Source organism: Pteronotus mesoamericanus, unplaced genomic scaffold, assembly GCF_021234165.1.
Source record: "Pteronotus mesoamericanus isolate MK-2021 breed Mesoamerican mustached bat unplaced genomic scaffold, CSHL_Meso_final scaffold_31, whole genome shotgun sequence".
Classification (NCBI taxonomy): domain Eukaryota; kingdom Metazoa; phylum Chordata; class Mammalia; order Chiroptera; family Mormoopidae; genus Pteronotus; species Pteronotus mesoamericanus.
Genome location: NW_026555312.1, coordinates 3,711,967 through 3,839,325, shown reverse-complemented (window position 1 = coordinate 3,839,325; position 127,359 = coordinate 3,711,967). Strand labels below are relative to the sequence as shown.

Genomic DNA, 127,359 nt, shown 5'->3' with positions numbered 1-127,359 from the left:
GTGGACATAAAGGGAGAGATCAACAGACATACAGTCGTAGTTTGGGATTTGAACACACAATTGCTAGATTGTTAATGGATAGATCTTCCAGGCAGAAAGTCAACAAGGAGACAGCAACCTTTTTTTTTTTTTTTAAGATTTTATTTATTTATTTATTTTTAGAGAGAGGGAAAGGGAGGGAGAAAGAGAGGGAGAGAAACATTAATGTGTGGTTGCCTCTTGTGTGTCTCCTACTGGGAACCTGGCCTGTAACCCAGGAATGTGCCCTGACTGAGAATCAAACCAGCAACCCTTTGGTCTGCAGGCTAGTACTCAATCCACTGAGCCACACCAGCCAGGGCTGGAGACAGCAACCTTAAATGACACACTAGATCACACTAGAGATAGTCCTCAGCAGCCCTGCTTTATACTTTGCAAGCCTGGTCTCTCCAGCACTTGGGTGCAGCTGACATTGATGGGAATCTGATCCAAAGAAAACCAAATTCACAGGCTGGTAAGTGGTCTGTGACATAACTGGCATGGGAAATAGTAACCAAGACATGTGACATTATGATAGACAAATAGATCAGTGGAAGAGAATAGAGGGTCCAGATATAGATCCACAAATACATGGTCCATTACTTTTCAGCAAAGGTGAAAAGAAGAAAAGTGGAGAAGGAATAGGTTTTTAGATAAGTGATACTGGGAAAATTAACATCTATATGGAAAAAATTAAACTTTAATCCATATATTGGAGTTAACTTAAAATGAATCATAGACCTAATTTAAAGACTAAACTGAAAAGCTTCTGGAAGAATATCTTTGTGAGATCATGTTAGGCAAAGATTTCCAAAATATGACACCAAAAGCATGATTCATAAAAGAATTGATGAAATGAACTTCATCAGAATTAAGAATTTTTGTTCTTTGTCTTCGAGGAGAACATTGGCAGGAAACTCTCAGATATCCCACGCAGCAATTTTTTCACTGATATGTCTCCTAAAGCAAGGGACATAAAGGAAAAAATAAACAAGTGGGACCTCATCAAAATAAGAAGCTTCTGCACAGCTAAAGAAAACATCAGCAAAATGAAAAGGGAGCCAGCCCTATGGGAAAATATATTTGCTAATGATACATCAGATAGAGGTTTGATCTCCAAGATATACAAAGAACTCACTCGACTCTACTCCAAGAAGACAAACGATCCAATCAAAAAATGGGCAAAGGACCTGGGCAGATGCTTTTCTAAGGAGGAGATACAGAGGGCCCAGAGGCATTTGAAAGGATGCTCAGCATCACTAGCCATCAGAGAAATGCAGATCAAAACCACCATGAGGTACCACCTCACACCGGTCAGAATGGCCATCATAAACAGATCAGCAAACAACAGGTGCTGGCGAGGCTGTGGAGAAAAGGGAACCCTAGTCCACTGTTGGTGGGAATGCAGACTGGTGCAGCCACTATGGAAAGCAGTGTGGAATTTCCTCAAAAAGCTGAAAATGGAACTGCCTTTTGATCCAGCGATTCCCCTGCTGGGACTATACCCTGAGAACACCAAAACGCCAATACAAAAGAACCTATGCACCCCAATGTTCAAAGCAGCACAATTTACAATAGCCAAGTGTTGGAAGCAACCTAAATGCCCATCAGTAGATGACTGGATCAAAAAATTATGGTACATATACACAATGGAATACTATGCAGCAGAAAGAAAAAAAGAAGTACTAAACTTTGCGACAGCATGGATGGAACTGGAGAGCATCATGCTAAGCGAAATAAGCCAGGGGGCGAAAGACAAATACCATATGATCTCACCTATAAGTGGAACCTAACCAACAATGCAAAGAAGCAAGGAAAATATGACCAGCAACACTGAAAGGAAAAGAAATCAACAGAGACAAGAGGGAAGCGGCGGGGCAGGGAAAGGGAAGGGAAGGGGAAAGTCAAGGAACATATAGCAAGGACTCATGGACAAAACCAAAGGGGAAGAGCTGAGGGAGGGAAGGTGGGAGGGGGCAAGGGAAAGAGGTGGGGGGAAGGCAGAGACAAATGTATTTAAAAAGTAAATAAATTAATAAAAAAAAATAACCTTCAAAAAAAAAAAAGAATTTTTGTTCTTTGAAAGATTCTGTTAAGGGAATGAAAAGACAGTCTACAGACAGGCAGAAGTTTTTTGCAGTCACATAATTGATAAAGGACTTACCATATTTTGCTGTGTATAGTGCATACCTTTTAGCCCAAATTTTTGAGGGAAAAATAAGGATGTGCATTATACATGGGTAGTACTAATTCTGTATCTATATAAATGCTTTTAATTCTTTTATTTATGCTTATGCGTTAAAAGTTAACTCTAGAAAGCAGTAACAATTCTGTATGCAAAATAATACCCTGGAATATGATAATCGGATTAGTTTCTAAATATAAATAAATAAAAAATCGAATTAAAAAATTAAAACAAAAGATTTTTTTTCCTGGAAGTTTGGGCCAAAAACATGAGCGTGCATTATACATGGCAAAATATGTCAAAATATCCATAATATATAAAGATTTCCCAAAACTCAATAAGTAAATGAATAACCTGATTTTAAAAAATAAATGAATATACAAGACTTTCATTAAAGAAGATATACTGGTGTCAAATAAACACAGGAAGAAATGTTTATGAGTCATTAGGCAATTCAAATTAAAACCACAAGACATCATGTGAGAATGGCTAAATTTAACCAGACTGCCCATGCCAAGTGTTGGCCAGGATGTATAGCAACAGGAATCCTACATTGATTGTGAAAATCTAAAAGGGTACAGTAACCTTGAAGAAAGCTTGGCAGTTTCTTTTAAAGGTTAAACATATCCTTCACTCCTTGGTATTTACCCCAAATAAAAGATCTATCCAAACAAAGACTTTTACAAGAATGTTTACAGCACCTTTATTTGTAATAGCTCAAATTGGGAACAACCTAAAAGGAATAGTTATTATAAGACTCTTTTTATATAAAGTTCTAGAAAATGCAGACTCATCTATGGTAACAGAAAGCATATCAGTGGTAGTCTATTGTGGAGGAGGAAGAATGGATAGGATGGGGGGTAAGGGATTGGAGAGGGACATGATGATATGTTTGGTGGTGATGGTCATGTGTTTAATATCTTGATTGTAATGATGACTTCAGAGTTGTAGATATATGTCAAAACTAATCAAGTTGTACACTGTAAATACGTTCAGTTTATTGTTTCAATAAGAGTTTCAACCCTGGCTGGTGTGGCTCAGTGGATTGAGCGCTGGCCTGTGAAACAAAGAGTCGCTAGTTTGATTCCCAGTCAGGGCACATTCCTCGGTTATGGGCCAGGTCCCCAAGAGAAGGAACACAAGAGGCAACCACACATTGATGTTTCTTTCCCTCTCTCTCTCTCCCTCCCTTCCCCCTCTCTAAAAATAATAAGTAAATAAAATCTTTTTTTAAAAAAAAGTTTCAATAAAGAACTTCTATAAAACTCTTCAAAAAATGTTTAAAAAGATAATGGAAGAAGTATAAAACTTCCATTTGACAGATTTCTGCTTGCCTTGTCTAGCAGATGAGATTATTTCTTTTGCTAGATGCTGTCCATTTTCTCTGTATAATTGGCAGCAAGCCTTTCAGCACAAAGTGACCTGAAAGAGGTAGGCAGAAAAATTGAGGATAGTGAAACAAGTTTGAAATAGCTGCTTTTGAGAGTGGGTGAGCCTGACCTCAGCATTTGGGCAGCAGTGGAGTTCCTGTTGATTCTAGAGACCAAGAATCTGTAGTGATACCACTTATGAATCATTACGTAATCTTCTCCAGCACAAGTCAGCAGTGCAAGTGAAGGAACAATGTTTTCGTTTCTCTGAACATATTTTATTTTTTAGAAGCTTCTTTAATCTTTGAGTGTTCAGATTTACTATTGCATCTGCTCCACCATTTTATCAGACAAGTCAAGACAATTTTTCATTCTTTCATTCATCCAATACCTATCTATTGAACCCCTTTGGTTCAGGTATGAGGTATCTAATGGCACTGAACATTCAGTAGTCTAAGTATAGTGGTCCCTGCTTTCAGGTTTCCAAGCCTAAATAAACAACTCCATTCCCCAGGCTCTGTCCTGGTCCCTTGTGGACCTCAGGAGAAGAGACACTTCCCAAATACAGGTCACCCTTGGGACTCATATGAGCTAGAGAACACTTGGCCACCCATAATCAAGGTGTCTCCATTGTGTGTTCCCATTTTCAAAATAGACCTATGTCACTCATGTTCCTTCTTTTTAGTGTGAGTATTGTGAGCTGAGAAGTGCGTGGCCAACAACTGAATTCCTTGGCTCTGTAACTAGAAACCCAATGGCAAAAGGAAATGTGCACAGATGCCTCGTACACTGTCAGTTAGAGCTCTAAGTATTTTCTTCCGTTGAAATTCAATAAATGACCTTCAAAATGACCTTCTCTTAAAGATAAATACTAAACTGCTGTCTCACCCAATTTGGATAACAAATTTTTAAGAAGTCTTTACATATTAAATAAATTGGCACTACTGCATCAAGTGGAATTGACACATTAATTATTTCTTTGTCTTCTTAAAAGGGATATCAGATGCCTAATAGTCAAATACATGTGAGTGTGCATTTAAATATATGGAATGTTGAATTAAAAATCACATAACATTTGTTCTGAGGGAAGATAGAAGAGTAAGAGTTTCTTTCTACCTTTATAAGTCTTTCTTTTAAAGTACTAAGAAATCCCATATGAGATTCAGTTCTAGGCCAGAATCCAGAGTACAGTGGTCATACAGCTGACTGTCAATACTCTGTTTGTGAGGGCACCATCAGAAGAGAGATCTAAACATTAATAAAAAGAAAGAAAAGGTATAAAAAGATACAGGCATGTTCTTTCCTCTACTGTTGTGATCCAAAAACTTAAAATTAAAAATATGCACAGATGCATAAGTGATGTTTCTTTTAGTGAAAAAGGGAAAAACGAGTCCCTAAGGGTTGGAATAGAAATTGATGAGTTTGGCAGTAGGCGTTGGAAAAGAGCAGTGATAGCCAACCTGACTAATAAGAAAAAAATGTTGCAAAGAAGCACTAGGACATAAAAGCAATGATTTTTTGAATTGTACAGGAAAACAAAGTGGTCCTATAATAGTCCCTGAGGGAAGCTTTCTTGTCTCAATGAAATTTTCCTAAGGAACAAAATGGGAAAAATGGACTCAGCCTGAAATATCCATAAAGAGATAAAGTATTAACTCTCTCTATCCCTATGAGTAATAGTGATTTTTTTATAGGAAAAATAATTATGTGCCAGTTATTTCCCAAAATCAGGTCAATGTACAGATTCACCAGGTAGCCATCCATGATAAGGAATCTAGCTAGAGATTCCAGAATGGTCATAATTCATAATTAAGTATAAAGTTTTCATCTAGCCAACTATTAATATTTTGCCTGCAAGTATCATTGACTGAAGAAATTAACTGACATAGTAACAGAAATTAAGAGAAGATCCATGAATTTACTATAATTTGATCGGCACCGCCCTCCCAAATGAAGAAGATTAGTGCTGGAATTCATAATTTCCTCCAGCTTTTTGGAACCTAAACTATTGAGATAAAGAGTTTTTAGAGCTTAATATTACAATGTGTTCTCAATATTTTTATTTAGATAAATAATCAGAGAATATTCATATAAATAACTCCAAACATGTTTCAGACAAATTACTTTGTGAATTATCTATGGTGATTTGTTAAGGACTCCTCCTCCTCCCAAGATAACTTACTCTGTCTCCCCTCACTCCTTGCTTTCTGTCTAGACACACAGGCCTGCAGAGTGATCAGGCAAACTCCATGATTACAGTTTTTCTCAGCTGAGCTTTCTTTTTTTGAGTCAGTTGTCATTTTTGTTTTTATTTTTTTTACCTTGCAATTACACTCTTTTATTCTTTTAAAGTAATTTTTATTGTATTTTTTTACATTACCTTTTAGTCCCTTTATACCACCTAATCCCCAGCAGTCACCACCCTGTTGTCCATGTCCATGAGTCCTTTTTCCTTTTTGCTCAATTCCTCCACCCTCTAACCACCACCAAAACTAGCTGTCACTCTGCTCTCCATCTATGAGTCTGTCCCTATTTCCCTTGTTAGTTCGGTTTGTTCATTAGATTCCACATATGAATGAAATCATATGGTATTTGTCTTTCTCTGACTGACTTATTTGCCTTAGCATAATGTTCTCCAGGTTAATCCATACTGTCACAAAGGGTAAAATGTTCTTTTTTTTAAGGGCGAGTAGTATTATGTTGGGTAATTGTCCCGTAGTTATTTTATCGACTCATCTACTGATGGGCACTTGGGCTGCTTCCATATCTTGGCGATTCTAAGTAATGCTGCAGTGAACATAGGGGTGCTTATGTTCTTTAGAATTAGTGTTTTGGCTTCCTTTGGGTACACTCCCAGAAGTGAGATCACTGGGTCAAAAGGCATATCCATTTTTAATTTTTTGAGCTATTTCCATACTGCTTTCCACAGTGCTGCACCAGTCTGCATTCCCACCAACAGTGCACAAGAGTTCCCCTTTTTCCACATCCTCACCAGAATTTGTTTGTTGATTTATTGATGATAGTAATTCTGACAGGTGTGAGATGGTATCTTATTGTGGTTTTAGTTTGCGTTTCCCTAATAATTAGTGACATTGAACGTCTTTTCATATGTCTATTGGCCATCTATATGTCCTCTTTGGAGAAGTGTCTATTCAGGTCCTTTGCCCATTTTTTAGTTGGACTGTTTATTTTCCTGGTGTTGAGTTTTGTAAGTACTTTGTAAATTTTGGCTATTAACCGCTTGTCAGATGTATTGGTGAATATGTTCTCCCATTCTGTGGTTGACTTTTTATTTTGTTGATGTTTTCCTTTGCTGTGCAAAAACCTTTTAGTCTGATGAAGTCCCATTTGTTTATTTTTTCCTTGGTTTCCTTTGCCTAGGGAGATATAGCCAATAAAAAATTGCTACAAGCTATGTCTGAGATTTTGCTGCCTGTTTTCTTTTACAATTTTTATGCTTTCAGGTCAACATTTAAGTCTTTGATCCATTTTGAATTTATTCTTGTGTGTGGTGTAAGAAGATGATCTAGTTCTACTTTTCTGCACTTACCTGTCCAATTTTTGAAACACCATTTATTGAATAAACTATCTTTACCCTGTTGTACATTTTTGCTTCCTCTGTTGAATATTAACTGACTATAAAGGTGTAGGTTTATTTTTGGGCTTTCTATTCTGTTCCATTGATCTATGTGTCTGTTTTTATGCCAGTACCGTGCTGTTTTGAATACTGTAGGTTTATTGTATAATTTGATATTAGGTAGTATGATTCCTCCAACTTTGTTTTTCTTTCTCAGGATCCTTATTGCTATGCATGGCTTTTTGTGATTCCATATAAATTTTTGAAATATTTGTTCTAGTTCTGTAAAATATGTCATTGGAATCTTGATAGGAATTGCATTGAATCTATAGATTGCTTCAGATAGTATGGACATCTTAATGATGTTAATTATTCCTATCCATGAACACAGTATGTGCTTCCACTTATTTGTATCTTCCATTTCTTTCTTCAGTGTCTTATAATTTTCCAAGTACAAGATTTTTACATCCTTGGTAGGGTTTATTCCTAGGTACTTCTTCTTGCCTGATTTCTGTGGCCAGGACTTTCAGTGTTATGTTGAATAAGAGAGGTGAAAGTAGGCATCCCTGTCTTTTTCCCGATCTTAAGGGGAAGGCTTGTAGTTTTTGCCCATTGAGTATGATGCTGGCAGTGTTTGTCATATATGGCCTTTATGATGTTTAGGTATGTTCCCTTTATTCCCACTTTGCTGAGAGTTTTTTTATCATAACTTGGTGCTGGATTTTATCAAATTCTTTTTCTGCATCTATTGATATCATCATGTAGTTTTTATGCTTCATTTTGTTTATGTGTTGAATCACATTAATTGATTTGAGAATGTTATAGCAGCCTTGCATTCTTGGAATAAATCCCACTTGATCATGATGTATGATTTTCTTGATACATTGCTATATTCAGTTTGGTAATATTTTGTTGAGGATTTTAGCATCTATGTTCATCAGCGATACTGGCCTGTAATTTTCTTTTTTGGTAGTGTTTTGATCAGTTTTGGAATTAGGATAATGCTGGCCTTGTAAAATGAACTTGGGAGCCTTCCCTCCTCTTGAATTTTATGAAATAATTTGAGTAGGAAAGGTATTAGTTCTTTTCAGAAGTTTTGGTACAATTGCCCTGTGAAGCCAATCCAGTCCAGGGCTTTTGTTTGCTGGGAGTTTTTTGATTACTGCTTCAGTTTCACTAGGTGTAATCTATCTATTCAGATTCTCTGATTCTTCCTGATTTAGTTTTGGAAGATTGTATGTTTCTAGGAATTTATCCATTTTGTCTAGGTTGTTCAGTTTCAATTCTTATCACTCCCTACTCTCAGTACCTGTGCTATACTCTAGCCATGTGAATTACTTGCTGTTCTCCAACATGCTGCACTTTCTTGCTCTTCCCAGTCCCTTTTCATGTTGTTCCCTCTGTATAGAATGCTCTCTCCAACCCCGCCAGCATTTCTCCCAGCTAGCTTTTAGCAGTCTTTTAGATCTCAGCTTAGGTAAAACATCAATTCACTTCAGCAAATATTTATTAAGCAATTATTAGTAATATGAGTCGAGAACTGATTATGAGTAAGGGATGTGATATGAACATCTAACATTTCCTCATGCAGTATATAGTCTTAAGGAGGTGGACAGTTGCAAAGAAAGAACTTGGTTATGAACTATCCTTCAATGTTTTGTATCCCTTGGGAACTTAATTATAACAGCCTGATCTGAGTATAAATTGAGGAGATTAAAGCTTGACATAGTTTTGAACTTAGTAAGTAATGATTTACTGGGGCAGCTACTAAGTTTATGGAAGTCAATTTACCAAAACAGAAATTAGAGTAGTTTCTAAAAATTTCAGGCAGTTATTCTAAGATATCACTGATTGAAGGATATGCTATTATTTTGTGAACTGCCTAAGAAAGAAAAAAAATGCCAATTATAAACTATTTAGTAAAACATCTTGATTTTGGAGATGTTATAATATTAAAAATAGTGTTCTAGAATTGATGAAATATGGATTATAAAATACTTCCTTCTTTGGTTTTAATATATTGTTTTAGATCTTTAAGGAAAATAAAAGTTATTTTCCTGGTGAGAGCAGACTAACAATTTAAGCGCTCTTGACAGGTACACATTTGTGGCAGAGTGTAGACTGCTATCAAAGTTTTATGACACCATCTGTTAAAATCATTTTTATATAATTCCTTGCTCATTGAGCAAGTAATTTGGTGTTCCGGGCAATGCTTCTTCATAAGGGAGAGAGAGCATTGACCAATCTGCCTGAGTAGTCCATTATGTTTGAGAGTCAAAATTTTTACTCTAAGTTAATATATTAACGTGTGATTTATACCTTAATCTCTTACACATTTCATGCATTTGAGCTTGATCAATTCTGGTGTAACCGATGCTTAACCTGCGAGCTAAGAGCCAAACCCTAGAGGAAAATGACTCCATGGCATTTTTATCACCCCATGAGACACTAGTTGAACAATAAGCTGACCTCTTTCTTTGTCAACTTTAAAAAGCAAATAGCACTTAGAGCATGTGACTTTAATCTGTTCGACCTTAAGATATTTGAGAACTGAATGTGTTCTATTTACTTTCACATTGTCCAAATGCCCAGTACAATGCCTGAAACATTGTATGCACCACATGAATATTAGAAGAGAGGATGGCTCTATATTTTCAGTGTACCTTTCAGGTCTGGGTAGAAAAAGAATAAATTTATCAGCCTTCTGGAGACCACAGCCATTCTGTGTTGAGAGTAAAATATGGCAATCAAAAAGGAATCTGACAGAGAGTTTGTAAGAGACATTTTAGTGTCATGGAATAAAAGGAGAGATGGATGAGAAAAATAAATATGACATTATCATGTAATATTTTTAGACCTGTATTTCTATTTCAGGTTAAATGTTTCCTAAATCTATTTTTAAAGGTTGCAACCACCATTCTTTTCCTTCTTACAACATATTTAGAAAATTGAAGTAAATAATATATAATAGAGATTTTGAGATTCAATTCAAAGGCATTTAATTTCATTTACAGTTAAACTAGAGCTATCGCCCTGATTGGTGTGGCTCAGTTGATTGGGCATTGTCCCACAAAGTGAGGGGTCACTGGTTTGATTCCTGGTCGGGGCCCATGCCTGGGTTGCAGGTTTATTTCCTGGTCAGGAAGTGTGTGAGAAGCCACTGATTGATATTTCTCTCTCTTTCTCCCTCCCTTCCTCCCTCTTTAAAAATGAATTAGTAAAATCTTAAAAAGAATGAGAGATATCAAAGTCCAATTTCTAATTATTGCCATGTAGTTAAAGGAACACATTTGTAGAATTATATCTCCCAATTATTGATTACAGAGGAAATTAATACATATAATGAATGCAATGTTTTGGCTTACTATTTTATGTTCACTTTCTTTAGTAAACCACATGGGATGGTTGAAATTACAGATGCCCTTTTTTCCATGGATGGATCTCAACCAAATATTTTGGACATCTGGAATCTTTCATTCCAGAAAAATAAACAATAAAGGCATTTCTCAAGTTTAATGTGTGTGCAAGATTGAATAAGGCCTAGTGATGGCCTTCTTCTTGCTAGGAGAAGACTGGCTGGTTGGTTGCCAAGAATCCTTGAGATGCAGCATTCACCTAAAGCCTCAGCTTGTCTCTCACCTTGCAAGTCCAGTTGTATGACTCCCTGTTAGGTTTCCATAGTTGATCAGACCCAATTAGTATTTCTCTTTCTTTTCATTTACCCTTGACCCCACTGCAGTGGGCTGAGCTTTGTTCTTACTAGGGTCACCAATGATCTTGTACACCCAGTAGATCCCATTTATCTTCATAAACTTTTTGCTACATTTACATAAGGTGTGCAGAGACCCTGCTTTGTGCTCACCAGTCCCATTTCCTTTTCCTCTAGGACATATAGCCAAATTACATTTCCCAGCCTCCACCTGCAGTTAAGTGGGCCTGGGTAGTGGAAAGTGAGGAGTGATGAGTGCCACTTCTGGGCTTGTTCACTTCAATGTATCACACTTATCATTCTCCATGTGTGCACTCTGTCTTTTCAGAGCATCCAGTAGAAGAATCTAAGACCATAGGGAATGGCAAAGCCATATAATGGAAGGACTTTACATGCCTGAAAATGGCTCACAGGCATATCCTGTCCTTCTTACTGCCTACAGTGGAGTGTAACATGAATAAGAAATAGTGCTTAATAGTGTTAAACTATTGAGATTTGGGGTTATTTGTTACAGTAGTAAACTGTTACTAATACTCCCAGTCTTCTGTGGTGTTACACTCTTGCCTCAATTTCCTCTTACCCCTCTGTCCCTTCATGTCTTATTTTCTTGAAATTTTCCTTACTTACTTCTTAAATATTTTTTATCCAAGTTTCCATAGCTCACTGTTTTCTTTCCCTACATGTTTTCTGTGAAAAAGCTCATATACTTTCATAGTCTACTTCTGAAATGCTAATGAGTTAGAGTAATAAATGTGTTCCTAAATATTAAATATACTTTTTACTAACTGTATTTATAGTAAATCTATTTTGTACCATATTGTATGAGGTTTTGTTTTAACTATAATTTTGAAGTCTTTATTACTTGTTTCCTCATCTTGCCCATTCTCTGGTAAATTGAGAGTTGGTATCTTTTTGTCCAGTTCTTTTATTTAACTATAAAACTTCTTTTATTCAACTACTACTTATTGAATATGTGTAAGGAACTGTCTTATTGTTGATTTTGCTGACAGTGCCAAGCATAGTGCCTTGCATAGAGTATATAATTGGTGAATATTGTTGAATTGAACAGAATCATTTGTTTCATACCCACTATGTGTAAGGTTCTGTACTGGGGATAGTGTGAGACAAAAATACATATATGAGGTTTGATTTCTGTTTACTTCTTCATCTCTCTCTATGCAAAATATCCCCTTATCCCCAGCCCAATTAACAAACATATTGTAATATTTCCAGTTTTACAAATGAGACTGACTTACCATTTTGGTACTCAGAGGTAAGAGCAAAACCGGTGAAACCCTAAGATAAATTCAACATCTGAATTTACTACTAGGATAGTAGATTAATCAATGCTTTATTTTTTTCTTTGCCTGGAATTCAGAAGTATTGGAATGTGGAAGATTACCTGTTTTTATCCAACATAAAAATTGTGTTTTCTTTTATATTAGGTCACAAGACTAAATTTTACTTGTACATTTTATTGGGTAATTCCATTCACTGGAATAACTAAAGGATTCATATATTGTGCTAGTACTGCCAGATTTTAATATATTAATAATAACCAGGTCTTGCTTTTCCTTTTTTTCCTGTGTGTGTGTGTGTGTGCACGTGTGTGTGTTTAAAGATTCTTCATTAGGTAAATTCATAAGAGAGTAGATGTGCTTTGTGAATTTTCTTCCAGGGTCAAACTGTTTTTCACATCTTGATTTCCATTCTCAACTAGAATTTCATTTTAATGTCTTTAAATATTTTCACATTGAGCCACATATATGGGTATTCAATTTTTCCAGTTTACCTGCTTTTTCCCCCTCTTTGCATTACCTTATTCAAACATTCTGCCCTTATCAAGTTTTCTCCCACTCGTTGAAATTTTTTTTGACATCTATTTTATTTATAAGAGCTTCATCAACTATTACTACTTTTACTGTAATAATTACTACTATTACACTACTATTACTATTTCTATGATATTACAATTTAGTTGCTGACTTCTAGTACTATATAAACAAACAGCTTCATTAGTGAGACAAATGCTTAGTCATGACTGAGTTCTAAGTGGTTCTATTTGCTTGTGTTGTGATCTATCTGCATATCAGTCAGCCAGTGGTATAAATTTATAAGAGGTTTTTTTTGTTGATAACTGTTTTTGTAGTAATATGATGTAGTCAGAATTTCTGTAGTACACAATACTTTCATTTATTTACAATTTAAAAATTGTAAAATGAGAATGTCCAATTTTAATGGATTCCATAGATGAAATGACCAAAAAGATACCCCCATTGACTGAAAAATATGTATATATTTTTCATATATATTTTTCATATATATATATACACATTTATTTTCAATTATTTACCCACTTATGTACATGAAGAAAGGAACTTTGCATTGGGAAAGATCCCAAACAGCTATGTGACTTTGAGAAAATTATCTAACATCTACAATATGAGAGTGTACACAGCCCACACAGGGGACACACTTCAAGTTCTCAGCTAAGGTGACAGAGGAGGTTATGCCACTGGACCCTACAGGACACCTACTACATAAGGCTACTCTACCAAGACCAGGAAACAGAGTAGCTCTGCCTAATACATAGAAACAAACACAAGGAGGCTGCCAAAATGAGAAGTCAAAGAAACATGTCTCCAATGAAAGATCAGGGCAAAACTCCAGAAAAAGAACTAAGCAAAATGGAGACAAGCAATCTACTAGATGCATATTTCAAAACACTGGTTATAAGGGGAACCAAAATAGCAGAGGAGTAAGTGGAAGCCACACGAACCTCCTCGCAGGACCAAGCTGAAATCACAACTAAATTGTAGAGAAATCATCTGGAATAACCAGCTGAACAATAACTGGATAGAAGCCTTATAACCACAGATAGACAGAAGAAATCACTTCACCATAATGTGACTGGTAAGGAGTGTGGAGGATAAGAGATAAGGAGTGTGCTGTTGGCTGGGTTCCCACAGTAGCAGCTGAAGTGCTAATGGGAAATTTCAGTGGCTGAGGGTTCCCCCTAAGAAGTATGGGGTCTAAATCCCAAACTGGGCTCCCCAGCCAACAGTACCAGAGCTGGAAAGGAACCCAGATAACATCCAGCTGTGAAAAGCAACAGGGTTTCTGTCTGCCATGGAGGGACAGCTGGAGACACAGAGAGCCTCTTAAAGACACAACACACACAATTTCATTTGCAGCCACTTATACTGAGCTCTGGCAGAGGGAGGGCAGAGTAGACTAGAGGCACTTGAGGAGACCTTGTGCTAGTGGCTTTGGGCAGAGAACCAAGGGCGCACCCTCTAGGATCCCTATTCTGAGTCATTCCCCATACTGCAGGAAACAGCTTGCTTGGGTAGAGCAGTCCCCTCCAAGTGGCATCTGCCTGAGGGGAAGCAATAGTCCTGCCCACAGGAATTACTCTACCCCACCCTGAGGTGCTTACACCTGACTGCTGATTATAGATTGACTAGATTTACAACTGAAGGAGACAGCCACAGACTGTGGATTGCTAGTAGTCTCAAACAGGCTGCCTAGTGCCAGACTGGGACACCATCTGACATCACCAGGAGCAGATCCAGAAAGAGAAGACAGTGCACCTGCACAACACCATATAAGATGTGGTGGGCAGAGTGATTCTCAGTCTGTCACCAAGAGGGAAGGACCCAGCATAGAATGACCCAAAAACAACCAAAACGCAATTACAACCAGACAGACCACATAAATGGCCTAAAGGGCATCCCAAGAGCATCAAGTTCAGGAGATCAAGGAAACCTTGCCACTGAAACCCACAGGCCTCCAATCACAGAAGGCCACACCATAAAGACAGGGATTCAAAGCAGATCAATCTAAGAAGCAGAAACAAACGAGAAGAGTCACCTAAAATGGGGAGACAAAGAAACCACCCCCATCAAAAGGAAAGAAAGAATCCTCAGAAAGATTGCTAGATGAAATAGAGGCAAGCACATTATCAGACATTGAGTTCAAAGTAATGGTTATAAGCATGCTCAATGAGCTCAGTGATAACTGCAAAGAACTTCAGGGAAGCTACAGGAACTTACTGTGAACTACACTAGCATGAAAATGGACATAGAAAGAAATTATCAATAAGAGCCAGGAGGAAATAAAGAATACAATATCTGAAATGAATAACACAGTAGAAGGAATTAAAAGCAGATTACATGAAACAGAGGATCAAAACAGTAAGATGGAAGACAAGGTAGAAAAAAATTCCCATATAGAGCAACAAAATGAAAAAAGACTCAAAAAGAATGAAGAGGTTTTAAGGGAGCTGCTGGACAACATGAAACATAATAATATCTGTATCATAGATATACCAGAAGGAGAAAAAAGAGGAACAAGGGACTGGAAATCCATTTGAAAAAGTGATGACAGAAAACTTCCCTAGCTGGATGAGAGAAAAAGTCATGCAAGTTCAGAGAGCACTGAGGGTCCCAACCAAGACGAACCCAAAGAGGCCCACTCCAAGGCCCATCACAATTAAAATGGCAAAATTTAAAGACAAAGAGAATTTTAAAGGCAGTAATGGAGAAACAGCTGGTAACATACATGGGAACTCTAATAAAGCTACCAGCTGATTACTCTACAGAAACACTACAAGCCAGAAGGGAATGGCAAGAAATATTGCAAGTAATGAAAAGCAAAGGCCTGTAACCAAGACTACTCTACCCAGCAAGGCAAGGCTCTCATTTAAAATGGAAGGTGAAATAAGGAGTTTCCCAGACAAAAAAGGCTAAAAGAATAAATCTCCACCAAACCAGCATTGCAAGTAATATTAAAGGGACTGCTTTAAGAAGATGAAGAAAAAAGAGAGAGAGGAACACAGGTACAAGGGGGGAAAAATGGCAGTGAATAAGTACCTGTCAATAATAACCTTAAATGTGAATGGATTAAATGCTCCAATCAAAAGACATAGGGCAGCTGAATGGGTAAGGAAGCATGACTCACATATATGTTGTCTAAGGAGACCCACCTGAAAACAAAAGATCAACACGGACTGAAAGTGAAAGAGATGGAAGAAAAATTTCAGAGCAAGCAGACATTTTAAAAGAAAAGTTGGGGTAGCAATACTTATATCAAACAAAATAAATTTCAAAATAAAGGCCATAAAAAGAGACAAAGAAGGACACTACATAATACTTAAGGTAATAATCCATCAAGAAGCTATAACCCTTGTAAACATATATGCACCCAACATAGGAACACCCAAATATTTAGGGAAAATCTTGGAGGACTTCAAGAAAGATATAGACACACTCCTAGTAGGGGATTTTAATATCCCATTGTCAACAATGGACAGATCTTCCAAGCAAAGAGTCAACAAGGATATCGTGGCATTGAACACCACTCTAGATCAAATGGACTTAATTGATATATACAGAATCTTTCACCCCAAAGAAACAAAATATACATTGTTTTCAAATGCACATGGAACATTTCCAAAGATAGACCACATTGTGGGACATGAAACAAGCCTCAAAAAATTCAAGGAAATTGAAATCATATCAAGACTCTTCCTGGATCACAATGGCTTAAAACTAGAAACGAACCTCAGGGGAAAAACTCAAAACACTCAAATTCATGGAGAATGAATAACATCCTATTAAATAATGAATGGGTTAACAATGAGATCAAAGAAGAAATCAAAAAGTTTCTGGAAACAAATGAAAATGAACACAAAACAGCCAAAAACCTATGGGATACAGTGAAGGCAGTCCTAAGAGGGGTGGTTATAACAATATAGGCCTACCAAAAAGGATAAAAAATTCTCAGATAAACAACCTAACCCTACATCTACTAGAACTAGAGGAACAACAATAAACAAAGCCCAGAGTAAGTAGAAGGAAGGAAATAATCAAGGTCAGAGGAGAATTAAATGACATAGAGAGTAAAAGAACAATTCAAAGCATCAATAAATCCAGGATCTGATTCTCTGAAAAGATAAACAAAATTGACAAGCCTTTAACCAGACTCATCAAGAGAAAAGAGAGAGGACCCAAATCAATAAAATCAGAAACACAAAAGATTGTGTTTTTGAACAAAACAAAAAAGAAATACAAAAGATTGTAAGAAATAACTATGAACAATTATATGCCAAGAAATTTGATAATCTGGGTGAAATAGATAAGTTTCTAGAAATATATAATCTTCCAAAATTGAATCAAGAGGAAGCCAAAAGCCTGAATAGGCTGATAACAACTAGTGAAATTGAAGCAGTAACCAAAAACCTGGCACACAAAAGCCCTGGACCAGATGGCTTCACAGGAAAATTTTACCAAACATTTAGGGAAGAGCTAACTCCTATTCTTATCAAACTGTTCCAAAAAATTCAAGAAGAGGGAAGACTCCCAAACTCTTTTTATGAAGCCAGTGTTATTCTAAATTAAACACCAGGTATGACACATCAAAGAGGAAAACTACAAACCAGTATCTCTGATGAACATAGATGCTAAAATCCTCAACAAAATATTGGCAAACTGCATCCAGCAATACGTTAAAAAGATTACATACCATGATCCAGTGGGATTCATTCCAGGAAGGCAAGGATAGTATTATATTCAGAAATCAATAAATGTAATGCATCACATAAACAAAAGGAAAGACAAAAATCACATGATCATATGAATAGATGCTGAAAAAACTTTGATAAAGTATAGCACCCATTTATGATAAAAACACTCAGCAAAATGGGAATAGAGGGAGCATATCTCAGCATAATAAAGGTGATATACGAGAAACCTACAGCCAACATCATACCTAACAGACAAAAACTAAAAGCTTTCCTGCTATGATCAGGAACAAGAAAAGGGTGTCTGCTTTCACCACTTTTAGGCAACATAAATTTGGAAGTTCTAGTCACAGTGATCAGATAAGAAAAAGAAATAAAAGTCATCTAAATTGGAATGGAGGAAGTAAAACTTTCATTATTTGCAGATGACATGTGCTAGAAAATCCTATAGACACCACCCAAAAACTACTTGACCTAATAGGTGAATCTGGCAAAAGCAGGATACAAAGTCAATATTCAGAAATTGAAGGCATTTTTGTATACCAAAAATGAAATATCAGAAACTAGGAAAAAAAATCACATTTATTTAAACAATAAGAAAAATAAAGTACCTAGGAATAAACTTAACCAAGGAAGTAAAATATCTATATACTCAGAAAACTATAGAACACTGAAGAAATAAATTAAGGAAGATACAAATAAATGGAAACATATATCATGTTCATAGATTGGAAGAATTAACATCATTAAAATGTCCATAGTACCCAAAGCAATTTATATATTCAATGCAATCCCTATTAAAATACCAATGACATATTTCACAGATCTAGAACAAATATTTCAAAAATTTATATGGAACCAAAATGACCTCAAACAGCCTCAGCAATCTTCAGGAAGGAGAACAAAGTAGGAGGGATCACAATACCTGGTATCAAACTATATTACAAGGGCACTGTAATCAAAACAGCCTGGTACTGGCATAAGAACAGGAGAATACATCAATGGAACAGACTAGAGAGCCCAGAAATAAACCCATGTCTCTATGGTCAATTAATATTTGACATAAAGAGGGCACGACCATTCAATGGAGTAAAAATAGCCTTTTCAACAAATGGTGTTGGGAGAACTGGAATGGTACCTGCAAAAAAGTGAAACTAGATCACCAACTTACACCATACACCAGAACAAACTCAAAAGGGATAAGAGACTTAAACGTAAGCCTTGGCACCATAGAAGTCCTAGAGGAAAACATAGGCAGTGAAATTTCAGATATCCCATGCGGCAACATTTTCACTGATTATCCTCTAGGGCGAGGGAAATCAAGGAAAGAATAAAGTAATAGGACTACGTCAAATTAAAAAGCCTAGGCACAGCTAGAAAACATCAGCGAAATGAAAAGGGAACCGACCATATGGAAAAACATATTTGCCAATTATACCTTGGACAAGGGTTTGATCTCCAAAAAATATAAAGAACTCATACGATTCAACACCAGAAAGACAAACAATCCAATTATAAAATGGGCAAAGGACTTAAACAGACACTTCTCCAAGGAGGACATACAAAGGGCCCGTAGGCAATACGAAAGGATGCTCAGCATCACTAGCCATCAGAGAGATGCCAATTAAAACCACAATGAGATATCACCTGTCAGAATGTCTATCATTAATAAATCAACAAACAACAAGTGCTGGCAAGGAGGTGGAGAAAAAGGGAACCCTAGTGCACTGCTGGTGGGGATGCAGACTGGTGCAGCCACTGTGGAAAACAGTATGGAATTTCCTCCAAAAACTAAAAATGGAACTGCCTCTTGATCCAGTGATTCCACTGCTGGGATTATACCCTAAGAATCCTGAAACATCAGTTCAAAAGAAGCTATGCATCCCTATGTTCATAGCAGCGTTACTTACAATAGCGAAGTACTGGAAACAGCCTAAGTGCCCACCAGTAAATGAGTGGATTAAAAAACTGTGGTACATTTACACAGTGGAATACCATGCAGCAGAAAGAAAGAAGGAACTCCGGCCTTTCATGACATTGGGCAAGGAACTGGAGAGTATCATGCTAAGTGAAATAAGCCAGGTGGCAAAAGACAAATACCATATGATCTCACCTACAAGAGGAACCTAATACACAAAAGACACAAATGAGCAAAACAGAACCTGAGGCGCGGAAACAAGCGACAGACTGACAGTGGTCAGAAGAGAGGAGAGAGGGGCATAAGGGGGAAAAGAAGAGGTAGGATCTAGTCAAGGAATAGGTATAAATGACCCATGGACATGGAAAACAGGGTGACAATTGACTGTGGGAATGAGGGGTGTCAGGGCAGTGGAGAGCAACAGGGGAATATTGGGACAACTGCAATAGAACAACAATAAAAAAATGAAAACAGCTTAAAGAAAACAAAAGTAGACAAACAAAAACCCCCCATTGGTTATAAAGATGGTCAATGAACTTAGTGAGAATATCTACAGCATAAAAAAGGACCAGTTAGAAATGAAGGAGACATTAACTGTGATGAAGAATAATTTACAGGGAATCCACAGTAGATAAAATCAAGATAAAACCAGCAATTTGGAATACAAGGAAGCATAAAGCAAGAACATCAAGAAGAAAAAAAAGAGTTAAAAAAAAAAATGAGGATAGTGTAAGGAGCCTCTGGAACAACTTCAAGCATACCAACATTCGTATCATGGGGGTGCCAGAAGAACAAGAGAGAGAGCAAGAAATTGAAACCTACTCAAAAAATAATGAGAGAAAGCTTCCCTAACTTGGTAAAGGAAACTTACATACAAGTCCAGGAAGCACAGAGTTCTAAACAAGATGAACCCAAAGAGGCCCACACCAAGAGACATCATAATTAAAATGTAAAAGTTAAAAACAAAGAGAGAATCTTAAAAGCAGCAAGAGAAAAGCAGTTCGTTGCCTACAAGGGGACTTCCATAAGACTTACAGCTGATTCATGAACAGAAACTTTGCAGGCCAGAAGGGTTTGGCAAGAAACATTCAAAGTAACAAAATGTAAGGACCTACAACTAAGATTGTCCTTCAAAGCTATCATTTAGAATCAAAGGACAGATAAAGAGCTTCCCAGACAAAAAAACAGCTAAAAGAATTCATCACCACTAAACCAGTATTATATGAACTATTACAGGGTTTTCTTAAAAAGAAGAAAGAGAAGATAAAAAATATGAACAATAAAATGGCAATAAGTACACACCTATTAACAAATCTAAAAAAAAAAAATAAATGAACAAGCAGAACAGATCAGACTCGTAGGTACAGAGAACACTTTGAAGGTTGCCACATGGGAGGATAGGTAAGGTTATGGGCAGAAAAGGTGAAGGGATTAAACAGTACTACCTGGTTGTTACAGAACAGTCTTTGGGATGTAAGTACAATACAGGGAATGTAGTCAATAATATTCTAATAATCAGGTATGATGTCAGATCGGTGTGAGATTTATCAGGATGATCAGTTCTGTGGTGTCTAATCACTGGGGTGGACACCTGCAACTAATACAATAATGTATGTCAACTGTAATTGAAAATAAAAAATGATTTAAAATAAAACAAAATTACCTAACTTCTCTTTGCCTCATTAGTTGTGAAATTAAATGAGCTAAACATTGCTTGGTACAAAGTAAGTGCTCAAAAGTGCTAGCTATTATTAACTAATGTAACAAGTATAAACATCTGTTGTTTGGAGTCTATTTTTGCTGATAATGATGGTGAAGTCGCCATCCTATGGGAAGGAGAATGTTTCTCATTCTTCCAAATAAGTGCAATTATAGTGTATTCCTCTGACTGCCAATGACATCTTGAGGATTCAGAGGAAGACAGTTTAAGATAGTTGCTAAACTAATAGAAACTTTTTTTTTTTAAATGAGATAACAGATTCAGAAAAGCCAAAGAATTTATTAAGGCAGGACTAGTAGATTCCTCAGGAACTTTTGGTGCATGTCAAACACGTTAGCAACTTTTCTTCAGTTCAAAGGCAAACACAGTAAGTAGCCCCTATTTCATGTTTCTCAAAGTGTGAAATTTTGCCCTCAAACTTCTGTAGTGGATCATTCTTAAAAAGGAAGATTTCCAGAACTCTCCTGGGAACTATTGATTCTTTGAAGGGTTAACTATTATCTCAGGTGCTTCTTATATAACTTTAATTTGGAGACTCATGGGACATACAGTAATTCAGGGAGAAACTATCATCACAGAACCAATTGGACCAAACCCAAGGGCACCTTTTAGGGTGGCTGTTCCGCTAATTGAGATGCCACATTTGATGCTTTCCACGGCCATCATCTCTCAAATTTGGTCTCCTTCAGATTCAAAAACTTTCCTCTGCCATTACTCTACACTTTTAACTGGCAATCTTGAGTTCTTCAGTTGTTTTCCTCACCAGTAGGAAAGGAAAAGGAATCTTGGCACAGTAGTAATTGTGGAAATCAAATATTGGTCTGTTCCACCTTAAAGGGCCTAGGCTTGCCTAAGTGTTTGGGTCTTGCAGAGTTTGGGCACCACCATATTTGGAGCGTGCCTACTTTGGGGCGGGAACCTCCTTGAGAGTGATTAGGTCAGCGCTGGGGGAGGTGACCTTGTTTGCCTTCTGGCACCCGACAACAGAGGTGCACTGTTTCTGCCGCCCCGTTTCTCTAATTGGCCCAGACGCTACTCCAGCTTGAAGCTGCCCACGAGCTTTTCGCTGGCCACCCCCGCGGCCCGCAGCTCGGTAGAGGCGGGAAAGCCGCGCGCCTGCGCTGTGGGAACCGGGGCCGGAGGCGAAAAGCGGGGAGCGGAGGGGGGCCGCTGGAGCCGAGTAGCGTACAGAGCGGCGTGTGACGCGGGGACGCCGCGCGCTCCCAACGTCGCCCCGGTTTGACGCACACGGCACCAAACTGTGAGTTTCAGGGGTTATTTGGTCGGATTCGCCGGGACCCGAGTGGGTTTTGGATCTCTGGGCTGTGGCGGCGGAGGGACTGAGGGTGGCGGAAGAAGTTGGGGGACCCGGCCTTTGGCGCTTGGGCCAGGGGAGCTACGCCCTAGGCTGGGTCCCAACCATCCAAAAGGACGCATTTTGCCGCACAGGCTAAGATGGCGGCGGCGGCGGCGGAGGAGGCGGAGTTGGTGCTACACAAGGAGCCCGGGACCCGGGTTCGGGGAGGCGGCGGCCGCGGCGGCCGCGGGGGGCGGCGGAGCCTGAGGTGAGCGGCGGCCGCCGCCTCGGGGCGGGACTCGGCGGAGGCAGTGGGGGGAGGACCTTTCCACGGCGGCGTCGGAGGATCCGGTAGCGGACACAAAGGGGCTGAGCTGGGCACTAGACTTGGGGGTTTTGTTTAGTCACATGAAGCCGAGCAGCCAGTGAGCAGTAGGGGGAAGGGGCCGAGATCTGGCCCGGGCCCTGGCGGCTTGGGAAGCCAGGCGGTCGCCATTGCAATGCACTGAGTAACGGGGCAGTCCGAGAGCAGTGCTAGCCCCTCTCTTCGGGCTGCTAAGGCTTGATCAGAAGCGCCAGCTCTGGCGTTAACTGTACACATCCTTCCCCTAACGTGGGACCAGGACCGCATAGTTCTCCCCTCCCCCCATTCTGCAAGATCTTATGCCGCTAGGTGCTCGGGAAGTAACAGCAAGAGGTAAATCGCTCAAAGTGTTTGGGTTACCAGGGGCTCGGTGGGTTTCCAGCTAAAGCTTTTTGCTTCTCCAGGTCTGATTCCCTGGCCTTTGTGTCCCTGGGAGCTTAATCTCTGCCAGAGGAAAGCAGGTGTGCTCCACTTCTCCCGTGAACCTGAAGATGAGTTGTCCCAGACCCTTCTCAGTGATTGGAAACTTAGGTGGTGGAGCTAAAGGTTTCTTGTTACGAGACTTCCGCAGACGACTCTCGTGTTGGGATCCATCCATGGTTTAGCAACATTAGTGGAAAACTTTTCTTGAACTGTTTTAAGTAATATTGCCATAAATTTAGTTGTTATAAAACTTTTTATGTTTAGACTTAAGATTTTATGTGATCATTGAGAAGTACTCAAGAAGGAATAAACACAGTTGGGGGCCTGAATTATGACCCTCTTTTGTATACAAATTAACAATTTCAACAGAAATACCAAAACACCATCTATTCTGGCCAGTCCTGACTAATGCCAGGCTTGTTGCATCCGGATGATATATTAGATTTGCTTTAATAGAATATTACCTCGCTGCAGTAGTTTAGTTACTTTTTTTTTTTTTTTTGGTCTTACAAGAAGGAAAACTTTTCAAAAAAATAGACAACTCAGACTGCTCAAAGAAAGGAATCTGGCTGTTTGCCTTCAGTGCCATGTGTAAGTATCCAGGGAACTTGATGGCTGCAATATTTTTTGGTAGGTTTGGTAAGAAAATAATTAGTTTTTATAAAGAAGTTATAATTTAGATATTTTAATAGGTGAAACACGAAGGCTTGACTAATATTAATAAAACGATACGTATATTGCTGTTAAAAGTCAGGGCAGTGTAAGTTTTAGAATTTGTAACATTTAAAGTTATACTGCGCTTATGGCTACACTGTACTTTGTATATTGGTATTAACTAATAATTCGTGAAGTACAGAATTTGGAAACAACTAATCTTTTGTTTTGGCCAGGTCACATTAACAAATTAAAATAATTAAAGTGATTGAAAGGATACTCAAACACATTGCAGTCACCAATTTGAGATCTCTGTTTAAAATGTGAACTTTTCAACTTTACCTAAAACTTTCATTTTCCTTTTTTTCCTCCCAGATTTTCCCCGTTAGCTTTTCTCCTAACAAAACAATCTTGTATGAATGAATAAGAGATATATTAACATTGGCAAAATGTATTACTGAATCATACAGTTTTAGAGTAGAAGGAATCTCAGAGAACAACTAATCTTCTCTTTTATGCTATATTAAGGACCAGAGATGACTGTTAGTGGCATAATGGAAAATTGCCTCTCAGCTTCTTACCCATTTCTCTTTTCTTTGGATAAGTTGCTGGGATGAGAAGGTGACTGTGTGGAACTAATAATAATTAAAAAATAAAACAAGGGAGTATGTTTGAGAATACTTGTTAATTAGATACTATTGTATTAATGAGAACTTAAGTGAGAGTAAGTTAAAAATTTATTTAACATGAGATAACTTAATTTTTAAAGTGATTGTCAGTGAAACAAATTCAGATACAAAATAACAGACATTTTAGGTGGTTTGCAGGAGTGTCCAACCTTTTGGTATCTCTGGGCCACACTGGAAGAAGAGTTGTCTTGAGTCATACATTAAATACATTGTGACATGTAATCACGAAAAAGAAGTTATAATATTTTAAGTAAATTTACGATTTTGTGTTAGGCTGCATTCGTAACCATCCTGGGACGCATGCGGCCTTGGGACGGCAGGTTGGATGCCCCTAGAACAATGTTGTTTTTGAATTTTGGGGTTTTCAAAAAGCAGTTTTGACTCCAAAATTAAAGAGCAAACGTAGTTTGATAAACTTCTTGAAAAGTTTGAAATAACTATCATTACTACCAGTTATTACTTAAGAAATTAGATGCTGAAAACAATGGTGCTAGTGCCTTTCATTTTGTGATAGCGGTTTAGTTGTGTAAATGGACATGCCACGTTGGCCCTAGTTAAAAAAAACTTAAGACTAATTACTACTACTGAGTAGTGTATCTGTAAGATCTGTTAGGAAATTCAACAAGTAATGAAATCATTTATGGTGGGACACTGCAGGTTTAACAGTTTAAAAACTGTTTTGAGGCTTTAAAGCTTTTATGAATCATTCAAGGCACACTTAAATTATTTCTAAGAAAAGTGGATAAGCTATTTTTTAAAAATTTTCAACCCTATGTGAGTGGATTTAATTACATGCTAGTCTTATGATAATTAGGAATACTCCCAGATTATTTGTAATTATAAAGTGCGTTCATCATCTGCAAACCTTACATATTTTGCAGGTTTAATTTGTCTTTCAGGTCAGAAGAGGGAGAGTTTTGTCTCGGTTGAATTGAGACTCTTGGGTAGCAGGAGGAGAAAAGAACAACTCAAGGACAGCTACTAGAAGTGATTGGGGGATACCTGTAATTTAGAGAAATTAGTTGTCAGAAAAAAATCAGGTTCACCTTTCTCTCATCCCAAATACATTTTTAGTGTTTTGGGCTACTATTTAGACTCTCAGGTTGTGATTCCAAAGAAGAGTGGATCTTAGTCTTGTAGGAATGCTTTTCTCAGGACTGCTTTGCAGGCAGATCTTAAGGCAGCTGTATATAGTTCACCAAATGTAGAAATTGGTATGTTGAATTATCCAGCCCTAATTTTTTTATAGAACACTAATTTTAGGAGTCCTTTAAAAAAAGGGTTCTTAATTTTTAAAAAAATTGATAGCCCTATAAAATAAAATGGGAATAAAAGATGTTACTATAATATTTTGGATATTAAAATGAACTCTAATGTTTTTACATTTATTTATTAACTTGGTGTAGTGTTTTGTGTGTAGAGAGTCTGTGAATAGTGCACAAAGTTAATGAGATGTATTACTGACTGAAGCAATTTTAGAAGTAGTGTCTTTTAGTTCAGGTTTATTAGGGGGAAATAGTGGCTTTTAATGGTGCAAACCATTTTTATACAATTGAATTTTGAGAGAATTGAGAATAATCAAACTGATTCTAGCACTGGCTCACCCTGCTGGTTGGCTAAAGTATTTCTCTTCTTTCCTATCTTAAAAAATAAATAAATAAATAAAGATCACTTGAGATCCAGAGGATAGAACACCAAATTCAGTAAATAGTCTTTCTTCAGGCAGATGGAGTCTCCATGAAAAAGTTTTTTTTCATTTCAAGGGCCTCAGTTGCTCTCATGTTTAATTTTTTCTTAGATCTGTCAAAGTTGAACTGTGGAGTTGTTGTTCTCTTTGAATTCACCTGGAACTCATATGATTATGGAGAGTTAGTATGTTTTTCTTTTAAATTCAGGACATCCTTTGATAATTGAGCCATGATAGCAAGAAAAACAAAAGTCCTGTGAGATAACTTTCCAGGAGGAGAAAAACAGAGGATTTCAAGGAGAAGGAGCGTGTCAGGGCAGAAGCAGCAGCAGTGCACACATCTCTTGAATGGGGGAAAGTGAGATTGGATTAAGATTATTGTTTTTTTAAGAGATTTCCTTTACACTCTTCCCTCTACTAATTTTTGTTCTACTCCACTGTCTACAAGCTGTAGCTTTCCCATTTAATTTGAGATATCTTGTAACTTGAGAAAAGTATAGATGTGATTGTTTCTTGAGATTTAAGTCTGTTAGTCGAGATTGTGGCGCAGTTGAAGTTGGTTAGAGAGATAAATACAGATTTTTAGGTATTGCCTTTTGCTATGTATCGAGGTTGAAAATACAGCATCTAAGTTTCTTGTACAGATCTAGAAACATAAATGTTAAGAGCCAAACATAACAATTAACATTTAACTAAATTAAATTAGATTTTATTTAATTTAAAATAAAAAAGTAATGAAGTGTTAGGATTGTAGTAATTTATAGTACAAAACATTTACCTGTATTTTATCAATTTATCAAATTTTTTAAAGATTAACATTTTTAACTTCATGGTGTTTATCCTTTTACTCAAAAGCTCAGTGTGTATCTTTTTTGTAAGTTTTTGAGGAAGATGTTAAATATAACTTTTACTTTCAAAACACCATTTATTGGGAAGGGGTGATTCCCAGTTGCTGAATGATTTGTGTAGGTGGATAAAACCTTACCAAAGTAGGAGTAAACTGCGTGTTGTTTACTTTCTATTTACTAAATATTATACACATACACTCACAAACATACATATGTGTGTATATAAATGCACAGAAAATCATAGTTACATTTATAATTATATATAAATAAGGAGGCTGGATGAAATAAAGTTGAAAAGTATAAGCCTTGAGGTAAAATTGGTGGGGTTAAAATCTAGCTGTGTGAGCACTAAGCAAGTGGATTTAATGATAATATGTACATAATTCGTGTAAAGTACTTAGCTTTCTGGTACAAAATGAATGCTGAGTAAATGTCATCTTTTAGAATAATAATAGTTATTGCCATTGTTTAATTATTTTTTCTACAGTAACTTAAAATTTTCACCTGCGAGTGATTTGGATTTGTATACTTTTGCCAGTGTTTCATTTTTAGACTCTGTCTACAAAGGCAAGGAAGTCAGAGGTAGGTATCACACTGCCTTCTCCATTTTTAGAAGTTCAGTATTTTAGGAACACATTCCTTTTTATGACTTAGCTGATGAATAAATGTGCTGGGGAATGAGTATGTTTTAGTGAAGTTACTTCCCAACCATTGTGTTGGTTTACTTTGTTACAACTTCCTGAATATCTTCATCCTTTCAAATTTTTGACCACGAGGATGGTGGTGACCATCAGAGAGAAAAGGGTGTGTGGCCATGTGTATCTGTATGCAATGTACACATGGATGAGAGTGAGAAGTAGCTTCAACAGTAGCTAGATTGGAGGGATACATGCTGTCTTTCTGAATTGGGAATTTTCTCAAAGAGCATTTATTTTTGCTGTTTTCCTCTCTATGCTTTTCTTTATTTTGAATGTGTCTGTGCTGGTATGGTCTTAAATTTATTTCTCCCTTTAATTTTCTTCTGTCTACCTCTGCCACCACGAACACAAATTTTAAGTTGTTTTTAAAAAATTGTGAAAGGCAGTAGTAAAAGTAATTTTAAGTTCACATGATGGATGTGAATATGAAACACTAGAAATTTCATGTAAGCTTAAAAAGTATTCAGCAGTTGGGAAAATGGGAAAATTTCATCCATAATCTCAATATTATCACTGTTGTGTAATTATTAGTATTAAAGGAAAAGGAGGTAAAACTGATGTTAATTAAGCATCTATGCATGTTCCTTTCAATAATACTGTGATTTATATATTCCCATTTTACATGCAAGGAAGCAAACTTAGACTTGGGTCACAAAAGATAGTAAACAGGGCAGCCAAGTTTAAATCTAGGTATATCTTGATTCTACAGATGAGATCTTTACTCTGCTTTCCTATGCTTTCTATATATCCTTTAATCTAGAGATTTTCAACCTTTTTCATCTCATGGCACACAAACTAATTACTAAAATTATGTGGCACACCAAAATACATTTTTTTGCTGATCTAACAAAAAAACCAGGTTTAACTTTGATTCATTCACACCATACAGCTATGGTTGGGTTGGCTATTGTCATATTTTTTTATTTTAACAGTCTAAGGGAAAAGAGGTCAGTGCCCCTTACTAAATAGTCAGGTTTTGTATATTTTAAAAATTCTTGTGACATAGCAGTGTCCCTCTTGCAGAATAGCAGTGTACCTTCCGTGGCACACCTTTTGGAAATTGCTGTTTTAACCTAATTCTATAATTTATAAGTTTTATTTCCTACTTAAAAACTTAATATTATACATTTTTTTTGCCTATCCTCATTTCAAGTAGTGTCTTATTGCCCACATTGTTTATTCATACCACCATATAAAGGCTCTTTGTCTTGGCTGCAGGACGTTGGTACAGTGATACTGGTTAAAATGGAAGCTGCCTTTTTTTTTTTTTTTTTTTAAACCGGGTGACTAAGATGAAAAATTACCTAGCTTTATCAGAACTAATACTCTGGGATTAGAACTACTGGTTTAATAATACTATCTATCCTTTCTGGTGGAACATTGAACTCAAAATTTGGGGTATGTAAATGTACAGATGGCATTTTCAATTTATAGTCTATATGAAAACAGAACTTTTCTTGTATTTTCACACTTTGAAATGCTTTATGCTTTCTTGTCAAAAGTTTTTCAAAAGTGACATTAAAATTAAATAGGCACTTAGATTCTGTTTAGTTATTATTAGTGATTTCTAATTTAATAAACTCAATGTAAGGAAAAAAGTTTAATACTGAATTTTTACACTCTTGGGTGGATGACATATAATTTGTGGGGCATTTATAAATAGATTGTATAGGTCAGTACTGCACAAAGAAATATGTCACAAATGTGGTTTAAAATTTCTCATATCTACATTAAAAAATAAAAAGAAATAGGTAAAAGTAATTCTATTAATGTATTTTATTTAACCCAGTATATTTAAAACATTTCAATATGTTAACATGATTGAGATATTTTACTTTCTTTTTTTTCCTACACCATGTCTGCAGAAATCAGTGTGTGTGTGTGTGTGTGTCTTTTTAAAGATTTTATTTATTTCTTTTTAGAGAGTGGGGAAGGGAGGGAGAAAGAGGGGGAGAGAAACATCTATTGACTGCCTATTGCACGCACCCTGTCCGGGGACTGAACCCACAACCCAGGCACATGCCCTGACCGGGAATCGAATGGGCAACCCTTCGCTTTGCAGGACGACACCCAGCCAACTGAGCCACACCTGCCAGGGTCCAGTATGTGTTTCTTAAGACACATCAATTCAAGTGCTAGACTTCAAGTGCTTAATAGTCATATATACTGTATTGGACATTGCAGATATAGGAAGTTGTATACAAGAATGTAGAAAGGATTAAAAAATTGGTAAAGTATAGCTGAGAAAAGAATACACTGGAGAAGAACATTCCAATAAAGAGGTGGGAATTTAAGTGGGAGATACAATTTGAAACCAGATAGTAGAGTTACTTTCATCCAGTTTAGGGAATTTGGTTTGTATGGGGTGTGTATGTGTGTGTGTAAGAGAGACACATTGGAGAGTGCCTAATCCATGTCTTGTACATGAACACTTGAATGAATATTGAATTCATATTTGTGAATTAACGTCAACAAAATAAAAATTCTGGAATAATATTAAAAAGCCTTGTGGATTTTCTAAAAAGAGAGTTGCTTTTAAGGGAATATTTGTGTTCTATGATTAGCAGTATGATGGAGATGAGAATTGAGATAAGGTTTTTAGATTTGCCCACTATTGGTGACTTGTTATTTGAATTTTTACTTAGATATAACAGAAGTGCACAGATTTTATAAGTACAACTCAATGAAATTTTATGTACAAAAATATCCAGGTGATTTCTAGCCCCATCAAGATACATAATGTATGCTGCACAGAAAAAGATACCCTCTGCGCCTTCCTATTCCCCTTAAAAAAAGAACCTCTATCCTGAACTCTATTACCATAAATAAGTTTGGCTTATTTTTGAACTTGCTTAGGGCATATTTTGCCCTCCGTTCCAAGGGTAGTGAGAATTGATTCTAATTTGTCTCTTTTCTGTCCTTGTTTGGCATTGTGTGAATTTGGATGTAAATCAAATGATAGGTAGCTGGTATTGTGGCCCTTCTGTTTTTGTTTTTTTTTTCCATTGTGGTTAATGTCAAGATCAGAGAGATGCTTCTTAGTTTTCATGAATAGTAACACTTTAGAGTTTAGCTTTATGACTAGAAAATTTGTTTAGAATGTAGAGATTAAAATTGCTTAAACAGATAATATAGTTGTCTGGCTTGCTTTTATTACAGCATTCTCTAGGCATATAGCCAAGAAGTAGGTAGAGGAGGTCTTGGATTGCCTCCTTATATAGATGTCTTTTGGAGCCTTTTTAATAGTAGCTTCTAGGCATTATATAAGTTAACTTTCAGGCATTTCAGGTTACTTAAGGCATTTGAATATTTCTGATTATTGTTTTAGGAGTAGAAATAAATTGATACATGTTATGTTTACAGGTAAGTATCCACTCAACTCGAAAGACTTTCACATTTTTTATGAGTAAAGAACTAGAATGTTACCTTAAGGATAGTTGCACAAATGGCTAATATCCATGAAGCACACTTTATAAAATGATTTGGAATTATTGATCATGATTTTTATTTCTAGTGCTTGAATCTGTTTTATTCTTCAAATGGAAGTAATGGTTACAGCATTGTTTTTCATAATAATCAGCAGCAGAAGCTTTATTGTAGTGTAAAAATTAGTACTTTTGGGAGAAGGATTTTTTCCTGAAATATAGTAAGTTGTAAAAAGTACATAGCAATGAAAATACATATGTTTAGTATGCCTTGTTTTGAAAAATAGGTTTATTAATTATGCAGAAATGGACATGAAAATACTTTCTCATTAACATTTGGAATATGAAAATATATAAAGAAGTTTAGTTTTTGAATTTGTAATAAGTTTGCTTAATATACTCTTGCTTCAAGAACTTTAATAATTGAAGAAATAAAAACATCTCAGCTTTTCTTACATAAGTTTTATATTTGACAAGTATAGAAAGCTAAAGCAAAATTGGCTATATTAGCCATTGAAAAGTATGTTTATTTACAATATATTAAAGCTTTAAATGATACCTTTTTGGGGGCTGGATTTCAAAAATTAAAAACAATTAGAATGCTATTAACATCTTTAAGAGCTGACTTCTGTGTATTGAAAAAATACACAAGGGTATGTTCTACATTTTTGTGTTGTTTAGACAGAAATGAATGTTATATTTGAATTCAGTTTTGGGAGATTTGATTTTTTTGTGTTCAGAAGAACCTTAACTGGTTGTATTTTCTCTAACCTTTGCTTGTTTTGAATGAATTAGTTAGACAAAATTCATTTACTAGGGGTAAAAATGCAGATACACACAGCAAAGGATATGGTTCCTGCTCCAAAGATCTCATGATGTAAGAAGAGCACTTAACATAAAACATTCAAATTACTGAACTGAGGTAAAATAATATGAATGGTATATAGTAAGACTGAATTAATAAAGCTTCTTGGCAAAAATAATTTCTTATCTATATTTTGAAGGAGTGGTCTGTGTAGATTGGTGAGAGGGAAGGGGATATCAGCTAGGGGGAAGGCATGTCAAGAACTAGGAAATGCAAGCATTTGCTTTGCTTGAAGTATAGTCTATTTTAAATAAATTTAATGAAAATAAAGTTGATAAGATTGCGGCCTGAGCTGGAGGAATCTAAAGTTTGGATTAGAAATTAGAAATAAGGAGTTCCATTGAAGATCATTGAACAGAAATTCAAGAAAAATGAGAAAATTAGCAGCCAGATATAACATGAGTGGAGAAAAGACTGAAGTGAGAAAGGCCAGTTAGAGGTTATTGTTTTGGGAGTTATACTAAGAGTAGGATGGTAGTTTTAAAGTAGAGAAGGTGAAATGCATGCCTCTTAAGTGTGTAGTGTGAAGTTAAAGTAAGAATGGAACAACTTTATCTTCAGGTATTGAAAATAAACACAGTTTGCAAGTAAATTATTTTTTAAGGCTTTAAGAAAATTGATTTGAGAGAGAGGAAGGGAGAGAGAGAGAAACATCGATTCGCTCCCTCCTGTATACACCCCAACTGGGAATTGAACCTGCAACCTAGTTATGTGCCCTGACCAGGGATCAGACGCACAACCTTCTGGGATATATAGGACAGTGCTCCAACCACCTGAGCCACCTGGCCGGGGCTGCTAGTAAATTATTATTTAACATTAATTGAGGTACATACGCCTTGTTCTATAAAAAACTGATGAGTTTTTTTTTTTTTTTAGTGTTTGATTTGAAAACTAAAACCAAGAAAGTTATGACATAGTGGTATTTTCTGAATTGCTAGTACTTGAGATGAGTAGTAAGAAGAGCTTGTAACTATAATGCTATATTTCGAGGTGTATTTTAGCCATGGTTTCAGGGATATTCTAATTGGTATAAAAATTGGGAAAATGGGAGACAATAAAAATCAATCTGGACTACCAATATTTAAATTTGTTTTAAAATACTTGTTTTAAAATTTAGGAATAGTTGAAAACACAGTTTTTATAGGAGGAAAACATCCCTATCACAGTTTCCTGTGGCAGTAGTTTTTTTCTTTTTAACATTTATTATGTAAGATATTTTTTTTTTAACTAGAGTTTTAAAAATTTCTTGAATGTATACTATTCCTTATGGGTAAGGTCATAAAAAATAGAAAGATTAGGAAAATACAAAAAAATTACAGAAATAATATAAAGAATCTTCTACCACCTTTACTGCCTAAAAAATTAGATAAGTACCGCTTTGGGAGTTTATAATAGAGTCTTCGAATTGTAACATAGTATGTCAGATGTCAGTCTTATTTTATGGTAAATTTACATTTTAACTCTTCTCACAGTTAATAGGATTCAGTTTGTGAGGAAGTTAGTGGAGTTCCTGGCAACATGGTAGAACATGTGACTCCATCCAAGTTACCTGTTGGGAAGCATATTAGCTAAAGCAGAAGAGAATATTGTCCCATACTATCACTTGGAAAATAGATTTCATCCACTGTGAAATTTGGGGTTTCTTTATAGGTAGTATGGGTGAGAAGGGGTGGCAGCAGAACTGTTCTCTGATAATCCTGATGAAGTAGTGGCATGGTAATAGGAAACTTGCCTGAAAGCCCTGCCCTGGTGTTTCTTAAATAGTTTCCTATGTGTATATATTTGTGCTGCAGACTTCTTGGAAATAGATGATACCCACCTGTGTATACTGCCTTCTGTCACTGTTCTGCAAGCTGGAAAGTTATAAAAAATCACTGCATGCATGATGAGAGGGAGCAATTGAAAGGGATGGGGACAACGAAACCAAATTGACTTCCATGTATATTGATCCTGCTGAAATAGCTCACACAGGAAAGAGGTGACAATAGAGATAACTTTCAGTAGCTGTGGTGTAACCAATATTCTTGTGCAGTGTGAGTGTCTTAATGGTGTAAGTGCCTTTAACAGTAATACAAATGGTAGTCTAAGTAGATGTCCTTTAAGGTGGTGTGGCTTGCCTAACTTCCTGGTTCATCTTTTTTTCCAAGTCTTATTCACCAGCTTTCCTATTGTTTGAGTATGTGGTAGTTTTCCAATAGGTTTCACTTAATTTAACTGGAATTGATTTTCTCCCTACCCTTTTCAAATTGGAATAAAAATGCTTACTGTGTGGTTTTATGAATTTTATCTAAGTCAAAACGACACAAACATTGAAAATAAAGGAATGGCAAAAATAATACGAAAACTTGTAAATTTCATTGACACCAAGCAAAGGATAAAACCTTTCTTGAACAAAACTTTAAAGTGGAAAAAAAATTTTTTTTTAATAAAAAAATTAGGACTACTAAACGGTATATCTGGCTTGAACTTTTTTTAAAGCTATGATTAATTTTCTTTAAAGATTTTATTTATTTATTTATTTATTGAGAGAGGAGAAGGGAGGGAGAAAGAGGGAGAGAAACATCAACTTGTGGTTGCCTCTCACATGTCACCCACTGGGGATCTGGCCTGCAACCTGGGCATGTGCCCTGAGCGAGAATTGAACTGATGACCTTTTGTTTAGCCAGATGACACTAAACCAACTGAGCCATGGGAGTCAGAGCCTAGCTTGAACTTTTATCTGATAAACTCAAACAAATAGCATTAAAACATAGGAGTGTTTTTGTAGAGAAATTGGTAAAACCAGTCTTTTTAGGAGTCTTTAATTCACCTTTCAGAATTTAAGAAATTAAGTAAACAAATTATGGCTGTAAATAATTTGAATAACGATATGTTTTATTTAATAGATGTATGTCAAACTTTGTTTCAAATAGAGAATACACATTCTTTTCAAATTCCTGTGAATTCTTTTGAAATTTTGTCTTGGGCTTCAATGAGAATTTGAAATTTTAAATAAGAGAAATTGTATAGGCCAATACTTTTTTACTACAACATAGTAAAACGAGATGATTCTAACTACTTGGATGATTAAAATAGAACTCGAGCTTAAATTTCATACTATTTAGAAATGAACAGCAATGAGGACATGCCACATCAAAGCTGATAGGTGAATGAATATTCATTTAAACATGGTGGACTAAATACCATTTACCCCCCCCCCTTTTTTTTTGCCTTCAAATGTCTACCAGAATTAATAGGTGTGTTTTTTTTTTTTTTTTTTAAATAGGCATAGGGTGTCAAGGGCAAAGAAAACTGGAAAGCTGATCACAGTAGTAAAATTGTAGGAGCTAGAAAGCAGTTATATATAAATAACTTTGTATGTATGAGAAAACTGAATTTGTTAGTGGAGGTGGCCTAGAATTGGTGTTATATAGCCTTGGGATGCTTCAGGAGTTGGTGGCTGCAGATACCTTGAAAAATTGTCTAATAGTCTGTAATAACAAGTAAGCAACATACTGGGCCAGGGAAAAAAGGTCTCTTCAAGTTTCTTACTTGATAGGGGGGATCTTGGTTCTTGCCAACAGTAGGCAAAGCTCAGATTACAGGTCTCATACTGAAATACCAAGAGAGTTGAGTAGAAATCTACATGTTGAACTGGGAATCACCCCAGCATTTTTTCCCTTACTAGTTCTGAAGATACTGGATGTCAGCCTCCTAATCCTATAAAATGAGATCCGAAAATTCATCCTATTACAGCAAACGAATCATCAGGAAGAAAGACCAAGAGAATAAATGGGGAATGGCCCAGATTGAACATCCTGCAGTGACACCTGTTAACATGGAAATTCTAGCAATTTTTAAGTGTTTTGTTTTAAAATATGAGATTGAGGATCATTAAACATTTGAGGATAACCTCTATATGAAAGAGGAGAAGGAAATAATTCAGGAAGAAAACTTTATAAAAACTATTGATAACTTTGGTAGGGGATAATTAAACCTTTGAAACAAGGATGCTAAAAACCAATCCTCAGAAAACAAAGATGAGCTCTTGGACATTTAGGGCACAAAATAGTAGGATTTGAAATACATACTATGAAACACTTAATAGAAGAGTTCTAAATTTTAGACATAAATTCTTGGAAGGTTGGAGGATAAAATTGAGGAAATCTTCCACAAAGCAGGACAAAAAGATGTAAGAAAATAAAATGGGTGACACTTGGCAAGTTCAATATGTGAAAATTAAGAATTACAGAATACAAGGAAACGAAGGAAATCATTTAAGAATAATGGAACCAAAAACTTGAATTTCCACATTAAAAGGGCTCACAGAATGCTCAAAGTACATGGTGGTGAAATTCCAGACACCAGAAAAAAGGGAAGATTCTAAAAGCTTTGGAGTATGGAGCATATAAAAAAGAACACGAGGCACTAACATTGGTAGGTAATCAATAGTGGAATAATACTTTCAAAATCCTGAAAGGAGTAGGCTAAAATGCAGTATATCACAGGAAGTTGCTACAAGACATGGATTCTAAATAATAAAGAGATAGGATTCAGTACAGGAGAGAAGTGGCTACTTAGGGTGATGGTGAAGTGGAGATGCAAGGAGGTTGGCTGTACAAGACAGTTTGAAGAGTAATCAGTTCAGATTGGGACAGAACAAAGGGATGTAGATGATAAGTCTTTAGAAACAAGCACATTAAATGGGATATTTGTGATTGTACATAAGGGATATTTATCTGAAGTTTCTTGTGATGTCTTTGGTTCTGTTATATAGGTAATGGTCTCATAAAATGAGTTAGGGAGTGTTTCCTCTTTTTCTGTTTTTTTGGAAGAGATTGGGAAAGATTGGTATCAATTCTTTAAGCACTTGGCTTAAAGGTACATTTCACCAGAAAAGCTATCTGGTCCTGGGCTACCTTCTGGGAAGCTTTTCATTACTCCCTTAATCTCTACTTGTGATAAGTGTATTTATATTCTGTGTCATCTTGATCAGTTTCAATAGTTGGTTTTCTTTGGAATTTGTCTATTTCATTCAGGTTATTTGATGTTGCCATTTATAGTTTCTTATTACAAGGTCAGAAGTAAGGAACCCCTTTTCATTCCTGATTGTAATTATTTGTCCACTTTTTTCCATAAACCATGGCAGAAGGTTTGTCAATTTTGTTGCTATATTCAAAGGCCCAACTTTTGGTTTCACTGATTTTCCTCTTTTAAAATTCGATTTCATTTGTTTCTGCTATAATCCTTATTTCATTCCTCTCTCTGCTTTGGGCTTAGTTTCCTTTTTTCCTAATTTCTTAAGGTAGAAGTTTAGGTTATTGATTTGGGATTTTTTTTTACATGTAGGCATATATAACTATAAATTTCCCTTTAAATACTGCTTTCATTTCATCCCATAAGTTTTGGTTTATAATGTTTTTGTTTTCATCTCAATATATTCTATAATTAACCATGTGTTTTTTCTTCTTTGACCTGTTGGCTGTTTAGGAGTTTGTTACTTAATTTCCATGTTTGTTAATTTCCCAGATTTCCTTCTTATTTATTTCTAATTTAATTTCATTGTGTTTGGAGAAGATATTTTGTATGATTTAATTTCTTTTAAATTTATTTAGGCTTCTTTTATGGCCTAAGGTATGGTCTGTCCTGGAAAATATGCACTTGAGAAGAAAATGTGGTGTCCTGTGGAGTGTTCCATGTACAAGGTCTGTCCAGAAGGTATCCAGCCATGTAATATGATAAATGGAGACATTTATTGAAGAAGATACAAGATACAAGAAACATTGTACATAGGACAATGACGCCTCAGTCCCCTTCAAAGTAGGCACCCTGGGACCTCACACAGTTCTCCCAGTCACCATTAGCCATGAGCTGCCTTATCATATTTTCCTGAATCTCATTGACAGTCTGAAATCTCTTCCCTTTCCAAGGTGACTTTAGGTTTAGGAAAAGCCAGAAGGGCACAGGACACCAAATCTGGGATGTAGGTAGGGTGGCTGAATCACCTGGGTCTTTTGATGTTTTCCCAAAAGACTCTCCATGAGATGTAATGCGTGAGTGGGTGTGTTGTTGTGATGAAGTTGCCAATCACCAGTTGCCCATAGCTGCAGCCTTCTGAATCATCCAAATAGTTTCCACAGAGGAATATTCAAGCTTAATGCAAAATTTGTTGCAGATTCGTTGCTCTACTGGCTGAGTCATTTTGAATGTGATGGCTACACAGTACACATGCTTACTAAACAGGCGTCTGTTGCCCCCACTGACTAGTACAGTGAAGTTGTCATTGTTCGCGCATGCACATTCCAGTCCACTCTCCTTGGCTGCCAGGTTACAACAATGTTGCTTAAACTGTCCTTATTACATTAACAATGGCTGGACTTTTTCCAGACAGCCCTTGATATTGGAGCTTTTCTAAGACCCCAGTTTTGCTTTTAAGTTTTTTTGGTGAGCTTATTGTTTGTCTCAACTGTTACCCACTGCCTCAGTCAGTGGTAATATTAACAATCGCCTCTGATTGTTTTTGACAAACACTTTTGGGAAAAAGACTTAGCACTGCTTAAGTTCCGAGTCAGGTCAAATTAATATAGTGTTGGGAGATACCACTAAATTTGTCAAATAATGACGGTCATCTGGGAATGGGGTAATGAAAGAGCTCCCATTCTCTTCTGTCCACCGCAGGTGGTTGCCAGGCTGCTGGTTTTCATGGGGCTTGTAGAACATTGGCTTTTTTACCCCTAGTTAAACTGATTTTATTGCTTGAGTGTATAGACATTTTTTGCAAGCAGGGCAGAGGCTGTGGATGACTCATATTACCAGTTGGGGGTGGAGAGAACTCTTGATCTTATAACATGGATCCCAAACTGGTGAACACTCCTCTCTGTCAAATCAGACAGGATTCCCTATTCTTATTCTTTCTATTCCTCTCAAGGTGCTTTGATCAGCAATAGCTTTCTTAATTAAATGGTGGAGTTCCTCAGGAAGATCAGGAACAAGTCCTTTGGACTTAAGAGTACTCAAGATTATATTTCCTGTAACATACTTGTACAATACCATACGAATCTCTAAGAATCACACCCATCTGTGAGGGACTTAGGCACTTCCTGGCCAGTTTGTAGATCTGCTCCTTCATGTCCTAAAGGTCAGCTTCAACCAGGTGGGGATGCTGGGGCAGTAGGGCAGAGCCAACTGGGACATGTGTTTCCCAGGATGGGAGGAAGCATGCATGCAACCCTTAATGGCAGCGGACAGGCAGTGAAAAAGAGAGTGACAGTTGGGCACGCCACAGGAAGCCACCCAGCACGCAGGAAGTCTGAATGTTGGCTTTCAAAACTACTGTGGAGCTGAGGTGGGAGGATGGGAATAGGGCATAATAGAATGTCACAAAGTTTGCTGCTCTTACCAAGACATAGCCATCATTCTTGGGTAAACTCTCCAGATTGCTACAGCCTTTGATTAATTTTTAAAGTTGACTCTGGCTATTTTTGCCAGTGTTCTTGGTTTTATAGAGGAGGTGATTTTTGAATGTTCTTATTTTGATATTTTTGCTGATATCTTACTGTTGAGTTTGGAGTTTTTTTATATTTTAGATATGAGCCTTATGTATGTAGTTTGCAGATATTTTTTCAAATCTGTCATTTATTAATCCTCTTAGCAGTGTCTTTCACAGAGAAGGGAAGATTTTTATGCCTTTACTTTTAGTCTGTGTGATCTTTTGTTCTGAAGTGGGTCTCCTGAAGACAGCATACGTATGGGTGTTGTTTTCTTACCCATTCAGCAGCTACCCTGTGTCTTTGGACTGGAGAATTTAGGCCATTTACATTTCAAGTGATTATTGATAGATACATATTTATTGTCATTTTATTTTTTTAACTATGTTTCTTTTTTTTTTCTCCTCTTCCTTCTTACTCTTCTCCTCTTCCTCCTCTTCTTCCACCTCTTTCTCTTATTCTTTCCTTTTCCTCCTCCCCTTCCATTTGTTGTGATACTGGTTTGGTGGTAACAAACTACTTCAGGTTTTGATGAAGTATTATTTATCAAATTTTTTCTTTTCTGGATCATGCTTTTGGTGGTGTTTCAAAGAACTCTTTCTGGCTCTAGATCCTGATTTTTCTTTTCTACAAGATTAATAGTTTAATATTTAAACCTATAATCTGTTTTGAGTTAATAATATTGGTATAGTGTGTGAGATTTTGGTCAGTATATTCTTCCAATTATGTATAGCTAGTTGCTCCTGCACCCAGTATTGAAAGACTTTTCTCCCCATTGAATTTCTTTTGCAGTTTTGTGCAGGGAAGAATCAGCTCACTATCCTCATGTGAGGCTTTGGTATAGTCCGGGGAAGTTATAGAGGGATATAAAAGAGTTAAATTATTTTCATATATCAGATCCAAAATGAAGCAATCCAATCCAAAGTGAAAAATGAATACCAGTATAGAAGTATTGTTTAGAAGTCGGGGGTGGAGGTGCTGTTTTTCATCACAAAGTATATTTGATTTTTCAAATATGCATTTATATAACTTTAAAAACAAAATGCTATAACGCCAGTGCCTCACTTAGGAGAAAATTGAAAGCCTTATAAACATATGTACCTTTTAGTTTTGAAATGTTTTTACTGTGGAAAAAATACTCAGAGTACTGCATAGAAAAATACACAACTTTTTAAGTATTCAAAAGTGCTTACCTGGTTAATTACTTCCTAATCAAGAATTAAACCTTGCCAGATCCTTCACTCTGCCCCCTCCCAGTCATACCTCTTTTTTTCAGGAGGGACTGTCATCCTGTCTTTCATGGTCATCCTTTTTTTATTTTTACCATTTAAAATACATTTTTAAACTAGATACGTATTTCCTGTTAATGAAATTTATATAAATGGATCCTACTTTCAGCATTGTTGGGGATTCATCTTGTTGCATAAATACCTGTAGTTCTTTCACAGTCATTGCTACAAAGTATATTATTTGAATATCCCACTATTTTATTAGTGATGGAAATTTGGGATGTTTACATATGTAGGCCTCTCTGAATAATGCTGTTATGACTGACTGGTGTGGTTGGCTTGTGCGTCATCCTGCAAAGCAAAACGTCGGTTCCCTCCCCAGTTGGGACATGCACAAGAAGCAACCAATTGGTGTTTCTCTCCCTACCTCCTTCTCTAAAATATAAAAATAAAATCTTTTTAAAAATTATAAAAAAAAAGCTGCTATGCATGTTCTTTGTACCTGTCTCCTAGTGCACATACTCACATTTAGTAAATGTTAGAGTGGATTTATTATGGATTTCAGAAGATACTCAGAATTTTTTCCCAAAGCCTTTTTAACAGTTTACAATACCATCAATAAAGTTCCTTTCGCACTTCATCTTTATCAGCACTTTGAATTGTTAATCTTTATTTTTAGACATTCTAGAGGGTGTATACCATAATCTCACAGTGGTTTTATTTTCCATTTTCCTGATTCCAGATGTGATTGTACCCTTTTTGTTAGCCAGATTTTTAAAATATTTTGTGTGTATTTGAAAAGAATATGTATTCTGCAGTTTTTTGGGTGCAGTATTTTATGTTTCTAGTAAGTGAGTTTTGTTAATCATGTTCAAAATTTCTACATCCCCACCAATTTAATCTCTGCATGTTGGTCTAATTAGAGAGATTTTAAAACTTTTCTGCTGTTATGGATTTGTCTTTCTTGTGTTGCTGTTTGTTTTTGCTATGCACATGAATGAATCCATGATATCGGGGCACACAAATTTAGAATTGTTTTGTGTTTCTGATGAGTTGAATCTTTTATCGTTACTGTTTTTCATTATCTCTGGTAATGCTTTTTGTTTTGAGTTTACTTTCGTTGATAATAACATAGTTACACCAGTCTTCTTATAGCTAGAGTTTGTAGTTCTTCCTGCTTAAATTTTTATTTAAAAATTTTCTGTGCCTTTACGTTTTAGAGCTGTTTTGTATATTGTGCATATACCATATCGTTTTACTTTCAGTCCCATCTAATACTTCCTTGTCTTTTAATTATAACAAAGTTTGTTTAGATTTCATATAATTACTGAGATGCATTGGGGATTAAATATATGATCTTGTGTGCTTTCTATTTATTCTGACTTTGTATTGTTTTTCTCCTTTCTTGCCATCTTTTGGATTAAATATTTTTATTTTAATTACTTCTTACTTTCCCCCACCTTTTTTAAACATTGTTTTATCTGCGTCCACAAATCTAATTTTTGTTTATCTGAAAATATCCTTTTTTTACCTTCATTTTTGAAGAAATTATCACCAGATAGAGAAGATGTTTCAGTATGTCCACTGTTTTCTGATGATAGTCAGCCATTACTTGTATTGTCATTTCCCATATGTAACCATTCATTTTTCTCTGGTGGTTCTCAAAGTTTTCTCTTTGGAGTTTTAACAGCTTGAATGTGGTACACATATAGAAGTCGTTTTCTGTGGTTATCCTGCTTGGGTTTGTTGACATTCTTGGATCTGTAAGTTAGTGTTCTCTACCAGAGTTTAGATGTTTTGGCTATTATTTCTTCAACAAAAAAATATTTTGTACGTTTTTCACTCTTCTTCTGTATCTATGTTGAATGGGTTATATCTATGGTAGGCTACCTGAGATTAACCTACTGGTCTCTGAGATTCTTAAATTTTCTCCAGTCATTTCACTTTGTTTTTTGGCTTGGACAGTTTTATTGACCTATTCCAAGATTACCAATACTTTCTTTTGCCATCTGTTGTCACACCCTTCTGGTGAAATTTTTCTTTTAGTTATTTTATTTTTCAGCTTTTTTCTTTTTTATATAAAGTTTCTATCAATACTTGGAAATATGTATATTTTTAAATTTTAATAACATAAAATAGCTGCTTTCAAGTCCTTGTATGCTACCTCCAACATCCAAGGCACTCAGAATCAATATCTATTGACTTTTTTTCCTGAGTATGGATCAAGAGTGTCTTGTTTTGTGGGGATTTTTTGTTTGTTTGTTTTTCGTTTTTGGATAGCATCTAACTTTTGTTTGAAAACTGGACAATGTGATTATGTTTTAGTGACTCTGGATTGTTAATGTTCCTTTGAGAATTGCTGGGTGAAGCATATAGTCAGAATTTGAATCTTTCCCTGTAATTTTCATGCTTCTAGGGATTCTCCTAATTACCAGCTGTTCTGCTGAGCTAGAGTTCTGACACTTCAGCCTTGTAGGGCTTTGGCTATCCTGCTGCCCAGACTACAGTTGAGGAATGCACCCTGTACAGCTCTGTCTTTCAAGTTGTAGCTTTTCTCTGGCCTCTGCCAACTTTTCCCCTTTCAACCCTTTCAGTTCTTCTCTGTGCATAGTTTGTCAGTCAAGCAGTAATTTGGGTAAAGTTTATACTGAGAATTTTTTTTCATTCCTCTGCATCTCACGCCATTGTGCTGTCTCCATTTAAATTTCCAGCTGCTTTTCTAGGCCTAAACTCTGAGCCCTATGATGCTACTATCTTTTTGCAGAGATAGTTTTTGTTTGCTTCTGCCCCACCTGGGATTTCCAGCAGTCTGGGGTTACCTTAATGAAATTTTAGAGATTGAGATTTTTTTGTTTGGCCATCTGGATGTCTTTGGATAAGGCTGTAGTACATGCAGGGACTTGTTTACTTCTGACTCCCTGGAGTTAAGTCCTTTGGGATCTCAACTCAAGTAGAGGGCAGCATTTAGTATGGTTCCCACCATTTCTGAACCTTGCACTGCCCTTTTGGTCCCCCTAGCTCTTCAACGATGTGAGAAATAATGACCAGTTTCTCAGCTGCCTCATCTGGATTGGCAAATTACCCCAAGGCAAAAAGATCCTTGAGTGCTGCGTTTATCATCTTTAGGTTTTCATCTTGTCTTGGATCTTGGCCTGGTCATTTTTTATTTTATTAGCTCCTTGATATCTTCAAATTGATGATTTTTGATATTTTGTTTAGCTTCTCTAGTAGGTCTCAGTGCGGGGAAGGGTTGACAGATATTACACTATTCTGCTATTCAGTTATTTCAGGAGTTTTTGGATTGACAAGTACATATGTCATTAGAATAATGTCTCTATCTCTTAGCTTGGATTTTTTCGGTTGTCACTTCGTTCCTTAATGTGTTGTCTCCATTAGATTGCCGAGATGGCCACTGTCTGCCCTGACCTATGTCGTTCTTGTAGCTGTTATTTCCATTGAAGAGTATACTTTTCCCAGTGTTTGAAAACATTCTGAGTAGGATTCCAAATGCCCCACTTCAAGCCATATTCCCATACATGAACAAATTACTGTGGCTAGGAGGACAAGATACTCCTCTAATCAGCCTGGGTGTCACCTTAATTCAGGGCACCATGTTAATAGTTGAGTAAGAGTGTGTTCTTAAAGGCTAATCAGAGTTCCAGTAACATAAATGGGAAAAGGAATGTTCAGCAAGATAGGAGATTGCTCTGTAACAGCTTTTATAGATTTGGAATATCTTGAAATATTTCATTGTATGATTGAAGTTGGTAAAGCTGTACAGAAGTAAAATTTTATGAAAAATTATATAGTTAACTCAATATTACTAGTAAAAATGATTGTTCGCAGTTTATAGATCTCTTAAGATTGACAAAGTGTAACACAATTGTTTGTAGAATCACTGCTAATAAGAGAACAAGGGGCACTTTTATGTTTCTTTTTTCCTTTCCCTCCAAAAGTTGAGACTTAGATCAATAGTTAACCTAAAATAACTCTTACAGGCATAAGAATAATTTTTAATATGGTATTTCTAAGATGGAGTTGCTGTATTGGTTACTGCTGTGTAACAAATTACTTTAAAACATGGTAGTTAAAAACAACCATTTGAACAAGTAAGTCTATGAGTCAGCCAGGCATTGTGTTTCAGTAGTAATTGTGTTTGAGAATAGAAGTTCAGGCAAGAATAAATCAAGTACATCAATCTCTTCAGTATCCATTTTGGAGGCATTGTTCATGCATAGAATTACCAGTTGTGGATTAATGTAGTACTAGTTACAGGCGTTGAATGACGATTCATGTGTATCTTTACTCTTGGTTATAAATGACAGTGTTCTTTTTGTGTTCACAAAAAGCGTTTATGCTTTATTAATTTGCTTTATTAATTATTAGCATTTTAGCTTTTTTAATATGAGCTTTGACTTTATTTTTTCTTCAAATTTATTATTTTCATATTGTGATTTTAGAAAATATATTTATTCAGGAATAATTGACATAAATAAATTACACATTTTGGAGTGTATAGTTTGAACAGATTTGACATCTATATACGTCTATGTCACTACAATCAAGATAATGAACATACCCTTTATCCTCAAAAGTTTCTTTGTGCCCCTTTGAAATCCTTTTCCTGTTTACTAATCCTCCCATTATGCAGCATGTAATCTTTCTGTTTACATTTTTCACTCAGTATAATTTTTAAATTTATCAGTGTTGCATGTATCATTAGTTCAGTCCTCATTTTATTGTAAAGATAAAATGTAAAGATTAACATGTTGTTGGACATTTTTTTCCTCAGCTCTTTGGCTATTAAAAATGGGGATGAACAGTTGTATGTAAGTCTTTGTATGGGCATAAACTTGCATATCTCTGGGTAAATACTTAGGAGTGGAATGACTGGGTGATCATGTAGTAGATGTATGTTTGACATTTTAAGAAATCGTGCAACTTTTTCCAAAGTACCATTTTTTCTTCCTGTATGAATTTATGACAGTTTGAGTTCCTTCATTTGTGTGTCAACACACTTGGTATGGTTTATCATATTAATTTTAGCCATTCTTACAGTTGCAATAACTTTGTGATTTATTTGTACCTCCCTAATAATAAATGATAGTAAGCGTATTTTTCAAATACTAGTCATTTGTGTATCTTTGGTGAAGTACTTGAAGTACTGCTTCAAATCTGCCCACGTAGTAATTAGATTGTTGTAAATGAAGCTATAAAAGTAGATTTGTTGAGGTGTAATTGACAGGTAGTGCAGTACACATTTAAAGTGCACAGTATGATAAGTATTGAGTTATCTATACACACAGGAAGCTATCACCACAAACAAGAATATATACTATCCCCAAAAGTTTTCTTGTGCCACTTTTTAATTTTTCTTTCCTGAGACAAATTCTCATTTTGGGTCTATCTTTCAAACAGCATTTAATGTAGGGTTACTCTAGTCAGTGCTGCCTGAATTAAGAAGTTTTCTACTTTCAAGGGAACAGGCAGCATTTCTGGCTTTGTGCGAGACTAGGGCAGTAATCCCTCTCATCTTTTTCTGTGGCTCTTTTTTTGGCCTTGGGTAGTTTTCACACAGGCTTGTTCTAATTATATAGCTACATACTGAAGAATATTCTTGCTCTCTACAGTTGTCTTTTCTCCAGTTCTCTTCCCTGTAATCTTTAGCTGCGTTGGCTTCTTTGGACTTCCAGCTCAGTCTCATCAACTTAAGGAAACCACAGACTTTGCCTGAATACCCCTTCCCCAGGTGGGGGTTGTTGGTACTTTCTCCTGAAAGTAAGTTGGGATTTTGGAGGGCTCACCTCATTTGTTTCTCTTATTTTAGGGTTCACCATCAGTGGTTACCTAATATCTGAAAATGTCATTTCATACATATTTCTGGTTTCTAAGGTTTTCAGACAGGGCAAGCTCAATCCCTATTACTCCATCTTAGCCCTTGTATTTATTTTTTTCTGTGATAATTATTTTTAAAATTGTGGTAAAATACATAACATTAAATTTACCAACTTAACTATTTTTAAGTGTACAGTACAGTGATGTTAAGTATGTTTGCATTATTGTGTAACAGGTCTCTAGAACTTTTTATCTTGCAAAACTGACACTTTATAACCATTAAACACTAATTTTGTTTTCCCTTACCTCCAACCCATGGCAGCCACCTTTCTACTTTATTTCTCTCTGATTTTGACTACTTTAGACACTTTGTATCAGTGGAATCATATAATATTTGTACTTTTGTGGTTGGTTTCTTTCACTTAATATAATGTCCCCAAGGTTCTTTTTTTTTTTTTTTTTTTAATCCTCATCAAGGATATCTTTAGTGATTTTAGAGAGAGAGGGGAAAGAAAAAGGGGAAGCATCAATTGGTTGCCTTATGCATGCGCCCTGACCCCAACCCTGACCAGGGATAGAACTCGTAACCTATGTATGTGCCCTGACCAGAAATTGAACCCACACCCTTTTGGTGTATAGGATGATGCTCTAACCAACTGAGCCACCTGGGCAGTTTGGATTTCCTTCTTTTAAAAGGTTGCATAATATTCCATGTTACGTATACACCACATTTTCTGTATCCTAAATTTACCTGTCAATGAACATTGAAGTTGCTTCCATCTCTTGGCTATTGTGGTTAATGCTGCAGTGAGCTTGGGTATGTAAATATCTCTCAGATCCTATTTTGAATACTTTTGGATATACGTATATTGAGAACTAGGATTGCTGGATAATATGGTAATTCTATTTTTAATTTTTTGAACTGTCAGTAATTTCCATAATGGCTGCAAAATTTACATTCCCACCAACAATGCAGAAGGGTTCCAGTTCTCTGCATCCTTGTCAACACTTATGATTTTGTGTTCTTTGGATTGTGGCCATCCTATTGGATGTGAAATGATACCTCATTGTGATTTTTAACTTGCATTTCTGTCATGATTAGGAAAGTTGAGCATCTTTTCACATACTTGCTGAATATTTGTATACCTCTTTTGGATATTTGTCTACATGAATCCTTAACCTATTTTTTGAGTTTTTGTTTCTTTAATGATTTTAGATGTTTCTTAAATATTTTGAGTGTTAACCTTTTATCAGATAGATGATTTGTAAAAGTTATTCTCCCCTTCTGAAGATGGTCTTTTCCCTTCTGTTAATTGTTTCCTTTGATGCGCATATTTTGATAGGCATTACATTGAATTTAAGATCACTTTGGGTAGTATGGACATTTTAACAATGTTAAGTCATCCAGCCCATGAATATGGGCTGTCTCTCCACTTATTTGTATCTTATTTGATTGATTTTAGTAACGTTTTGTAGTTTTTTCCATGTACAAGTCTTTTGCCTCCTTGGTTAAGTTTATTTCAAAATATTTTATTTCTTTTGATGCTTTATAAAATGAGGTTGTTTTCATGATTCTGTTTTTTCAGATCATTATTAGTATATAGAAACAACTGCTTTTCATATACTGATATCATATCCTGCAATTTGCCAAAATCATTTACTCATTTTAACAGTTTTTTTTTTAAGACTGTAGCATTGCAACTCAACACCAGGAAGACAAACAATCGGACTTAAAATGGGCAAAGGACCTGCAGATGGCCAAAGACATATGAAAAAATGCTCAACGTCACTAATCATCAGAGAAATGCAAATTAAAACAACAATGAGATATCACCTCACATGGGTCAGAATGGCTACCATCAATAAATAATTAAAACAGAGAGTGCTGGTGAGGATGTGGAGAAAGGGAAACCCTTTTGTACTGTTGGTGGGAATACAGACTGGTACAGCCATTGTGGAAAGCAGTATGGAGATACCTCAAAAAACTGAAAATGGAACGCCTTTTGACCCAGCACTCCCACTTCTGGGAATATATCCTAAGAATCCTGAAACACCAATCAGAAAGAATATGTGCACCCCTGTGTTCATAGCAGTGTTATTTATAATATCCAAGATCTGGAAACAGCCCAAGTGCCTATTAGTAGATGAGTGGAAGAAAAAGCTGTGGTACATTTATACAAGGGATACGACACAGCTGTAAAAATGAAGGAACTCTTACCCTTTGTGACAGCATGAATGGACCTGGAGATAATTGTGCTAAGTTAATTAAGCCAGTCAGAGAAAGACAAAATACCAAATGATCTCTCTCATGTGGAATGTAATGAACAGAATAAACTGGTGAGCAAAATAGGACCAGAGGCATGGATACATGGAACAAACAGACTGACAGATTTCAGAGGGGGGCAGAGTGTGGGGGACTGGAAGAGATTAGCCAAAAAAACATTTATGCATATATGCATAGCCTGTGGACACAGACATTAATGTGGTAAAGGCTGGGCGGGGGTGGGGGGAGTGGGGGCCGGGGGGGCTTTGGTGGGTGCTGCGTAGAGGGGACAAAAGGGGGGAAATGGGGTACATCTGTAGTAGTGTCAACAATAACAAAAGGAATCTGTAGCATTTTCTACCTAAAAGGTCATGTCTGCAAACGTATAATTTTATTTCTCCTTTTCCAATTTGGATGCCTTTTATTTCTTTTTATTTATTCTGGCTAGTACTTCCAGTGCTATGTAGAGTAGGAGTAGTATGTATAAGTGGGCATCCTAATCATCTTGATCATAGGGGAAAAAATTTTCATCCTTCCACAATTGAGTATGATATTAACTGTGGGTATTTCACGTATGGCTTTGATTATGTTGAAGTAGTTTGCTTCTATTATTTGTTAAGTGTCTATATTATGCTTTTTCAGCATCAATTGAGATGATTGTGATTTCTTCATTCTGTTAATGTGGTATTATTAATACATTGATTTTTATTTGTTGAGCCATCCTTGTATTCCAGAAATAAATCCAACTTGAGAATTGTGTATAATTCTTTTTTTAAGAAAAGATTTTATTTGTTTTCAGAGAGAGGGAAAGGGGTGGAGAAGGAGTGGGAGAGAACCATGAATGTGCCAGAGAAACATCATTCAGTTGCCTCTTGCACTCCCCCAACTGGGGATCTGGCCTGCAACCCAGCCATATGTGCTGACAGCGAATTGAACCCATGACCCTGCTGTTCAAGGGCCAGTGTTCAATCCACTGAGCCATAGCAGCTGTGGTTGATTCTTTTAATATGCTCTTGAACTTGGTTTGTTGAGGATTTTTGCTCAATGTTCATCAGTCATGTTAGATTACTACCCACCCTTAGTATCCCATTTAACCTCAGTTATTTGCTTCAAGGCCCTATCTCCAAATACACAGTCACATCAGGTGTTAGGGCTCAACATGAATTTATAGGGACACAATTCAGTCCATAATACCTTTTAGGTAGTGCTCCTAATTTATTTCCTAGGGAACCTACCATTTCAATATATTAGTTTCCTATGGCTCTTCTAACAGATTACCACAAACCAGTAGATGGCTTAAAATAACAACAGAAATTTATTCTCATAGTGCTGGAATCCAGAAGTTTGAAATCATCACTAGACAAAAATTAAGTTTTCAGCAGGGTTGTTCTCTCTGGAGGCTCTAGAAAAGAATCCTCCTTTTTCCTCTTTCCAATTCTGGTGGCTGTTGGAATTACTGGCTCTGGCTGTAATCTTTAAGGCCAGTGTTTTCAACTCTCCATGCTCTGTCTTTACATTCTGTGTATGTAGTCAGCTTTCCCTGTGTCTCTATAAGGATACACGTTGATTGTACTTAGGGCTTATCCAGATCTTAAGTCACTTCAGAAAAGACCTTTTTTTCCGGGGGGGGGGCGGGGGGGGGGGGGGCAGGGCAGTGCCAGGGGGCGAGGGTGGAGCATATAAAGTGACATTCACAAGTTCCTAGGATTAGGATTTAGATATCTTTTGTGGAGCTATTTTTCAGTTTCTCACACTTTTATTGCTCTCACTTTGATTTATAGTTTAGTTTGTAGTAGGTCCCACTGTTCACTTCTGGGTGGATAAAGGTTGATGGAAGTGGGTGGCAGAGAGAAAATATTCTCATTTCTTTTAGACATTACACTGAAAACTCTAGGTCTGTGGTTCTCAGAATGTGGTCCTGGAAGTAGCAGCATCAACATGACTTTAGGAACTTAATTAGAATTGCATATTATCAGGCTCCACTCTTTCACTTACTAATCAGGAGCTCTGTGGGGGGGGGGGGGGGGGCCCTGGCAATACGTGTGTAACAAGCCTGGGTGATTCTGAGAACCACTTTTCCAGATTCTGACATTATTAGTATTAAAACCCTACTTGCCTTCCTGTCCCAGTCTTTTTCTGCTGAAGGCCAATACTTAAATTAATCTAGGATTTATAGTTCCACAAACTTTGTTTTCTGTAGGGATGCAAACATGATAATCAGTGAAATGAATTCACCCAATTAAAGGTTGCATTTGGCTGATTTTTACCAATTGTAGTTTTACTTAGATGTAGTTATTTCATAAAGTAACATGACTGGATTCAGAAGTGATGTGAATTTTTTTCCTCTGGTCTTTGAAAGTGTGAATTCAACTTATTAGCCTGGATTTGTACTTTTTAAAAATATATACTCCTGTGTGCATTTTGGGATACAACACAAAATTTCTGTAGTCTTTCATTCAACCTACATTATAGTTTTTTCATGTGCCCATCCAGTGAAAATGCTAAGATGAGATAAATTAATTATTGTCCACATGGTAGGTCAGAAAATACACAAACAGATGGGGTTGATAAAGGGCTATCACTAGTTATTATAGCATTTGAGAAATACAGGTTTACATAGTTGAAAACATTAAAGAAGGATCTATCAGGGTATCTGAATTAAATTTTGAAAAATTAGTAAAAAGGTGTAGTAAAATTAAAGAGAGAAGATAGCTATAGGAAAAGGCATGAAAGCTGAGAGCATGGGGGCTGTTCTGGGAATTGAAAAAGTTTGGTATAGTAGAAAAATAAAGTAAATGTGAGAGTAGAGATTAGGGGTATATAGATAGAGATGAGATTGATCATTGATGATGTTATTGGAGGTCTTGAAGCATAGATGTGACATACTGGGCTGGCCAAAAAGGTCATTTCTGTTTTTCCGTAAGATGGCTCTAATAGCACATAATTGTCTTTAACTTCATTTGAATTTAACTTCGTTAACTTCATTTAACTTAAAAATTTTGTTAGATTGTATTGGGACAGCTGTCATACTAGTGTGCATTAAAAAATTATCAAAATTGGTGAATTTTTGTCTAGCCATTTTAATATTGAAGATGGAAAAAATGCAACATTTTTGGCATATTATGCTTTATTATTTCATGAAAGGTAAAATGCAACTGAAATGCAAAAAGATTTGTACCATGTGTGGAAAAGGTGCTGGGGCTGATTGAACATGTCAAAAGTGGTATGTGAAGTTTCTGCTGGAGATTTCTCACTGGATGATGCTCTGTGGTGGGGCAGACCAGTTCAAGTTGATAGCAATCAAACTGAGACATTAATTGAGAACAGTCAACCTTATACCCTGTGGGAGATAGCTGACATACTCAGAATATCCAAATCAATAAAGTTATTGGTGAAAATAAAAAATGTGTCTTATAGGTTATGGAAAAAACTAAACAGGTTTTTTGGCAACTCAGTAGTTCTGGGAGGGATGAATTTGAGGTGATAGTCTAGAAAAAGAGCAGTCACGGTAATCTAGGTATGAATGGCAGGCAATAGGTATGCTGGTGCCATCTTGAGAGTAAAAATTCAGAAGAGTTAAGCCTGTTTTGGGTAGGGGAAGGAGATGTGTAAAGTTCAGGGTAGGACATACTACTGAGTTTTCAGAATTTATAGAACATGATAAAATTAGAGATAGGTAGATTTTCTGACAAGTAAATTTTCAGTGGCATGTTGGGGTAGAGATTACATTATACTAGATTGAACATTAAGTTGAGGAAGTAGGAGAGTATCAATATATGCTATTAATGATTCCTGGCATTTAGTAATGTACTTACTCTGTTAGCTATTTATGGCTACTATTAGTATATACTTCATACCATCTTATTCTGTATTTTTTCTTCAACTTTTTGGCCTTTTTTGGTATTTTTTTGATAGGCATATAATAGTATTAGGTAAACATTGACTTAGACAGAAGTATATTTTATGAAAAAATCTTGATTTTAATTTTCGCTATTGCCACACCAATAAAGTTAATGAAAACAAGTTTCGTAAAATTTTTCTGAAGAGAAGTAGAAAGTTAATTTCTCATTTGAGTAAATTATTTTCTGAAAAGAAAAAGGTACTTAGCAAGTTTCCTGAAGGTTAAAATAATCATAATTTAATTGAACTGTTTTTCGGATATGTCTTATCAAGAAAAATGGATTTGCAGTTTTTCATTTAAAATCATTGTGTTTCATAGATGTACTTTACTTATTCATAAATGAAGCAGAAAACTAAATGATGGTTTTACCTGTATTCTTTCAGGTTTGATTTAGTTTCGAATGAGATTGTTCTTGCAACAAGATGTTAATAAGACAAAATCTAGGTAAGTAGAAGACTACTTTTTAAAATACTACATATCAAAGTAGGAGCAATACAAAAAATTTGTTTTAAAAATCTGCCTTCAACTCCAGAATTAATGAGTTTTTTAAAATAAGATTTTGAAATATAAAGAATTAACTTTTTGATGCATTTCATCCAGTTGATTTGATGGAAGAAAAATAACAGCTATCAAATTGTGGAACTAAAATTCTTTTCCTTTTTATAAGATGAGTTTTATAACTCAAGTTTGTGGTTTCCAATAACTATAAAACATTAGAAAACCAAATTCAATAAGGGACTTGTTAGATTGCGTCAGTGTTTTCTTGTAGATTATAGTCCTGGAGTAGAATTTGCTTTTGTGAATTTTACTTTCTTATTTCCATTAATGAAGCAATTCTACAAATTGGTTAAATTATCCAAATTGTGACTTCTTAATATAATCTTCAGAATTATAAATGAGTATCTAAATATTTTTCTTGCCAGTATCTCTGCTCAATGATTTTCTAATTTAGCATTCTGATTTGCTTTAATTTTTTAAAGCTGTTGACTTTCAGGAAGTTGAATTGTGCTCATACACTCTTGGTCTGGTATGTGAAAGAATGCTTTTTCATAATTAAACTGTTGAAATGTTAAAAAAAATACATTTACTATCTATTGGTGAGAGCATGGCTTCAGTATATAAATAGAGTAAGAAGAATACTTTGATAAAATTGCAGTTAACTTGATCTTTCTCTAATCTAACCATATGATTCAACTGTCAGAAACTTGTTGATCACAAAGCTTAAAAAAAAAAAAGGCTAATATGAGGAGTGCTGTAACTGAGTAATGTGCAGTTAAAAATTGTATTCTTAGTAAGTGGTTTAGGCATAATTTGAGCGGTTTCCCCTTTATTGCTATTATATAATAGTAATAGTAATGGTAGTTGGAAGAGTATTTCTTGTCTGTATGTCATATTAAGAGCTGCTGATGCCTTATTAATTTTTATACTACCTTTTATAAGGTAGGTACTGCAGGGTAGAAAATTTTTGTTTGTTTGGTTAATAAGGAGCTATTTCTATTTAGGAAGAGTACATTATTTTCATACTATGTATTGTAAGGAACATATGCCTGTATATCTTACTGAAGGAGAGAAACAGCTAGACTTTTGTACTGAAGGCCTTAGAGGGATTTTGTTTGCTAGTTGAATATACAGTGTCTATTAGAACTTTTATTCTGATTTGTTATAAGTTAGATATTACCCATGGGATTACACTAGTTTAATTTACTCTGGCCTTACCCTACCGCAATTTTATATGAAATTTTCTTTTTTATTAAGTTCTAATGTTTGCATGGTAAAATGTGGAAAATTTAAAATACAGAGCTGAGTGAGTTTTTACATACATATTTACATGTATAACTGCCATCCAGTTCAAGATGTAGAATGTTATTATTGTCCCAGAAAGTCCTTCTTGCTCTTCCCTTACCAGTCCAATAGCCTTTCTCCCTGAGGTAAGCGTCATCCTGAATTCTATCAGCATAGCTTAGTTTTGCCTTGAACTTTGTGTATATAATGTGCTCTTTTGTATATGTTTTTCATTCAATATGATGTTTTTGAGCTTTATGTTGTTGTGTCAGTAGTTTATTATTTTTTTTATTGCTTTTAGGAAGAGAGAAAGAAAGAGAAACATTGATTTGTTGTTCCACTTACTTATGCATTCATTGGTTGCTTCTTGTAGGTGCCCTAGCTGGGAACTAAGCCTGTAAATTTAGCATATCCAGTTAATGCTCTAACCAGCTGAGCTACTTGACCAGTAAGATGTTATTGTATGAACATCCTACAAATTTTTTATGCACTCTGTCTATAATTTGGTTTATTGGATTCTCTGAGCCTCTGACCTCACTTGCTGGCATTCTACATGGCATTTAGTCAGCTGCTTTCCTTCCTCTAATTGTCCCTTTCATTATTCCCCATCACCTGCATAATAAAACAATAAAATATAAGCTCTATAACAGTATACAGTGATCTCACTGTGGCTATTTCAGAATGCCTAGCATTATGTATACAAACAAAATAGGATGTGTATATTCCTAGTTTTAGTCTTAAGTATATGTTGTTAGTCTTTTCCAACCCCTTACCTCCCCAGTTGCTAATGCCCCGCCATCCTTGTCAGCTCATCTCCTAAAATAGCCCATCTCAAGCATCATCTTGTCCTTTGAGCTGGACCTGACCATTCTGCAGTAGTCTGCTTTCTTTACTAGACTGTGAGATCTTTGAAGGTAGACACCATCCATATCTTACTTACCTCAACACAGTGCTTAGTGAATGTTTGTTAAACATAGAATATTGAATATTATCTCACAGACAAATAGAGATTCAGAATATTCACTGGAATGGGATGGGGGCATTAGCAGTTCAGTTGCTGTTGCGCTATAGGAAGGAGCCTATAAAAGCAATATAGAGGTAGTATTGTAGACATTTTGGAAGAGAAATAAAATATCCCCTAAGTCTTCTTTCAGTCCAGTTGGAATAAAATAGCTAGTCATTGTTGATTTTGATTACTCTTTCCAAATGAAGATATTAATCCATGTTATGGAAATTGGAGTGTTTGTTACTAATAGTATTCTCTTTGTGAGTTTGTACTAGTTATTTCTCTAAAGGTTTTAATGCAAGGAGAAGATAAGAAGACTTTTTACACCTGTAAGAAGTAAAGAAAACTTTTACTCATTTTCCTGAGGGTAAAAATCTTTTGGAGTGGAGGAAGAAATTGAATCATGGTCTGGAATTGTGATAACATGTTTGATTCCTGTAGCTAAGAAACTTGTTTGCTGAAAAGGATTTTTTAAAAGTTTGTTTTATCATTCTAGATCTGTAATATACATAAACAATAAATTTTCTTTTTTTTTTACTTTCTTATTGTATTTATTGGGGTGACATTGGTTAATAAAATTATGTAGGTTTCAGGTGTACAGTTCTATAATACATCACCGGTATATAATATTGTGTGTTCACCACCCCAAGTCAAGTCTCCTTCCATCACCATTTATCCCACTTATATTTTCTTAAGAAATGAAACTTTTAAAAAACTTAAAAGCATTTCACACTAGTTTTCTTTCATATTTGAGATTCAGCTAGTTGGGTTGGCTGTCGTAGTCACCTGGGGGTTTTTTATGCCTGAAGCTTGATTGCCTTCTAGCAAGTCCAAAGCAAGGAGAGGTTCTTCCCCATTGGGATCAATTTGTTGCTTTTCCTGCGCAGCCTCTGCCATAAAGGTTGAATCCAGAGTTGGACGTTGACCCTATCTCATGCTGTTCCTATGTCTCCCCACAAGGATTTTCTTAGACACAGATTCTCATTGAATGTAGAACCGGTTATTTCTTTTATCTTATACTGGATGTTAAGTGTGTTTAGTTTCTTTGTTGACAAATTTGAGTATTTAGAGAAATTCAACCTTGTGATTGCTTGACCTAGGGTCTTTAATAGATTTTAAACTAGTCCCCCCGCCGCCGCCCCCCCCCTCGCCAGAGGCTGATAGGTACACCTGTTTCATTTCTCTTCATCATGTGCTTGAATATTTTAGTCAGCTGCTGCTAAGCTTTTCCATTTTGCAGGTTCCTTAAATCCAAGGATTTGAAGTTCTTCATGAAAGTTTTCCTTATAATAGCTTAATTTTTAAAATTTCCAAATTAATCTCTCTCTGCTTTACTTTCTTTAGTAGCACTGTAGTGCGCTTCCCTTTGTTGTAATGTGAAAAAAATATCTTTAGTAAAATTATTTGTTTTTCATTCTTGATGAGATTGCACAGCATACATCTGACAGTTTTCAAATATATTGCCAAGCAACATTTAGTATTTTCAAAATTGTATTTTTAAATAAAAGTCACATATTCTTGTATGTGTGAGCAAATAGTACAGGAATGTTTAAAATAAGAAGTAAAACTCTCTTCTTTCCCAGCACTGTGCTCTGTATAAGTTACCAAAATTAGCTTGTATGTATTCTGCATCTTTCTCTTCCCATTTACCAATATATCTTGGACATTTTTCATACATATGTTAGGTAAAATATAACTTTCATTATTGGTGGATATTTGGGTAAATCTCAGGGGTTTTTTGCTTGTATAAACAATGCCGCAATAAATATTCTTGACTCTATCATTGGGATTGTATGAGTGTCTGTAGGATAATTCATAGCAGTGGATTGCTGGGTCACTGTATATGTGCTCTTTAATTTCTGATATATATTACAAAATTGCAATGAGATTGTATGATAACATTCTTATTAGCATTTCTTCAGAATATCTGTTTTCCCAATACTGTGCTGAGTGGTAACTTGTGTTTTAATTCTTGCCACTCTAATCAGTGAAAAGTGGTATTTATTTATGCATGTATTTAATTGTGATATTCCTCAAAATTTTGAAATGTCACTTTCATTCATAAATTAATTTCATTAGAGAATATATAATTTGCAAAGATTTTTCTTCATTGGTAAATCCATCAATTAACATACCTTGGTGATTTATGTACTGCATGCAGTTTTTAATATTGAATAATCAGATTTTAATAAAAATCACATGCTTTTGTGTGAGCAAGTAGCCTTCTGTGTTCTCTTTAATAGTTTTCAATTAGGGTAAATGTTTCCTAATGATGAATTTCTTATTTATTTTTTATCTTTACCCAAGGACATGTTTATTGATTTTAGAGAGGGAGGAAGGGAGGGAGAAACATAAATTGGTTCCCTTTTTTGTATATACCCCAGCTTGAACCAAACCCACAACCTAGGCATGTGCCCTGACCAGGAATCGAACCCTGCGGGACAACACCCAACCAACTGAGCCACACTTGACAGGGCCAAGAGTTTCATTATAATTTGCCGTTAACTAATGTTAGCATAGTCTGTAAGTAAAAAGAAAATAAAAGCCATTACTGAGTACATACTAAGTTTATTACATCTAGATTAACAGCATGCCACCCAAACTGTTTTCTTTTGCCACTCAAGTATTAGAAACTTTTCCTTCTTTGTGGTTATGTTTTTGCTGCCTTTAGCATGTGTGAAAAGATAAAATTATTAGTCTCAGATCCAGCTCTAAGTAAATGAACTCCTTTTTTCAAATTCTTTAACTCTAGAAACTACTAAATTTAAGACCAGAAAGAATAGGACCAAGAAAATCCTTAACATATAATAGCTTTCTCTGAGTTATTGTTAAAAGTTAAGGTATTTCCTTCTTCTGGGCTTTTTTGGTATAGTATTTCCCATGTGATGCCTTTACTCCTGGATATGTTTGTGTATCTCTTGGTTTTTATCTCTTAAAACTCATCCTGTTTTACAGTGGTGTTTCATTTGTTGAAAGGCATACGTAGGCTGCTTTGATATGTTTTTAAGCTGAGTGGTCAATATATTTTTTTCATAGAGAGCTTCATCCATGCCTGTACTTATCCTTTTAAAAAAAATATTTAATTTTTCCTCAAATAATGATATGCTCTAAGCTGTAGGTAAAGTTTTTCTTTTTTATTGCTGTTTTATTACAGTTGTCCCAATGTTCCCCCGTAGCTCTCCCTGCCCTCTCCAACCTCTCTCCCCACAGTCAGTCCCCCGCCCTGTTTAACCCTCTTCTTTTCCCCCTTATGCCCCTCCCTCCTCTCTTCTGACCACTGTCAGTCTGTCTCTTGTTTCCGCGCCTCAGGTTCTGTTTTGCTCATTTGTTTCTTTTGTGTATTAGGTTCCTCTTGTAGGTGAGATCATATGGTATTTGTCTTTTGCCACCTGGCTTATTTCACTTAGCATAATACTCTCCAGTTCCTTGCCCAATGTCATGAAAGGCCGGAGTTCCTTCTTTCTTTCTGCTGCATGGTATTCCACTGTGTAAATGTACCACAGTTTTTTAATCCACTCATTTACTGGTGGGCACTTAGGCTGTTTCCAGCACTTGGCTATTGTAAGTAACGCTGCTATGAACATAGGGATGCATAGCTTCTTTTGAACTGATGTTTCAGGATTCTTAGGGTATAATCCCAGCAGTGGAATCACTGGATCAAGAGGCAGTTCCATTTTTAGTTTTTGGAGGAAATTCCATACTGTTTTCCACAGTGGCTGCACCAGTCTGCATCCCCACCAGCAGTGCACTAGGGTTCCCTTTTTCTCCACCTCCTTGCCAGCACTTGTTGTTTGTTGATTTATTAATGATAGACATTCTGACAGGTGATATCTCATTGTGGTTTTAATTGGCATCTCTCTGATGGCTAGTGATGCTGAGCATCCTTTCGTATTGCCTACGGGCCCTTTGTATGTCCTCCTTGGAGAAGTGTCTGTTTAAGTCCTTTGCCCATTTTATAATTGGATTGTTTGTCTTTCTGGTGTTGAGTCGTATGAGTTCTTTATATTTTTTGGAGATCAAACCCTTGTCCAAGGTATAGTTGGCAAATATGTTTTTCCATATGGTCGGTTCCCTTTTCATTTTGCTGATGTTTTCTAGCTGTGCCTAGGCTTTTTAATTTGACGTAGTCCTATTACTTTATTCTTTCCTTGATTTCCCTCGCCCTAGAGGATAATCAGTGAAAATGTTGCCGCATGGGATATCTGAAATTTCACTGCCTATGTTTTCCTCTAGGACTTCTATGGTGCCAAGGCTTACGTTTAAGTCTCTTATCCCTTTTGAGTTTGTTCTGGTGTATGGTGTAAGTTGGTGATCTAGTTTCACTTTTTTGCAGGTACCATTCCAGTTCTCCCAACACCATTTGTTGAAAAGGCTATTTTTACTCCATTGTATGGTCGTGCCCTCTTTATGTCAAATATTAATTGACCATAGAGACATGGGTTTATTTCTGGGCTCTCTAGTCTGTTCCATTGATGTATTCTCCTGTTCTTATGCCAGTACCAGGCTGTTTTGATTACAGTGCCCTTGTAATATAGTTTGATACCAGGTATTGTGATCCCTCCTACTTTGTTCTCCTTCCTGAAGATTGCTGAGGCTGTTTGAGGTCATTTTGGTTCCATATAAATTTTTGAAATATTTGTTCTAGATCTGTGAAATATGTCATTGGTATTTTAATAGGGATTGCTTTGAATATATAGATTGCTTTCCATTCTCCCCCTGCCTTCTCCCTGCTGATAACCCTCCAGATGATTTCCATATCTGTGATTCTGGTCCTGTTCTAGTTGTTTGCTTGGTTTGTTTTTTAGATTTAGTTGTTGGTAATTGGGAGTTTGTTGTCATTTTTAGCACTCATAATTTTCATCTTTTTCTTAAATAAGTCCCTTTAACATTTCATGTAATGATGGCTTGGTGATGATCAACTCGTTTAGCTTTACTTTGGGAAGCACTTTATCTGTCCTTCAAGTTTAAATGGTAGCTTTGCTGGATAGAGAAATCTTGGTTGTAGGTCCCTGCTTTTGATGGCTTTGAATACTTCTTGCTAGTTCCTTGCCTGCAAAATTTCTTTTGAGAAATCAGTTTATAGTCTTATGGAAACTCCTTTGTGAGTAACTCTACGCTTTTGTCTTGCTGCTTTTAAGATTCTCTCTTTATCTTTACTTTTGGCATTTTAATCATGGTATGTCTTGATATGGTCCTCTTTGGGTCCAGCTTGTTTGGGACTCCCTGTGCTTCTTGGGCTTGTTTATCTATTTCCTTTGCCAAATTGGTAAAGTTTTCTTTCATTATTTTTTAAAAGAAGTTTTCAATTTCTTGTTCTTCCTCTTCTCCTTCTGGCATCCCTCTTATTCGGATATTGACACTTCCGGAGATGTCCCAGAGTTGTCTTATTTTCTCTGTCTTTTTTGTTTGTTTGTTTGTTTTGTTTTTTGAATTCTTGTTTCTTCATTCTGTTCGGTTTACTGTTTATTTCTTCCTTATGTTCCAAATAATTGATTTGACTCCCAGCTTCCCTTCACTGTTAGTTCCCATGAGATGTTTCTTTATTTCATTTAGTGTAGCCTTCATTTCTTTCCTTATGCTTTTGCCATTTAATGAGTTCTCTGAGCATCCTTATCACCAGTGCTTTGAACTCTGCATCTGATAGGTTGGCTATCTCTGTTCCGCTTAGTTCTTTTTCTGGAGTTTGGATCTGTTCTTTCATGTGGGCCATATTTCTTTGTCTCCTCAATTTGGCAGCCTCCCTGTATTTGTTTCTGTGTATTAGGTGGAGATGCTCTGACTCCCTGTCATAGCATACTTGTTAAGTTGTATGGGGTGGAGCCTTAGGTATTCTCCAGGGCAGGACAACCTGTTTCACTGCTTTGTGGTTCTGTATGTGGGGGAGTGGTCAGGGAGGGGACAGTGCTGCTTCCTGGCTGCTGGAGGCTTGCTTGGCCCTTGTCCTGTTTCCAGTCACTTCACTTGCTTCCTGTACGCTACTGGTACCCCAGGAACTGCTCCCCTGGTGGTGGTTCCCAGAGTGGGTGGGTTTGTGTACGTTCTAGGACATTGTGGGCCCTTTAAACAAACTCTCCCAAGAGACTGGCAGTTTTTTCCACCACCCCAACCCCCACTGATTTTTACAGCCAGAAGTTTTGAGGCTTTATTTCCCAGTGCTGGAACCCTGAGCAGTGCGGTCTGGCCTGGGACTGGGATCACTTGCTCCCATGGTACCCTTCCCAACTTTTATCTACCATACATGAATGTGGGACAGCCTGTTCCGCCAGCTACCTTGTCCACCTCACCACAGCCACACCGTGTCCTTTACACCCTGGCTCCCTCTCTCCACCCCTCCTACCTATCTGGATGGATATGTCTTCTTTAAATCCTTGGTTGTTGGACTTCCATACAGTTTGATTTTCTGGCAGTTGTAGGTGTTTTTTGTTTTAAAGTTAGTGATGATCCTTATGGTTGTGCAAGGAGGTGAAGCATGTCTACTTACACTTCCATCTTGACCAGAAGTCATACCTGTACTTACAAAAATTTTTACCCAAATCTGAAGTGGTTTTTAACTTACCAATTAAAGGCTAAGTGGCAAATGTCATTCCAGTTACGTGAACAGGAAACCATAAAACTGCCCTGTCAGGCCCAAAATTTTGTTCTTGCTATATAGTTGAACCTTTTATGGTATGTCTAAACTGTAAATAAAGGTGCTAAATAGAACAAGGCATTAAATAAGCCTTTATTGAAGCCTGTTGTTCTAGGCACTATGCTATATGTTAAGTATTCATTGATAATTAAAAGTCTCTGTGCTATATAACAAATTATGTTAAGTCATTAACAGAATACTGTTAGGTAAGTAAAGGGAAGTATAGTAGGACTTAGGAGGAAATGTCAAAGGAAGAGATTAGGAAAGGCTTCATAGCAGGAAGGTGACATTTAACTTGGGCCCTAAAAGGAAAGAACAGAATTTTGATTGTAGGGTGATCTGGGAAAGAGAAGGTGTAAACTAAATTTTAGTTTCCAGAAATTATTTTCTAGGACAGTTTTACTTATCTGAATGTCCATATTGCCAACATTACTGACATTTTCTTAAGTGTACTAAAGTTTACACTTTACTGCAGCTTAGGAATTTGTTTGAACTCTTCCCTTTTTCTAAGTTTTCAGACTTTTAAAACAACTCTGATTTTAAACTCATCAAGAAATAAACTATACTGTGAAAGTCTCCGTGCGTATCATTAATTTATATATTACAATATTACAGTTAAGGTTTGAGGTTCATAAATAATAAAAGTTTGGCTCGAGGTCAGTATAGTTAAACCTAAAAACTCTGACCTCTCACCTTCTGTTCTATTGAGATGACCATTAAAGCAGGTATTTGAAACTTCTTAGGTTTTTCTAGCTGTGCTGAGCACCGTGGGCCTACCCGTCTCATGATTAATTCTCAGTAAATACTTGTTTAATGTTTTATTGATTCACTTAATGTTTTATAAATTGATTAGTTAAATTGTCTTTGGCTCATACTTGATATTAGTTATGAGTCTGAGGAAAAAAGGTGACTGAACTTGTAATTACAATAAAATGTCATCAGTGTTGTGATAGTCTGTGCTCCTGAATGACCAGGAGACCATGTCTGTTTTATTTATTAATATATGAGCACTTAGGACAGCACTTCCTTGTAGGAGACATTTAATAAAGATTTATTGAATGACTGAATGGAAATATGGCAAGGCCTCCCAAAAGTGCCATTTTAACTAAAACTTGAAGGAACTGTTGGTAATTTATCTAGATAAAAAATTGAGGAAGAACTCTTGTAAGCAGAAGAAATAGTATGTGGAAATGGTGAGAGGTAAGAAAAAGAGAATTTAGGTTACATTAATAAAAACATAATCAGTTTGGACATTTTTATTTGTGTGTTCTGGTATCACAGTGTCTAAACCAGATTGATTCGTTGCTTTTGTTCTCAAAACCTGTTTTTGTTACTGCATTCTTGTTATCAAGGTCAAAATCCCTCTGAATATTTACACTGTTCATTTTCTGTCATAAAGGTTCCATCAGTTACTAAGACTTACTGCTTTTATTTTGTCAACATATTTATCTTTTCCTTTCTCATTGCTATTTTGTTTACTCCATAGCATTAATCTGGGAATAATATGTCTTTGTTCACTTCATCTTATTTGTGTAAGGACATTTAATTCAACTTTTTAGGAGGTTACCCTAAATTAAATATAGTACCATATTACTCACTTGCTCAGAAACAGTAACAACTCTTTAGTGGGTAAATTTTAATTCTTAGATCATATAATCAAGAGCTTCCAAATTTATGTTCCAGTAAATTTTAACAGTTTCATCTCATGCTATTTTTTAATAAGCATTTGCTGCAGCCTAATTGATTATCATTATTTTTTTTTAAATTCTGACACTTTAAATTTTACTCATATCTTTCTTACCAATCTCATTCTCAGTTCTTTATACACTTGAAATTTAACCATCCCAGAAAGTTCAGCTCAAATCTTGTCTGCCTTGAAGTGACATAGTCCCTAGAAAGTCACTTTCTACTTCTACAGTGATTGTAAACTGAACCCCACCTACTGTGATTGAATGACTTAAAAACAAGACAAGATAGTAAGATACTGAATATTAACCTCCTGTAGCACCCTCTGCAGTTGACAGGCTTTTATATTATTTTGACTGATTATAAAGTAAAAATACTATAAACTTAGAATTTTTAATATAAAAGTTTATAGCATTTACTCTTTCTACACTTGACAAGCAGTTAGTTTTTTTCTTAATATATTAAAAACCAAAACCATGATGAGCCCAGATTTATTTTATTTAACATTTATAATAGTACATACTATATGCCAGGCATTGTTATAAGCATTAACTCAATCCTTAGTTTTCGGATAAGAAAACTGAGATACAATGAGTTGAATTGACCTACCAGTGGAATAGTTAGGATTTGAATCAGGTAGCCTAGATTCAGAGTCTATACTTCTAAAGACTGTTAGTACTACCTCTAATTAGAGCTGTAAAATAATTTAGCTGTGAAGAGAAGTCACACAGGAAAAAAAGCTACAATCAAATATGTAGTCTTATCTCATTTGGGTTCTCCTTTTTTCTTCACCCTTAGGTTATTTTGGAGCAAATCCAGACACTGATTTCTTTTTTCTTTTTTTTTATTTAAGATTTTATTTGTTTACTTTTAGAGAGATGGGAAGGGAGGGAGAAAGAGAGGGTGAGAAACATCAAATGTGTGAGAAATAATCGATTGGTTGCCTCTCGGAAATCCCTAGCTAGGGACCCAGCCCACAATCCAGGCGTGTACCCTGATGAGGAATCGAACTGGCCACCTTTGTGTTTGCAGCCTGGCACTCAGTCTACTGAGCCACACCAGCCAGGGCTAGGTTGTTGATTTCTTTAATCAGCATTTCTAATTTCAGCATACAGAGGTTTTACATGTTTCATTAAGTTTATACATATTTTATTTTCTTTCGATTGATTGTAAGAAGCATTGTGATTTTCATTTCAGATTTTATATGTTAATTGTTAGTATATAGAAATGTAATTGATTTTTTCCTTTGTGGTAAAATTCACCTAAAATAAATTACTGATTTTAATGTATAAAATTCAGTGACCTTTTAGATATGTAATATTGTGCAACCATCACCTCTATCTAGTTCCATAGTATCTCATCACTCCCAATGGGCTTGTACCCATTAAGCAGGCACTCCTATTTCTTCCTCCTCCAGCCCCTGCCGATCAATAATCTGGATATTTTCTATTTATTTATTTGTTTCAGCAATATAGTTTCCAGTGCACAAGTCTTTTCATCTCCTCAGTTAAGTTTATTCCTAAGCATGGTATTCTTTTTGATGCTTTTCTGAGATTTTCTTACTAACAGTTTTTTGTTACCTTTGAGTTTTATATTTAAGTTCATGTTTTCTGTGAATAGAGATAAATTTTGTTTTCCATTTTGAATGCTTTTCTTTTCTTTTCTTGCCTAATGCTCTTACTGGAACTTCTAGTACTATGGTGAATAGAAGTAGCAAGAGCAGACAGGCATGTCTTGTTCCTGGTCTAGAGGAAAAACTTAGTCTTTCACCATTGAGTATGACTTTAGCTATGTGCTTTTTATAAATGGGCTTTATTTTGTTGAGGCAGTTTCCCTTTATTCTTAGTATCTTGAGTTTTTTAAAATCATGACGTGGTGTTGTTGAATTTTGTCAAATGTGTTTCCTGCATCGGTTGATGATTATGTTATTTTTGTCCATTCTGTTAATATAGTGTATTACATTGGTTGATTTTTATATATGTTAAACCATCTTTGCATCCTAGGAATAAATCCCACTAGATCATGGTGCAGTAATACTTCTAATGTGCTGTTGAAGTCAATTTGCTAGTATTATGTTGAGAATTTTTGCATCAGTCTTCATCAGGGATATTTAAATTGGATTTTTTGTATTGAGTTGTAGGAGTTCTTTATGCATTTTGTATATTAACCCCTTATTGAATGTATAGTTTACAGATTTTTTTTTCCATTGCATAGGTTGTCTTTTCATTTGGTTGATTGTTTTCTTTGTTTTTGTTTTTCTACAGAAGCTTTTTAGTTTGATATAGTCCCACTTGTTTGTTTTTTGTTACTTACTCTTTAGGAGTCATGTCCAAAATATAATTGCCAATACCCATGTCAAGGAGTTTTATTCTTATTTTCCTCTAGGAGGTTTATTGTTTCAGTTTTTACATTTAAATCTTTAATCCATTTCAAGTTAATATTTGTGATTGATATAAGATAGGGGACAGATTGATTTTTGTATGTTGCAACTTTGCTACCTACAGGATTGTGTCATCTGCGAACAAAGATGACTTTATTTCTTCCTTTAAAAGTTGGATGCCTTTTATTTCTGTGTCTTGCCAGTTGCCCTGGGTAGGACTTCCTGTGCTATGTTAGCTAGAAGCAGTGAAAATGGGCATCCTTGTCTTGTTCCTGATCTTAGAGGAAAGTTTTCTCTCTTTTGCCCTTTGTGCTGTTAATAGTGGTTATTTCATATGTTATCTTTATTATGTTGAAGTAGCTTTTTTGTATCCCTGTTTGTTGAGTGGGTTTTTTTAAAATCATGAAACGATGTTGAATTTTGTCAAAAATGTTTTGTATCAATCGAGATAGTGATGTTGTTTTTGTCCTTCTGTTAATGTGGTATATTATATTGCTTGTCATATATAGGACTGTCTTTGCATTCTAGGAATAAATCCCACATAATCATGTTGTATAATGTTTTGACTATGTTGTTGAATTCTGTTTGCTAGTATTTTGTTGAGGATCTCATTCTCTTTTGTGTTTGGATAATTGAAGGCTTGCAGATGCCTTCTAAAGTGAAGCCATATTGCACTGTATACTGTACTTTCCTCTGCCTTTACTTTGAAGGAAAATATGTTGGAAAGAATGTGATATATTTTTCAATAGATAATCATTCATACTTGTATATACCAGTATTTGGTGGCACATACCTTGCATTAATCCCAACATATAATAGTCATGATACCTGGATTCTAGACCATGGTTTTTAATCATGGCTGCATATTCAGCTCCCTAAGAGATTTGAAAAATATATATATATTCCTTTTATATATAATATATTGCATATTAATATATATTTTAAAAATAATAGTGCAAGAGCCACATTTCCAGATTCTTCAGAGGGGGATTGAGCGTCTATATATTTTTTTTAAAGATCTCCAAGTGCATACATGTTTGAGAAACCTGTTGTAGATGACCCTGACTATGTATTAAGAGTGTATGGGTGTACTTAAGGAAGCTGTGGACCTTAGCAAAACTGAATCAGAAATTTCAGGGAAGAAGTTCTCCACTCTGTTTTTGAAAAGACTTCAATTTTTCTGAAGCACAGCTAGGCTTTTGATCACTAGTTCACAATTTCCACAGCTATAGAAAAGAACAGTTGGCAAACTGTTTTAATTATGGTCACCTGCAAGGGCCCCAAATATAAGTTTTGTATATTTTGGGCTGGAAGGAATACATATGTTTTATGTATCAGGATATAATAGCTAAGTTCTCTTATGACCAGTAATGAAATTGACATGGGCATCTATCCAGGTAGAGGTCTATTTCATTGCTTCATAAGGTTGCAGTAATATGAGGAGGCAGGATTAAATTTTTTTCTTAGGCATACCTGGTCATATGCCCAAACAGATTTCTTCTTAAATTTCAGTATTTAACACATGTAGACGAGAACCTTCATGTGCAGTGTAATATAAAACATCTCATTGGTTCTGTGAGGATGAGTATATTAGTCTACAAGAGCTGCCATAAGAAAATACCATGGACTAAGTGGCTTAAACAACAGAAATTTGTTTTCGTACAGTTGCAGAGGCTAAAAGTTAGGGTAGTTTTGGTTTCTCCTGAAGCCTTTCTCTTTGGCTTATGCATGATCACTTTTTTGCTCTGTCTTTACATGGTCTTGTTTTCTGTGAGCATGCATCCTTGGAGTGTTTTTGTATGTCCTAATCTGTCCTTAAAAGGTCACTGGTCTGATCCGATTAGGGCCCACCCTAACAGCCTCATTTTAACTTGATTACCTCTTAAAGGCCTTTTCTACAAATACAGCTACCTTTTGAGGTGCTGGGAATTAAGGCTTTAATATGATATTTTGGTAGGGGTGGCACATTCATTCTATAAACAGTGAGTTCAAAATGTTATATATGACATTATATATAAATGAATATATATATTCATTTGCAGATGCCTTCTAAAGTGAATACTGTATACTGTACTTTCCTCTGCCTTTACTTTGAAGGAAAATATGTTGGAAAGAATGAATATTATCCAAACACAAAAGAGAATGAGATCCTCAACAAAATACTAGCAAACAGAATTCAACAACATAGTCAAGCAATCCTGTAGGTAGCAAAGTTGCAACATACAAAACTGAATGAATTAGGGAGTTGAATGAAATTACTTGGAATTTTTTAAATGAATGTTTAATCATACTTTCAGACCATAATAACAAGATGTGTAATACATTGTCAAAATATGTAATTTTTGATTTGCTATGGCAAGCAGATAATGTTATCTATGTTGTCTAAAAGTTATACAACAGTATTTAGGAAAAATGTCATAAATCTGGGAGGGAGTTAGAGCCTTATCTTTATGTCATTTGTGATACGAATTTGTTTCAAAAATTGATTTTGGCCAATTTTATTATGATACGATAAAGAGACAAAGTTTGTGTTATATGTCAGAATTACACAATTCAATCTGGAGATAGTTACTGTTTAGGCACCTGAAAGCTAATGGTAGAGTCATAAATGTTGAAGAGATTTAAAATAATGTTCTTATTTTTCTATTAGTGGAAATATTAAATAAGCTTTTATCTTTTGTGCACACACTTAAGGCTAGTGAGAGGCTACCCGGAAATCTGCAGTGTATCTGGATAAAAAGACAGTGTGCTTGGTTTAATCCCCATAATTGACAAATTACAAGCTTTATTATCCTCTCTTATAGTTAGCCTGCACTTTGTCTGTCTCTTCATTTAGATACTTGCACATCTACGAGTCGTTCAAAACAGTATATACGAAGTCTGTCCAGAAGATATCCAGCCATGTACTATAAAAAGTAGAGACATTTATTTAAGAAGATACAAGATACAATAAACATTGTACATAGGACAGTAACACCTCAGTCACCTTCAAAGTAGGCATCCTGGGACCTCACACAATTTTCTCAGTCACCATCAGCTGCCCCGTCGGATGTTCCTAAATCTCATCGAGGGTCTGAAATCTCTTTGCTTTCAAAGGTGATTTTAGTTTTTGGAGAAACCAGAAGTCACAGGGCACCAAATCTGAGCTGTAGTGGGACTGAGTCACCTGGGTGATTTGATGTTTCATCAAAAAACCTGCATGAGACGTGATGCATGAGCAGGCACATTGTTGTGATGAAGTTGGCAACCACCAGTTGCCCATAGCTGCAGCCTTCTGAATCATCTGAATAGTTTCTGTGGAGGAATGTTCAAGCTTAACCCAAAGTTTGATGCCCATTCAATGCTTTACTCTCTCAGTCATTTTGAATACGACGGCCACATAGTACACATGCTCACTCAGCAGAGTCTACCACCCCTACTGACTCTCCTTGGCTGCTAGGTTACATTGATATCACACAAACCATTCTCTTTATATTAACAATGGCTGGACTTTTCCTGGTCAGACTTCGTACAACAAGAGACATGATTCCCATTCTCTTGAAATTTCAGTTCATTGGGAGAGATACATTAATCAACAATTAGAATCAATTGAATATTTGAAAGATATTAGAGCTCTGAAAGGGACAGTTCTTCAAAAGCATATGAAAAAAGAACTTGATATATAGAGTGTTCGAGGAAGGCTTCTCAGAGTAAATGATGTTTAAAGCTATGATAGGAAGGGAGATTTTGAGTTAAAGTTAACTAAACTTATGTGATGGAGGGCCTGGAGAGGAGAGCAGAGGATCCCAGACCAAAGAAATTGCATATAGAGAGACCATGTGATGAGAAGGAATGTGTTGGCAAATTTGATAGAGGGCTAGTATGGTGGAATTCCTGAGTACTGTTCAGAATAAAGTGTGAGAACAGACTGGGGCAGGACCCATCCAAGCCATTTCAGCTATATTTAAGATATGGGACTCTATTCAGAGAGGAAAACACTATGTTCCTCAGAGGAATAATGAACTCTGACTATTGGTGTGAAGAACTGATTAGAAAGGAATCTGTTGATTCACTTAGAAGACAATTTTGGAGATATGGGAAGATGATTTATAAGTGAAGGAAGAGCCTGAAACAGATTCTTTTCTGCTCTCCTTACTCCCTATACTTAAAGATAGTAACATTATTGTTTGTGTTTTTCATTAATTTCTAAAGCAACTTAAAGTCTTTTAAGAAAATATGGAATTAAAAAACAAGCAACAAAAAGTAAGCACTAAAGCATTGTATTCACAGTTCCTTTGCTTCCTAAGAAAAATTTAACATTGAAATTGTAAGTCCATCATAGTAGTAATACATACTTTTTCCACAAAAGATTGACCTTTTTTATTCTGTTTTTAAAGTTTTGTACCGAGATATTTTACTTTCTTATTTTCTTGATTTATTGAAAGATTGATTTCTTTCCATTCCAGTGTTGTATTCCAGTATAACTTTTTCTATTGCTTCAGAGTGGTATTTTGGAAAAAGAATTTCCTACCACTTGGTGGCACTACTTGGCTTAAAAATGAATCAGAATATCTTAACTGTGCTATTCTGCATAACTGATTAAGTTGAGGGGGAATCTCTTTGATATTTAGCAACCTAACATTATAAATGTTTCATTCTGATTTTGTATATAAAAAATTGGTGGTATAAAATTGTTTTATTAAACTTCTGGAATGTAAGAATATAAATCAAGTCAGTTTGGAAAGGGAAGTAAATTTTTTATACAAATCATTCATATTCTGTCTTAATCCTCTTTGTTTCTAAATGTCAGAAAAATATTTTTAATATTAGAAACAAACATCTTCAACATTCCTTTAGTATTAACATTTTCTGAGATATGTGTTTCATTTTACATAAAGCTGAAATTTTTATTCAGATGATAAATGGAACATATAGGAAAACAAAATTTAAATTATTTAATTATGGTATCCTGCAGCATTCTGAAAACTCAGTCCTTTTAAGATATTTTATCTTGTTTAATTAGACAAAGGATCCTGAACTGTAAAATATGGAAAATTATTATGTCCCCAGTCATGATTTTAATAGCTAAAGTATTTCTAACTGTTTATTTCTAGGTTCACATACAGCATATATAATGTGTTTTTTTGGAATATAATACGTACCGGGAGGTCCACAGAGTGTAAGATACAGTTCAGTGACGTACCACAAAGTAAACACTCCATGACCACCACACATCAAGAAATAGAATACTGCCAGCAATCCAGAAACCCCATTTCCTTTTCTGACCACTCTCTTTTTTTATTTCCTGGGGGTAACCACAGGCCTGGCTTCAAAGGATATAGCCTGTTTTTTTCTTTTTAACTGGCTTTTGGACTTTTATATAAATAGAATTTTTTGGTAGTATTATTTTCCTGTGCTTATCATGCTTACTAGCATTATATTTGGGAGTTTCATGAATGTTTTCACATGTAACTATAGCTGATTAGTACATTTTTATGACTATCATGTTTACTTTTGGACATTTGGACTGTATAATGAACATTGGCTGTCATGAACATTCTTGTGCGTGTTACTTGGGGTACAGGCACAACATTTATTTTGAGGATACCGAGGCCTGTCCAGAAAATATTCAGCCATGTACTATGAAAAATAGAATCATTTATTGAAGAAGATACAAGGAACGTTGTAATAGGACAATAACACCTTATTCCCTTCAAAGTAAGCACCTTGGGACCTCATACAGTTCTTCTAGTTGCCATCAGCTGCAGCATCATATTTTCCTGAATCTCTATGATAGTCTGAAATCTCTTCCTTTTCACAGGTAATTTTAGTTTTAGGAAGAGCCTGAAGTCTCAGGGTGCTGAGTCTGGGCTGTAGAGCGGCTGAGTCACTTGGGTGATTTGATGTTTCACGAAAAAACTCTGCGTGAGACATGATACATGAGTGGGCGCATTATCATGATGAAGCTGCCAATCACCGATTGCCCATAGCTGCAGCCTTGTGAAGCATCTGAATATTTTCTGCAGAGGAATTTTCAAGATTAACATAAAACTTGATGCACATTTATTGCTCTGCTCACTCAGTCATTTTGAAAGTGATGGCCACACAGGACACATGCTTATTCAATGGCTTTCACCACCACCACCACCACCACCACCACCACCACCAGCACTGACTAGTACAGTGAAGTTGTCATTGTTCACGCATGTGCATTCTAGTCCACTCTCCTTAACTGCCAGGCTACATCTATGTTGCACAAACTGTTCTTGTAATATTAATAATAACTGGACTTTTTCCAGACAGACCTTGTATACCAGGAGTAGATTAGCTAGGTCATTGTTGTATATATGTTGAAATTGAGAAGATAACACAAGAATTGTTTTCACAGTGGTTGTACCGTTCCCATTAACAGGAGATGAGGGTTACTATTGTTATATATTCTCACCAGCAATTGGTATTAATAGCTTCTTTAATTTTTAGCCCTTCCTGAGGGTGCATTTTCTTGATTCCAAATGAGATTTAGTACTTTTTCATAAATTTATTGACTGGATATCATCTTTTGTGAAGATTCTTCTCCCTACCCTTCTCCATTTTTTTGGTATTACTACTGTACTTTCTATATTACTAATTTATAGGAGTTACTTATTTTTTGGACATGAGCCCCTCTTTTCTATTGGAGTTCCTGTCCTTTTTCTTTTGTTTTTAGGAAATTTTGTGTATTCTAGATATAAGCTCTTTGTTTAGTTACTTTTGTTGGAAAAATATATCCCACTTTGGCTTCATTTTTTGATGAAAGAAAGGTCTTTATTTTTAAAATTTGTTTGTTTGTTTATAGAGTGAGGGGAAGCGAAGGAGAAAGAAAGGGAGAGAAACATCAGTCAGTTGCCGTTCGCATGCCACCAACTGGGAGACCTGGCCCGCATCCCATGCATGTGCCCTCACTAGGAATCAAACTGGTGACCTTTTGGTTTGTGAGGTGACTCCCAGCCCACTGAGCTATACCAGCCAGGGTGGAAGGTCTTAATTTAATGTAGTTTGACTTACCATTATTTTCCATCCAAGTTAGTGCTGCTTGTACCCTGTTTAAAAAGTCTTTCCCTGCTTCAAGGATATGAAGATATTCTCTATGTTATTTTCTATAACAGTGATTTTCAACTTTTTCCTTCTCATGGCGCACATAAACTAGTTACTAAAATTCTGTGGCACACCAAAAAGTATATTTTTTGCTGATGTGACAAAAAAAGAGGTAAAATTTTTATTCTTTCACGCCAGATAGCTATTGTGTTGGCTGTTGTCATTTTTTTCATTTGACAGTCTTTTTTTTTAATCCTCACCTGAGGACATTTTTTTCATTGCTTTTAGAGAGAGAGGAAGGGAGAGAGGAAGGGAGAGAGAGAAACGTCGATGTGAGAGAGAAACATTGATTGGTTGCCTCCCATACACGCCTGGACCGTGGATTGGACCCACCACCTAGGTATGTGCCCTGACTGGGAATTGAACCTGCAACCTTTCAGTTTCAGGACAACGCTCCAACCATCTGAGCCAAACTGGCCAGGGCAAATCTGTTGGGCTATCACAAATCATATTCTGGACAACTTCATTATACATTTGTAAAACAATTAGAGTGAGAAAGGCAAGTATGGTCTTAGTATTATTCTAAAAACAGTTGTGGTTTTGAAGATTCCCCTCATATAGGATCTTGGGGACTCCCAGGAGCTCTGCAGACCACACTTTTGGGAACTGCTGTGTAACATGTATCCTTCACCTTATCTTTACAGACAATGCAAAGAATGTAAAATACTTTTAATTCTATTAATTCTCCTCCTTACCCTTTCATTTTATTTGCTATAATGCTCATGTATTCTTAACTCCATAGATACTTGAATTTCCATAAGACATCATTGTTTTATGTCATTATTTTAAATTTACCTACATGCTTACTATTTTATAACTTTTTACTCCTTCCTGTATTTTCAGTTCTCCATCTGTGAATTTTCTTTTTAAGTATATATCTAATATATCATATGGTGTAGATTGGTGCTGAAAAATTGCCTCAGTTTTTGTTGTCTGGTTATGGTCTCTATTTCACCTTCACTTTTGAGTGATAGTTTTTTTACTAGTTAGAATTCTGCATTGGCAGTTATTTTCTTTGAACAAGAATATTATCCCTAAAAAGGGGAACTTCTGGCCAAGATGGAGGCATAGGAAGATACACTTTGCCTCCTCGTGCAACAAAAAGAAGGACAACAACAAATTTAAAAACAAAAAATAACCAGAACTGCCAGAAAATTGAATGGTATGGAAGTCTGACAGCCAAGGAGCTAAAGAAGAAACATTAATCCAGACCAGTAGGAGGGACAGAGATGAGCAGCCAGGGCAGAGAGGATGTACTGTAAGGTGGCAGGTGGAGGACCAGGTTGGCAAGATGGTGACTGCTGGACGAGGCAGTGCCACATTTGTGTGCTGATAAATCGTGAGGAACAGCTGGGGAGTGAGACAGACTATGCAGTCCAGGGTTCCAGTGCAGGAAAAGAAAGCCTCAAAACCTCTGTAGGTAAAAAGCTGTGGGGGTTGTGGCGGCAGGAGAAACTCCCAGCCTCACAGGAGAATCTGTTGGAGAGATCCATGGGGTTCTAGAATCTACACAAATCCACCCACCTGGGAATCTGGACCAGAAGGGTCCAGTTCGCTTGTGGGTACCGAGGAAAGTGACTGAAAGCTGGCAGAGAGCTGATTAAGTGGCATTGTTCCCTCTCTGAATCCCCCACCCCACACAGCACCACAACCTAGTGACCTGGATTGCCCTGCCTTGTTGAACACCTAGGGCTCTGCCCTCCCCAAGATTGCAGGCACACTGAGACAAAGAAATGTGGCCCAAATGAAAGAACAGATCAAAGCTCCAAAAATAGAACTAAGTGATGAAGAGATAGCCAGCTTATCAGATGCAGAGTTCAAAACATTGGTAATTAGGATACTCACTGAATTACCTGAGTAGGGTCGCAAAATGGAGGAAAAAGTGAAGGCTACGCAAAGTGAAACAAAGAAAAATATACAGAGAACCAACAGTAGAGAGAAGGAAACTGGGACTCAAATCAATGATTGGGAGCAGAAAGAGATACACTGTTCAACCAGGATAGAATGACGGAAGAAGAATTCAGAAAAATGAGGAGATGCTTGGGAACCTCTGGGACAACTTGAAACATTCCAACATCTGAATCATAGGGATGCCAGAAGGAGAAGGGGAAGAGCAAGAAATTGAAAACTTATTTGAAAAAATAACGAAGGAGAACTTCTCCAACCTGGCGAAGGAAATGGACCTCCAGGAGATCCAGGAAGCTCAGAGTCCCAAAGAAGTTGGACCCAAGGCACATCATAATTAAGTTACACAAGATTAAATATAAGGAGAGAGTTGGAAAAGCAGCAAGAGAAAAGGAGACAGTTATCTACAAAAGAATTCCCATAAGACTATCAGCTGATTTCTCAAAAGAAATCCTGCAGGCAAGAAGGGGCTGACAAGACATATTCAAAGTCATGAAAGACAAGGACCTACATCCAAGACTATCCAGTAAAGTTATCATTTAGAATGGAAGAGCAGATAAAGTGCTTCCCAGATAAGGTCAAGTTGAAGGAGTTCATCATCACCAAGCCCTTATTATATGAAATGTTAAAGGGACTTATCTAAGAAAAAGAAGATCAAAAACTGTGAATAGTAAAATGACAACAAACTCACAATTATCAGCAACTGAACCTAAAAACCCCCCCTAAAACTAAGCAAACAAACAGAACAGGAACAGAATCATAGAAATGGACCTCAGAGGGGAGGGGGAGGGGGAAGGATGGTGGGAAAGGTATGGGGAATAAGCAGCATAAATAGTAGGTACAAAATAGGCAGGGGGAGGTCAAGAATAATATAGGAAATAGAGAAGCCGAAGAACTTACATGTACGCCCCATGGACATGAACTAAAGGGTGGGGGAAATGCTGGAGGGGGGAGGGGCAGTGCAAGGTGGAGGGGAATAAAGGAAAAAAATGGGACAACTGTAATAGCACAATCAGTAAAATTTATATTAAAAATAAAATATAATTTTAAGGAAAAAATAAAATGTAAAATTAAAGGCTTTAAAAAAAAGAATATTATCCCTTTGTGTTCTGTCTTGTGTTGTTTCTGTTAAGAAGTTTGTCAGTCATGTCAATGCCTTCTAGCCAAAAAGACCAGCAAGAACGCGTATAGTGGAACAAGTTTACTTGTTGCAGAGGGATTCCACACACAGTGGGCAACCTTTGTCTCTATAAGAGGGTATTCGAAAGAATATTGACTTCAACTGGGTAATTTTAGAGAGGGTCTAAGAAAGCAGAAGTTTGCTTTAAATTAAATATCGTCAGAACATGGGATTATTTTATGATGCTATCCTCCCTTTTTACTTGTGAAATTCACATGCATTCATCATTTTAATTGTACAATTAAGTGGTATTTATATATTTATAATATTATGCAACCACCAGTTCTTTGGTTTCAAAACTTTTCAGCATCCTTGCATTCATTAAGTAATTATTTCCAGGCACCCCTACTTCTACTATTACCTGGTGGTACCCTTTACTTATTGTCTCTGTGGATTTGTCTATTCTCAGTATTTCATTTTAAAAGTGCCATACAATATATGACTTTTGTGTCTGGCTTCTGTCTCTTAGCATGATGTTTTCAAGTTTCATCCAAGTTGTAGCATGTACTTTGTTTCTTTTTTTGCTACTATGAATAATGATGGTATATACATTCATGTACAGGTTTCCATGTATACGTATGTTTTCAGGAGTTGAATAACTGAGTTATATGTAATTCTATGTTACCCTTTTTAGGAAACACCAAACTTTTCCACAGTGGGTATACCACTTTACATTCTCACCAACAATGTTTAAAGGTCTCTATTTCTCCACATTCTTACATTTTTAGTAGCACTTGCTATTTTTTTTTTTTTTTAATTAAAGCTACCCTAATGGGGGTAAAGTAGTATCTCATTGTGTTTTTCATTAGCATATTCTTAATGACTAAGATGTTGAACATCTGTTCCTGGGCTTACTGGCCATTTATATATCTTTTGAGAAATGTCTAGCGGGTCCTTTGCCCATTTTTAAAATTGGGTTGTTTATCTTTCTGTTATTGAGTTGTTTATAAATTCTAGATATTAAACCCTTAACGAGTATATCCTGATAACGTCCTTTGATGCACAAAAGTTTTTTATTGATGTCCAAATTATCTGCTTTTCTTGTTTGTCATCCTTTTTTACTTTTAGATCTAATAATCCATTACCAAATCAGGCATCCTAAAGACCCATCTCTAGGCCTTCCTCTAAGAGCTTTGTAGATTTAGTTCTTATATTATATATTGTTGATTCATTTTTATTTAATTTCGATACATGATATGAGGCAGTGGTCCAGCCTCATTACCTTGAATGTGATTGTCCATTTTTTTTTAGCAATGTTTATTGAAAAGACTATTTTTCTCCATTTGAATGATCTTGGCACCTTTGTTAAAAATCAGTTGGCCACAATGTTTGTGTTTATTTCTGGATTCTCAAATTTATCCCATTGGTCTATATATTTGTACTCTTATGCTAGTAACACATTGATTATAATAGCTTTGTAGTAAGTTTTTAAATCATGAGTCCTCCTACTTTTACTCCTTTTTCAGTATTGTTTTTGATTTTTAGGACCCTTTGCATTTCCATATGAATTTGAGGATTAGCTGATATATTTCTGCAGAAAACAAGACCATTAGCATTTTGATAGGGATTGCATTGAATCTGTAGATCACTTTGAGAAGTTTTGTCACATTAAAAATATTTCATTTTTGAATCCATGAACATAGATTTCTTTCCATTTATTTAGACCTTTCATTTCTTTTAGCAATATTTTATAGTTTTCAGTGTGCAAGTCTTTTGCCTCATTGGTTACATTTAGTACTACGTATTTTATTTTTGAATGGTTTTGTAAATGGAATTATTTTCTTAATTTCTTTTTTGTTTCATTCATTGCTGGCATAGAGAAGCAACTGATTTTTGTATGTTGATCTTACACCTGCAGGTTGACTGAATTTGTTGATGATATTAGCTCTAGTAGAGCTGTGTGTGTTTGTGTGTGTGTTAGTCAATCTAGGGGATTTTTGATATTTAGAACCGTGTCATCTCCAAACAGATATGGTTTTACTTATTCAATTTCAATTTGGTTGCCTTTCATTTTTCTTGTGTAATTACTGTGCCTGGGCCTTCCAGTACCATGTCAAATAGCAGTGGTAGAAGCTGGCAGTCTTGTCTTGTTACTGATCTTAGAGGGGAAAGCTTTATCTTTCACCATTGATGTGTATGATGTTAGCTGTGGGTTTTTCAGGATGCTTTTTATCATGTTAGGGAAATTCCTTTCCATTCCTAGTTTGTTGGGTGTTTTTATGGTGAAACAGGTGGATTTTTGTCAAGTATTCTTTATGTGTCTATTGAGATCAAGTATTTTTTTCTTTGTTCTATTAATGATGTATTACATTGATTGTTTTTCTTATATTGAACCATGGTTGCATTCCTGGAATAAATCTCACTTGGTTATGATACATAGTCCTTTTAATGTGCTGTTGGATTCAATTTGGTATTTTGTTGAGAATTTGCATCCATATTCATAAGAGTCTTTGGTTTACTTTTGGTATCTTTGTTTTAGGGCAGCAATTTTCAACCTTTTTCATCTCATTGCACACATAAACTAAGTATTGAAATTCCGCAGCACACCAAAAAATATATTTTTTGCTGATCTGACAAAAAATAGGTATAATTTTGATTCATTCACACCAGATGGCTATTGTGTTTGCTGTTGTCATTTTTTTATTTGACAACCTAAGGGAAAAGAGGGCAATGTCCCTGACTAAATGGTCAGGTATTGTATGTTTTAAAAATTCTTGCTGCACACTGATGTGCCTCATACACCATACTAGTTGAAAACCTGTTTTAAGTTAATGCTGACTTCATAGAATGTGTTAGGAAGTGGTCCATCTATTTTTGAAAGAGTTTATGAAAGATTGTTGTTAATTCTGTAAGTGGTAAAATTACCAGTGAAACCATCTAGTCCTGAACTTTTCCTTTTTGGAAGGTTTTTGATTACTGATTCAATATCTTTACCTGTTATAGATCTGTTTAGATTTTCTATTTCCTCTTCAGTTAGGTTTTATAATATGTATGTTTTTAGGAGTTTGTTCATTTAAATTATCGAATTTGTTGGCATCCAATAGGTAATAGTACTTTGTGACAACTCTTAATTTCTCTAAGGTCTTTGTAATGTTCCTATGTTTGTTTCTGACTTTAGTTATTTGTACCTTTTCTCTTTTTTCTTAGTCATTTTCTTTGTCAGTTTTATTGATCTTTTAAATACCAACTTTTGATTTAATTTTATATTTTAAAGGTTTTATTTATTTCTTTTTACAGAGAGGGAGAGGGAGGGAGAAAGAGAGGGAGAGAAACATCATTGTGTGGTTGCCTCTCATGTGCCCCCCTACTGGAGACCTGGCGCGCAACCCAGGCATGTGCCCTGACTGGGAATGGAATTAGCAACCCTTTGGTTCACAGGCCTGCACTCAGTCCACTGAGCCACACCAGCCAGGACTGATTCTCTCTATTTTATAGTCTCTTATCTGAGCTCTAATTTATTATTTCCTTTCATCTGCTGGGCATTTAGTTTGCTCCTTTTTTAGTTCTTTAAAGTGTAAAGCTAAGTTATTGATTTGGGATTTCTTTTTTTTAATGCAGGCATTTGTAGCTGTAAGTTTCCTTCTGAATACTGCTTTTGTTGAATTTCATATTTTTGGTATGTTGTTTTGTTTGCATTCATTTGAAGATTGTCTTAATAAATTTCATCTGCAGGGAAGACAGACTGAGGCTAGGATGAGCTTCAACTCATTTAGTGAAAGAAAGGGGAGTTCATGTCACGTAATGGCCTTGTCTAAAGGGAATATTTTGTGAGATATTTTTATGTTCAACAGGAGATATTTTCAGCTAAGTGTGACTTAGCTGAAAGTATTAGATTAGTTCTTGGACACCAGGAGCTGCTTTTTTCTAAGTCTAATTATTGTCTCTTTGTAGGCATTCTCTTTTTCCTCTAACTACCAGTATTTTTCAGATTTTCTCATTGTTTTTCATTGTCATCAGTTTTACTGTGACCTATTTAGGTATAGTTTTCTTTTTATTTATCCATCTGAGAGAGTTCCTGGTACTTCTGGAAACAGGACTTGATGTCTTTTGTTAGTTTTAGAAAATTCTCAGCTATTATCTCTTCCAAGTTTTAATTCTGTCCCATTTTCTCCTGTACTTCTGGGATTTTCATTAAATATATGCTAGATCTTTCCATTGTATCCTTTTTGGGAATTATTTTCTCCATTTTCCATCCTTTTCATTCCTCTTTGCTCATTCTAGATATTTTGTTCTGATCTTTCTCTAGTTCACTAATTAACTCTTTTTGTTTTATTTGAGTAGATTTTTTCCAGTTTTATTGATATACAATTGGCATGCTATAATTACCTCTTTAATTGTATCTAATTTTTAGTTTTGTTGAATTGGTCTACATGATTTCTATCTCTGGTATAAATTTTTCTGTGGTCATTATAATAAAGTCATGTTTTTTGTAAATGTTCCACTTTTGTTTTTAAATAAGAATGTCTTATGTCCTTTACATTTTTTTTCCATTTACTGATTATAGAGAGAGGGGGGTGGGGAGAGAGAGAGAGAGAGAGAGAGAGCTCGATATGTTGTTCCACTTATTTATGTATTAATTTGTTGATTCTTGTATGTGTCCCGACCAGGGATCAAACCTGCAATCTTGGTATATTGGGATGACACTCTAACTAACTGAGCTACCTGGCCAGTGCCAAAAATGTCTATTTCTTGTATAGACCTCTCTGTGTATTTGATCAGTGGTCTTTAAACTTTTTTTCCATATCCCCTAAAAGAATATTGAAAAACAAGGAGCCATTGAAGGGTTCTAAGGAATATTATATGTCTCTGGTGTTTGTATCAAGAAAATATAATGGTAGATGCACTAAGACTAGATTAAGAACATGTTGAAATAATACAGGGGAGAGATAATAGTGGACCTGGGTGTAGCAGTAATGAGAAGTGATTGGTTCTGGATGTAATTTGAAGATAGGATTCAGAAATCCTAAAAATAGGATTTCCTGATGGTTTGGATATGAAGAGTAAGAGAGAAGAAGGAAGATTGCTCCAGTGTTGCTGACCTGAACAACTGCTAGAGATGGGGAAGTCTGCAGATCTGTGTTTGGGAACCTTTCTTTTCTACAGTGAGAGAAAAGTGTTCTTAAAACAGGAGATGGGTAAGGAAAACTAGAATTTTTTCCTTGATCTGTTGACTTTTGTGGAAAAGTGTTTATTAGAGCCTCCCTCTGTAACTGTCAATTTCTCCTAATATTTGTACAAGTTTATGATTATATATTTGCAGCCATTTTGTTGTATGCAGAGAGATTAATATTTTATCCTCTTAATAGATCTTATATATTAATTGGTATACTTTATCAATATAAATTTCATCTTTAGCAGGTTTAGTGATTTTTGCCTTAAATTTCATTTTTTTGACAGTAGATATCTTTATTTTCATTAACATTTGCCTAGTTTATTTTTTCATAACCTTATTTTTTATCTCTGTATTTTCTTTGTAAACAGCATACAACATCCTTAAAAACAAAACACAAATATGAATGCCTTTTTCTTAATACATTCACAATAAATTTGAAAACTGATATGTTTGGAATTTTTATGCTTTCTTATTTTTATTATCTCTTTGCTGTTTTCCATTGTTGCTTTTTGTTTTTATTGGATCAAATTTTCTTCATTTTTTAATTCTAAAAATTTGAAATTATATATCTTATTTCCCCATTTTAGTTACTCATAATATTTTAACTCACTTTGAGAAAGATTTCCTTTTAAGTATTGTCCACTAGTCTAACCCACCCATGTTGAAGCCTATCTGGGATCTTAATTTCTCGTGTTATTAACTATTATATCCTCCTCATTTCATAGGAATTCATTTTGAACAATTATCCACAGTTACTAGATTTAATTATATGTTTTAGTGGCTTAATTGCTCACTAATTTTATTGATTCTCATGTCTTCCTTATAAATACATTCTCTGTGTGCCTGAATGTTTCCCTGAATAATTCTTTCATCTGTTTGTGGTAAACTTTTGAAATTTTTGCTTGTTCAAAAATCTCTGTGTTTTGTTGTTATACTTGAATGCTAGTTTTAGCTAGTTAAGAATTCTGGGTTGAAAACTTTTCACACCTTGCAGCATGATAACTGGTAAAAATGATAAGAATGTGGGGAAATGGGCATTTTTATATTGGAGGTAGATGTACATTTTGTTAGAAATTCGGGGAAATGATTTGGAAATGTACATTAAACTAAAAAATATACTTACATCTTTAAAGAATCTATGTTGAAATAAAGCACTACTATAAGGCTGCCTATACAAGGATATTTATTATTGCATGTGTATAATATAATCTTACTCCTGTAAAGATAAACACAAAACAAATATGTGCGCACACACACAAATGAATAAAAAAAGAGAAGGGTATACCTGACTATAAATTTGGTAATTGAAGTGGGAGAGAGCGGAAAAGGTGGAGGAGATTGCAACAAATATGTTCTACTTCTGTAATTTTTATCAGGGAGATTTGATTTTAAAAAATTTCCCTCAGAAGTCTGACAACATGACTGATGATAAATTATGTATACTTGTTCCTTTGTTTCTTTGTAGGTACTCTAGTTTTTGTTCTGTTTTCTGGAAATGAGTCGAATTCTTTTTATTCCTAGAGTTCTGAAATTTCCCCAGGACTTGTCTAGTGGCATGTCTTTTTCTTAACTCTGTTGAGCAGTCATTGAGCCCTGTAAATCTGAAGATATCTGTGTTTCTTGAGCTCTGATTTTTTTTTTTTTTCCTATTGTGTACTCCACTCCCCTGGTTTCTTATTCTGTAATTCCTACTTGGAATAATTTATGGGTCTAGGCTTTGTGTTCCCTAACTATTCTCTTATTTTTTAGCCCCTTCTTGCCCCTTAAAAAAGTCTGTGGTCTGGGGAAATATCTCATTTCCTCAGCTGTACCCAGTCTGCTCTTCCACTCACTTATTGAGGGTTGTTTTTGTTTTTTTGGAGGGTTTTATTTTAAAGTTCTTTGTCATCTTCCCACTCAAAGCATATCATACTTTTTAATTTAAAACAGTAATTTTAGAATCTGTGGATATTACATATATTGAGTGTGACTTCCTTTTTATTTCTATCAATTAACCTTATATTTTTAAGAAACATAAATTATAATTTTAGTCATTATTAATAATATATAACCTCGTTGTATAAAATAAAAATTATACTTAACACACTAATTTTAGCCACTTTCAGATCCCCACACACTCAATCCTTTGGAAAATTTTTTCTGAAATAATAGGTGAGTGGCAACTTCGAGGAGCTGTGTGTCCTCACATTTGAATATTATATTGAGTTGGCCAAAAAGTTCATTTAGTATTTTCTGTAAAATAAAAGACACATTTTTCATTTCCTCCAATAACTATTGATTTGGATGTTTTGAGTATGACAGCTATTTCCTGCCATTTGCTTCTAGTGGGTAGAGGCCAGGGGTGCTGCTAAACATTTTCAATGCATAAGACAGCCCCACAGGAAAAAAATTACTGGGCCAAAATGTCAGTAATACTAAGAAACTAAACGAACCACTTTTCACATGTTCAGTAAGTCACAGCACCTTCCTCCATATACTGTAGAACTCTTTTTTTTCCATTTCAGTTGCGTTTTTACCTTCCTTGAAATAATAAAGCATAATACGCCAAAACATTGTGTATTTTCTTTCATCTTCAGTGTTAAAATGGCTGCACAAAAAAATTCACAAATTTTGATGTTTTTTTTTAAATGCACACTGATATGACAGCTGTCACATTACAGTTTAAAAAAACTGTGTTGAATGAACTTAAAGACAACTAAACACTACTAGAGCCATCATTTGGAAAAAAAACTAAAACTTTTTGGCCAGCCCAATATAATATGTCTCTATAGGATTCTATAGTCAAAATAATTTTACTCCAAACTCTGAAATTATTACTCCATTGACTTACCATTTAGTTTTGACAGAATATGCTATTCTAATTCATATTCTTGTGTATAAAACCTGTTTTTAGTTTTCTCTTTTGTTTATTTGAAATTATAATTCTGTTCTTTCCAGCCGTCCATGTCAATGACTGTTCTAGTTTATGGTTTTATCCATCTTTGTATGTCTCTCTATCTCTTCTAGTCCATCTGCTTTGATTTCATTGGCGTGTTATGGGAGAGGAAAGATGAATTCACATCCTTGATAGACCCTAAGGAATCAGAAACTGTTAAAAATCCTGAATGACCTCATGTCCTTTTCCTGTCTTTTTTAAAAAATAATTTTTATTTTTTTTTAAAGATTTTATTATTTATAGAGGGGAAGGGAGGGATACAAGGAGAAACACTGATTGGCTGCCTCCCACCTACCCTTCCCCAGAAGGGGATGGAGCTAGCAACGCAGACATGTGCTATTACTGGATATTGAGCTGGCGACCTTTCGGTGTACAGGCTGACTCTCACTCTACTGAGCCACTCATGTCCTTTTTCTTTAGAGCACTAGGTCAAGCACTGTAATTCCCCTGTTTGTTGCTTTATTAAATATTATTTTACTGAGCTCTGCTTTATCCCCACAAGAGTGTTACTATACTAGCCCCAGGAACTCTTTAAGACACACTGCTTCTTCTGATTGTTTAGCTTCTTTCCATTTATCCTATTTATTATACCCTGAGAGTAACATCAAGTCCCAGGTATCTCCTCTTAGAATAAATTTCTGCTTGTAAGGGCCTTCATCACTAGGAACAGTGCACAAAATCACTGTCTTCATTCCATAAATGAAATAAACTAATGGCAAGTGTCATAGGGAATTAACATTTAATAAGTAATTACTAAATGCCAGGCTGCATATTTTATGTACATTGTTTTATTTCATCTTCACAATTGTGCAGGTAGGCTTTATCCTTATTTTATTGATAAAACTAAGGAAGTTTAAGTAAAGTGAAGTAACTTTGCCCCAGGCTAGAAGCCGTAGATGCATTTTTCAAACCCAGACATGTCTACCTCCAAAGAGGTACCCAAGTATAAATTTTAATCCAAACCCTATCTTTTCTGTGAGGCTTTTCTTAGCCATGGTATTTAATAGTACCTTCTATTTCTTCTGAACTATAGAATGTATAATTAGAATTACTAGGTACATAATGTATTACTCTTTGATAGAAGTATTGCATACATTTGTATCCTGTATGGTCTTCCTCAGATAGCAGTACAGTAATTGGGGGGGTTGGGGGAAGCAATACCGTTTGATCAGTTAATGTTAAGAATAAAATTTTCCTGAAATTATCTCAATTTTAAATGTACTTTAATTACCTTTTATAAAACAGTAATGCACTATTGATAATGTTGCGGTTTTATGGAACAGGTAAATTGCGAATCATGTATTTTGTAGGTCTCTCATGGTTCAGAATTGCTATTCTTGACCACAACATCATTCTCTCTTCATATGAATAAACCTGAAAGAAATTCTTTTAAATCATAATTGTTTGAATAGAGCAATAGATTTGATCATTAATAAGTACTTGCATTTTCTAAATACTGTGTAGTGTCTTCTGAAACATTTTGGTGAAATTTTGTAATTATTTAAATTCACAATGAAAATGTTTCTGCTTTTATAAATGAAACTATAAAGTTGAACATTTAATAAGTAAAAACTTATTAGCAGCTCAAGTGCTAAATCAGAGAAAAAATAGTGACTACATACTCTGTTTCAAGGGAAGCAAATTACCATCCTAAATGAACATAATTACAGTGTAGTGGTTACTTTAGAATATTTTCTTAGAAGATAATTGGAGATGGGGGGGTTGATTTTAGAGAAAGGAAAAAAGTAAGTTGAGTAAATGATAATGTCAGTGAGAGTTCACATTTACTAAAACTATTATTTTTATAGAAAATAAAATTTCTGCCTTGACCCATGTGGCTCCATTGGTTGGATGTTGTCCCGCAAAGTGGAAGTTTGCCAGTTTGATTCCAATTTCTGGTCAGGGCACAGACGAGAGGCAACCAATCGATGTTTCTCTCACACATCAATATTTTTCTCGTTCTCTTTCTCCTTCCCTTCCCCATTTCTAAAAATTAATAAATAAAATCTTTAAAAAAAGAATACAATTTCTGATTTTGTTTTGTTTTAGTTTTTAATGAGTGTCACACTTTCCATCTACATATATATAAATTTGAATTTACATATTAGCGTTTAAATGGGTATAACACAGGTAGAGTTAAGTACTCATTACAGATTATTACAGAATTACAGGTCCTTTTTTTTTAACATTCTGAACCCTTCTGTAAATTTAAGTCATTATTCAGCAAAATAATTTATTCCATAGATGTCATAATCTTCCAAGTTTACTTCCCATTTTAGACTATAAACTATTTTATATTTTCTAAATATGATTAATATGTGATTGGCAAATGAATTAATGTAATTTTTAAAATGTTTTACTTTAGTAAAACCTACAAAGTTTTAAAAAGTGTATATACAGTTGAATATGTGAAGTTTTGAATTTGAAAAATCAAAATTGGTTCAGTATTTTAAAAAATAGCATAACATTTGTTATATTCTAAGCAGTCTATTAAGGCACAAATTATCTCTTCAACTGTTATAAGGAATTTCTTGGAAGCCATAATTGTTTACATTTACAGTCATGCCCCTAAATTTGATGTGCATACTCTAATGGACTTTTATCCTGTATAATCATACATGGTTGGGGCAAAAGTTTCATCAGCAGCACTAAGAGCATTCTTATCTTCTAAGTTCTCAAACAAATTTCTAGCCTTTCTTGAATAACGATTAGGTAGATAGACATCTGACATTGAAACTGATTCTGTACCCAAAAGCTTCCTTTGTCACATTTTCTTCTCTTTTGCTGATTATTGCCAAGTGAATAGGCACAATATTTTTAAGCACTTTTTATATTTTACACTTTAATTTTTTTTAATTTTTATTTTTTTTGTTCAGTTACAGTTCTCCCTACTTATTTATTATTGTGTACAATATTTTTTTAATGGTGGGATTCTGTTTACCCTTCTGAATTATTTCAGCTTTAAAGCAGTTCATTCTGTATGCACATGAGGCCTGTCCAGAAAAAAATCCAGCCATTGTTGATATAAAGAGTGGTTTGTGTGACATTGGTGTAACCTGGTAGCCAAGGAGAGGGGACTGGAGTGAGCATGCGTGAACAACGATGACTTCACTGTACTAGTCGGTGGGGTGATAGATGCTGTTGAGTGCACATGTATACTGTGTGGCTGCTGCATTCAAAATGACTGAGTGAGTAGAGCAATGAAGCTGCATCAAATTTTGTGTTAAGCTTGAACATTACTCCATGGAAACTATTTGGGTGATTCAGAAGGCTGCAGCTATGGGCAACTGGTGATTGGCAGATTCATCACAAGAACACACCCACTCGTGTTACATCTTGGACGGAGTCTTTTGGTAACACATCAAATCCCCAGGTGACTCAGCCCCACTGTGGTCCAGATTTGGCACCCTGCAACTTATGGCTTTCCCCAAAACTAAAATCACCTTTGAAAGAGAAGAGATTTCAGGCCATCGATGAGATTCACAAAAATATGATGGGTGGCTAATGGTGACTGGGAGAACTGTGTGTGGTCCCAGGGTGCCTACTTTGAAGGGGACTGAGGGAGGCGGCATTGTCCTATGTACAGTGTTTCTTGTGTCTTCTTAAATATATGTCTCTATTTTTCATATTACATGGCTAAATACCTTCTGGACAGACCTCGTATATGGTATTTATTGATATTTATCTTACCACTTTGGGTATTTTTTATTTCCTCTATTTTTACTTCTTATATAATTATATATTTTGTCTCCCTAGGACTCATTTTAGAGACAGGAGAAGGGAGGGAGAAGGACAGGGAGAGAAACATCAGTGTGCGAGAGAAACATTGATTGGTTGCCTCTTGCATGCTCCCAGCCTGGGACCTGGCCCGCAACCCAGGCACGTGCCCAGAGCAGGAATCCAACCAGCGATCTGTCAGTTTGTGGGACTATGCGCTGCCGACAAAGCAACACCAGTCAGGGCTCCCTAGGGCTTTGGACATACTTCTTTTGCTCTTGTAGGACATGATGGGTTAATGCTTTTAAAGTATCTCAAAACTAAGCACAGAGAGTAAATTCATTATAGCCTGAAGAACACCAAAAGACCAAAAATAACATAACACTTCATGCCATTTAATACTAAGTCTCTGCTGGTGGAGGGCAAAGTTGACACACTCACTACCTTTGGGGTGTGGAATTGACTTGCATTAATTGTACGATTGTGGTTGAAAGTTTGATTGATTTGGAAAACATACAAAGTTACCACTTTAATTTTTTTAAAGCGTGATTAGTTCTGGTTAGAGCCAAGTGTATATGTGCATCATTTACCCTATCAAAACTGAAATGATCATTTATCTTGTTTTGTCTATATGAAAGCATAAACAACCCAACAAGCAGCCATTTTATGCCGACTGTTACTGAGCATCTTTCAATTGCAGAATTGTTCATTAGGAATTAACCTTTGATTAGTGAATATCCATATTTTTTTACTACTGTTGCTTCTCATCATTACATATTTTTCCAGATTGTTAAATATAAGATATATGCCTCTGTAGTCCCCGCCCTTCCTTTTTTCCTCCTTGTAGTTACTTGCTTCAGTTTTATCATACAGCAGCTCCTAGAGAGATGTCAGATTAGTATTTAGCGTACTTTGCAGTAAGGATCACTTTGTGTTACTATGACCTTATTATTTGTAATGTCTTTCTATTAAATAATGAAGATAACAGATAGTATCAGGAACAAAACTATTCAAGTACAATGTAATTTGGTGGTAGGTGGTAAAATCACGTATAGGCATGGCTTTATCTGGCAGTACCACATGCTATTGGCAAAAAGCATTATGTGCCCAATGTGTTTTTGCTTTATTTTTCTGCTCATGATCTATGTATTGTCTGGATGTTCAAACTCTGAAAAATTTTGGGGGGTATCGCCAATAGGAAAAACCTCTTTGACTGTATGTAGAGCATTCGTGACGCAAATTAGCTCTGTGGCTTCAGTGTGTTAGTCATTTGGTGCCATACTCATTCAAGAATCAGCTAATCAACATATTACAAGTTAACTAAAAATTATTTCAGGTAATTTTGGATTTAGAGAATGTTTTTAAAGTCCAATAGTGTATTTTACATCTGTTTTTATCTCATTATTTCCAATAATATTAAATATTAATAATGTAATAAGCAAGCATTAAACATATATACTGCTTATGAGGAAGAAGGACCTTAAATACATTTTATCCAATCTCCAATGCCATATTCCCTTCTACATTGTCTCTGACAAATAGTTCAACATGCCAAGCCATTCTATTCAATACCCTTTTCAATGTTGAATTATTCCTGTTTATCTAGTTTTTCTTATTCTTGAGATGAAACCTACATCTTTATTACTCAAATACATTGATTGTGTATTCTTTTATACTACAAAGCTTTAAACATTTGAAGAGTGTAAATTTTATTGACTGTTAGGCTAAACATACCAAGTTTTCTCTTTATTTCATTATATGGCACACTGGAATTCTTTTGAATGTTCTGTATCTTTTTAGTGTTTCCCCTCAACATGACATCCAGAGTAAGATACTACCTGGATGATATGGATATATAGTGTACTCTCCTTCACTTGCATTGTAAACTAGATGAGATTTGGGTATATGTTTGTATATTGTATATATACAATATAGTATTATATAGGCCTAAATACTACAATAATCTTAGTTGTAGTCAGTTAATTAAGATTTGTTTTGCAATTAGAATGACAGTTGTGAATGGTTCTCTTTTCTTAACCCAATTGTGTTTATGACTAACTGAAGTTGTCATGTATTCTCAAGGATAATTTGAATGAACATAGGGTTTGTGAAAATTTTACAAATCCTAACTAACTCAGCTAGTGGGCAATATGATGATTTATTTATAGCTGTGTAATATAGTTATTAATAAACTAATGTAGAACAAGACCAAATCGTAGTATATTTTTATGTGAAATTATACTGCACGACAAAGGTTGGCATTATGTAATAAGTACCCACAAAATATTAACCTACTTGCAATAAATACAATTAATAATGTACATAAAAGAATGAAATTAAGCTAATTTTCTATCAAAAAAAGAATTATTCATGAACAGAAAGTGGACAGCATAGATTTGATGACAGGAAGATTGTATATAATCTGAATTACTGAGTGACCTAGGAAGCTTGCTCAGAGGGATTACAGAATAATTATGTTAATATGCAATTATCACCTCATTTCTTCTGTAGTAACCTCAAGATGTACTGTAGTGAGGGTGTTATAGCAAGTGCTGATAGTTTGCAAAAATACTGATGTTTGAGATTTCTGAGACAATAAGTCTAGCTTGAGGCATATAAGTGATGATCTGTCATCTTGAAGACAGATCTGACCTTTGTACTTTTTTTTTAGTGCTCACAGTATATAACTACAGGCAGTTACAGCTGTAGAACTCATTATGATTTTCTAGAAAGTGAAATATGTTTTATGTAGATTTAAAATTCCATTTGCAGCTTTTTATAAAGTGTGTTAATTTTCTACAAGAACATTTTAAAATTCAATTAAAGGAAAAATTCTGTGGTTATATGATTACATGAAGGACATAGCAATAATGTCTAAACATTTTATAAAAAGATCCTAATTGATATAGCAAATTCAATGACGTTTAGGGATTCCAAGCAATATAACATAGTCTATTTTTTAAATTATTAGTTTACCTTTTTTAAACTTAATGAATAATACCTTCCTTCAGATATGTTCCCTGCTTAGTTATATGAACATGAAATCATGTTGGTGGCTCTGTTATGTATATTTGAGTATATAAAGATAGTTGGAAAAGCTATATGAGACAGTGTGAAATAAGCTCACAGGTCAAATGCTTTCTTGCCTGGATCCCACATAATCAACCATGACTATACGGAGATTACTTTTTATGTCAAAATTCTAGGTCCATAATTCTGTGCAATATATTTTGATGATCCATTGTTGTGTATTGTATCTCGATGCAACAGCTATGAGTCTTGAATACTATTAAAAATGTATTTTGAACATTTTTCAGTTAAAATATATTCTGAAATTTAAAACAGGACTTTTTTTTATTTTTGCTAAAATACCAGCTTAGTGAGTCAATTTCTTATAGTCTGTTTTTTTTAATGGATGATTTTTAATATCATGTGCTAATAAGGAAAAATTATGAAAAAGAGTAACTTCTCTGTTTTTAAGTATAGATAACCTTTAGTTTGGGGGCAAGTAAGGCATATTTCATTATGTAGGTCTGAAGGAAAAATTTGATTGTTAAAGACTTCATTTTATTTTTTAACAACATTTAATTAGGTCTTTTGTTTTTCTTTTTTGCTAGATGCATTTTGTAGAGGAAAGATCTGTTATGCACATATATTCTTTTTATGTTTTTGAGCAAAACAGTGTGGTATCTTCAGAATGTGAACTTATCTAAAGCTTTCAGAAAGCCATTTTGGTAATGAGGATGCATTCTCCAAGCCGACATGATCATAGTTTGTCACCCTGCTGTTTAGGGGTTACCAATGAAGTTGCTTTAAATGGGAAGCGTCTGTTCTATCTCTGAACCTCTAACACCAGAACAGATGGGTAGAACATGGAACATGGAAGGTTTTACCTCTGAGGTGGTAACAGTGAAGCCATTCATTAACACTGAATTTACCACTTCGTTAGCAACATTGCTTCCTGTTGAGAAAAGCTAATATAGCTTTTCAAATTGACTTGAGCACGTATTTGTCTACCTCTGTGATTATAAGTAGGAACGGAAAGTAAGTGTCTTTCAGTCTAGCCTTTAAAAAATTGTTGTTCATTTTAGATTTATGTGAGATTGTTCCTATCTGGGCATTTAACTTTTTATACCAAACTTAGTGAGAAGTATCAGGAATGAATACTAGTATAGCATCAGTGTTTGCTTTTCTTTTCACTGACATTTGCACACTCTTTCCTAACACATGTTTATGTGCTGCCCATTTTTAACTTCTGTGTATGTGATGAAGAGACTCCTGCTGGGTGCTGCATTAGCACCATTTTGGGGTGATATCATTGAATATGATCTTATTAGAAGTCTATTTTTATTACTTTGGAAGTTTGCCAGTCTCAGAATTCTAAGACCTATGAGGGGTGGAAAAATAATTGTTGGTAAAAATAATAATGCCGGAGGAAGATATTGGTAATGTGTGTTGCATTAAAGAACACATCTGTTCATAAGATAAGGTAATATTTATAAGTGCTTGTTCCAAGTTGAAAAATAAGAAAGGGATTAGAAACGATTTTTTTTACTCTTGAATTTTAGATTCAGTTTTTCCAAATCATGTAATTGGTAACCTAGAAGATATTAGAAACAATAAACTTTATTGAAAATGTTTAATTTCTAATTATTGGATTGTAAATCTCTTCTGTCCTAAAGTGGTATTACTTGTTAGACAAATTTCAAATACCATAAAAATAGAAGGCTTTATTTATTGTGAGAGTAGAAACCTAGTCTGTCTTGCTTACAACTCTATACTTAATAATAGAACAGTGCTTGGCACATGGTAGGAGCTCAATAAAAATTTGGAGAATGAATGAACTGTACTTACCACTCTGTATAAAAGGAAAAGAAATACGAAATTTTATGCTGGTACTTCAAATAATTAATACCTAGGGTTGCCAAATAGCAGGTTCTTTAAATTGTACTTGAGGCTTATTGGATGTTTTGAAGGCCTTGCTACAATAGCTAGGTCAAGCAATAAGGACCATAATGGAATTTGCATTATTTGAATGAGCACTCCGTATTTCATAGGAAAAAACTGTTTCTTCCTACATTTTAGGAGCTTTTGTTTTGATTTTGCAGTTGTGTTTTTATCCATTCAACACTTTATTCCTTTATTCAATAAATATTGCCTGAGCACCTATGCCAAGCACTGTGTTAGGTTCCAGAGATATGAAGACCACTAGATCACAGTCCCTGCCTTCCAGGAGCTTACATCCCTCCGAAGAGGGGCAATTCCTGTACAATATGGCCATTTTTAAGAGCAGGGTAAAAACAGAGTACAAGGGAATTCTTCATAGCAGGGGCAGTAATTATAACTATGCTATGTGTGTATATATGTATGTATATCTCCTAAACTTATAGCAGTTTTTTTAAAAAAAATTCTGTTCTCATAAAGTTTAAATATATTGTCAAAAATACCTAGAAAAATAATTTATCTATATTTTAATATGAATAACCTAGAAACATTACATGTTTGTGATGTGTCAGAGTAAAAAGTTTTAGGCCATTGCTGTAGACTGTCAGATGACAAATGGGATAAGTGCCTTTAGGGAATGCTTAGAGTTTGGGGGCACAGGTTATAAAAATATAAAGTTACATAAGACATTAATTTTGACTTTACTAATTTAGAACTAAGGGTAGTTTACACAAATGAATGAAACCCTGTGAATAAAACATTTTTTTGAATTGGTAGAATTTTAGAGTGTGAAACATTGAGAGCAAAGCAGTCTTAAATTTCTATAAAATTAAAAAGTTGTTACATACATTAGCCATTGATGTTGATACCAAGTAAAGTTCTTTACTGAATGGTGTGCTCTTACCTTCTTCCAGGAATGAACTGTCAAGTGACAAAACTTCTCTGAAATGTTTAACAATTTATATTATTCTCTAGTATAGAGTGACTGTCCTTAATCTACTTCAGTGAGATAATTTTATTAGCAATCCTTATATGAGATTTTAAAGTTTTCGTCTGTAGCATATTTATTTATATCATATGTGTTTCTGTGTATTTTTCTTAGAGGTTTGTGTATAAATGGTATTGGGTTGTTGCCAAGCATGAAGAAAAAATCTTCGAGACACTTTTAAAGTCTTTCAGTTTTTTTTGTTTCTTTATTCTTAGGAAATTATTAGGATCTCAATATAAAGAGTATAATTAAGCTAATAAAAATGTGTACTTTCAGCTCTCCATACATTCTAATAGTATTCTTTTGTTCATGCAAATCTAAATTTTTTTTTTCCATTTTCTAGACTAAATGTGTTAAATGGCTTGCCAACAATATGGATGATTTGAAGATAAACACCGATATTACTGGTGCTAAAGAAGAACTCCTAGATGACAGCAATTTTATCTCAGACAAAGAGAGTAGAGTTCATAAACCAAAAGATTGTCAGACAATTCAGAATAGTAATACGTTCACTCTGCCTGAAGAACTGTCAAAGGACAAATCTGAAAAAGCCTTAAGTGGAGTCCAGTCTACTGTATTTATACATGCTGGTGCTCCTACTGTTTCTAGTGAAAACTTTATCTTGCCTAAAGGAGCTGCTGTTAATGGACCAGTTTCACACTCCTCCTTAACTAAGACTTCCAGTATGAATAAAGGCAGTGTTTCATTAACCACTGGACAGCCTGTGGATCAGCCAACAACAGAATCATGTTCAACTTCGAAAGTGGCAGCTGATCTTCAGCTGTCTACACCACAGAAAGCAAGTCAACACCAAGTTTTGTTTTTATTATCAGATGTAGCACATGCTAAGAATCCACCCCATTCCATTAAAAAACTACCTACCTCTGCTTCAGTTGGTTGTGACATTCAGAATTCAGTAGGGAGTAGTGTAAAGTCAGAGAGCACTTTAATAAATCAAGTAGAGGTGGGTGAGGATAGTGAAGATTTATTGGTAAAAGATGATTGTGTCAATACATTAACAGGCATTTCCTCAGGTACAGATGAATTTAGGTCAGAAAATGATACAAACTGGGACCCCCAAAAAGAGTTCATTCAGTTTCTTATGACAACTGAAGAGACAGTGGATAAAGCCCCAGTTCATTCTAAAGTAGGCCTAGAAAAAAAGAGAAAGCGAAAAATGGATGTAAGCAAGATAACTCGTTATACTGAGGATTGCTTAAGTGATTCTAATTGTATACCCAATAAATCAAAGATGCTAGAAGTAGACTTCCTGGAACAGAATGAAGAACTACAAGCAATAGACTCACAGAAATATGCATTATCAAAAGTGAAGCCTGAATCAACTGATGAAGACTTGGAATCTGTGGATGCTTTTCAACATATAATTTATAATCCAGATAAGTGTGGAGAAGACAGTTCCCCTGTTCATACTAGCACTTTTCTTTCAAATACCTTAAAAAAAAAATGTGAAGAAAGTGATTCTGAGTCACCTGCTACTTTCAGCACCGAAGAGCCATCATTCTACCCCTGTACAAAGTGCAATGTGAATTTTAGGGAGAAAAAACACCTCCACAGGCATATGATGTATCATTTAGATGGGAATAGTCACTTTCGCCATCTTAATGTCCCAAGACCATATGCTTGTAGGGAATGTGGGCGGACATTTCGAGATCGAAACTCACTTCTAAAGCATATGATTATTCACCAAGAAAGAAGACAGAAATTGATGGAGGAAATTCGTGAGTTGAAAGAACTTCAGGATGAAGGAAGAAGTGCACGATTACAGTGCCCTCAGTGTGTATTTGGTACCAATTGCCCTAAAACATTTGTGCAGCATGCTAAAACCCATGAAAAAGATAAAAGGTACTACTGCTGTGAAGAGTGTAACTTCATGGCAGTGACAGAAAATGAATTGGAATGTCATCGAGGCATTGCCCATGGAGCAGTGGTAAAATGCCCTATTGTCAGTTCTGATGTAGCCCAGAGAAAAACGCAAAAAAAATCTTTCATGAAAGACTCTGTTACAGGATCATCCAAAAAATCAGCTACCTATGTATGTAAGATGTGTCCTTTTACTACTTCAGCTAGAAGTATTTTGAAAAAACACATGGAGTACTTGCATTCATCATCATGTGTTGATTCATTTGGTAGTGCTCTTGGACTTGGTAAAAAAAAAGGTAATGTCCTTGAAGAACCTCTGGATAATGATAGCACTAAACCATTAATTAAGCAACAGTCAACAACATTTCCAAAGAACTCTGCTGTAAAACAAGATGTAAAGCGAACATATGGATCATCCTCACAGTCAAGTAATTTTTCAAAATTCCATAAGCGGCCACACAGAATACAAAAAGCTCGGAAAAGCATTGCCCAGTCAGGTGTTGTAAATGTGTGCAACCAAAACAATTCTCATAAGACTGTAGTGATTAAAAGTGGCATTGACCAAAAACCGAAGTATTTCCATCAAGCAACAAAAGAAAAATCGAATGCCAAGGCAAATAGCAACTATTTATATAGACACAAATATGCAAACTACAGGATGATAAAAAAATCAGGTGAATCATATCCTCTGCATTTCAAAAAAGAAGAAGCTGATCCATTAAGTACTGTACATCTGTTTTCATCATCAAGTAATTCTCACAACAATAGTTTTATTTTAGACTCTCACAACTCTGACACCAAAAGGCCAGAAAGCTTCAAAGACCACAGGCGTGTATCACTAAAACGAGTGGTTAAGGAATCTAAGAAGGAAAGTTCTGCTGGAGGAGAAGACTTGGATAGCTATCCAGATTTCTTGCATAAAATGACTGTTGTTGTCTTGCAGAAACTTAATTCTGAAAAGAAAGATAGCTATGAAACAGAAGATGAAAGTTCCTGGGATAATGTTGAGCTAAGTGACTACACTACACAGACTATAGAAGATGAAACCTATAATGATATTAATCAAGAACATGTAAACTTATTCCCTCTATTTAAAAGCAAAGTGGAAGGTGAAGAGTCTGGAGAAAATACTACCCTTAGTTATGATCAAAATGATGGGTTTTATTTTGAGTATTATGAAGATGCAGGAACTAATAACTTTTTGCATGACATACATGATCCTCAGCATTTAGAAAGTGCAGAAACTTCATTGTCAAAGCATAGTTCTGTTTTTCATTGGACTGATTTGTCTCTCGAGAAGAAATCATGTCCTTACTGCCCAGCAACATTTGAAACAGGTGTTGGGTTGTCAAATCATGTCCGGGGACATCTTCATAGAGCAGGATTAAGCTATGAAGCCCGTCATGTTGTATCACCAGAACAAATAGCCACAAGTGACAAAATGCAACATTTCAAAAGAACTGGCACAGGGACACCTGTTAAGCGAGTTAGAAAAGGTAAGTTTTCCTGTAGATACTTTGGCTAATATGTCTGTATTCAAATTCAAAGGATTTGAAAGTTTTGCTGAAATTCAGTCTTTATTAGCATCACATAATTTCATATTTCAGAGTTGATTGGCTTTACGATGGTCAATTTATAAAAAATTCTGATATCACTCTTAAAAAAATTTTTTTTAGCTATAGAGAAGTCTGAAACCACTTCTGAACACACTTGTCAGCTCTGTGGTGGTTGGTTTGATACTAAAATTGGATTATCAAATCATGTTAGAGGCCACCTGAAAAGACTTGGAAAGACCAAGTGGGATGCTCACAAATCTCCAATTTGTGTTCTGAATGAGATGATGCAAAATGAAGAGAAATATGAAAAAATCTTAAAGGCATTGAACAGTCGTCGTATTATTCCCAGACCATTTGTAGCTCAAAAACTTTCATCAAGTGATGACTTTCTATCTCAAAATGTTATACCTCTTGAAGCATACCGTAATGGCCTAAAGACTGAAGCTATATCAGTGTCTGCATCAGAGGAAGAAGGGCTGAGTTTCTTAAATGAATATGATGAAACCAAACCAGAACTGCCCAGTGGAAAAAAGAATCAGTCTCTTACATTGATAGAACTGCTTAAAAATAAAAGGATGGGAGAAGAAAGAAATTCTGCTATCTTTCCTCAAAAGATCCATAATCAAACTGCAAGAAAGAGATTTGTTCAGAAATGTGTTCTTCCATTAAATGAAGATAGTTCATTAATGTATCAACCACAAAAAATGGACTTGACTATGCACTCAGGTAAGAGGACATTTATGACTATTTCCATAATTTAAACAATTTAGTTGTGCTTACTTTATTGGAATATTTGTAGAAAATACTTCCTTAGAATCTTTTTAAGATGCTTTTTTACAGAGCAGAGATTGGTTATACTGTCATTTCTATAAAAATCATCAGTTGATGCTCACCACTGAATTCTCTGTGCCTCATTTCTTGGTAAAAAGTAAGGTGAGAACAAAAGCAAAAACAAACAAAAAATGGATGTGTAAAAATAAGATTTGCTGTGACTGGGGAATGTGTTCTATGGATGGGAGGTTGACATTGTTCAAAAGCATAGCATTACGGAAAAGGCAAACGTGTCATATTTTTGCCAGTGCTCCAAGTGCTCCGAGGTGATAATGTTTTCAGTAATAAGCTGTTGGTTTTCCTACTGCTTAGGTAAAACAAAACAAACTCTTTAAACTGAATGGATTGGTGTCTGTTGTGTGTTGTGATTACCTGAAAGAAACTTCTCCCTTTCCAATTCCTCATCGTATTATGGGACAGTTTGGTTTTGGAGAACTGTTGTGAGTATGAAACATTTGTTCGGGGTTTTAGTTTTTACAGTAGTGTTCTAATGGAACAGTACAGATGGTTTAGCTTAGTGCTTGTGCACCAATAGTTTTTCCTTTTCAAAGGCGTATTTTGTGTGTGTTGGCAAATGACGTGGTAGATAAAGTAACCAAACTTTCTTTGGTATTGCTAAGTCCGTTTATACTTTTAGACTAGAACAATTTTAAGTGTCTTTATCGGTTTCTTTTAGAGGTTAAGAATGTTAAAGATTAACTTAGATGATCTCATAATTTTAGCCCTAAGTTGAATGTGTCTAAGGTAAAAGTTGGTCAGTGCGTTAATACTGAATAAAATTATTGTAATATTGATTTGTTTACTTTAGACAGACAGTGGGATATCCCAAATATTTGTAAGGCAGTTTTGAATTAAGAAATGATTACCTTGCACTGTAAGTGGCCTGAAAAACAGTTTATTTTTATGGGCTTCTGGTTAATAGGGCTCTTTTGTGCGGTCTTTCCAAGTCAAATTTTCAGCATTTTTCAGAAGGATAAAATGTAAGAAAGATATGTTAGCTGTGTTGACCAGGGTTTATTACACTTAAGAGAGATAAAACATATTTGTGTCTATTACAATAATGTTGAAGATACCAACTGAAACGTGTTGGGGGAGTGAAGGTCGTCTGAGAAGTTAGGGGTTTCTTACTGTTCCAATATGTTTTCTTTCCTGTGATGACAAAGGTGGTAGTTTGTTGATCATTTATTTAGCACAAAGATTGTAGCAAAAACTTCAAATCATTAACTTTCACTTGATTGCACAGAGCAATGAACATATAATGCCCTGAATAAAATGTGTCTAACAGCTGTTCAGTGGTGTGTTTTACCACTTTTTCACCCAGTCTTCAGCAGAAAGCCTAATTTAGTATTGAGCTTTTTATGGCTTTGTGGGTAAAACACTTTAATTACCACTTTGTTAACTAGACATAAATTTTTTTTTTCAATTGATGATGTTGTGAACTTTGAAACTTTAACAGAGTTATGCTATCCAAATCACAGGATTGTATTTTAGGTTTAGGAAATGATCTGCGTAACACAGAAATCTGCAAGAAGTGATCATAGGTGTTAAATCTATAGGAGCTCCAAGGTTCAAGACACTTCTCTTCCACCTTTTCTAAGAGCATGGGTTGGCTCTAAACACTAACTACAAACTAACAATGATTAACTGAATTCCTCCTCCTTATTTTAACTTAAGCTAATTCAATGAACGTTTTTTAAACCATCTTTATTGTGGTACTTTTCTTCACGTCTTTAGAAGTGAGAACTGGATTATAGTTTTCTTTTGAATGATAGGTATGCCTGTGAAGCTTAGAACATGTGTGCATTGCAATACGACGTTTACAAGTGCTGTTAGCCTGTCCAACCACTTACGCGCTTATGCACGAAAGAAGAGTGCTGGACTTGTGACTGGTACAGGTATGTTTGAACAGATAACACAGCAAGTCTGTTTGATACAATACACTTTTTTTTCCTCACCAGAGTGGTGCTAATTCAGATAATATTTAGGCTTTCTTTGCTAGGCAGCATTTGAGTCTGAATACACATTAAATTTCAGCAACTTGTAAACTGTTAGATATAATTTTGAACAAGTTTTTATTTTTCATTTAACTCTAATTGACTTGGGGGAAAAAATAACTCAGTAGAGGTGTGGAACTTTTGAGCCTACATTATTCCCATTGATTTTTAAATTATACTATTTTTGACTTAAATTTATTTTTGTTAGTAGATTCCAGTACAATACTTTATGGTTAAAAAAACAAGAAAGAAAGGGGGGGGAGAGAGAGAGAGAGAGAGAGAGAGAGAGAGAAAGAAAGAAAGAAAGAAAGAAAGAGGGAGAGAGAGAGAGAGAGAGGAAGGAAGGAAGGAAGGAAAAAGAAGAGATAGTAGTTTTGGCTTGGAGTAATGCCTCATTAAATAAGAAAGGAAATTATCATGAAATTTCATCTATATACAATAGCTTCATTAGAAAACTAAGCAATCTAATGAGTTTTCATTAGTTTGTAGATGGTCTTTAAAAGGGCAGGCCTTAGAACTGGCCCATTTTGCCCATTTTGACAACTGAATAGATTTTTCTTTTAATGCCCCTACACTATATTTAGAAGAAATAGATATAGCTATCGGCATAAATGTTAACATGCACGTTTTGTGTTATTTTTGGTTGGTTAGCCCAACCTTGCAGACAGCTCTTCATACTGCTAGTTTGTGGAAACTTTATTAGCTTACTCATTTAATACTGCTTCTTACTCAACAAAATGTGTTGCTCTTTTCATTGGTAGCCTTTCAAGCTACCCTGCTTGAGCAATTCTCATTTCTGTCACATCTTAAAATATACTCTCTTTACTAAATAGATATACATAAATCCTTTTGCCTAAAATTCTCCTTCTGATCTTTTTATTTCTCTTGCTCTTTTAGATCGCTGCCTTCTGCTTTCTTCTTGTTTTCCCAACTTTTTTGTTCCTACTTAAGTCTTCCTGTGGCTTATATCCAATATGTTCTTGCTACCAAAGAAATACTTGTATTCATACTAATTTCCTTTTTCTGCTTCTTTGCTTTGTCTTTTGACTTTATATACAAATGACCAGGGATGGCTGTTGGCCATTAATAGAGTGAGTTTTACTTTACTGGATTAGTCCTTCTACTGTGAGGTTTTAGTTTTTACATTGCTCCCACCTTCATCAAGCTTGAAAGGTGACTGCAGACAGTAGTCAGGGATGCAGTGAGAATAAAAGACTATGAAACAAAATCATTATTGTTATCATAGTCACTATTTTTAAACACTTATATTGTGTCAGGCACCGAGCTACGCAGCTTATATGTATAACATTCATTCACAACCACCATGAGTTTTGGATACTCTAATTCTCTTAGTTTTTCCGGAAACTAGGGCTTAGAGAATTTAAGTTGCCCAAACTTAGGTAGCTATTAATAGCAAATTTTAAATTCAAATCAAGGCTGTTTTACCCTAGATCTTTGTTTTAATCACTGTTACCTACCCCATACAGAATGAAGCTATTGGAAAAATCCTAAAATAAAGTTGGGTTTAAGGTGGGGTGCATTCTGGTGAAGACTGAATTAACGAGTCTAATTAAAAGAGCAGGGATCCAAGAAATGGTTAGGCCTGGATTAGATGTTGAAGGACCTCAGAAAATGATCTATTCTGTCAATTCAGGTACCTTATTCAAATATTCAACAAGGTAGATTTATTAGTACAGATTTTGTAGTCCACTAAAAATGCTTTCTCCTCATTTGAAAATCTTTCAAAATGTAGGACTAACTGCTTGTAACCCTTCATTGACCAAGAGTGCATTCTAATGAACACATTATCATCTAAAAATTTTTATTATTAGAGAAAAAAGTAATGTAGGATGAATGGGAATACATATATTTGAGTGTCAAGAAAGACAAGGGATATTATTTTTAAAATATTAAATACTAACGCTGAAAATGTTAGAAAATATTGAGTTGGCCAAAAAGTCCGTTTGTTTTTTTTTTCCATAAAATAAAAGGCACACTTTTCATTTTTACCAATAACTTTATTGATTTGGATATTTTGAATATGTTGGCTATTCCCCACATAGCATAACATTGATCATTCTAATTAATGTCTCAATTTGATCGCTGTCAACTTAACTGGTCTCCCTGACCCTGGAGTATCATCTAGCAAGAAATCTCTAGCATGAAACGTCACGAACCACTTTTGACATGTTTGGTCAACCACAGCATCTTCTCTATACACTGTACAACTCTTTCTTTGTGTTTCAGTTGTGTGTTTACCTTTCTTTAAATAATAAAGTGTAATAGACCGAAAATTTGCATATTTTCTTCCATCTTCAGTATTAAAATGGCTACACAAAAATACACCAATTCTGATGTTTTTTAAAAAATGCACACTGATATGACAGCTGTCACAGTACAGTCTAACAAACTTGTTTTGAATGGAGTTAAAGGCAACTAAGTGCTACTAGAGCCATCTTACAGAAAAAAACTAAACCAACCTTTTGGTCACCCCAATAATTGTATTTGGCAGTCCAATATAGAGTTTGGCAGTTTGGCAAAAAGAAGAAATAAAAAGCTGAAGAAAGTCTAGAGTGGTATTTTTTTACATTCCTTACTCACTTTAAAGAAAAATAAAAAACTTATGCTTCATTTTTTTGAAAATTCTGAAACTTTTACCCTGGTTTTTAAATCTTCTTGACCAGTAGAGCTTATACAGGTTGTCTTTTTTGCTTATTCATGCCAACTAAGAAGTTTTTTTTTTAAATCAGCTTTAATAATGTTTTTGTTTTCCAAATAGAGAATTATTTATTATATTTAGACTTCACACGCCTTTTCTCTTCCCTCATGATAGTTTCACTGGTATAAAGCAGTGGTCCCAACTTATGGTTCTGGAGGGTTCCACTGGGTTGTTATAAAGGGAGCTATACAGAAGATGTCTTATAAAGGATTCATCAATTCATATGAGGAAAAAGCATTATTCTTCAAGAATATGTATATACTGTTTTGAGAAATAAAACACTAAGTCATTTTTTGAAAACCTTCCCTTAATCCCAGTATATCACAAAACTGGAGCAGTGTTAAAAGGAAAAGAGATAGGACTAAAGCCTCCATAGGAATGTCTAGAATCTGTGTTCCTAGTTCAGTTTTCATTTATGTAGATTATAATTATCTGGCCTACTCATGAAGAAAAAGCTTGGATATACCAAGACTAAATACTAAAAGTCTGCTTGGTTACCTGTGATAAAATCATGCTCAAGCCTTCTACTTAGAAGCCACTGGCTCCTGGCCTCTTCTTTCAGTACTGGTGGCCTTTTGATGGGGGAGAAATATTCTAGCTGGCCTGAAAAGAAGCATTTCTGTTTCTTCAAATAGTTATTTACTGATGGATTCAAACACTTGTAATGTGATGGTTCTCAATTTTGGGGGGTCATGGACCCCTTTGAGAATTTTATAAAAACAATGGGCCTGTCCCAGAAACATGCACTTACTTATTCATCCACAGATAAAAATGTTCCTATATATAGGCTTTGCATATCTTTTCAGGATTATCATTCCTAGATCCTAAAACTAAGAAAGGGAAAGGGCTAAAAAAATGAATTGAAAAGAACACAGAGTTGGTAATCAGGAACCCTAGGAAAGGTTCCTTTTTTGGTTGTTTTTTCTTTTGTTAAAAGATGTTAGAAATACCAGAACTGTTTAACATCAAAACTAACTTATGTGGTCACAATATAAATTAAAATATAACATTCTTCCTAATTTTAGTAAAAGGAAATGATGAAGAAAGTAGGAAAGCTTTGGAGTTGAAGAGATGGAAGAGGTAGCCATTCTTGGGACAAAGTTAATTTGTCAAAAAAGAATAAACTTCACAGATTAAAATTTTGCCCAGAACTGACAGTTTATCATCCATTGGGTAGGTTCAAATAAATTGTTTAATAATTTCCATATGCCTTCATTGTGAATAATTATTTATGAAGCTGTTAACACTTTTTAAGTGGATTTTTGTCTAAAGAGACTAGTACCAAAGGGTTTGCTTTATATGCTATATTGTAAATTCAAGGCATACTTCTTATTCAAGGATTTATTCCAGTTAATATAGACTACATTATAGACTTCTTTTTCAGGTTTTGCTTTGTGTAGATTAATGTTTCATATGCTCATGCAAATTGGTTCCTGGTTAATTCTTATACACTCTAATAAGAACATTTTACTTTCATTGGAGATCAGAAGTTTCCTACAGTTCATATTAAATGCTTTTGGACCTTTTAACTATTGGCTTTCTTGTGTTTAATAATTTTATTAAATTATATCTTTTATACACTGGCAGTATTAAGAACACAGTATTACTAAGTTATTAACAGAATGACCATACACACCAGTTTTGTCCTGTTTTTCCAACCGAATAATAGCACTTTCAAAAGTGTCCTGGATTGGACAATATATTATATGGTCACCCTGGTTATTAAATTTTCTAAAATATTTTAAGTTATTTAAGGCAAAGTGTATTCTGTCAACCTGATCTGCAATCAGGAACCAAAAGATATTTGAGCTCAAAGTACAACAGGTGAAGAAAGGGAAATAAAGTCTGAATAGAGGGAAGCTTGTGAAAGGAAATACATCTGTAAGGTGAATGCATGTTTTGCACAGTCTGTTACCTCTTGAAAAGAATGAAGTATAACATTTGTGTTCAACATTTTTATTGGGACTCCATTTTACATCTTGACCCTTTATTCAAACTCAGTTATGCATCTACTCATTCACTCACCTGAATTGACTGATGCACTCTAGTATTTTCTGTTTTATTCTTTCTCATTAACAATTAATGCTGGTCATGACCCAGTAAATTCATTTACTACCCACAAAGAAGTCACTACCCACAGATTGAAAACATTCCCCTTAAGTGACCCATTTAGGAACTGATACTGATGAGATTCAGTAATATTTTAAAGATTTATTTATTATTTTCAGAACGAGGTGAAGAGAGGGAGAAAGAGTAAGAGAAACATCAATGTGGGAGAGATGCATGGATCTGTTGTCTCTGGCACACCCCCAGCCAAGGCTGGCCTGCAACCCAGACTTGTGCCCTGACTGGGAATGGAATTGGCGACCTTTGGGTTTGCAGGCTGGCACTCAGTCAACTGCACCACACCAACCAGGACAGGAATAAGTAATATTTTAGAAATAATAGCACTTTTGTGGCAGCAAGTTGATTTTTTTCTCTTCATTGAATTCATATTTATCTGTATATTATATTTTTAAATCAAATGCTGATTTTTTTGATTTTAAAGTAAATTAAAAATTTGTTTACTTAAAATTAATGTAAGGAAAATATTTTATATACAAGTATATTGGGGGGAGGGCTTTATTTCATTATTTTCAGATCACTTCCATGATAACATTTTGGAAGTAGAGCATGATTGTTGCTATTCTCCCAACAAAAGACTCACCAATGTAATTAATGAATGACTTTTCAATGAGAAAAAATTAATTTAAAAAATTGGTACTAGAGCCTTTTAGTCAATATAATACCACAAATGCATTATAGCTACATTTGTTTTTTAGTAGAGTCAGTGTTTTATTTTTCATACCATTTACTCTTAAGTGGACTAGAAGATTGCATGTTACCTAATAGGATCTTTTGCTTATTTTCAGCTGTAATGACATAATTGGTCATAGTGGCCTGCAACAACAAGTGCTAATGAACATGTAATACAGTGCCAGGTGCTGAGCTGGCTGTGTAAGCCACCAGAAAAGTAATCGTTATATTATAGAAAGTGCTGTAGGAACATTTTCTGCTGTGATGGAAAGAAAAAAAAAAAAGTATTGTGAAAGCTACTCAAGATGCATTAAATTACTTGTTCTTTTTATGAATGTCTCTGCAGTGTCTTTTAAAATATTATTAAAATATTGCACTTTAAGAAATTGCATGCTTTTATAATGATTCATTTAGCCCAGAAGAGTACAAGTAGAAAGTTTTTATTATGATTAAACTCTAAAGGAGCAAACTAGCTTCTGGTTAAATCAAACACCTTGATAATTCCTCCATACTAGGTTGTATGGGGCATATATGAGAAGTATGAAACCTACCCCTGTCATCAAAGGACTTTAGCCAAGTGGTGTTGGTTACATGTAGAAAACTAGCAAATTATAAAACTGTGCAAGATAGTATACAGATAAATGATATATTGGATCTAAATGAAGGAGTTAAAAGTATTTTAGTCTAGGTCTTCTTTTTAGGGGAGTTGGAAATTAAATTGTGTTCCATTTTCCTTCTTTCTGCCTTTACTGTCTGTCTCATTGTTAAATAAAGCCTAAAAAGAAAAAACAAAAATAGTTCATGTGGATGTTTCTTGTCAGTATGTTTAAAATGAGAGAGAGAAATAAAACCAGTGGTCAAGTTTCATTCATTCAACAAAGGTGTTAGGTATTGTGCCAGGACTGTCCTAGCTCTAAGGCTGTAACAACCTTGTACTTAAGCTGCATAAACACAATCATGATCCAGTGGGATGAATACAAGTATACTATTACAGGAAGCTTTATAATGGTTCAGCTAGGCGCTGAACTTGAATGATGAGTAGTTTTAGGAAGAAGAGATAAAATAGACCATTCCAGGTAGAGAGAAGAACATAGTGTGATACAAAGGGATGAAATTTGGAGTTTAAGAGTTGCTGGGAGATTCAGTTATAGGTGTTTGGGAAGATGGGGATGTCAGAAAGGTAGGGTTGATGCTTTGAATGCATGCTAAAAATTTTAGGGCGTCACTGAAGGATTTTTTAAACTAAGGGGGGAAAAACAAAAAAATAAGGGAATGTGGTCTATCTTGTATGTTAGAAAGCTGCCCCTGATAAAATGAAAGATAGCTTTTGTGTTTTTTTGGCTATAACTTACCTATATAGAACTGATTTTGCATTAAAGCATATATTCCTATATATATTTATCTGCACACTAATGTATTATTTACTCAGGATTAGCAAGGTAATGAATTGTTCAAGTTGAGTGAATTTTACAGGTAATGAAAGACGAGTGTCAAACTTGATTTTTTCATAACCATTTTGATGGTAATGCTTCTAGAATGTTGTTCTTATTTCTGTCTTGTGAAACAGTGCATTGGATATAATTTAGTCATTGGAGTATTTAGAGCCAACCTTATGGATACTAATTGTTTAATTACGCCAGCAAGAATTGGGCTAATTTCCCACTGTACGAAAAAATGACTGGTGGATTTATTCACTGGTTCAATGAGAATGTTTTTCTCAGCTCTTATGTGGTTTATGCATTGTGCTAAGTACTGCAGAGGTAAACTGGATCTTACAATATAGTAGAAGCACCTAGATATATAACTGTTATATAGGACAAATTGTAAGTGCCATTGGAGACATGTGCATGAAATACTGTGGAAAATGGGAGGAAGAAGATACTTTCAGCTAGACCAGGACTGACCCAGCAAAGCTTTTGGGAGTAGAATTTGATTTGGACCCTGAAGGGTAGCTGAGAAGTCTGGGATAGGTAAGGAACATACCTGTGGGAGAGAGCAACTTGAGACAAAATGAGAAGCTTATTGAAAATACTAGGAAGTAGGAGATGAAGGAATAGATGCAGACAGGTAAAGGACATAAACTGCTAGAATGCTAATCTGTGGGTGTTGAAATTTATTTTTTGAGAGGCTAGTAAAAGGGTTTTTTTTGTTTTGTTTTTTTGTTTTTGTTTTTAGAATTTGCTTTAAAGAATTTTCTTTTTTTTTTTTTTTTTTTGAGAACTCGTAAAGGATTTGGTGGGGAGGTGGAGAAATTATAGGTAAAGCAATTTTAGGAGTCCTGAACCAGGACAATGACAATAGGAATGTAAAGGAGGCATAATAGATGTCCAGATGTTAATATAGAAGTAAAAGTAAGCAAAATGTGACATATTAGTTAGAGGTAGAAGACTAAGAGGAAAGTGAAAGATGGCTCAGAGTTTTAAATCTTGTTACTGGGAGGATGATTCTATCAGTACAGTTAATGCACCAGCTTCCATGGTGTCTGGTGAGAGAAGGGTAGGCTACCTCACTGTAGTCACTTATCTAATAACACCTCATCAGCTATCCACTATAATAAAGCAAATAATAACATGTACTGAATCAGTAAGTTTATTTTTAGGAGAATGGAACCTAAGTTTCCTGCTGCTGTCACATATTGTTTTTATTTTATAATGCCTACTTTTCCTGGTCGTTGGACATAAAATTTAGGAATTCTATTTGATGGACAATCTTTTGACCAGCATCTTGTTTTCCATAAAAGTCTTAACTAGTGTCCTAGCATTCCTGTTGGGTCTGTTACTAATTGTATGAGTTTTGCTTTTTAGATCCTTTCTGTTTGTTTGTTTTTTAACAGTTGACCTAACCTGGATTTTTATGTGTTTGGACTTTTTTAAACATGTCTAAATATCTTTATATCCTCAGTTGTAGTGTTGTGTTTGCTATGATTTCTGTTCTTTTTTTAAAATGTTTTCAGTTCTAACATTAATTGCTTGCATGCTATTTATAATCTGGATTAAGATATAGTTAGGCCTTACAGTAACAAGGTATTTTCCTGGTCAGACCTCTAAGGATTCTGCTTTAAGTGACCTTATGGAAATAATAAAATAATACACAGTTCTCTTTTGAATGTTAGAGCAAGAGGATGGCTTTGTAGAGATTGGTGGTTGCTCATGTATCTAAAAAGTGGGAAAGTAGGATTTCCTATTTCATGGTGTGTCTAGTGTTGGAGGAATGAGGTTAATTTTTGGTTTCCAGTGTTTAGAATATATATTTAATTGTGGCCTTAGCTGGAAGTTACCGCAGACAGAAGATACCTGGTCTGCACCATGTTTGATTATAGATTGAATTTTGGCTGGCATGTCTAACATACTTCGAAGTTATAAAAAGCCAAATCAGATCTATGTGACACTTAGATTTACTGTTATTGTGAGCCCTATCTAATTTTTAAAGTTGAGTGTGATTATATTAAAGATAACAGAACTTATAAAGTAAGGTATTTTCCTTTCCTAGCAAATTTTGTAATCAGAAACAATTATTTAATTACTCCTTCTAAATAGGAAACTATATTTTGGAAATATCAAGCGTTTTAGAACGGAGTGAGTATGGTTATATTCAATTAATTCTAAACAACAGTGATTTAAGATACGTCATTTTGTATTTTAATTTTCATGCCAAATTTAGATGTGTCTTAGAAAAGTGTTTGAGTGCCTATTTTGGTTAGCAGAACAGCATGCAAGTCCAACCAGCCTCAAAGAGAACTTTTAAATATTTTTTCTTAACTTGTCACCACAGAAATGATCCATATACTATCCTAACTTGTAGTTGGAGTATTGTTAGCTTTTAGCAAGCTGGAAAAACTACTCTGCCTCCAGTTTCTCTGTTTATAAAAATGTGTGATAAAGTATCATCTTTATGTTTAACTTTTCCCTTCACATCTTGAGAATCTTGCTCAAAATCTCTCAAGTAGTCATCCCCTCTAGTTTGAATTAACAGAGGCTTCTACAAATTGAATGTTCCTTTTCTTTTCCCACGGAGACCCAAATTTAAATAAAGGTTGCTTTCATTTGTTTTAGTCTTCCTCCAAACCAAGCATATGAGGCTATTGCTACCCTTAATACAACCTTTTATATAGCGCAGTATAGGGCAAACTCAAGCTGCCCGTCTCTTCTAGACTAATACTGTTAAGTCATAAACCTCATACTTAAGGCAAAGGATATCTGCTTTTCAAGTATTTTGTATTTCATCCTTTTCCAAGTAAAATGTTAAGCCATGCAGAATCTAGTTAATTTTGCCCTTATTGCTCTGTGCTTCTAGGTTAGCGATTTTTTTTGAAGTTATTGATAATGCAGACTCTAAAAACCAATCAAAGTAACTTGAGATACTGAAAAAATATCCAATTTTGGAGTAAAAATATCAAGGTAAAAAATGGCAAAAATACACTTCTGAGGTTGCTAATTGTGGATCTGTGTATATATGTGTGTAACTTTGGAAAGGAACATTGCTTTTCATAACAATAAACCACTTAAATTGCTTTATATGTGTGTCTTAGGAATAATGACTGATTTCATTATGGCAGTATATAGCTAGAAACAAAGAATTGGTATTAGGAGGAGGGAAATCTTTTCCAATTTTAATGGACTATAGGAGAGTGGACTTTAATAATTGCTCTTAATAATTGTTTTTTTCCCTCTAAAGATTTTATTTCTTTATTTTTAGAGAGAAGGGGAAGGGAGGGAAAAAGAAACATTGGTTGGTTGCCTCTCATAGTGCCCTGACCAGGGACCAAACCTGCCACCCAGGTTTGTGCCCTTACCAGGAATCAAACCAGAGACCAATTAGGGCTAGTAGATTTTTTTTTTTAATGGGTTAAGAGATGAAGAGGTGGAACTAAGGTCTGGCTGCCTTTCTTATGTAGAGCGGTGGGTACTTAGTACCCAGAATTGTCAGCATAATTTGCAAGGTCCAGTGCAAAGTGAAAATATAGCTCCCTGTGTTCAAAAATTGTTAAGAATTTCAAGAATGAGTGTAGCATTAAACAACGTGTAGGACCCTATGCGACATATATCCGTAAACTGTGTTTTTTAGGCACTTTATACAAGGACAAAAGTATACACTGAAGAAATAAGAATTTGGATTTTCAACAAATGGCTTTTCCTGCCTCTATCACTATGTTAACTCTCCGTCCCCCCCAGCGAAATTCATGCTGCTTTTCCAGTTGAGGCCGAGGGAAAGAAAATGTTACTTGCATAGTCTTTTACATGTTCACGGCTTATGAACCTTGAATGATTAATGGCACCAACTGGATTTGTTTATTTATCCCTATCACTCTGTGTATCTCTTGGGGCTTATGCATCCTCATTCCTCCTCACCCCTGACTGCCATTGCCAGCTCCACTACCAGCTTGTTAATGGTGGCGGAATGATGGCTTTCCTATTCATGTCATTTTTATCCTTACTTTCTTCCTGAATGAGTTCATAGCATCTATTATCTTATACAGACCTACTAGATGAAGAAGAAATTCCTTCCAGTAAGGCCATTTCATGCCTCTTACTTTGTGTGTGTGCGTGTGTGTGTGTGTGTGTACACTTGCTTTATATATAAATATATATATTTAATAAAACCTGGCCATTGTATTAAGTTTTGCTTTACCCCAGAGATGCCAACAATCTGTTAAGAACAAACAGATGAAATGGGGGCCTATAACTAAATGAGCAGGAGAGGATGGTTGAAAATAAGAATATTTGGTGATAAATGTTAATTTAGTTATGATGTGCTTTTTTTACCACAGATATTTTTAAGAAATAAATCCTCATTCTAAGAGGTCATTTGTGTAGTGAATTAAAAAGAAAATTAAATTTACTGAAACAATTATTGTATATAATGGGCAGAAAGGTGGAAAGGGCAAAAGGATTTATTTAATAATGTTACAGCCCAAAGTAAATTCTTTTTCTTCTATGTATAATTAATGTTTCAGAAAAAGTATTGAATTTGTTGTATTATTTATTTATTTTGCTTTTCATTGATCAGTTTAGTGCTTTACACCACGTAAGTGTTGTTTTTGTTGTTGTATTTTGTAGCATAGAAGTATGGTGCTTTTTTGAGGGCTCATACATCATTTTTCTCTCTCATTCCTAGTCGATCAAAATAGCTATTTTACTGAAAGGTATGTTCTAAAACTGTGTATATGACCATATAGCTCAATTTATTCTCTACCTATAAAATATTCCCAGTAGCAATTTAGATCCTTTATAAGTAAGATAACTACAATTTTTTTTCTTTTTAGTCTTCTAGTTAAAACTGATCACTTAAACATTTTCTGCCACTCTGAGGAATGTTCGAGTGTCTGGGTTTGTTCCTTTCTAAAGAAGCAGTTATACTCGAGAAGAAAATTAAGATATTCTAAAACTAATATAGTATTTTTTGTAATTTCAAATGTAGAACCAATGTTAGATTTAAAATACTTTGGACAGAAAAAAAGGTGTGTATATGTTTTGGGTTTTGACACTAATAAAGTGCTTATAAAAGCTTTGTACAAAGTTACCTATTTGGCAGATTATCAATGTATACAACTTTGTTAAACCTTTGGATGTTTATCACAAATATTATACTAAAACTGAATGTATTAGTGATAATCTTTTTAAAAATGTTCCCGTGACTCCTGATATAGTCCAGAATAAAACTGCTTTTCTTTCCGTATATAATAAAGCATGTTAAATGAGAACATTTGCATAATGGATATGTTTGTATATCATCTTTTTCATTTAATGGAACATTTTGGGTAAAGCATCTTTTTCATGTAGAGAATACCATATACTTGTATATATTTGTCCCCTTTGTGTGCATATTAATAATATGGTACTCATTTTTATTTTTACAGATTTTTCTAAATTGTTTAGGCAGTACTGCAAGGGGGTAAAGGTTGTATTTTGGTATTAGAAAAAATTGTTCTTGTGGAATGTATTCATGTTTTTGCTCTAATTAAGTGAAAATTCAGGGGCTTAAACATTTTGAAATGATCATAGAAATAGTAAGACACTGAAATATTTAGGTATAATCACCAGATATCCCAGGTTTTCAATATCCTTAATTTATGGACAAGTTTCCAAGGATCCCCAATGCTCGTGGTTCTCTAAATTTAGATAGAACCCTGAATACTGGAGATAATCATATGTTGGCAGAGTTGTCCTACTTTCCAAGGTCATGATACCTTCAAGTATTAAGTACTACAAAATCTGTGGCATGCTCATTTAAAATTTAGAGCTGATCATTCATAAAATAGCCTAAAATTTCAGGGTTTCCAGAGTCCACATAACATCAAAAGTCAGAAAAATTCTTTTTTTCCTCTATTAGAGTCAAAAAATGTTTTTACTTCAGAGTAAATATGTTCAGTTCCGTTTTAAAAGTATCACAGCATCTGAATGTAACTTGAATACTTTGTAACTGATAAAACATTCTTTTGCATACTTTCTCATCTCCCTCTGCCCTTCTCCCTCAATTTGTTTTACACACCTAACATTAGCATTCTGTGAACAATTTTTTAAAGGATTACTATAATGTATTCTATTTCTATCCTACAGTAATTTATTTACATTGTAAAGGGAATTTGAATACAGTGACAGTTTTGACAACCAGCAAGCTCATGAAAGTAAGATTCTACCTGTAATCTCATGATATACCAAATACCTGCCCCATTCTTTTTAACAGAGACAGGAATTGTGTATGTGGTTTACCTTATAAATAGGAAAGAGTAGCTGACATCTACCTTTTGAGTGTCGTAAAATCTTTACTTCTAATGTATCAATTGCTTTAAAATTCACTTAAATTCACATTGCTCACCAATGCAACTAGGAAAAAGGTGTTGATTACAAAGTACATAATACCTCATTCTTGCTACTCGTTGTGAAGAACCTAGTTTCTACACAGAAGCAAGACTGAGCAGTGAAGAATTTGTGTGACATTAACAACATAGCCTTTTTAAAGAACGCACAGGTGTTCTACATGAATGTTAATGTGTATTACATGCTGATAGAACAAATTTCTACTTATATGCTGTGTAAATATCAGAGGTTAATTTACTGGGTTTTCCTTTTTTTTTTTCCTACTTCAGATGTATTGGTTGAGTTCTATTATGTGCCAGGCTCTTGACTGAGATAAGTAATGAGAACCTTATACAATTTTTCTACTCCAGGTTTTTGTCGAAGCTTTGAATTAGTCATTCTTTAATACTTCGTTGACTTCCTGTATGTAGTTCTTTACTTGGGAGATTCTTCTTTTGAGGACAAGCAGAGAGAGAGGGACTGTGGGCCCTAGATTTTACCTTTTAAAGAGGCAGGTAGCAGAAAGCAGAAACCAGGGGCTTGAATGAGATTTAGGTTTCTCATGGTTTTCAGTTTTCCATATGACATTTTCATTAGTACTGGCCACTTGATTATTTGTAAGGAACTGTGTGTTTACTGGTTTGGTAATTATAGCATCTGTTCTTTTGGAATCTGGACTTTGAACAACTCATTTCACAGAATCATTGAATAGCTGGTTTCTGTTCTCTCTTACCTAAAATTTTTCCAGGGGATTTCACATGGCAGGTTAACTGAAGAAAAGCCATTTGTGTAACTCTTCTGTTACATTTGTTTTTCTTCCCCTTGGATCCCTAGTTATAAACTCTTACCTTCTCTTCCTGATAATTGACCAGTTGTACCCTATAATACTATCATCCCTTTGTCCAGAGGAATGGTGTAGTTGTATTTAAAGACAAATAAATGTAATGTCTTGTCTATTCCTACCTATAAAAATCTTTTTTGTTTATTAAGTTATGTTTTGTGATATAACTGATTGAAGTTGAAAAGCAATAGAAAAATTTCAAGAGCTATTAGCCCTAAAGTTTTGATCCACTTTGTTTTAAAAATATTTTATTTATTTATTTATTTTTAGAGAGGGAAAGGGAGGGAGAGAGGGAGAGAAACATCAATATGTGGTTGCCTTTTAAGCGGCCCCTGCTGGGGACCTGGCCTGCAACCCAGGCATATGCCCTGACTGGGGATTGAACTGGTGACCCTTTGGTTTGCAGGCTGGCACTCAGTCCACTGAGCCATACCAGCCAGGGCTGATCCACTTTAATTAAAATTTTGTTTTTCCCTTTAATTACATTTTTTTAATAGTTATGGAAGAAAATGTAAAATGAAAATATGTAAAGAATAGTTATCATTAAACTGCCAGTATATTTTTAAACTTACATGAAATAATCTGGATTTGTATCTATGTACCAGGAAATAAAACATATGATTTTACGTGTCATATAGATTAAGTTTAAAAAACTGAAAATTGAGCTTTGTTTTTTGCCCTTTCAAATGTAGGGCCATCATAATAATTTTAAGAGCTATTTATTACAGAATTAAGAGTGAATTGCTGTAAGTAAAATTAATTTTTTATAAAACTTCTCATTACACTGTTGATATTCCTTTACTAAGTTTTTAAAACTTGTAAGATCTACGTAATGGAGTAGTGATCAAGTGCAAACTTAAATGAAAGGTTACAAATTTCCTGGAAATAAGAAAGATTTAACCAGATGTTAAATGTATGTGTGATCACAAGAGAAAAGATTAGTATCATTGTAATATTTGACCAGTTTAATAATTTCAGGTTATTTAGTTCCATTTTTAGGGTTGGTGTGGTAAAGCTTTATTTGAAAATGTAGTACAGGAAGAGTGTATGTAGATAATATTACTGCTGTTAGAGAACTAGCTGCAAATTAGTGCATGGTTTAGGGAATACAAATAAATATGGACTTTTCTAACTTGATTTAGATGGTCTGGCCTCTCTAGAAATACATGTATGTCTGTGCGTGTATTTATGTATATTTTAGAATACATAAGAAATGTTCAGTCTTTCTCTTTTTCCCTTTTTTTAGCCTTAGATTGTAAGCAAAAGAAATCAAGGTCAAGATCCGGAAGCAAGAAGAAAATGCTAACAATACCTCATGGTGCTGATGAGGTTTACATTCTCAGATGCAGGTATGTGCCTATTCTATTCTTCAGATTTTTTCATTGAGAGATATTAGCTCTTTTATTAAGGACTTATTATTGGTGGTAGAAGGTGCACTCTTCCACAGTTAAATTATAAATGACCTTTTGGAGACAAGCTTAAAATCCTAAGTCAGTGCATAAATGCTGTACTTCAGTAACTAACAGATCAATGTTTTTGTATCAGCAGAGTGTGAATTATAAAAGTATCTTTTGTTTGTATTTGCTTTGTTTTGTTTGATTTTTTAAAAAATTGTCTTTAGTTTTTGCATATTGAACATACTCTTTTTAAGTATAGCTATACAAATTACTCTCACCTCCTTTACATACTCACTCTCAGACAATTCAAGGAATTTTGTATTGGGTAAGGGTCCTTTACAAAGAATAGTACATTTTGGAAATACAGTTGTTTTAAATGTAGGTGTTAGGACCTTTTATTTAATTTTAACTTAATAATAATGTTCCCATTTCTACAAATATTACTGGAGTCGTCATAGCTGTTAAATATATGGATTGGCAATTTTGATATAGTATTAAATCATTTTGACTTTGTATGTATTTAGAAACTATTGTCAAGAAGTGTCTCCAGTATATTGTAAAGTTTACTTATTGTTTATGGATGTTATGGGAATAGGTTTTAAATAAAGGGAACTGGTCATGTTAAGAACTGTTACCAACTTCTGCAGGTTTTGTGGTTTAGTCTTTCGTGGACCATTGTCTGTTCAGGAAGACTGGATTAAGCACTTACAACGACACATCGTAAACGCTAATCTTCCACGGACTGGAGCTGGCATGGTGGAAGTTACGTCGCTATTTAAAAAGCCTGCCTCCATTACAGAAACTTCATTTTCTCTACTAATGGCAGAAGCAGCTTCATAGAACAAGGAAAACTTTTAAATAGCAAATATGAATTGGATGTAAATTTGAAATTCTTTGTCTTTTTTTTAAAGCCACATTAAATTATCCATTTATAAATACTAAAGCAGGAAAAAGGGGGAAAGTGAATTACAGTGACATCAGAACAAATTGAGTACTTCAAACAGTAAGTAGTCTATATATTTTATATAGGATGGAAGATGTGTTTTAAGGTTTACTGGGTTTTGTCAGTTAACTGTATTCTATCAGTAAAAGATCAGTCAGTACATGTAAGCAGTCAGTAATAAACTATTGCACATGGATAGTTAAAGACAGACTTACTGGAAAATTATGTTTTCTGCAGTGTTACCAGAATCAAGGTTCTGTTTATTTCCCACAAGACTTGCATTGAAAAATAAGATATTATATTTTGTTTGTATGTAATTAGTGTTTTGTATAATACCTGGAACCGCTAACTAAATTTACTCAACTTAGGGCATTAAATATCATGTACTTCATAGATTGAGACTGTTCACTCAAATAGGGCAGAGTACTATTCTATCTAGATGTGTAAGTGTTTTTTTTAAATCACATTGAAAGGTTTTTTTTATACTAAAAAGTGGAGGGAGATTTGTTTAAACAAGTATTTCTAAAAGAAATATGTACATAGTCCTGGAAATTATTTGTGGTAAGGAAATATTCTTTACTCCAATTGCATTTCTCAAACAATAAAGTGGTGCATCCATGCTACCTCCTATTTTGTCAACAAAGATGCTATTTACCCTTTACATTTTGTATCATAATAGATTTTAAAAATCTAATGTTCTTTATTGCAAGGCATCCTTTTGTTAACAGATTTGTTTCTTTTTAATGTTTTACCTAAAATCTGACATGCTTACAGGACAGGTTTGCCTCTTACTTTATTTAACATTGTAGAAATGTAATTAATAAACAACTACACAATTTAGAATAGGCTTTCTCATTTATATTCTCTTCCAAAATTGATCAGTAGCAAAACTTAATACACCGATTGAAATATTTCTACATATGATGAGAATGTTTACAATTTAAATTTTAGAACTTGTTTTGGATGTGATTATATGTACGAAAATCGTGTAACACTATGCTTATGCTAAGAACCGACATAACAGAATTACTGAAATAAATGTGCTGTGAGGAATGGAAAAAATGGTGCAGATGTCTTGGTCATGATAAATTGTGATTATTCTTTTAAACGTTTTCCAAAATTAGTTTGTTTAATCTTAAATCAGATTCCTTTACAAATAACAGTTTTTGTATGCAAGCACCATTTCATTTTATTTCATGTAGTATGGCTAATACTATAGTTGAAGCAAGGATATGCATTGATACTTTTTTGTATGTAAATAAAGTTAAAAACATTAAAATAAGGAGTATTTTGGTAGAGTATATACATACCTCACTGCCAGTGAAATTGCTTTCCTATGGTATATCTCCTTACCAGAAAAATCTCTAAATAAAAAAAAGACTTAAAGAAAATTGTAATGTGTATAGTGTGAAGCATTTTTTATTTTTATCACTGGTGGAAGCAGTCCACCTGAGGTTGCATTTCATTTGATTTAAATTGTTTATACTTATCAGGTTACTTTATTCACATACTTGAATGTGAAATTAGGCAGTTGGATTAACTGGATCATTCAAAGGTCTCTTGATCCCTGGGGTACACTAGATAAGGGAAAAGTACTTGTAAGTTATTTTCATTTTTCAAAATGCCCAATAGAAATTTTGTACTTTTTTATATAAAGGCGAGACTAAAACATCAAATTACTTTTGACTAAAAATATACCAAGTCTTTGTATACTAGTCGTCTGTTACTGAGCAAGTTTCATTGACAGTTGTACATAAATATATACATACGTATATTTTTTTAACTGGAAGACATACTAATAGACATACTTTAAAAAAAAAAAATTCCTGGTAGCAAAATTAGCTATCACTAGAAACCCCTTTTAGCTCTAATTTTTACAGTTCTATGATTTTATCTTACCAAGGCAGCTATCAAGATACAGGAATATAAGAAAAATGGGTAGTTTAACCACAAATGTCATAAATAAACCTAGATTAAACTTTATGTCAGGCTATAATTTAAACAATTAAAATTCAAATTAGAAACAGTAAACTAGAGGGAGTCCTGAAAAATAAATTAAAAAAACATTTTTTCATAGTAAAGATACTTAGGTTACAAAAATTTATAAATTCTTTAGGAAGAAAAGTTTATCTTTTATTGGGTAACTAGAAAGTCAATGATACAGTTTTATTTGGCTTTCACATATAAAATATTTTCTCAAGTTAGGCTTTCATGTCAAAATATGGCTTGATTCAGTATTCAGTATTCCTCATTTTTTTAAAAAAATTATTTTTAGAGAGAGGGGAAGGGGGGACAAAGAGAGGGAAAGAAACATTGATCGGTTGCCTCTGACACACACCCTGACTAGGGATTGGGCCTGCAAACTAGGCATGTGCCCTGACCTGGAATCGAACTGACACCCTTTCATTTTGCAGGATGAAAGCCAACAAGCTGAGCCATGCCAGCCAGAGCAAATATTGCCTAATTTTCCTTGAATTCTTTTACCATTGCCTAAGGTATTTCAGGTTTCTTTTTTCTTTTAAATCTGATTAAAAGTATTGATTTATTTAATAGTATCAAGACAAATGGGGGAAGTGGACAAAGAGGGGGGCAGAATGGGGACATTTGTTAATAATGTAAACAAAAATAAAGTAAGAAACAACAAAAGACAAATGCTTCTTTTTTTTAAATTTATAAATCATGTTTATTCCATTACAGTTGGCTCAATTTTTCCCCGTTTACCCCCCACCACCCATCCAACCCCCACCCCCACAGTCAGTTCCCACTCTGCTGTCCATGTCCATGGGTCATTCATATTCATTCTTTGTCTAGTCCCTTCCCCTTCTTTCCACCATTGTCCTATTTCCCCATCCCCTCTGGTCACTTCCAGTCTGCTCCATGTTTCCATGCCTGTGGTTTATTTTGTTCATTAGTTTATTTTGTTGAATAGAGTCCACTTATAGGTGAGATCATATGGTATTTGTCTTTCATCAAGTGGCTTATTTCACTTAGTTTAATATTCTCCAATTCCATCCATGTTGTCACAAAAGGTAGCAGTTCCATCTCTCTTTCTTTCTTAAATGCAGATTGATTTTATTTGTTTTTTTTAAATGTCAAAGTTAATTATATTAAAAAAATTTAAAACCCTTATAAAGTCTCAGCAATTAATCCAACGTGACACCAGCACAGAAATAATCAAGTAGATAAATGAAATATAATGATCATTCTAGAGACAAATGTATATATCTGTCTAACAATATATGATTAAGTTGATATTTCAAGTCAGTGGGTAAAATAAGGCTCATCCAACAAATAAGATGCATGGACCACTATAACTTGAAATAAAACAAATATAGAGCCCTATTTCACACATTATACAAGAAATATTCAGGTGAGTTAAAAATCAATATGTAGAATCTAAGGAGTTTTCAGAGAAAATATAAATAATATTTTTCATGGCCTGAAGTAGTATATTCAAACCCAGAGGCTATAAAGTAAATACTGACAATATGACTATATTAAACATTTAACTGTATAGTAATATACGTATTAAAAAGAGTTAAAAGTACCAGGAATAGAAAAGTATTTGCAAGACATCTAAAACATGGATAATACGGGTTTTTTTTTTTAAGTTCTGCAAACCTTTAATCAATAAATGGATAAAGAATACCAAAAAGTCATTTAAAGCTTTTTTTTTTTTAAATACACTAAAGCAGGTTTAGTTTCAACAAATAATAAAGGAACAATTAAAATAACATCATTGTCACAATCAGATTAACGAGTATTAAAAATACTGGTAATATCAAGTATTGGCAACTCTGAAAGGAACTGAGTATTCATAGAAAGTTTTTCTTCATCTTAAAGCAGTCCCTTTAGCATATTTTGCAGTACTGGTTTGGTGGAGGAGTATTCTTTTAGCCTTCTTTGTCTGGGAAACTCCTTATTTCACCTTCCATTTTAATTGAGAGCCTTGCTGGGTAGAGCAGTCTTGGTTGCAGACCTTTGCTTTTCATGACTTAGAATATTTCTTGCCATTCCCTTCTGGCTTGCAGTGTTTCTGTTGAGAAGTCAACTACTAGCTGTATCGGGACTTCCTTATATGTTACTACCTCTTTCTCCCTTGCTTGCTTTAGGATTCTCTGTCTTTGCTATTTGCCATTTTAATGATGATGTGTCTTGGAGTGCACCTCCTTGGGTTCCTCTTGAATGGGACCCTCTGTGCTTCCTGGACTTGTGTGACTTTTTCTCTCCTCCAACTGGGGAAGTTTTCCATCAATATTTTTTCAAACAAGTTCTCTATCCTTTCCTCATCCTCTTCTCCTTCTGGTATGCCTATTATATGGATATTATTATGTTTCAGGTTGTCCTGCATTTCCCTAAATGCCTCTTCATTCTTTTTGAGTCTTTTTTTCCTTTTCTTGCTCTTTCTGGGAGCTTTTTTCTACCTTGTCCTCCAGCTTGCTGATTTGGTCCTCAGCTTCATCTAGCCTGCTTTTGATTCCTTCTACTGTGTTCTTCACTTCAGAAATTGTATTCTTCATTTCCTCTTGTCTCATAGAGTTTCTGTGTCCTTTTACATGCTGATATAGTTTGCGGTAAGTTCCTCGTTTCCCTGTAGTTTTTGGTAATTCTCTCTGAGCTCACAGAGCTCATTGAGCTTCAGTAGAACCATTGTTTGGAACTCAATATGACTTGCCTCTATTTCATTCAGTTCTCTTTATGGGGATTCCTCCTTTCCCTTTGAGTGGGGCGTATTTCTTTGTCCTCCCATGATTTGTGAGACTCTTCTCTTTTGCTTCTGCTTCTTAAGTTGATCTGTCTTGCTTTCCTGACTTTGTGGTGTGAACTTACGTGGTGGGAGACCACTGTTTTAACTTTCTGAATCTGTCTCTGATGATGTCTACTGTTTGTGGCTGTCTCCTTCAACTGTTAATCTATTCTCTCTGCACTCAGCAGGCCGCCTTAGACAGCTCAGGGCAAGGCCGAGTCCCTCCTGGGGGCGGGGTTTTTGGGTCCTCTAATGCTGGGACGTATGGGGTAGGAGTCCACACTGGCATCCCGCTGGCTGCTCTCTGTTCTTTCTCTAAAGCCTCCATCCCCAGTCTCTCCTCAAGTGTCGCCAGACCTCTCTGTGCCCACTTTCGCCAGGGATTTACTGTCTGTGGCTGCCACTCTGCACATAGGAGGCAGCTTAGACAAGGGGTGGAGTGGAATCCCACCTGGGGGCGGAGCTATTGGGTCCTTTGTCGCAGGTGCTGCTCAGGGGGCGTGGTCCCTGCCTGAGCAAGGTGGCTGCTGCCGCATGGGGGATGAGTCAGCATTGAGATCGCTCTGGCTACTCTCAGTTCTCTCCCCAAAGCCTCCTTTCCCAGTCTCTCCTCAGGGTCTCTAGTCCACTCTGCCCTTGCCTTTGCCAGAGACCAGGGTAAGTGGCTGCAAATAAAAATTTTGCGTTGACATTTTAAACAGTTCTTTGGGTTGCCAGGTACCTGTCTCTGGCAGAGAGCAACCAGACCGCTTTTCGCAGCTGGCTGTTTTCTGTGTACTTTTTGGGCTCTTGTGCTGTGGGCTAGAGATTCTCGCTTTTGGTTTAGACCCTGCTCTTCTCAGGGGGATCTAACTGGCCGTTTCAATATCCTTCTGGTTCTGCTGCCCGTGGGCACCCTGACCACCCTCTCAGATCACTACCACATTCCTTACCAGTTAGGGTGCGCCAAAGTCGGTTCTGTCTCCAAGGTTACAGGGCTCCTCTCTTATTCAGTTTGTTCCAGGTGATTTCTCCGCAATTCAGTTGTAATTCCAGATTAGTCCTGGGAGGAGGTGTGACTTCCACTCACTCCTCTGCCTCTCCAAATGCTGCTTTAGAATATATCAGAACCATGGCATAGCTAAAGTCTTTATTAACATCTTTATTTTAGATTTCACTTATTAAATATGGGTTAAGAGATAGTTTCAGTAGTAATTTAATGGACAAACTTCTTAAAGTCATCAACATACCTTCTCGAGAATTGTACTGTTAAGACATATTAGTTCAAAAAATAGCTTTGATTTTTTTTTCTCACAGGAAAGTATATATTCGTTTTAGAAATATTAGGAAAATGAGAAAATAAAAAATGGGGAAAATCACCTTTGCTATCATACACAAAGACATTTACTTTAAACAGCTTGTTACATTTCTCTTACTGTTTCAATATTATTATTCTAATATGTTATAATATACCTCATTTTCCCAAGTTACTTTTAAATTTGAGTGCTACATTGTATAAACTAACTTTTAAGTGGTCTGAAACTAACTGAAAAGGCTCTGAAGCATTTTCCAGCACCAGCTGTTTCTCTGATTCTCCGTACATTAACTGGGAGATCAACACTTCAATTCTGACACTACCTTGAGTTCATATTTTAAAAGGGTGAGTCCCACAAGATTGCCTGCGTTTCAGATGCCAGTAGCAAGTATCAGATTACCTGTACTTCTAACCAACCAGCTATAAGTTGGGGGTTCCCACAAACCCCCTCTTCAGGTTCAATAATTTGCTAGAATAACTCAAAACTCAGGATACTGCTTGACTTGGCCAGTTCAATATAGACTATGACTCAGGAACAGCCAAATAGAAGAGATGTACAGAACAAAGTATTTGGAAAGGAGGGTGATGTGGAATGCTACGTTCTCCCAGCATCTTGATGTGTTCACTATCCTGGAAGCCCTCTGAACCCCGTCACTTAGGCGATTATTATGGAGATCGTGTTATAAAGGCACAATTGATTAAATCATGAACGATTGGAGATTATTAACTCTTATTTCTAGCTCTCTTTCCCTCCACAGAGCTCTGGCAGTTGGTGAGGCCAAGAGTTCCAACCATCTAACCATGACTTGGTCTTTCTGGTAACTAGCTCCCATCCTGAAGATAGAGGGTCCCCAGCCACCAGCCATTTCATTAGCATATAAAAGACACTCATCCTGGAGATTTCAAGGGTTTTAGGAGCTGTGTGCAAGGAGCCAGGAACAAAGACCAAATATTTACTTTTTATTATAGCTAACACTTGGATATGACAAAAATCAGCCACTATCAGTGATATTTCAGATCATGAACCAGACTCAGCATTTACCTCTGTAATAGAAGATGGCTATCAAAATCTTTTACAACAATGGGAACTTGTTTTGTTATTTTGATGGTTAATCAAATTCAGGTATTGATCTTCCACCAATAGCCCATAACTTGTTCCATAAATTTCTTGGTCCTCTTGCCTACATTATAGACATAGGTACAGCCTTGGTTTTACCTGATTATTGGAAATAATTGAATAATACTTTTAATTAGGTAAACAACAGTAATAAGTAAAACATAAATTGATATCTTACTTTCCAAGCTACTTTCATTAGGCCAAAAGACAAGATTTTAAAAAGTGAATATAATCTATCAACTTACTGGATTTTTTTCCTTATAAAAATTTTAGATTAAAAAAATACATGGAATTCTGCCACGTTAATAATGTCATATTTTTATTAGTCTTGTTTTTTGCTGTACAGACGTTTTCTTTTTAAAATGTGAGATTAGGCTTTGTAGAAGTTGACTCTATTCTTTAGCAGTAGATTCACACACATTTTTTTTTAAAGAAGTATATTTTATTGATTATGCTATTACAGTTCTGGTTTTTCCCCTTTGTCGCCCTCCATGCAGCAGCCCCACTCCCTCAGGCAGTTCCCCCACCACTGTTCATGTCCATGGGCCATGCATCTAAGCTCTTTGGTTACTCCATTTCCTATACTGTACTTTACATCCCCTTTTCTGTAACTACCTATTTGTACTTAATCCCCTCACTTCTTCACCCATTTTCCCACACCCTCCTCCCAACTGGCAACCATCAAAATGCTCTCCATATCTATGATTCTATCTTTGTTCTTTTGCTTGCTTGCTTGCTTTGTTCCTTAGATTAAGTTGTTGACAGATCATGTATTTTGCTCTTTTATTGTTCATAGTTTTTGTCTTTTTCATAAATAAGTCCCTTTAACATTTCGTATAATGATTTAATGATGATGAACTTTAGTTTTTTCTCTCTGGGAAGCTCTTTATCTGCCCTTCAATTCTAAATGATATCTTCACTGGATAGAGCAATCTTGGCTGTGGTCCCTGTTTTTCATGACTTTGAGTATTTCTTGCCAATCCCTTCTAGCCTGCAAAGTTTCTTTTGAGAAATCAGCTGACAGCCTTACAGGAACTTCCCTGTAGGTTCCTAACTCCTTTTGTCTCGCTGCCTTTAAGATCCTCTCTTTACCTTTAATCTTTAGCATTTTAATTATGATGTGTCTTGAAGTGGGCCTCTTTGCATCCATCTTGTTTGGGAGTCTGTGTTTCCTGTACTTTCATGTCTATTTCCTTCACCAAATTATAGTTTTCTTTCATTATTGTTTAAAATGGACCAATTTCTTGCTCTTCTTCTGGCACCCCTATGATGTGAATGTTGGGATGCTTGAAGTTGTCCCAGAAGCTGCTTTCGCTATTCACATTTTTTTTAATTTGTTTTTCTTCTTGTTTTGATTGGTTGTTTTTTGTTTCCTTCTGTTCCAAATCGTTGATTTGATTCTCGGCCTCGTCCACTCTACTGTTATTTCCTTGTAAATTGTTCTTTATTTCAATTAGTCTATCTTTTATTTCTGGCTGGATTTTTTAATGCTGTTGAGGTCCTCACTAAGTTCCTTAAGCATCCTTATAACCACTGTTTTGAATTCTGCACCTGATAGATTGCTTATCTCCATTTTGTTTAGTTCTTTGCCTGGTGTTTTGATCTCTTCTTTCATTTGGACCATGTTTCTTTGTCTCCTCTTCTTCGCAGCCTCCCTGTGTTTGTTTCTGTGTATTAGGTAGAGCTGCTATATGACTCCCTGTCTTGGTAGTGTGGCCTATTGCGGTAGGTGTCCTGTAGGGTCCAGTGGCACAGCCTCCCCTATCACCCATGCTGGATAGTTGAGGTACACACTTTGTGTGGGCTGCGTATGCCCTCCTCTTGTAGTTGAACCTTGACTGCTGTTGGTATGTCAATGGGAGGGATTTACCCGGGCCAGTCAGCTGCAAGGACTGGCTGTGACCACTGACTGCCAAACAACGCCCTCCATGGGTGATCAGCTGCGCAGGGGCAGGGTGGTGGTGCTGGAACGTGGTTAGAGCACAGAACAAAGTATTTGGAGAGGAGGGTGGTGTGGCTGTCTTCAGGGTGCACAGGCTCTTCAGTTTCCCAAGTGGTAGAGGCCAAGGTCAGTCACTGCCTGTGTTCTGCATGGAGCCACCCTGCCTGAGCTATGAAACAATCTGAGATGGCTGCTACTTGTGCTGGGCTTGGAGGTTCCCAGGTGAAGCCAAACTGTTACCCAAAGCTGGCTGCTGCTAGTGCCAGGTTTGGGGCCGCAAAGGAAGAGATACTGGGGCTGGGGCTCTCTGAGGCCAGCTGCTGCGTGTTTGAGAGGATTTAGGAAGTTGTGAAGCATGAGCCTAGATCAGGCTCATTCACACGGAAAAACCACTGTTAACAGCTTTGGTGGGCCCATAAGTTGGGTGGTACGAAGCCTCAATGAATCTCCACGGTGGGGCAAACAGTTTAGCCAAGGTGGTGGAGTCTCAGATATGCACCAGCCTGCCACCTCTGTGACTCTCGGGGAGAGGGTTCAGAAAAGGGACAGTGGCCTCTGCCTGCCTTTCTGTGTGGGAAAAAGCTGTCCCCCAGCTCTCGCCTTGATGCCAGACACTTCAGTTCCTCTCAGTAAGCCACTGGTGCCTATCAAGCTGCTACACCTATGCTGGAGCCTGGAGTGAGTAAGTCCATGTGTGGGTTCCTTAAGAGGAACTGCTTGAGACTCCAGAAGTTTCTTCTACTCACTCAATCGCTGCTGGTTTTTGCAGCCAGATGTTGTCGGGAGTTACCTTCCTGGCTTGGGAACCCTGGGCTGGGGGTCCTGGTGTGGGGCTGGGACTCCTCACTCCCGAATTTTTATCCACCACGTGGATGTGAGATCAGCCAGTTCCACATTTGCGCCCCTTTTACCAGTCTAGATGGATGTGGTTTCTTTAATTTTGTTGTCAGACTTTCATTCAACTTGATTTCTGACTGTTCTGGGTGGTAGTTGTATAGCTGTAGTTTTGATGTGGTTGTGCAAGATGAGCTGTGTTTACCTATGCCTCCATCTTGACTGGAAGTCCCCACAACCTTTTCTTTTTGTCATCTGAAATTTGGTTTCCATATTATTTTTTAAACTTACCATTTGTATTGTCTTGACACTTCAGTACATGTCTCTTTAATGTTCTGTGTGAATAACGCATAAAGAACTTCTGTGTACTGAGGTACAGTAGTTGCCTCAAAGAAAAGCACTTGCAGCCCTGACCGGTGTGGCTCTGTTGGTTGAGTGCCATCCCACAAAGTGAAAGATCACCTGTTTGATTCCCAGTCAGGGCATATGCCTGGGTGGTAGGTTTGCTCCTCAGTCAGGACACGTGCAGGAGACAACCAGTCAATGTTTCTCTCACACGTCTGTGTTTCCCTCTCTTTCTCCCAGTTGTCCCCTCTCTAAAAAGATAGATAAGTAAATAAAAAGAAAAGC

The 127,359-nt window shown here is 35.4% G+C and overlaps 1 protein-coding gene and 1 pseudogene across 5 annotated transcripts; one reads left to right on the top strand and one right to left on the bottom strand.

Annotated features, from left to right (window-relative positions):
* The first annotated feature begins 22,168 nt into the window (after window positions 1-22,168).
* On the top strand, window positions 22,169-118,178 carry ZNF644 (zinc finger protein 644). 5 transcript variants are annotated; one of them, XM_054592117.1, is made up of 8 exons: window positions 53,052-53,108; window positions 72,961-73,101; window positions 73,488-73,599; window positions 94,385-97,418; window positions 97,599-98,204; window positions 100,082-100,204; window positions 115,702-115,804; window positions 116,500-118,178. In XM_054592117.1, the coding sequence occupies exons 4-8, from the start codon at window positions 94,415-94,417 to the stop codon at window positions 116,690-116,692; spliced, it is 4,029 nt and encodes a 1,342-aa protein (XP_054448092.1). In that variant the 5' UTR covers window positions 53,052-53,108; window positions 72,961-73,101; window positions 73,488-73,599; window positions 94,385-94,414; the 3' UTR covers window positions 116,693-118,178. The 5 variants fall into 5 exon arrangements, with proteins under 5 accessions (XP_054448093.1, XP_054448096.1, XP_054448091.1 ...); XM_054592118.1 differs by lacking the exons at window positions 53,052-53,108; window positions 72,961-73,101; window positions 73,488-73,599 and adding an exon at window positions 22,169-22,281; XM_054592116.1 differs by lacking the exons at window positions 72,961-73,101; window positions 73,488-73,599 and having other exon boundaries at window positions 53,048-53,108.
* LOC129085755 (40S ribosomal protein S13-like) lies at window positions 38,699-39,173 on the bottom strand (annotated as a pseudogene).
* Window positions 118,179-127,359: the final 9,181 nt, after the last annotated feature.

What these genes read in the sequence shown, in the direction of transcription:
- ZNF644 (XM_054592118.1), top strand. Translation starts at nt 94,415, where the DNA reads ATGGATGATTTGAAGATAAACACCGATATTACTGGTGCTAAAGAAGAA. An exon ending in TGTTAAGCGAGTTAGAAAAG is followed by an intron (nt 97,419 to 97,598) that starts GTAAGTTTTCCT and finishes AATTTTTTTTAG; the next exon opens with CTATAGAGAAGTCTGAAACC. An exon ending in GGACTTGACTATGCACTCAG is followed by an intron (nt 98,205 to 100,081) that starts GTAAGAGGACAT and finishes TTTGAATGATAG; the next exon opens with GTATGCCTGTGAAGCTTAGA.